Source organism: Primulina eburnea, chromosome 6 (genome assembly GCF_022965805.1).
Source record: "Primulina eburnea isolate SZY01 chromosome 6, ASM2296580v1, whole genome shotgun sequence".
Lineage (NCBI taxonomy): Eukaryota > Viridiplantae > Streptophyta > Magnoliopsida > Lamiales > Gesneriaceae > Primulina > Primulina eburnea.
Window position 1 is genome coordinate 32,664,958 of NC_133106.1, and position 103,040 is coordinate 32,767,997.

Below are 103,040 nucleotides of genomic sequence, written 5' to 3' on the forward strand. Positions count from 1 at the left end.
TTCCCACGTTAAATTTATTGTATTAATTCGGTTCGAAATTATAATAAAGGGATCAATTAAGTTAGTTAAGTAGACTTTTATATTTTAATAATTTCAAATTCGAAATAGTCATTTCAAATATATTATTGCTTTCACATATTTTGATTTGAAATCTACTCACCAGTCTGAATACATCAATTCATACGTAGTTTTAAGGTGCTAGGAGATGAATTTGAAATACATGAATTTCGAATATTAATGACAAAAATTTGTATGAGACGGTTTCACGGGTCGTATTTTGTAAGACAGATCTCTTATTTGGGTCATCCATGAAAAGGTATTACTTTTTATGCTAAGAGTATTACTTTTTTATGCTAAGAGTAATACTTTTTATTATGAATATGGATAGGGTTGACACGTCTCACAGATAAAAATTCGTAAAACCGTCTCACAAGAAACTTACTCATATTAAATCAATATATTATTATCTTAGTTATGTATATTTTAATAATATAAAATAAAATGAATCAAAGGTGTGTTTGAAGTTTATACCTTACTTCTTTATACAACAAAAATATATGTATTTCAAATTGATTAATCAAAATCAATTTGAAGAGACGATGATTTTAGTGTTCCATAAATCCATATGACTCTGATGCGGTGCGGGGCCATTTTTTCGTGGCTGGTGTTCAGTGGGTCAATACTCAACAAGTCTCTTTCCGCGGGTTATTGGAAACAACTTCAAAAATGATGTGAAACATATTAATTAATTAATTGATTGATTGTTCATTTCTCATCCACAAAAGCAGGATATTAGGTAGGAAATGGAATGGGAATGGAAATGGGATGGGAATTTAATATTTAATTTATATAGTGAGGGTGAGGCTATGTTTTTAGGTGGAGCTCGAGGTTGTATTTAACCAGGTGAATTATATTCGATGAAACATAGTTTTATTTTGAAATATCAAGATTATTTTATTTCAAAAAACTTAAAAAATTCCTTATATCATATGTTTGTATATCGATTGATTGATTTAATTTATCATTGATTTGATCGTGAGAACAAGTTTTGAATGGTATTTTTTCACCAAGATGCCATTTATATGGAATCAAATAAAATATATGATTCTCGTAAATCTTGATGTAAATATAATTTCTTCTTGACAAAGAAAGTAAATAAAACTAAGATAATTTTTGGTTCTTGATCTCTTCAATCATTTAACATAATCTTTGATTTTTAATACGAAAAGATGACGTTAATTTCAATGAGTTCAACACTTTTATTTACTATTAAATATAATACAAAACCATAAATTGATGATGTTGATATACCAAAAAGCTAAAAATGATAACCAATAACCTTAGGAAGTGTCCCCTAGAATTTTGTTTTCTTGTTGGTTTACTTAAATCTTTCTAAAATCATTTTTTCAACGACACAAAGAGCTTACCATTTAGTTCAATCTAACTATAAAACAAAATTCGGTCAGAAAAAAATAAAAGGATAATTTTTTTAATTTTATTTTTTATAATGCAAGTGTCAAGGCTTCGCCGCCTAATCTTGGAAGAAGACGGTCTTCTCCCTGGTTCACCCACCATATAATTTGGTTGTGGTCACAATCTATATCTATAACTACAAAAAAATAGACGTTAGGGATCAAATCAACCACGAGTCTTTAGCTTGAGGAATAATTTATGTATAATTCAGAACTATAACAAATTTTACTCGTAAAAAACTGGGAACCACGAATAAGGACCCGTGCAATTATGGACCCTGACATGGACCATCTATATTGGGCCGTCGGGTGATAAATCCAAGCTGCTACGATTAGGAAAAGTCTGGGCCCAAATTTTTTAGTAAAGAACTGTGTGCATATGCGTGAGTTCTTTGGATTCAAATTCTTCTCCATTGTGTGAAGTGAAATTCCATTTATCGGATTTCAAAATTATCAAAGAAAAAGTCATTTCGAGTCCATAAATCGGTTCCATTAATCAAATAAATGTAAATTTATTCATTCAAACACAATTGACAATACACACTCTTGAGCCAATTTGTGCTTACTATCCACATTCGATGTATCACGAGCACCTGATTTGAGTGTAGTAATTACGAGTCTGGATTTAAGGATACTTAGCTTAAAAATATATTTTATCAAGTACGTAGAATTCGACAGTGCCTCTTTAAGTAAAACATAACTAGTTGTGCAACATGTTTGAAAGAAATATTTTAAAATAAAAATAAAAATGAAGAGAATGTGAACACATAAAAGATATAATTTTTAGCTTCTTTATTGCAACTTTGTAAAGCACGTGTATCAGTGAAATAGTCAAACCAAACAATTAACACTGCCCTTTTTATTAATTGTTATTGTTTAAAAAATTACTATTTTTCTTTGTGCACCGACTCAGTATCTAAATTAGGTGAAATTACAATCTTGGTTTTATAACATTTACGTTTTCAATTTTTTTGTCACGTTACCGATCAATTCACGATTTTACTATTTTTTTTTCAATTTCCGTCGGAGTGCTGACTTGACATCAAACACATCAATAATCTTCAACACTACATCAGCTATTCTATGATTTCAAATCATCGTTAAATTAGTGGACTAAAATCGTGAATTGTCTGAAAAAATTATCAAAAATGAAAAAAAAAAATGTATGATTAAGTTACATGACTCTATATTATGGATGTTTTAATTTAAAATAGGACTCGGTTCCTCTATGGATATTGGATAGTTCAATAAAAAAAAATTAAATTAAATACTTCACCTCATATATCAAAATATTGGACCACGAGGGAGTACACTTGTGTAAACAGTAAGCACCTTCCCACGAAGAAACCTAGATGAAGGGATAGGTTTCTCTTTTAGCTAGGTCACAAGATTTCCAAGTGAATACATCTCATGTCCAGCCATCCGTATATACAGCCTTAGCAATACAATGTGCCGAAACAATCATATATGTAAACTTGAAATATCTATAGCAAACGGTAGCAGGCGTAGCAGCCCTAGTTTCATGCAATATCATCGAAAATTAATGGCAAAATGTCATCAAGAAAGCAACCTTTATCCGTTCAACAACAAGCTATTAAATGCTTAATATCTCGATTATCATGTTTCTTTTGTTGACTCTCACTTTCTTGTCACAAGCCTAGGTTCTTTACTGTTTTATCTTTTCCCTATGGATTGTGATATACAATGGACTGATTCAAGTTGTACAATAAATTTTTTTTTTCAGATTAGATATTAATGTATACTAACTATGAATTAATTATCAATGGATCGAGTTCAATTGAACCATACCAACTTGACAATTATCAATGAAATTCGACGATATTTATGATCATGTTCACTTGTCGTGTAGGCATACATCAGTTTTTGGTGTATCATAGTTTTTTTTTTTTATGTTAATGTTAAGTTTGTATAAGAATTTAGAAATTACACTAAATTAAGTAATTTAATTAGTTGAAATTTCTATTATTTTAAAATAATTTACGGATTTTTAAAATTACATGAGATACGACCAGTTTTAAAATTCTACTGCAATAATTCATGTCATATTATGTATTATACAAACCACTGATTGTCACATGTCTAAGCAAATTTAAAATAAAAAAATAAAAAGAAATCACGCCAATAAATCAAAATACAAATTAATTACTAATATAATTGTCATTACAGAATGTTTTCCCCACCTTAAGTACTGTTAATTGTCCCACATCGGTTGGATAAATAACCTTTGAGTGGCATATATTGGCTTGGACAATCCTCCCCCCTTGAGCTAGCTTTTGAGGTTGAGTTAGGTTCAAGTTTCAATCTTAACATGGTATCAGATCCCGGGTTTCACCGTTATGTGTTGGACTGCCTATAATTAGGCCACCCGTTCTGCCCATAATTGGGTCATTTGTAAACTCCACGCTCCAGATGTCTCGGCGTGAGAGGGGTGTTAATTGTCCCACATCGGTTGGATAAATAACCTTTGAGTGACATATATTGGCTTGGACAATCCTCCCCCCTTGAGCTAGCTTTTGGGGTTGAGTTAGGTTCAAGTTTCAATCTTAACAAGTACCACCGATTATTTTGCAACTCTCGTGTATCACAATATAATAAAATAATTAGTAAGTGGACGTAGGATTGCATGCCTCTGGTAATTGTCTTATTAATTACAGGTCACAATTATCCCATTATGTGCACACGTACTTACGTAGGCAGGGATACATGCACTCAACTATTATAAATACAAGTGTTGATCTCGAGTAAATGTTGAACTTATGGGGTTTATCAAGTACTTCTCAGAGTTAAAGATCAGTTTGAAGAAGAAATAAACTTTACTCCAAATCATGGTACGTACTGTAATTTATAAATTCTTTAAAAAAAAAAAGAGTTTCTTGAGGAAGTTTTACGTATCCCTCATTGCATTTTCTTAAATATTTTCTACAAATTTAAATGCATAGACATGATCTTTGATTAAAATTTCGAATTTCCAAGGCCTTGATTTTGAGGTTCAATCCAGCAATGAATATTAAGCCATATTATTCATAATTTTATGTTCGAACATGAGCTCAAATAATTTTGAGATCGAATTCAGCTCAAACTAGAGTCTGGTTTTCTTGGTTATAGTCTAGTTATCGAGCTTTGTGAAGCTCGAATTATGGCTCAAACTCGTATGCATGGCAAAATTTTATGGGCAGCACAAGAGTATAATACTGGAATAAAGTAATTTTGATTCAAATTAATGTGTAGCGTGCTCTAATAAGCTTGTGGTGGCAGAGTGAACCTCAGTTGCTCCGAAAGGCCGTTTCGGATCTCACGGTGGAGATAAACAAACTGAGCAAAAGCTTGGAAGCCGTTGTTGAATTGGAAGAAGAAGAAGAAGTGATCTTGATGGCTGAATGTGAATGCTGTGGTCTCAAAGAAGAGTGCACGAAGGAGTACATTACAAGGATCCGGAAATCCTTTTCGGGTACATGGGTCTGTGGGCTTTGCTGCGAAGTCGTTAAAGACACGTTGACCCGAAAGCCCATTGCCATTGAAGAAGCTATGAGTAGTCACAAAAGTTTTGTTCAAGATTTCAATGCCACATCGAGGCTTAATCCAAAGCTCTCGTTGACGTGGGCTATGAGGGATATTGTCAAGAGAAGTCGCGAGAATCAAAAGAAAGATTTGGGCATCAAAAAAATAATTAGGAGTTCTAGTTGTGTTCCGAGGATCAATCTTAGTTTGAAATAATAGGATTTAAAGGGCAAATTAAGAGAGTTGACTAAATTATTGAATAAATAACAATTAGAATAAAAAAATTCATTTTTCTTATATTAAATATAATTTTAAAAAGTATTCAAAAACAAAATATTTGAAATGAATAGTGTGTATCGTTTTTTATTATATCTCCGATCAAATTATTTTATGTGTCGTTATATTGAAATTACAACACTCTTTTTGCAATTCATTGCATATTAATATTCAAAATTATAAGTTTTAGCCTACAACTAACAAACTTACATCAAAATAGGATCTTACATTGCCAAAACAAAGTCGTGTGATCTTTTCTGAGATTAATTTTCTTATGGTGGCGTGAATTTCACCCCTTTTTAAATTCGAACCTATCTTTTACTGTCTGATTTTCCCCACCGTGTTATAAATGTTTTCTTCCACTTGAATTACTAATTTCTTACCTTTTTTTTGAACTCGTTATATTATTGTCTGATTGTCTCTACGGATTTGCTATTTTAGATTATATTCTCCCTTCGGATTAAATCTTCTCCTGATTAAGTTGTTTTACTTTTGCTTGCTCTGGGCTAGAAAGTTTCGACACCATAATTTCGGCCGACAAATTATGCTAATATTTGGATTGCTAATGTTCGAAATTCTGCACTTCCCAACTTCTCGTGGACTTCTTCTATTCTACGTCGAGAGAACTTCTCCTTAATCATAGGATCGAGATGGATCACACCAGAAACAGGTGAGAATCACCACAATCTAATGGAGTAGGTCTCTTGTGAGACGATCTCACGAATCTTTATCTGTGAGACGGGTCAACCCTACCGATATTCACAATAAAAAGTAAGTTATATTTTTTTATGGATGACCCAAATAAGATATCTGTCTCATAAAATATGATCTGTGAAACCGTCTCACAAAAATTTTTGTCATATAATGGATGATAATTCACTATCAGTATAGCATAGAATTTACCCTTCTCGTGTGGGTTGGACTAGCACTAAAAATTTGGTGAGCTCCCAAATGCTTGACATGCGCTTACAATTTATATCTATAGTTTTACATCACCTTTTTTGAATGAAAAATTATAATTAATTGTCCATGCTATAAAGGAAGAAACCAATTAATGTTATATACGCCAATATATATTGCTTTAAAATTTGAATTTTTTTTTACAAATGAAAGTTTAAAATGAGATATAATAATATAGTGATCATTTTCTAAAAAAAAAATAAAATACAATGGCTTGTGCCACCATTCATTGGATTGAGTGATATGCATTATCTTTGATTTATATATTTTTTTTAAAAATACAAAAGAAAAATTATTAGTGTAGATTCAATAAACAAGTTGTGGGCTACAATTGGTAATGCATGGTCCTAAATCTCCTATAGCCTATAGGGTTCATGTTCAAAACCAAGTGTAATAATCGCAAAATGGTCCCATTTCTTTTCCCAATCTTCGAAACCTTTTGCATCCCATTATAGAAGGTATGCTAAAGTTGATGCAACGTCCGCCGAGTGTAGTACGTGAGTGTCACACGTGCAGCCAATTTTACATCTGATCTGAATATTGCATCATGTGAATTTAATAATCACTTTTCAATTCAAAACCCTTCAATTGTGTTGCACTCAATTTTTTTTTTATATAAAAAAAAATTGATATGATTTATTTTTTAATAATTTAGATTATACTTTTCGTGTAACATAAATAAATATCGAAATATGTATCTTAATTAAATTGGTACACTTCTCTCAATTTGTAAAAAAAAAATGATTTTTTTTATCAAAAAATTAATTCATTAGCTTATCAGAATCTATATTTTTATATAAGGTATTATTATTATTATTATTATTATTACATAGTTATGTGTAATATATATCCCCAAGATTATCATAAAAATGTTATAATCAGTGTTATTAAATGATCACTTATAAAAAGTTTCTATATATTACTTTTACGCACACATGAAGTATACGTATCATTCTTAATTTTAGTCATCATTTTGCAAATTTAATAATAAATTAACGACGTCGTTAATTAAGCTAACAAGTTGCAATCTCCTCACTTTTTCAGGCAAAAGTCGCTTTATTGATATTGCTATAAGTTTATTAATTGCTTTTATATATATATTCGAATTTTTTAAACCAAAGTAAGTTAAACGGTCTCTTTTATGGAACACGCACATCCTAGTGGAACCTTTTATTTTTCAATGAAAAAAATTATCCTAATTAATGGTTTGATTAATTTAATTACATTTTTATCTTAATGGTTGCATTGGACCACAGCTAAAAATTACAAAGCCATATCTCAAAAGCAATGGACAGCCCTTATTTAGTGGATTTGGATCGGTATTTGTCACACGTACCTCATATAAATTAATGCAACTACAATTATTTAATATATTGATAATCTAAATATTAAAATTCTGTCAGATCATAGGAGATAGAATAGAAAAATATTTCTGAAATAATGTAAATTTAAGAATGAAAAAATATAATTGTACAAGTAATTTGATATTGTTTGTTATTTTATAATGAAATTCTACACTTAATTGGTCATTCATTTATTTTAGTACGAAGAGGACAGGGCACTAATTTTTGGATGCTTGTGGTGTGCTCTTTAGAGCATAATGGCATAAGTTCACTTTCTAAATTTATTTATCTTAAAAGGTATGGACAGTGTCAGAAATAAATATGACAAAATTTAATAATCTTAAACGAAAATGAAATTAAAAAATATATAATTTATGATTTTGATATTGATATTGAATGCGGCTTCAACGAATGTCAGGTACACCATCGGCATATAAAATGGATAGGATTATTTTTGTCTAGTAAAACAATGAAAACGTAGTGTTTGAGTTATTATATGACTTAAATATTTGAGTTGTAGTATTACTACTAATTATAACTTTTTTGCAAAACGGAAAACGTTCGATCCAACAATTTATATCAGAGTCAAGGTCACGAGTTTGGTTCTCATTAATTGTAATTATTGCAATTATTGAGAGATATATTTTATTTGAGTGCAATAATTGTCTTTACTGAGTATAGTAATTGAAACGTGAATTCAAAACTGATATACCGTTAAAATATTTGAGTTGTACCATTACCACCAGATATAAATTTTGGTAAAATGACAAGCGCTCAGCATACCATTATTATTATTATTAGATAATGAGATATATTATGACACACACACACACACACACACACACACACACACACACACATATATATATATATATATATATATATATATATATATATATATATATATATATATATATTAACAACTGGCTTTGTTTTTAAAGGATATTAACAACTGACTTAAAAATCATTTTAAATACTTTTTAAAAAAAAAAAAAACCTTTGATGTGTTGCTTAATTTATGATTATGGTCTATTAATTTTTATTTGTTTTTATCTTAGTCGCTTTTTCATTGAGATATTGACGTGACATTAGATAGTCAGTAATTTTAGATATCATATCATCATTTTTTGATTCTACATTTCCAGTGTAATAGGACTAAAATTGAAAATAGGTGAGAATTAGTGGAGTGAGAAAAAAATTGATAAATAACATAATCAAATATGAAAATCATCCAAGTTATAAAACCAAAATTATAATTATCTTTGCTAAATATAATTAATTTGGTTACTAAGTAAAGTAAAAAAAAATGGTTCAATAGACCATATTATTATTTTTTTAAAAAAAAAAATTCCGAAGTGAATTAAATTTATTTATTTCGTAAAAAACGAGAAGGATAGAAAACAAGCATGCGAAATTGACAAGGACAACACACTGTATATTCCTTGGAGACATTAAAGAGAGTGAAGGGTATAAGCCAAGGGTCCCAAATCCCAATATTGGGTGCACTGGTACTGAACATTTTGATTATTTAAGCAAAAAGATATTCTACTTTTGATTTCACATTCTCAGTTTCCCTTCATACTGTGTTATATATGTATGGCGTACATTCTTTCAAAATCCCATCCCCTTTTCTTTCATATGCCTTTTGCCTCGCTGAGTTTGTTGTTTTCCCCTTTAAATGTTATCTTATTTCATTTTTTATAAAAACAATTTCTATTTTATGATAAGAAATTTTTACAAGTATTTGCATACCCAAGAATGTAAGTATTTCAATTCGCATAATTTATGATTAAAATAAGAATATCGTACACAACAATATTATGTGTTTACACTTTCGAAAATGGTGACGTAGCACCAAAAATTGTGCGATGGAAACGGAAATTGTTACATATATGATGTCACATCAGTACTTTGTGAAATTGAGTATTATGATTGAAATAAAATGCAAATTTGTGTAATAAGACCGTTAAGTTACAGATAAAATAACAAAAATGATATATATATATAGTCAGGCGCGGAGCCAGGATTCAAAATTACCTGGGGCTGGCTCCGTCCTATACTGTATTTAATAAATTAAATAATTAACTAAAAAATTTAAATTAAAAATATGTAAACATTGATTTCATGAAAGCATAGAACAAAAATATTTAATATTTAATATTTTCAAAACATGGAGCTAAAACACTATTGAAGTTGTGTTCTTCGATTTTTTTTAGAATAAAACTCATTAATTATTAATTCAGTTCGATAAGTTATTTGGGTTGAAATCGATATTTTGTTCAACCATAGGCTGAATTGATTTATTGCCTTATCTTAATTCCAACAAAGATTTTTCAAATATTTTACTCTTAAGAATTATTGCGGTCAAAAGTCAAAGTTATTTCACATCATTTTTTGAAGCTCATGGTAAAAAAAAATAATGACATTGACAAACATCAAAGAATAATATGGACATTAATAGAAAATAAAAAGTTTGATACACAATTTAAGTCATTATGCACAAAATTTAAATCATTGATAAATCATATAATATCACATACTATGATTCACATGGAAAATATGCGCAATTTATCAAAATCATTACTTTATTTTTCTCAAAATCAATTATTATAAACATATACTAGTTTATATTAAAAAATTAAAATCCTATAAAACTTTTAGTATTAATAAAAATTAAATAAAGATATAATAAAATATGTAGCAACTGCATAATTCTATTATCATATTAGCTAAATTTAATATATTTTTGTGTTATTGTAATATAATCTAAAATTATATTTGAAACTTAAAGCTAATTTTAAAAATCAACTGACATCAAGTTCTTCAATCTTTTGAGCAAAATACGAAAAAAGTCAAATTTGATTATATATATTTGCATAAAATCATTTTAAAAAAGTAATCATGGTTAAATTTTTTTCAAATTTGCATCAATAAAATAAAGAAAAAAAACACTAAAATAAGACAAAAATAAAAAAATGTAGAAAAACTAAAAAAAATTATAAAATTTAGGTGGGGCTCGAGCCCACCCTAGCCCAAGGGTGGCTCCGCCCCTGTATATAGTACCAAAATGTAATTTCAATAAAGAGTAGGTCTATTGTGAGACGGTCTCACGAATCATTATATGTGAGACGGGTTAACCATATCGATATTCACAGTAAAAAGTAATACTCTTAGCATAAAAACAAAATTTTTTCATGGATGACCCAAATAAGCGATCTGTATCATAAAATACGACCCGTGAGATTGTTTCACACAAGTTTTTGACTTCAATAAATTACTTTGACCATTTATAATACCATCTTATCTTTGTATATTCGTCTAGTTGAACAAATTCCCCTCGCGCATTAAATTCATTTAACTAGAGAAAAATTCTATGATTTTCGTCTACGGTCTATGCATAAATTTCTCAAATCATGTATTGTAATCTATCATAATATTAACACAAAATTTTATATGTTTATATATAATTGATTTTTTGTGCACCCATTGTGAATATCTATAACCTAACATTAATTTTTTAAAAATATATATTATATATAACCTAACATATATTAATTTTTTAAAATATATATATATATATATATATATATATATATATATATATATAACCTAACATTATTTTTTTTAAATATATAATTTTTAAAAATGTGTCCTCAGCTCATTTGTACCGTATGACCAAACTAAAAGCCATCGGACCACCATATCCGCATGCGCACACACATTTAATGACAGACCAATGAAATTTGACTTCAACAATTAATCAACCATAGTCATAAAAATTGTAAGCAAATCTAATATGAAGATAATTTGATTATTTATATATGTAGATCTTTCATTTTAGAATTTTAACAAAATTAACTAATACATGCATGTACTTTACTTATCGAGTATTATATTACTTCAAACACGCACATCTACATATACTGCCAGTAAATCATTGCGTACTTGTATTACGATATTTATTATTTTAAAAAAAATATTCTTTGGATTAATTTAATCAATGTTTTTTGTAACTAGTTTGATTTATGTTATAAGACATAGTTTGATACACATGATAGGATAAACATGTGATATATAATATAAGGATAAGTTAAGGATAAATAAGAGATAGGATATTATATTTAATGTTTGGTATGATTTTAATAAGAGTGATTAGATTTATATATTAGATTGTAATGACAAAATTAACATTATCATAATAAATTTTATAATTTCAAAGTTGTTGCTTGAGTTCATATTTTTTATCTGTTCATGTGTCGATAGTACTTGCATGATTTATTTATTTTTACCTAATTTTATATATTATATAATATGATAATTGAGCCTTTGATTTTTTTAGTCAAGTCAAATATCAATTTTTAGGGTTAATCGAGAGATAATAATAATTTTATTGAAATTTATAAAAATTATTTATATAATTATACCGAATTCATTTATATAATTATCATATTATATAATATATAAAAATAAATAAAATATTTATTTGATTTTAATTTCTACCTGCTACCATAGATTTATAAAAAAATCATTTATCATAAATTGAGGGTAATTAAGTCATTTGTAGTATATTTTATCATTACATTAAAATTATCACACTTTTTATTAGTAGATATTTTAGCCTTCTAAAAAATTATTTATCAAGGGCCCATTATATTATCATGAGCTTTTTAAAAAGATACCAAACATGAGATAAAGAGGATTATTTATCAATCTCTCTCTTATCTCATGTACCAAACTATGCCTTAGGTAGGTGTATTATTATAGTTTTGAAATTTTACTTTGGTGAGGAGTATACTATAATGTTTTTGTTGTGTAATTTGACAATACCTATAAAGGGTTGTGTGACTTAAATCTTAATATATAATATAATATAAATATAGATATACACAAATACATACATACATATATATATACACACAATACCTATAAAGGGTTGTGTGACTTAAATCTTAATATATAATATTATATAAATATAGATATACACAAATATATATATATATATATATATTTGTGTATATCTATATTTATATAATATTATATATTAAGATTTAAGTCACACAATACCTATACACAAATATATATATATATATATATTTGTGTATATCTATATTTATATAATATTATATATTAAGATATATATATATATAAACACACACACATATACACACACACATGCATACTTTGATGCAAGGAGACAGAATATATAGTTCACACCAAATTTGCATTGTTGAAGCATACAAGTCGATCCAAGAACAAAGGCAAAGGGAGCATGACTCATCCAACTTTTTAAGCTTCATCAGTTACACATTCTCTTGTCACTTTCCAATGCCAGTCAAAAGAGCATTTAGGTAATATCCGACAAATTTAAAGCCAACCTCTTTTTCCAAACATCTGTATCTTCTTTCTTTCCCACTTTTAACCCTGGAATTATTATTATTTCCAAAAATTTTAAATCCTAACTACACTTGATAAAATGCTTATCTGACAAATATTGATCCCTGGACTCTAGGTTTAGAATTAAAATAATATTTTTTTGTGGTAAAAAAACTACAAAAGTTTATATAAAAAATTTGTATGCCAAAATTTTCTAGAAAAGTCCTCTAGCTATTTATATATTTATATGCCGCTGCCTTACCTTCAAACCCTACTGTTCTCTCCATTTCCATCTATACATGCTTCAAAGTGAGTTTCAGACTTTGATTCTCCATACCCAGCTTTTGGAATCTGAAGTCGCCTCATTATTTATACTATCGCATAAATGCATGAACTATTTCATTTTATTTATGTTTTTTTTTTAAAGTTGATAGTTTTTAGGATACTTGCAACTGGGATTTCTAACATGCAGTACTTTTGACTTTTTATTTTGAAGGTTGGATTATACATTATCCCTGCGCATGCTTGTTCTTGCTGTTGCTTTCGTTGTCCTTATGGTGATAACAAAGGCATTTTTAAATATTTGTCCATGAATGAGAGATTCTTTCATAAAAAGCTGTTATATGTGTGTTTTCTTTTCCGTATTGAATTGTTTTTTATAAGCTTCAGATCCCATGATTAATTGTAGTTGGAAGCTAATTATTTTATTTAATCTTCTTTTTGCAGAGAATGAATATATAGGATAATTTGTAAACTTATCTTAGATTAAAGCTGGCCAATTTCTTGATTCCAGTACCCAGTCTGAGTTGTCAAATTTTTCAGCTGAAAATGGCCAAGGATGGATTCAAAAGATTCAAGATTTTGATCAAGTTCATTATCATGTTTATTCTCATGACCAACTTGTGTACATGCAAAGAGTTTGAACTTGAGCTGTTATTATCCATAAAAGCTTCAATAAATGATCCATTTCAGGCACTGAGCAGCTGGAATTCATCTGTTTCTTTCTGCAAATGGGAAGGAATCTCCTGTTTCGATTCATCCCACGTGTCCAAAATCGAGCTGCCTGAGAAGAACTTATCTGGAAGAATCTCAGATTCCATTTTCAGACTCCCTGATATTCAGACCATTGATCTCTCAACCAATCAGTTCATTGGTGAAATCCCACCAAATTTATCCTCGTGTTTTTCACTTAGATACCTGAATCTAAGCAACAACAATTTGACAGGGGTGATTCAAGCTGGCCCTCTGACAGTTCTTGAAACATTGGATTTATCAAACAATATGCTGTCTGGAAATATCCCACGAGATATGGGACTGTATTCAGGACTCAAGTTTCTTGATTTTGGAGGGAATCTGTTGGTCGGAAAATTTCCGGATTCGATGTCAAATATGACAAGATTGGAGTTTCTAACCTTGGCATCGAACCAGCTAAGTGGTGAAATTCCAAGAAATTTAGGAATCCTGAAGAGCTTGAGGTGGATTTATTTGGGATACAACAATTTCTCAGGCGAAATTCCGAAAGAAATTGGGGAATTACCCTTTCTGAATCATCTTGATCTTGTTTATAACAATCTTACAGGTGAAATCCCATCATCTTTAGGCAATCTCACAAATCTTGAATACCTTTTTCTCTACTTTAACAAGCTCACTGGTCCCATTCCTGACCACATTTTCAATCTCAAGAAACTGGTATCACTTGATTTGAGTGATAATTCCCTGTCAGGTGAGATTTCTGAACTGATTCAACAGCTGCAGAATCTGGAAATTCTCCATTTGTTTTCCAATAATTTCTCTGGAAAAATCCCGGATTCTTTAACTTCTTTGCTGCGTCTCCAAGTTCTTCAGTTATGGTCTAATGGTTTATCAGGTGAAATTCCAAAAGATCTCGGAAAATATAATAACCTTACTGTTCTTGATCTTTCAACCAATAACCTCACGGGAAAAATCCCCGAAAACCTATGTGAATCGGGACAACTTGTAAAGCTTATCCTCTTCTCAAATTACTTGGAAGGTGAAGTTCCAGATAGTCTGAATCATTGCAAGAGTTTACAGCGTATTCGAGTTCAGAAAAACAGACTTTCGGGTGAAATTTCACCAGAATTCACCGCACTTCCACAGGTTTATTTTCTTGATCTTTCGAGTAATAAGCTATTTGGAAGGATTGATGACAGGAAATGGGATATGCCACAGCTTCAAATGCTGAATTTGGCCAAAAACGAGTATTTTGGGGAATTGCCGGTGTGGTTCGGCAGTAAGAAGTTAGAACACTTGGACTTATCGGGGAACAAATTTTCAGGCAGCATCCCACAAAGCATTGGAGGATTTTCTCAGCTAATGGAACTCAAGCTAAGAGAGAATGAACTCTCTGGCCGAATACCTGATCAATTATCTTATTGCAAGAAACTCGTGACTTTAGACCTCAGTCATAATCATCTTAATGGAGAAATTCCCGTTAGTCTTGCATCAATGCCAGTTCTTGGACAGCTTGATCTGTCTGTTAATGAATTGACTGGCGAAATCCCTTCAAATTTAGGTAAAGTCGATTCACTAGTTCAAATCAACATCTCTTACAACCACTTCCAGGGAAGCTTGCCCTCCACCGGAGCATTTCTTGCCATTAATTCTAGTTCTGTAACCGGTAATAAACTCTGTGGCGGCGACAAAAAAAGTGGTTTACCACCGTGCAGCAGTGTGAAAAATCATTTTCGGTGGTACATCTTAATTGCCACTCTTCTTGCCTCTTTGATGGTCCTAGCGATTATCGTTTTCGTTTCAATTTTCATCCAAAAAAGGAAAGATCTGGAGCTGAAAAGAGTGGAAAGTGATGATGGGATTTGGGAATTGTATTTCTTGAATTCAAAAATCATTTCAAGATCAATAACTATAGATGATATATTGTCCTATAGAGGAAAATGCTCTAGAAATAACAAGCGATTATTTAGAAAGGAGGTAGCTACAATTTCAACAAGCTTCTGCATGGAATGGAGTGAATTATTTAAGCTCGATCATCCAAATATCGTAAAGCTTCTCGCTATATGTAAGTCCGAAAAGGTGTGCATTTTGGTGTATGAATACATTAAAGGGAAAGATCTAAGTGAAACTCTTAGGGGCCTGAGTTGGGATAGTCGTCTCAAAATTGCGATTGGAGTCGCAAAAGCCCTCAAGTATTTGCATTGTTATTGTTCATCAAAAATCATAATTGGTGACATTTCACCTAAGAAGGTCATGATTGATGAAAAAGGAGAAGCCCGCTTGAGACCAAGTTTTCAAAGAATTAATGCTTCTGCGGACAACAAATGTCGCAACTCCTTAGAATATGTTACTCCAGGTACTTAATTTTACTATCATTCCATAATTTACTTTCTACATTTTGTTGATGGGTTCTCTTGCGCATGCATATATTTGAAAAGTATGGCATCTTGTTTATAATTTTATTATCGATGTAGTAAAAGCAAGAAAGTCGTGCTTGAAGTCTTTTACTTTTTTGGCAAGTACAAATTAAACGTAGATGCAATAATTTCCCCATATGCTTCAATATCATCTATCGCAAGTACCCTTTTGGTTTTGTGAGATGTTGGAAAAAAGAATCTAATAAATCGTCTCTTTTCTTACCAAATACATCTTTTCATCCAAGTAATCATGTCCATGCACGTTAATATATACTAAAGATCCATTGTATTGAATTATATTTTTTTTCCCGAAATCTGCAGAGGCCAATGGATCAAAAGTAGTCCTGACACAGAAGAGTGACATTTACGGATACGGACTTCTCCTTATCGAACTCCTGACCGGAAAATCTCCTGCCGACACCGAGCTCGGAATCCATGAAAATATTGTTGAATGGGCTAGATATTGCTACTCAGACTGCCATCTTGAAATGTGGGTTGATTCAAACATCAAGAATCAAACGCTAAATGAACGTCAGAACCAGATTGTGGAGACCATGATTCTTGCACTGCAGTGCACGGCAGGTGATCCGGGGGCGAGGCCGGATGCCGCTCATTTAGTGAAGTTTATTGAATCAACTGTGACGTCGAGTTCTTGTGTTTCTTTTATCAAGGTTTGAAGCTCTCGCTATTAGCTATGTTGTAGTATTTCAACCACCTTTTTCTCTTTTTCTTTTTAGGGTTTTGGTTTTTATTATTATTGACCTTTGGTTTTGAACGTTGTTTTCCTTTTCCTTTGAGGTGGAAATGATTACATGTTTGTGAATATATTTTTGATTGAAGATTTGATTTCATACTATATATATATATATATATATATATATATATATAAGTGTTATTGCAAAATGTTTTTATTTAATTATATATATATAAATAAAAACATTTTGCAATAACACTTATAATAATTAAATAAAAACATTTTGCAATAACACTTATATATATATATATATATATATATATATATATTGTCCTCGAACAAGCTTGGACACGACTCTTAACGGACATTGACATTGCAATAAAATAAATACAAATGGTAAATTTAAATTAATTGACAGATATATGCATTTTTTTAATCAACAGTTATAAATGCGATATTTTGACGTAATTAATAAAAATATGATTGGGGGAAATATTTAAATCGTCCACGAATTGATATATTTACATATTTTAGATTAGATTAGATTTAGAATATTGGAAGTTCAAACTTATCAAAAGTAGGGGAATATTTGGTGCTTATAATTGTTGTTCCCTTTAGTGGGTCATAAGATGACGATTTACTCTTGATTTTTTTTTTTTTCAGATCTCACGAGTCAATTTCGTGAGTCAATTTTGTGAGATTGATATTCTATTTGTGTTGTCCATTAAAAAATATTATTTTTTATATCAAAATTATTACTATTATAAATATAAACAAGATTGATTAATCTTATTACTATTATAAATATAAACAAGATTGATTAATCTCACGAATAAAGATCCATGAAACCCTCTGACAAATAACCTATTATTTTTTTTAGGAAACATTAAATTTATGTTAAAAATATCTAAAAAATACTTTTTGAAAATATTTAATTTTTTTAAAAAAATCAATTTCTATTTTCGCAAAAACTTGTGTGAGACGATCTCACGGATCGTATTTTGTGAGACGGATATCTTATTTGGATCATCCATGAAAAAATATTATTTTTTATGCTAAGAGTATTACTTTTTATTGTGAATATCGGTAGGGTGGACCCGTCTTACAGAAAAATATTCGTGAGACCGTCTCATAAGAGACTTACTCTTCTATTTTTTAATAACAGTATTCTTAAAAAAATCGACTACTATACATATGCATGCCACGTACGTGTGTGTACACGAGAGCTAGCATGCATGTAATTAAAGATGGCCGTATTTCAAAACAAGTAAAGGATGAAGGATTGAATTGACGAGTCTTAAGATCAAGATGGAGTAATGTCAACAGCTAGCCAAAAAACAAGAAAATAAGAGAAATAGTTGAAGGGACCATATCTATATGTATATGTATATGTATATGTATATGTATATAAATCTGAAGATCTAATGATGTTATCCTTTGTCTCTTTGTCCAATTCTCTTCGATCATTCTCTGTGACCCGAGCACGGCAAAAGCTCGCTGCACAAAGCACGATGGTTTATCGAATATACCAACTTTATTCACATGTAAATTCATTTTACTTTTGTTCCAAAAAAAAAAATAAATAACGATTTATTTATTTAATCCCATGTATTGACGAATATTTGGGTTTTCCACGTATTGATGATCTTTCTTTATTGAGGTTTTATTTGGGGGGTTGACTCAAAATATAATTGCCACTGTGTATCAGTGGATGTTTCAAGCTTTTGCTCAAAATCCATGTAATAGACATTCCTGCGTGCATACACATATACATACATATATACAGACACACACACAAATATCTTATAAGACGATCTCACGTATATTTGTTTGTGAGACTGATTAATCCGGTCTTACCTATAATGAAAAGTTTTTCATTTCTGAAATCTTATCGGTTAATATAATTCAAGATCTTATACCTGCAGGATTTGCCACAACCCAAATCCTTTTTTTGTTGACCTAATATCAAGTCTTCTTTCTGAATCCTATATACAAAGTAAAAGACCAAACAGCTAACATTTGCATGGATTATAATTTAATTTTTATTTGTCCATCTCAATTAATGATTCGAGAATTTTAATCATAACTTCCTTGGAGACCATGCAAAAAAAAAAAGCTATGTTTTTCCATTCTTCCGTTGATGAAAAAAAGTTACTTTTTTCCTCCAAATTTTCTCAAAAGAATTTCATCTTTTTACAAGTGTCCCGGGCAGGCCTAAAAAAAGGATACCATACTCTCTTTCATGCACATGATATGTATGTTTGTCGAGTACACATATAGGTTCAAGTTGGCTTAATTCCTCGTGAGTAATAATCTGTTTGTTAAGCCAGAAAATGGCGATCGATTAAAAATTAATTCAAACCAACAATTTGATTTGGTGTTATTTCAACCCTAGTGGAGGACGGAGGTAGCCTAACTAGGAGATAATCTGATTAAAGTTTTACCGTTTTTGTTGTGAAAATGCTGATGTGATGACAATTATTGTTTGCATATCAGATGTCACGTCAGCAATTCAGTGAAAATGAACAAATTTGGGAAACAAATGTGTAAAATAGCGACTAATTAAGATAGTGAATTAACTAAAACTGAAGCATTAGATTTTCTGTGTGCGCTTAATTTTGACCCTATTTTTTGTGCATTGACATGCTTATGAAGACCAGAAGCATATAATAAAGTGTTCAGGATCGTTGTCAGGGAAGAGTCGTCTGACTTGATCTGCTTTCATTTTCATTTATTTTGAGACCACCACCATGCATGCATGCCCACAATTTGTTTTATAAATTTTGAAAAGCGTGCGTAGATTTAAATTTTCACTTACGTGTAAGTAATATTTAAACATTTGTGGGAAATGAAAAAATATTTTTTTAAAATGCATATAAATTACATCTGTTAAAAAATGATAATATATCAGATTCAGGAAGTATATGATTGATTCCTCCGATTATTTTTCTAGCAAGAAACTTAAAAAAATTATCACTCAATATTGTTTGTTTTACATATAATATTTTACCCCTAAAAAAATTCAATATTTGTTTTATATATATATATATATATGTATAGTGGGATGGTTGAGAAGCACTAAAGAATGTTCAATTGCTGGACAAAGCTGCTACTTTCAGATAAAATAAAGTCTTCAGATTTTCCAACTTTTGACCACAAAACCGAAAAGGGAAAAAACTAGCAAAAATTTAATCATTACATCTTCAAAATCTTGAAATTAAATTGAAAAAGAAATGGATGTGTCTATTTGCTATTGAAACGACTTGATGGATGCTAAGGCATAGTTAGTGGAAACCTCTTTATCAAACTGTTTTGTCAAAATAAAGCATAGCAATTACAACTTGAAAGGAACTTCCAATGCACCAATTTCGAGAAATCAAAACAAGGACGGTGTAGATCTTGAGTAAAGCTCAAATTGTAAAAATAAAAAATAAAAAAATAAAATGGGAGTAATAAATAAATAAAGACCACTTGGAATTACAACAAAATGCATGCCACACTTATAAGAGTGGGGGATGCACTATTAACTAAAACTGCAACAATATATATATATATATATATAAAGAACAAAAAACAAAACTAATACATATTGTGAAAATTCACTTTGAGATGACTAAGTACATAAAAAAATAATTATAGAGCGAAATTTATATTTAGAAAATATTTTTTGATCTAAGAACAAGTGTCGGGCCCACAAATGTGTGATTGTTTAAATGAAATATTTATATTTTTCTATTTGCTATTTTCGATATTTCATATTATTAAATCTCAGTTTTAACTCCTATATCAATTTATTTTATTTTTTTTTTGCAAATTTGGCCATTTTCTGATGTGGCGCCGATATATATGACACCGACGTAGTATTTTCGTGTATACTTTCACATCAGCACTTTCAATAAAAATATTAAAATTATAAAAAATTGAAAGATACATGAATGAAACTCAATTTCGACGAGATGAAAAACCAAAATTTTAAACATACATACATACATATATATACATACATACATACATACATATATATATATGTGTGTGTGTGTGTGTGACACTTGTCAAAAGTGGAACAAGTTTAAACATACCTGAAAATATTGGGTAAATTTTATCAAAAATATTTTACAATTGATTTTGAATTTTAGTATGTTGTTTTTTTGGTGCTCCGGAGTTGGGCCGAACTTGGCCTTGTCAACTTAGAAATGCCATATAAAATAGAAACAATGGGCCAAAAAGCAAGCCTGTACTATCATTGACATCATTTATTGTGATGTTTAATTATTGGCAGGCCCACGATTCAAAATATACCCAATTCACTGGAGAAGATATGCACCCTTTTTTAAATCCCAAACGGTGTAGTTGTAATTGTGTTCAGTTCTTATTAGACCAAAAAAAATTCTTGCATTTTTTTATTCACAAAAATAATGTTCATGCACTCATTAGAATCTCAATTGTTTTTTCGGATGAAATTCAGTATATAACATTGAAAATATGATACTAATATATTATATAAGAGTATTAGGGGTGTTCATCGGTCGATTCGGTTCGGTTTTCGGTTTTTTATTTCGGTTTTTTCGGTTTTCGGTTTTACAAATATATAATCCGATATCCGAACCATTTTTCTTCGGTTCGGTTCGGTTTCCTACCGAAATGGTTCGGTTATTTCGGTCGGTTATTTCGTTTTTGATACAATTATTTAAATTAATAATATAAATATATTATAAAATATAATATGTTATTTTTTTAAATGATTTCTTAGTAAAATATTTAAATATAAAGTACAAATGAATTACATAAACAACAATCAACTAAGTATTATTCAAAATAATTCTTCATTCACTAATATCATCTCAATAAATAATATAAAATAAAAATAACATTATTAATTTAATTAACTTTCGGTTTTTTCGGTCGGTTCGGTTTTGACATTTATAATCCGAAACCGAACCAAATTAATTTCGGTTTTAACATTTATATCCGAATTATAAAATTCGGTTTTCGGTTCGGTTTAGTGTTCGGTTTTTTCGGTTTGGATTTTCGGTTTTATCCGAAGTTTGAACACCCCTAAAGAGTACTGTTTTAGATATTATCCAATAGATTAAATTTTGAATGTACAATTGAAACAACTAAATTATATCACTACATGATATACTTGTTTGTGTTATCAAATATTATATATTATTATCAGATCTGAAAGAGAGTTGATACTGAAATATTATATATTAGTATCATATTTTAAATATTTTGTATAAGAGCATCCGTATAACACCCACCACCTCATCAAAAATCGTGGGGTCCACATGCCACATACACATTACATTAACACATCTATTCTCTCACATTCATTTTAACATTCACACTCATTATTTGTCGGTCCCGCTGTCCACTAATTCATCTTACTCTTATTTTACATTAAATAAATTCAATTTCAAATTTTTTAAGAAATTTAAATTATTATTATTTTATATTAATAATAATTTGTTTTTATTTATTCAATACGTAAAATAATTTAATTTTATGAGTGTTATTTACTTAAAATTAAAAATTTATTATAAACTTAAAATAAAACGGTACAACATATAATAATAAATAACACTTGCATAAAAATAAAAGAAAATAAATTAAATTTAACAGAAGATGCAAAATACTAATTCAAGGATTGTTGTTGTATTTTGACCAAATATGTTCAACTAAGTCGGCACGAAGTTGGTGATGCACATGAGTGTCACGTATTTCGGAATTTGTTTGGAGATATTCACGAAATCCTCGGTTTGAGCCCTGGACGGGTTGTGCGGGTTCGTCACCTTCATCGTTGTACCAATTTGTCACGTGAACCCCCTCGTCTTCGACAATCATGTTATGTAAAATAATGCATGCTAACATAATATATTTTAACCGTTTTCTGTACCAATAACGAGCTGGACCTCTGACAATTGCCCATCGAGCTTGGAGCACCCCAAATGCTCGTTCAACATCTTTTCTTGCAGACTCTTGTCTTTCCTTAAAAAGCCTCCTCTTTGGATCCTCCGGGCAAGGAAAAGCCTTAACGAAAGTGGCTCATTCCGGATATATTCTATCTGTTAAATAATACCCCTTCGTATATTGAGTCTCGTTGACCATGAAATTAATCTCTGGTGCATTTCCTTGCAAGACGTTATTGAATATGGGAGATTCGTACAACACGTTAAGATCATTACGTGAACCGGCGACACCAAAGAATGCATGCTATATCCACAAGTCTTGAGACGCGACCGCTTCAAGCACGATTGTTGGTGACCCATGGCCTCTTGTAAACTGGCATTTCCAAGCAGCTGGGCAATTTTTCCATTCCCAGTGCATGCAATCAAGACTGCCCAACATTCCAGGGAACCCGTGCCTTTCATCATGCATTTGAAGAAGACGTTGAACATCATCAGCATTTGGCCTTCTCAAATATCGATCACTAAATAGTTCGACCACATATCCGCAGAACTTTAAAAGACACTTGATGGCAGTTGATTCACCCATGCGTAGGTACTCGTCAAGATGGTCGGCCGGGACTCCATACGTCAATTGACGAATTGCAGCTGTGCATTTTTGTAGTGGTGACAAGCCTTTTCTTCTCGCAGCATCGTCCCTTTGCTGAAAATACGGTGAACGCTCCTCAAGTGCATTCACTATTCGAAAGAATAACTCTCTTCGCATGCGAAATCGTCTTCGAAATATATGATCTGGATACACCGGGTTTGTGGAGAAATAATCATTGAAGAGCCTCGCATGCCCGGCTTCACGATTTCTTTGGATGAACCTTCTTCTTCGCCACATCACGTTATTACTTTGACATGATTCAACTATTTGTCGACTTTGTTGAAGCATCAATGACATTAGCTCTTTCCCCGGATCATAATCTTCGTCATCAACTTCAATTTGGACTTCGTTTTCACTTGTCGAGCTAGAGGTTGAACTACTGAATATTGAGACATTGTGGAGGAAACAAATTCAAGTGTATCTTTTTGCCAAATGATATGTTTGTAGAATGAAGAATTGTATAATACAAGGTGTCTATTTATATTGAAATTTGCAACGGCTATATTCCAACGGCTATATTCACCATCGGATACTTTAAACTAAAAGTAACAACGTGTAGCGATGGTTTTTGAAAAACCGTCGCAACAAGCGACGGTGATTTTTAAAACCGTCGTTAAAAGTCCAAATTTTTTGACCGTTCATTAAATATAAAATATAATTAAAATAATTGAAAACACGTGGGGCCCACGTGACAATAAATCGGCGACAGTTTCTATATAGCCATCGCTAATTTTGAAAATTTAAAAAAAAAATTATCTGACACACAGGGCGTTCATACAGATGAACGCCCAACCTTCTCTCTCATGTGAGTGGGCGTTATAACTCCCAATGTGGGTGCTCTAAATTTTCAACTCTGGGTTATCATTAAAAAAAGACACTGGATCACATTTTTAAAGATAATGACGTCAATGCCCGTACGAAATATCTTTTAAGGCTTAGTTTGAGAGTGAGATTTGGGAAAATTCTGATATAATTTCTCTTTTTTGCAATCAATTTCGCTAAAAGACTTTTAAAACTTCGATTGTTTAGATATTTGAAATAAAAGAAAAAAGAGAGTAAAAGCAGAAGTAATTTTTTTACAGTTAAAAAAATCTATAATTCTACACGAATACCAAATACGTAAATATATCACAATGCATCGACGATGCTCCACGTGACTTGAAACCAATACCATAGGTGCCAACCCAATGAATTAGAGTCACGTGACCAAAGGCGGCACGTGCTAACACGTTGCCGCGACCTAGACGGCAAAGTCCTTTTTGTATGCTTCCACGTGGCATTTTTTTGGTCAAGCTCAGCCATTCACATGCTTTACTGACATGCTCCCCCACCCTTAGCCACGTGCAATCCGGACCAGTTCGATTTATTTATTCTTTTGGTTTATGAGAGTTTTTCTAATTATATCTCGTTTTAAATTTGAAATTTTATTATCCGATAAATATATTTAACGATATAAATTTGCAAATTGCTAGGGTAATTGTTCAGAAAAATCATACGACGGTTGAAACACAAAAACTTGTGTGAAACGATATTACGGATCGTATTTTGTGATATAAATATCTTATTTTGATCATCCATTAAAAAAATATGTTAAAAATATTACTTTTTATTGTGAATATCGGTAAGGTTAACCCGTAGCACAGATAAAGATCCGTGAGATCGTTTCGCAAGATATCTACTCTTGTTGAAATTGATATTGCAATTAAGAATCCTATCACATTATTTTCTATTATACATAATAATAACCAACAAGTCTTTTTCAATAGTTTCTTTTCATAAAAAAAATTATATTTAAATAAACATAAGCTTTTATATATTTAGATGGATTAATGCAAGTAGCAACTGATGGTATCTTGTACGTGTGGATCTGCCGATATACACTCAACATGTTTGGCAACATCGCCGGCGATGTGCCTGATGTTACTCCTCCATCGATCGAGTCTAGCTGTAAATAACGTGCCCCGTAGTGGGACTGTCATGAAATGAGAATATATACACGCGGGGCATATGTAAAAGGGTGGAATTTTATAACGTGTAAAATCAGAGGTTTTTATAGTTAAATATATATATTTTATATGTTAATTTAAATTTATATACCAGCACGAGTATCGATAATATATAGTAACTTAAATTAATGAAATGGAAGAGTAACTATTCTTTTTCAAAACTCTGGATGAAGCTTGAAATTTTGTTCCAAATTTGAGATATGAAATGTGCTACAACAATTATGTCAATGTGTGTCAGAAAATATTAACGAGACACCAAAAAATTCTTATGTGGCACTAGGAAATATCGACTTATGTGACACCAAGACAACAATTCATAAACAAAAGTTAAACAAAAGTTAAACAAAAGCCAAAACACAATCTAACATACGTATATGATCAAAATACAGATTTGAATACTTGTAAGAACAAAAAAGAAAATAGACAAACTTACGTCGAAGACTATTTTGGCTATTGTCCCTTTAAATTAATTAGAAGAAATACAAAATCTATATTAGACTGTTTCTCAAGTATGTCGTCGCCATTAATTACTGTTGTAAATCAGCGAAAAAATACATAGGATTAATAATAAGCATTTTTTTTTTGGTCTATTCAAAAAAATATTTTGTCAACCAATCATGTTTTTACTGCTACCATTTAAAGTATTCCATTTTGCGGTATATATATATATATATATATATATATATATATATATATATATATTAGTAATATGCAAAAGTGTGAAATCTTGCCCTTATTTCGGTTTTTAAAAAAATAAAACAAAAATAGGCTCATTATCCTCGGTAAAACATTGCTATAATTGGACTAACAACTGATTTGAACATTTCAACCTTTTTGATCGATTCATTTGGGTGGTTAGATTGTCTTGGACATTTAACATCCTCAATTCCTACAATTTTGTGAAAATAAATAACAATGTGTCTTAATTTGTGTGTTTTCAAGTTACAAAATTGCCCCTAGATAAAAAAAACTATTAATATGGGAAATATATATATATACACACGCTAGGCATCGCAAATAGATATATTTCCAAATCCTAATGCTACTGTTGTTCGTGTACTTAATTGAATTGGTCAACTTCAAAATTTAATACATCGTTTTAAATATTATTATTCTCGAGTTAAAGGTGGACAAAGTTCGTGTTAAGGAAGTGACCAAGTGACTTGTGCTTATAAATAATATTGATCACATTATTATATGAAGCACGAATTTCCTTGCTCATTACAACATAGGAAATAGTACAAGAAAAGGTTAAAATAAACAAATTTATTATAAAAGTAATTATATAATCCCGGTTGCTTTTGAAATAATGAAATTTAATTTATTTTTCCATGCATAAATTTTCAGTCAATAAGAGTTTCGATATATGAATTCAAATACTTGTATTGGAGCAAATTAAAAGAATAGAAATAAAAGATAAAAATAAACACGAAGGGCACTATGATGATTTCACATCCACAATTATCAGAATAATATATTTTTCGACATTAATAATAATAAACATCTTAAGACTAGCAAATTCTCCATGCTCCTATAAAAGCCATAATAATTTCCTCGTCAAAATCCAAATTATTAGGTGTCCCTTTCTTAACGCAAATATAATAACACACACAAATAAATACTCCGTTTCCCTTCTTACCTTGTCTCCTTTTTTACACTCATATTCTGTGAAAATTTCGATGGAAACCCCAGAAATCTTCCAAACAGGTTACTATAACACCCATTTCACGCCCGAGAAACATCCCTCCGACGCTAAAAACAGCGACCAATTCGTCATTGAGGACCTTCTAGACATCCCGAATGATGAATATATGGTGGCGGGGGATGGTGGCGATGAGGCGGTTGTGACTGGAATGCCTACGGACTCCTCCGCACTTACGGCGGTGGATAACTCATGTAACTCCTCATTCTCCGGGGGGAGCACTGCCGAGCCTTTGCTTCACTCTGCCGACGTTGGCGGGGGCCGCGGCTTTTCTGATGGCCATTTTTCCAGTGAACTGTGCCTCCCGGTGCGGCGTTTGATTGAAAAATATGATGACTTGATTTGATTTGAAGAATTTGGATGATTCTTTATTTATTTTCTTCTTTTTTTTTGTTTTTGACATTTGTCGCATTTTTAATGCAGTATGATGATTTGGCTGAGCTTGAATGGCTATCGAATTTCTCGGAGGAATCATTCTCAAGCGAGGATTTGCAGAAGCTGCATCTCATACAAGGATTAAAAGCTCGAAATAACGAAGCTCCGGAGAGTACTCAACAATACAGATTCCAGCCTGACACTACCCGAACCTGCCCCGTTCTCCGGCCGGAAATGTCGGTCCCCGCGAAGGCGCGTAGCAAGCGTTCACGCGCCACCCCCGGAAACTGGGCATCGCGCATTCTCGCCGTGGCTCCGACCCCATCCTCCAACGTTCCCACCATGTCATCGTCATCTTCGTCCAACTTCGCCGCAGGCAGCAAAACAACGGTGGTAGAGAAGAAGGCGCCGGATAATTCCTCCGACGGTCGGAAGTGCCTCCATTGCGCCACCGACAAGACACCGCAATGGCGGACCGGGCCCATGGGACCAAAAACACTGTGCAATGCATGTGGGGTGAGGTACAAATCGGGTCGACTGGTACCCGAATACCGCCCCGCAGCAAGCCCGACATTTATGCTCACGAAGCACTCCAATTCACACCGCAAAGTTCTGGAGCTGAGAAGGCAGAAAGAGCAGCTGAGAAGTCAGCAGCAACACTTTCTGCATCACCATCATCAGAATATGATGTTTGACATATCCAACGGCGACGATTACTTGATTCATCAACACATCGGCCCTGATTTTCGACAGTTGATTTAGCTTTGGCATTGAGGTTAATTTTATTAGAGTAATTTCCTTTCTTATTTTTTGGGATTTTAGTTCCATCAATTTCAAGAACAAGCATAAACTATTGATTCCTAACTTATGGAATTTTGTAGCTTTTTTTCTAATATTATCATGATCAAGAAAACAAATCCGAAGTTTACCTTATTTTTTTGCCCAAATTCTTGAACTAATATTTAGTAATCAAATAATTTATGCTTTATTATAATGCATTATGACAGTTAGATCGATATTAACACTAAAATCAAATCATTATAGAAATGTAGTTAGGTATGCTGGAAATTAAATTTAAGAAAAATAAAACCCCATGTGGTATTTTCCTTTTTATATCAAACATAATATATTTATGATCAATATAATTTATTTATGATCTAAAAATAATACATTTTAGCTAGCTTGTGATACAATGGAAATGATAAATTTAATTAATTAAGTATTCGCGTTAATTAATTATTTATTTTTGTTGAATAATATATTACTTTATTTCAAATTGAAGTAAGTATGAATATAAAAATGTCGGTAGAAACGTTCTTTTTTGGCTTTAGGATAGACAAGAAAAGTCCAATTCAATGTATTTTGTGGACATTATGTTTGTATTGGTCTATACCGGCATGTAGGTACGTGCAGGACTGTCACTTTTTATGATTATTGATTTAACAATATTATAAATTTTTCCAGAAAAAATTTCCTAAGGCTTTTCTTAGTAAAACTACCATTAATCTCAAATTTATTGCATCATTTTATATACAAAATATTAATTTTTTTTGAGTTGGTTGAGAGATTTGTTACGATTGAGTCTAAAACCGGATGTCCATTCTAAATTTGGACATATAGATCGGAAACCCTTCGCCAACAATTTTTTAAAACTTTTATAAAAAAAAAAACTTTTATAATTTTTTTTATATAAATATTTGTTCAAACTGACTATTAAGATTTGTATAAATCGCCGGCCACATGGAATATGTAGTGTGACCCGTGTATAAATAATAATATATGGGCTATTTAGTTCAAGCACCGGATTAATAATATCCAAATAATTTATTTAAAAATTAATCGAACTATGTTTAGAATAGGTCTCTTGTGAGACAGTCTCACGAATCTGTATCTGTGAAACGAGTCAACGCTATCGATATTCACAATAAAAGGTAATGTTTTTAATGGATGACCCAAATAAGATATACGTCTTACAAAATACGTCTGTAAAACCGTCTCACGTAAATTTTTACTATATAGTTTATCATTTTTATCTTCAAATAAAATTCTTTATTTTGGCACTTTGGCTAACAAAGCTAAACGAGACGCTCAATTCTTTTCCTTTCGAACTTTTTCCAAGATCGATAAATTAATAATTATGCCATTTCCTTTTTTCTCAATTTTACACCTTTGATAAAGAAATAAATGGAGATTCCACGAGTTGACCACAACAAAAAATTCCAACGTATTATTTTTTATTTATTTATAGTCTTTAATATATATATATATATATATATATATATATATATATATATATATATATATATATATATACTGGAATATGAGGATTTATTTATTTAATATAATTAATTAAACATCTCATATAATGGATGAGTGATTAATTTAAGGTAATGCAACATAATATATATATATATAAGAAATAAAAATTTAATTTTTAATAGAATTGCCCTTTAATTTTGATATTTTCCCCTTTTTGTTGGTGAAATGGCACCACCTCTGGCGCTGATTCTTAACTTGGGAAACTCAACTTCTATACCATGGGGGCATGTACCAAGGATAGTTCTTGGCCTCTGGAGTACATGAATATGAGTGAAAATATATAATTTGTGGCGATTTATTTATCTTTTTCAAAAAAATACAGAGAATGTTCAGAGGAAGCGATATTGAATTTTATTTGTTTCAAATATATTTAATTGTACACATATAATAAACAATATATATATATATATATATATATATATATATATATATATATATATATAACGATAAAATCCACGACCACTACTTTTCGAGAGATACCGGGTAAACCCCGGACTAACGCAATAAACTGCAAAGCACACTACCCAAGTAAATGGTATTTGATAAATCTTGTGCGATAAACTCATTTGATAAAATGTTGGTACGAAAAATCAAACTCTCGACTATTGATTATTAATCAATTATGTATATATTTATTTATTATGCATATTTAATTACTTTGTTTTCTACATCTTCTTTAAAAAATCTTTAATTATTTGTTAAATATTATAAAGAGATTGTATTTATTTTTAATCTTTATTGGCACGGACTTCAAGTCCACCACCCGAATTTATTGGTCCTCGAGAAAGAGTCGATGCATTAAAAATACATATATCATAAAAATAAAAAGAGGAGACGTGCCTACTTCCATGCACACCATGTGATCGAATAATATTTTCAAATTTGTGCTACTTATTTTTCAACTCCCAGCTTTAAAATTGATTACGTGCCTTCTCTGATATATAATTAATTATTATTATTTTTGAGAGCATATAATAATTATTAATTAATGACTTAAAATTGGACCAAAATTTTGTATTCCCTTTTTTGCTTCACTAGCTCGATTATCAACTATATTATTTTCCGAACAATATTGAACAATTCATTCAATATATAATTTAGAGATCATAATTTATTCATGCATAATTCTTTTTTGTTTGAGAATGAAGATCGGGGCAGGGTAGAGCTTATATATATTTTTATTGTTTTTTAAAATTTAGATAGTAAATAAAATAAAACTTTTTAAGGATATTTTCAGGGAAAAAAAGCGATTAATGAATTATAAAAGTGGATTTTCATTAAATTTCATACGAATAAAGAAACCGCGTGACATTTTATTTTGGAGCAAAACATTTATATGTGTGCTATATATACATATTTAACATAGAGTAGGTCTCTTGTGAGACGGTCTTACGAATCTTTATATGTGAGAATGGTTAACCCTACAGATATTCACAATAAAAAGTAATATTATTAGCATAAAAAGTAATAATTTTTCATGGATGACCCAAATAAGAGATTCGTCTCACAGAATACGACTCGTGAGACCGTCTCACATAAATTTTTGCCTTTAACCATATCAATATAATTACTTTAAAAATATATTATTTAAGAAAACGTGTTGACACCAAGAAATAACAAAAATAAATGTGTATATGTGAATTATTAATCAGCATCAAACATATAATATTTTCTGAATATCTAAAAAATCAATTTTATAATTTAAAAAGAAATTAATAAAATGATAAATCAATGTATTATGTACTACTGCTGAGAGATCCTAGGCACCGCTGATCCATAGGTTGCCATATATTCTTAAATTAAGAATCTTAAGACTATGATATATAGTTTTACCGATTAATTAAAAAATAATGAATTTAAAATTTTATATACTCCATTCATGCCAAAAATATAAGTCTGTTTGTTAAGTAAGCAAATAATTGGAAAAAAAAAACTTATTTAAATCATTCAAAAAATGGTTGCATGTTTTTAAGACTTAGTTAATAAGAATATATTATAAGTTAAAAATAAGAAAAAAATCATTAAATATAGAAACTGAATTATATATTTAAAACCTTAAAATAAATAAAAATCCATATAATTGACACGGATGTAGTATTACATGACCCGACATTATTTGTCCTTAATCCCTAACAAAGTCTGTTAACTTAATGTTTTAATCTGCCGCCAGCACAGCATTTCTCTAAATAATTGAATTTAAATATATGTAATTAATTAATTAACCATAACATGCAGTTTTTTTATATATAGATAAATTCATTAATTGTCAGTAATCACATGCCTCTGTATAACTTTTCCTCTCTTCCACCTTAATAACCATTGGCATATATATATATATATATATATATATATATATATATATATATATATATATATATATACAAGAAAATGTAATTTTTTTGGCAAATAATATGTTAAACCAAGTTGAAGGAAGACCCACGTCTGCACGTGACGAGCACGTGTGTAACGCAACCCATGGGGACTCTTGTTTGCTTCATTAAGAAATTTATATTAATTAACTCTTAACCAGATTAATAATGATATACAGAAATTTTAATTTTTGCACGATGAGGATCTTTATATATATCTTCAACGTCACTCGATCGAAGTCTCTTTTTAGGAAAAGTCAAATCCCCGTGACCATGTTTAGTTTATTACATACCATCATCGGAGTACACACATTATGTGTTTGTAATTTGTTTTTTTATTACTATTTAGTTCGTTTTAATTCCCTTTTTTAAAAATTAGTTTGTGGAGAAGTTTCATAATTTACGATGGACTAAGAAATATATGTTATAATATTATATAATATGATAATTATAAAAATGAATAGAGATGGATAATTTAGCAATTTGTCGAGGGTTCCATTCCAATGTACCATTTGTTGTCGTTTTAGTAGCCTTTAGTTTAATGGTTCAAATATATGTGTATAAATTAAAAAAATGAGACAGAGAAGATTTTTTAATGGTCAAATGGTACCCGACTTAATCTTAATGGGCTCCCATTCCATGCATGGGGATATTATTTCCATGTTCATTGTAAAGAGTCTGTCTCCTATTGCCCACCACCTCTGTCATAAATTGCCCTTGAATACAATATATCTCTGTGTGTGCTTGTTACAAGATCCACATGACCTCTAAAAATATAAAAATGAAGTGCATTTTCTTTGTAAGAACGAAGCAATAAAGTCTTTCATACATAATGCATTTATTTGAATAGTTAAAAATAATTATATTTTACATGCATATTGTGGCACACAAGTATTACTTACTAGTAACATCGGCCTATGACCAGTCCACATGCTACGACTCAATCTTTGCATCAGACTTATGACAAAAACTTATGTGAGACGGTCTCACGGATCGTATTTTCTGAGACGGATCTCTTATTTGGGTCATCCATGAAAAAATATTATTTTTTATGCTATGAGTATTACTTTTTATTGTGAATATCAATATGATTGACCCGTCTCACAGATAAAGATTTGTGAGACCGTCTCGCAAAAAACCTACTCCAAAATTATTATTAGTATAATGAAAAGTGATAGCAAGATGTAATGGTTGTTTTTTAGCTTGTCTTTCATCTGAGTATGTTCAATATATTTGTATTTGTATTTATATTTTCTATTCATTAAATTTTATCCATTGGAAAAACTTAATAGCAAAACTTGATATCCACAACGCATGGCAGATTAGTAATGTGTTTTTACTATGGAAGCTGGAAAATTAAACGATACAGACACCTGGAAGAACTTGAAAATGTCAAATTATATTGCTGCAATATATTATTTATAAATAGAAGAGAAACTCAGTGAGCAAGTTCTTGGTTCCGTAGTTTAGGAAAGGAAAATTGGTTGTACATATTATCAAGAATTTGAAGCACGTCGCAATGAAACATAAGCATTGCCACATCGAATCACACCAGTTCTTCGACCTTTAAACATCTCATCACTTATCGCGGCACACAGAGACCTAGTTCTGAAATAAAGAAATCAACTCGTGAGCAATGAATTTACATGCCAAATGGATACCAGAACCGACTCTACTAGAGGCGAAAAATGAGACAACGATCACATAATGTAGCACTTTTGCAAGCATACAACAATCAAAATAAATTATAATACATGACTTGATGTAAAATCCCTATTATACACAAAACTACAAACCCAATTGGAAAAACCAAGCGCAGGGAAGATGACGGAGTCTAGGAGCCCAGGCACACTGTGTAAGTAAGTCGCACAAAAACATAATATCCATGTCAAAGATGCATTTGCACTACAGCATGAGCCTTCGAGGCATGCCTGAAGCATTCACTTCATGTTCTAGACACATGCTTCGTTAAAAGGACGTGTCTTTGATTTGACGACTATGGAAAAACCACAAAAAATGTCGATTATAAAAGTTACAATTCGCTGACATTGACAGAGACAATGAAAGCTCCATAGAAACAATATCGTGAACAAGATATCTGAAATCTGGTAGGCATACTAAATCCTACCAACATGTGGAATCAGTGAGGATAAGGAATTTCAAATGATGGGGCTAAAGATGCAATCGCGATGTCAAATCTAATAAATGACCATCATCAAGGACTACAGATCATATTCTGTTCTTTAACAACAATCAGCTCTTGCTTGTTATGCAAATGCCATAATAGTAGACGCGGAGGGCTTCAATCATCTGGATGGTAGCTATATATTTTTTCCATAGTAAAAAAATTAAAAAACAATCACATGAAGAGCTTAACGGCTGAGCATATCCAAGATCACTAACCTAGAGTATATATTACAGCCTCTATCAATAACAACAATCATCACTATGTAGAAGCCTCAATTGATCATCAATCTGAATTATCCATGAAAAAAATTGATTGTGGAATGTGGTCATCGATGTTCAAATCGTGTAGCATTCTGCAACCCAAAGCCAATATTCTGCTCTGGCTGATATTAAATCACTAACGTTTACCCAAAAAACTAAATGTAGGTTGAGAAGATAAGAGAGGAAACTGTTTCCTCAAAGTTTCATGAAAAGCTAGTTTGCAGCAGAGAAACTGAGAGAATCTCTGGTTTACAAAATCAAATAATATAATGAAGCAAAAGGCAGGGTGGGGATAGATGACAGATAATACAGCATTCAAAAAATCAATAAAAATTCAGGATCCAGTTCAAAAGAGGAGCTGACAAAAGGAGCAAACAAAAGTTGTTCCAGTTAAACAGCTGTTGGTTTTTCCTAATTCAATTGCATCATTTCATATGGATGGCCACTCAAGTACTCATAATACTGATTTTTTATCGCGGGAATGTTGTTTGATCCAAACGAACAAAAAAAATATGAGTTAAACCATCATGTACCACGCTACAACAAATATTATTAAATTTCGAACAACAACAACAATTTTTATGCATGGTACTTCATATAAAGTCACGCCTAAGTAACATGGAAAGCATGTGTATAACCGGCCCATGAAACTTGTACATATTTGTTCAATTTCAAACGGCTAACCTCCCCTAGCCTAGTCCATGCGTGCCTGCATATTGAAACTTCTTATTCTCTCATTGCCTTAAAACAATGGCACACTCATATTTTTTCATTACTGTGTAGGATAAAAATTTACATAGCAAAGTGTATTTAAATCAGTGACAGACACATTTAACTTCCGACCAATTATTAGAGATAACACAGCACTCTAACTTGTTTCTCCAACGCCTCTATTGGTCGAATAAGTTGCCTATGTAACTCATGGGTTAATTTTAGTGCACTTGTCATCAAATTATCTATGTAAGCAAATGAATCTTTCATCCCCCTAAAATTTCGATTTCAAGCAAAAATACAAAACTGAATTGAAACTCATGATGCCCCATCAGCCATTGCACTCTCCCGAAATTGCAAGTAACTCGGCTAAACTCCATGAAAATAATAGTACAACAAATTGAAAAGAAAGTTTAGCAGATTGCTATAGTTAGAGACATGGAAAATCATTTTAGATCTAAAATTTAGAGTATTCTTACAGAAACCTTGAAAAATCTATCAAACTCCAGGGTTGGCACAGCAGAGCATACCCTGAGACAACGACCTACAGCCCAAGGAATCGGCACCCAGGCAAGATGTCAGCCTAGCTGAGGAGACAGCTGAGTGGAGTGGCAACAGAGACTGTAGGGCTCCCAATTGCGACACTGGCCTGCGAGACAAAATATTTTAAGCCGCATTTGGATTTGAAAATTTTAGGTTACCATATGGACTTAAAATATATCATCTAAATCAATCATAGATGTTTGATAACAAAGAAAATCGAGATTTGGAAAATTCATCTTTTCAATCTAATATAATTTTTAGCACGTAATTCGATTGATTTTCAAATCTTTTCATTAGAAACACCGAACACCTTTATCAAATCCAAATCCACTGACCCAAAACACTGAGCTTTTAAAGTAATTTATCCGATATTTGATTTTAAAAAACGTAAAGACTTGCATTTATCATCCAAAAGCACACATCATGACCGGAGCTTTTTAGTGAAACCCATTTGCACATTCTGCATGAAATTTAGGAATGGCACATAAAAATCCAGCCTTGATCCAGAACTAAAATGAATAGGCAAACAGGGTACATAACTCAATTAGGGCTTACGGAAAAAACCTGGAGAAAAGTAACGGCTGGGGCCGCGGTGATTGAACGGGGAACGAAGGTCTGGTGCCGGGCTTTATAATGGTGGATTTGAGAAGGTTGATTGCAGGTCTTGAAATTGATCCGGAGCGGGAAGCCATTGTTATTGCGTAATGGGGCCTGGGGGAAGGAACGAAAAGGGTTTTGGAGGGGATTTTATCCAACTGAGGTGTGTACGTGGTGCTTTAAATAATCATACAAATTGTTTCAATTTAATTTGATTCAATAGTTTTAATATTTTTACACAACAATAATTCGTTTAACCGTAAAAATGTTTTTTATAGAATAATTGTCTGTTTTTAAAACTTTAATTTTTTCTATTAAAACGTAATAATCAAACAGTACCAGAGTTTAATAAATTATCTTTCACTCAGGGAGTGTTTGGTAGGGCCGTAGGGGTGATAAGGTGAGTTTATTTTTTTAACCAACCTTATTCCTCGTTTGGTACGCGTGATTATTTAACCAAGTCAATACGTTCTATGAATGATTATGTTATATTATGTGGGTTAAAATAATACATCCTCACTCCCTAAGATTATTTATCTAACTTTAATCCTTCATATTTTTCCAATTTTATCCTTCTTCTATATCAAAACTCACCACCACTTCCCGCCACGACCGTCGCCACCGACCGCCGACCGCCGCCACCGTCACCGACTGACCGTCGTCGCCGACTGCCGACCGATCGGTGCCGAGAACCAGCCGACGCCGGACCCCCGACCGTCGCCGCCGATCGATAACTTCCGTCTGGCCAGCAGCCGTCGACGTCGCGGACTGCTGGCCGCACCGACATTCCGGAACGTCGCCGCCGGAGTGGAAGAAAAAAAAAAAGAAAGGGCAATTTTGTCCTTTCATTAAAAAATTCAAAATTATCCTACACTTAAAAATCATACCAAACATAACACCGTATATTACATTTCTACAACAATCATTTTTTTTATCATTTACTTACTCATCATTAGTTTATTTTATCCTCCAAACCAAACGAAGCCTTAGATTCTTGGATTTCGAACTTGCGAAAATATACATGTATGATTCCATAAATTGGCTCTAATTTAGATGTGACAAAAATTTGTGTGAGACGGTCTTACAGATCGTATTTTGTGAGACATATCTCTTATTTGGTTCATCCATGAAAAAATATTAATTTTTATGCTAAGAGTAACACTTTTTATTGTGAATATAGATAGAGTTTACTCGTCTTATAGATAAAAATTCGTAAAATCGTATAACAAGAGAACTATTTTTTATATATTTGAATTAGGGCCCAAACATCTTCTACGAAATAGATGTACAATATTCGCACATTATACTTGTACATTAATTCATAGAATTCCTTAATACAGTTATAGCTGGCAAACTTTATTGCTACTCAACTTCCATTTCCAAGAAACAACTTACAAAAACTTGTGGGCTTCCTTCTCCAAATTTTTACTTCTCCTTTAATTATTATTATTATTTTTAAATTCACAATATGCGTGAATCGTGACATTAGAAATACTTGTTCATAGACACAAATCCAAGAAGAACTTTTTTTGTAATCAAACAATATAATTTTTAAGAAAATCAATTATTTATATATATATATATATATATATATTTTATATATATATATATTTTTTTTAAAAAAAACGCTTTTAGTCCGTTTACTTCTACAACTAAACCGATTTTAAAAATATTTTAAAATTAAAATTTATTGAAAAAATTTTCAAGAGTATGTTTGGTTGGAAAGTCAATATGCTAAAATAATTTTTTAAATGTTTTTATAAAAAAGTGTATTGTCTGGTTAAGAATTTATTTTAAAAAATTTAAATATAAGATGACCAAATACTCCACGTAGGTAAAGAGCCTAAGCAAGTAGTCACAGTTACACAATCCTTCACGTGTCCTTGGAAACTCTCCAAGGGATCTCCGCCACATTAATTTACCCAAAAAAGACAACTTTTCCCAACAATATTAGTAATAAAACAGTGTCCTCATTTGTCAAACTACCATAACCACTTTCCCTTCCAACAATGGAGTCCGTTGCATCAAGCTCTACTCCGCCGCCAAACCACCACCATGAGCGCCACCGCTTCAGCCATACTCAACCCTTATCCGACCGGATAACCCGAGCCCTCCACCACCGCCTCCGACTCCTCCATCGCTCTGACCCTCATTTCTTCATCCTCGGCGCCACGGGGAATGTTTACACCGTTAACATCTCCTCTACTCCTTCGTGCACCTGCCCTGATCGTGCTGTCCCCTGTAAACACATATTGTTCGTGTTTATTAGAGTACTCGGTGTGCCCCTCGACAACTCTTGCCTGTGGCGGCGAACGCTCCGGCCGTGTCAACTCCATCGACTGCTCGACATCCCCACCTCAGTAGAAGCCCTTGCCGGTGCAGCAGTCAGAGAGAGGTTTCACCAGATGTTTTCCAAGGAAAAGGGTGGTGGTTCACGGCCGCCCGTGGTGGTGGCAGACTGCGACGGAGCATGCCCGGTGTGTTTGGAGGAGATGAAGAGAGATACGAAGGTGGTGGCTTGTGGGACATGCAAGAATGTGATACATGAAGAGTGTTTCCTGGCGTGGAAGAAGAGCTGCGGACGAAGGTCCGCCACCTGCGTCCTCTGTCGTGCGCGGTGGCGGAACAACGGCGGCGATCAAGAAAAGTATCTGAATCTCTCTGCTTATGTTAATGAAGATGATTTGTCGGAGGAAAATGGACGATGCAATGATTAATTTAGCTAATTAATTAATTTTACAGTGCAATTAGTATTGTTTGGAGATAGATTTATTAATTCCATAATATCATTTAGGCTAATTATTTTGGTGGGCTAAGCAGCTTATCATCTAAATAAATTATTAAACAGAAAACTGTAAATGTGATGTTGAGCTTGACTTGGATCACGATCATGAAAGTTTGGGTGACCTTCGAGCTCCAAATTCACAATGACCTAATAATATATGCTTGAATATTCATTATTAATGGATTAATAAAGTAAGGTCTAAATTTGGTCCAATATGATTGTCTATATTATTAGTGATAACAACATGGCAAGTGTAGGTCGGATTTAATCAAATTCCAGACTCGCCTGCACAGGAAAATTAGGACCTGCCCACCCCACCCCACCCCACCCACCCCACACCACACCACACAGTCTCTTTTTTAAACATGCTGCCCTACCTCAAAACTCGACGGGTCCAACCTGAATTAGACCCGTGAACCGACTATACATTTAATTAAAAAATTTAAATAAATTAATAATATATATACATATATCTATATGTATATATTAATGAAATATATATTACATAGTATGTTTATGTTAATATTTATATATTATATAAAGTCGCGACCCGCCTAAACTCATAATTGAACCAGCTTATTCGAACTCATGTCGTAACCTTTTTGAACGTGTTTTAACCCAAACGGGCCGGGTTATATGTTACCAAATTTTAAATTGATCAATTATATTAGTCCTTTTTTTTCTTTCCAAAATTGATATTTTTTTCTACTTAAAATGGACCCGATGCTATGTCTAGTGTCGAATAATCACTTTTATGAAAAATTAGTATAATTGCAAAATAAATAACCAATTGCCAAAAGAGAAGTGCCTATTTCTTTTGGTGGTATTTTTTTAGGCAAAAACTTGTGTGAGATAGTATCACAGATAAAGATTCGTAAGACCGTCTCACGAGACATACTCATTTTTTTAATCTAGCCCCGGTTCCTGCAAGCAGCATGTAATCAAAATTAATTTGAATAAAACAACTTAGATTGATTGTTATTTAGATGATTATGTAAACTATATTTACAAACTAATTTCAAATAACATAATAATTATGTTAAACTATAAAATATTGGTTCAAAATTCAAAAAATAAATTATTTAATATTTTTATAGTATTTAATCGTTTAATACTACTTCATAACAATTTTAAATTAATTTACATTAAATCAATATTTTTTAATCATAAGATTCATTTGTATAACCAACCAGACATCCGATGTAATATTGTATAAAAAATAGAATATTTTTTTTAATCAATTTCAGTTACTAAAAAAGTTGACTTAAATCCGTCCCTTCAAAAATTAAGATGTAACCGATAATTTTTATATGAGACAATGGTACGTATTTAGAAAATAATTAATATTTATTATTATTTGGTCTGAAATTATTTATTTTAATGTGTTTTAGGTTTGATGATAAATATTCTCTTTTTCTCTTCTTTGAAAATTAGTTGATTATTTATTCTCCAAGCTCACGCTACCGTCTACAGCCCAATGATGGAGCAAACGGCAACTTCCGGCAATCTTTCCCGAAAAGTCATTTCAATTGCCGCCGGAGAAGCTCATACTCTCGCTCTTAGTGGTCAGTAAATGTGGGTTTTGTTCCTCTTTTTATTAGCTGAAAATCTGAAGTATCATAGATGAACTGGTACTGTGTATACTTGATTGAAATGGTGATGCGTGTATATGTACTTATCTAAGCGTATGGATACGCATCGATGTATGTACAGGTGATGGCAAACTCTATTCTTGGGGGAGAGGAACCTTTGGCCGGCTCGGAACTGGTTCAGAGGCCGATCAGCCATTTCCGGTCCTGGTCAAGTTTTTTGGTTCGGATGCTGATAGAGAAGAGAAGCTGAAGATTGTTGGGATTGCTGCTGGGGCTTATCACAGTCTTGCTCTTGCTGGTAGTGTTTTTTGTTTGTCAGTGTATAATATTGGGTTTTCTCGATGTTTTTTTTTGTGTTTGATTTATTGTTTCTTTGCTACGTTACATTTTGTCAGTTCATGATGCTTATTTTTCTTGAACATGGGCAGGGGTAGGAATTCAATTAAGAGGGGTTGAGTAGTTGTCTCGAGGAGGGCGAAGCTTTCGATTTTGGAGAACTATTCTAAAATTTTGAGTGATGTGAATTAGTGAACGTCAAGTGGAAGATGAAGGAACTAGGGTTTGATTTTGTTGAATTGTTTCTTGTTTTTATTAGAAAGATAACTGATAAGTATTTTTTTTTTTTGTAACAAAGATTTATATCTGAAACCTTTCTCGAAAAAGTTTCATCCTACATGATTCGTGTCGGCCTGTGAATTTTGATTCCAGCCAATGATGACACTATATCTTCAATCCATTTAGTTCCTAACAAATTAGTATTTTGCAGTTTCTGAGGGATGTATCTATATAAGATGTGTAGATTCCAATCTATGGATTATTGAAAATTTTGCAAAAGCTCTTTAGGGGAAGATTATGAAATTTATTCTCGTGTCGTTTTATTTCATCTTTTAATTGGAAAAAATGTTCATATACTGTTTAATATAAATTGGCTTTTTGTATGTCCATACTTTGGTTACCTTTCCGGGGAATAACAGTGCTTTGCATGTCAAAATGGTTTTGATGCTATTTTTAAGCCAAATGTTAAATGCCAATGCCGAGGACACGCAAAACAAGTGGAAATTGAAATGGCGTGTTCCATCAACAATCTTATGGTCTTTTTTTTCTTTCTTTGTTTGACGGCAGATGATGGATCGGTTTGGGGATGGGGTTACAATATTTGTATCCTTTTAACACATGCTCTGAACTTGAATATCCTAGATGCTATCTCTGTTCATAGTGAAAGTAATGCAGTTTTGCAAACTTTCTTCCAAGATATTAAGTAAACCTTGACCCTTTCCTGGATGGCCAAATCGGTGGTACCGGAGAAAATAGTTTGGTGCCTTGCTTGTTGGAAGGTTTCCTTGGGCTGGGACCTCCAGGTTCTGCTACCAAAGATTACGAAATGCAGAATGGAAAACCTCTAAAAGTACAAGCTGAATTTTGTTTAGATGTTTTATCACGATTTTCAGTATCAACTTAGATATTGCTTCGCTTGCAATTTCAGATTTCTTATGTGAAAGCTGGAGGAATGATGTCAATGGCAATTGATAGTCTGGGATCATTGTGGATGTGGGGCAATTTCCCGCATCCCTTGCAAAGTCAGTCTGTTGAAGGACAAATAGCACTTGTCAGCAGTGCTGCTCCAGTTCCCATCTGGAATTTCCATGGCCACACTGTTGTTAAAGTGGCATGTGGAAACGAACATGTTGTGGCATTAGTGAGTGCTGGAGAAACATACGAAGGTAATGATCTTATATGTTACTCTTGGGGTGGCAACAATCATGGCCAGTTAGGTCTAGGAGATAATGAAAGCAGGTTGAGTCCCGAGGTTATAGAAGCTTTTAACTTGGGGTCTCCATGGTCGGTGTACGAGATATCTTGTGGTGCGTACCACACAGCTTTATTAGCTCTGAGCAAGGGATCGAGCGACATTTTAGAAAGTGTTTGCTTCACATTCGGATTAGGTGATAACGGGCAGCTTGGGCATGGAACAACACAAAGTTTGCTGTCCCCTGAACTTGTACGTGGATTGCCTCAGAACACCTTCCTAACTTCCGTGGACTGCGGATTATTTCACACGTGTGTGGTCTCGTCTGCTGGTGATGTATGGTCCTGGGGGATGGAGAAGGGCCTTGGCCTATGCCCGGATGCGCGATTTACGGGGACTGATTCCGGGGATGCTAGTTCTCCATTACTGATTCCTTGTAGTGGGATGTACAGCCCCAGATTTCAAGAACCTTTGCAAGTCGCATGTGGGGCAGCTCATACTGTACTTGTCGCAGATTCTGGTTATAAAATCTGGTCGTGGGGTAGGGGCCGGAGTGGAGTCCTTGGAAACGGAAAGATGATTGATTGCTACGCACCAACAATTTCACTGTGGCCAACTCTTGTTGAAGATTTCAAGGAACAGGACTCCAACAATGCAAGGCCAAATGAACATAACAGAGAGAAGAATCCCGAACATAATGTGGAAATGGAGAAAAGGCTATCTGCGGCAATGGAGGAGATGGCAGTTCTTCGATCAAAACTTTCTGTGATGGAAAGATACGCTAGCATACTTCATGGATCGATTTTTGGGAAGCCTTTCCAAGAACAAGAAATCCCGCCCTCGATACAAAGCTCGGGTGCGTTTGACATCGCAAAAGAGTGGGACAATATGCTGGAGAGTTCAGATCAGGGCAAGCTCCTCCGTTTAGAGATGTTTTACAACGACATGCTTGCCAGTGTAAAAGATAAGCTGTTGAAGAGAAGGATACAAGACATTGTAAAAGAGTGTCTAAAATCGACTGCTGCCAGATCTACTGGGTAAATATGGTCTGTTTCAGTCGACCATGCGCATTTCACCCCTGAGTTGGAGGCCATGGCTACCCAAATATGATTTGTAGACATGTTCAGGGCCGGTTTAACAGCTTTGTAAGAACCATCGATCATGTGTCACATATATTGTATCAGTGCCTATAGACAATAAAGCTTGCAATCTCTTGCATGTATCATGGTTTCTCAGTCATTTACTTCCGATTTAGAGAGACTGAAATAAATAAATAAAAAAGAGAATATTTGGCGGCAAATTTCATTGTGGGATTCTGTTGAACTTTTGATTAAGGATGTTCCAAGTATCATGTGTTGAAGTGAGTTCTGTTATATATGGTTGTCGAGTGATTTTATATTAGGTTTCAATTTCACATTTTTTACATAAGTATATTATAAATTAAAATACTCATTTTTTTACAAAAGTAAAAAGATTTACATACTATGGTCCTATTTAAAAGTTTTAAAATTTTATTTTGATAAAAACATATTTAAATGAAAATGTCATTAGTCTCCACTCTCCATGCTCAACCAGCCTTTTAAATGCAATTAATTTAACGACCGAGTTTTCCAAGTTTTTAAATTTTGACAGAAGTTTAAATAGGAAAAAACTAGCAAACACGCTTTTGCTGGATCGACTCTGCTTGTCGCAGAAACATTAGTCTCTATTGTCAGTAAAAGCCCTTCTAAAACCTAGAACGACACTACGGCGAAATGCCGGGAATGATGTCGGATTCAGATAATTCCGACGCTCTCGCCATTGTTCCACGCTCCCCCGATGCATCAGCCCCCCGAGTGTACACTATTCGGAACCATGGCCTTAGTGCCCCGGTTGCGCGAGTCTCCATCTCCTGGGCTCGTGGTAACACGCTCCGTGTTTCCCTGTTACAGTCCGACGCAGTTAATGACCAGAGACCCGGTGGACAAGTGGTGGAGGTGAAACTAACGAGCTTGGAGGGAGGAGAAATCTCCGGTGCGCAATGGAGGAAAATTGCTTATGGCTCGGTCGCACCATTCTCGCTTCTTCAGAGCAGGAAAAATTCTGTTGACGCATCCCGTTACAAGAAAGATTGGTAATTTATTCGAACTTATCTTTTGTTTACTTAACTGAAACTATGTTGGATGGGCATTTGAAAATTGTCGGAAGTTGGAGCAAAAATCCTCGCAAATGAGATGATAGAGCGATTAAAGCTAACAATTTTCAGGAGGCTCGCGGGTTACATTTGTTTGTTTCCTTGTTTTTTTAGTTCTTGTCTTTATTCAACAGGTGGGAACATGTAATGGAGTACAGCAAGGAAATAAGTTCTCTTCTTGGTAATTCCAATTCATCTCCTACTCCGAAAATTGAAGACCCAAAAGTAATTTTGAAGGTAAATCTTGGTTTCTGGATGGATTTTTTTGTTTCTTTGCTGGCTTAATACTGTAATATTAATATTGCTTAATCTACTTGTGATCACACAAAAAAAATCAGAAAGTTGAGGAACCAATCTCTTTGAGAGCAGCGTGGGAGCTGATGGAGATATTTTACGTAGACAAACAAGCTCAGACTTGGCTCCCTGAACGGCTTCTTGATTGGTTGGCTGTATGAAATTTTCAATTATCTACCTGTGTCCCCAGTGTCTCTGCTTTCTTGTACTCAGTACATAATGATTGGTTTTCTTTGGCAGGACTATGATTGTCTGTTATCTGGAATACAAGCAACAGTTCATTCGAAACTTGTAGCTTTCCAAAAAGAGCTTGTAGCTATACAGGTCTTTATATGGCACTTTCATCTTTTATTTGTAGTTAGAGTCCATAGTTTGTGGCTACAGTTCATATTTGACCTATCTGTGGGATTGCTTCATTGTCTCTCATAGTTTGATTCAGGATATATATAATCATAATCCAATGCTGGAAATGTATATTTTGGCACAAAATTTCCGAGTGACTGTTATTTCCCATGAAGCAGTTTATTAACATTAATTTACATAAAATTGCACATCGACTTTAATTTATTTGGCGATGCTTGATATCATCTTTTAAGTTTGTAAAATTTATGTTTAACACCAGAACACATTTTCTTTTTATTGTATTTTGGATGTGAACATTGTTGTCTTATTTTCTAATGATGTGTCAACTCCTGATAATTTATTTGGCGATGCTTGATATCATCTTTCAAGTTAGTAAAATTTATGTTTAACACCAGATATACATTTTCTTTTAATTGTATTTTGGATGTGAACATTGGTGTTTTATTTTCTAATGATGTGCCAACTCCTGTTTTTTTTTTTTTTTTTCTGTTTATTAGTCAATAATTTTTAATAAATTATATAACAGGTTCTTTTATACATGTATTTTCTCCTATTTTCTCCCCAGGCAGTTGAGAATGATCCTGAGTATTGGGAAGCTATATCCTCAGCCTTAGCAGTCGGCTGGCTTGATGTTGTTGTATGCTCTTTTCTATGATTTTATCTGTTTGTATTTTTATGTGTGTTGCATTCTATATTGAATTCACTGATTGCAGGTTAAATTATTGCGCATGCATGGATCTTATCTGTTCGATCAGCTAGGTGGCCGTGAGGTCAGTCTAGACGTTAATGAGTAAAATGGATTACCTTATTACTGTTTCTTCTTTGTTGGTCTGATGTCATAGCGACACTTTGAATGCTTTAAGAAGCATAATTTACCATTTTCATATCGAAATGAAATAATGACTCCTATAATGATTAAGGAAAATCTATTTAATTTTTCTCTTGTTGTCTGTTTGTTAATTATTGGCCTTTAACCATTGATGAAAATATGTATGCGAATCTCTTACATCTATCTTGAACAGATAGAAAATGGACTTGTAGAAGCTGTTGCTGTTCTTATATCTCAGATGCCACGCTTGCGGCCTGATGTATCAGCCAAAAAATTGGGCGAGTGCTACAATACCAAATCAGAGTTCATGAAGGTAATATGGAGTCCTAGTGACATTTTGATCGAGGACCATAAACTATGCTGTTCTTGATAAATTTAATCTGTCAGGCATGGGAAAAATGGCGAGCTCAAATTACGAAATTGGATTGTAGTGCATTCTGGCTTCAATGTGATCACGAGCAGACTAGAGATGGGCTTAAAAATATGCTTCAAATCATGTTGGGAAATGCTAGCATTCTCTCCAATGTGACATACCACTGGATAGAACTTTACATATCTCACTTTCTCTACATCAGACCATTTACAGTGGTATGACGATTATGATCCTTCCTTAGAAAGTTTATCTTTCTTGATAAGTATAACAGCACAGATTTTCATTGCTGGAGAGTGGAAATTGGAGGGTAAGAGGAAGTAGAGAATTCGAGATAAACTTTCATTTTGTCTGGGTGTTCAGAACATTTGCCCTGTTTGCAGGGTTTAGAAAACATGTCTAGCCTTGCTCAGAAATGCATGCAATTGAAACCAGTTTCCAATCGTCATAAGTTGATGGGACTCATAATTGGAATTCTAGAAGAAAATACAGAAGTAAGAAATATGAGTTATTGACTGCAGCATCTTTTTATTGCTGGCTTCTCGCCTAGCTGGGAATGACTAGTTTAATGATTCAGGTTATTCTTGCTGAATGCTCAAGATCATTTGGTCCCTGGTAAGAGATGTACCTTTTCTAGGTTCTAATTGTGGTTCAATTGTTTTTTGCTGTGAGAATTTTTAGGATAACACGTCTTTCTGTATTTGTGACTTGATGGTTGTTGTGATTGTTTTCTTGATGTGTGGATGGATTTTATTTGTATTATGCTATTTGGTGAGTAATTAATAAGATCATGGTTCTGGTATTGGCATCCAGCATTTGAGAATTTGTTACATATGTAATACAATCTTGTGTTTTTTACCCATAGGATGATAACCCATGCTATAGAGCTGCTGACAGCTGGAAGTACACAAGCAGAAATACTAATGCGCGAACAACAGCCTAAACTTGGAGGAATTTGTATGGAAGAGCTACATCGACTCACTTATTCCCAAATTCTATCTTCTCATGCCTTGACATGGAACGTAAGTAGCCACTGCCCGATTTTACTTTTGAATTAACATTTGTGTCTTCTCATCTTATATATTTCATTTAAATGTGAAATTCTGTCCTTGTTGGTCAAGCTCACATTTAGTTAATTTATCATTTTTTGCAAACATTAAACTAAATTTTTTAATTGAATATTGATGGAAGAAATCTTCTTTGAATATGTTTTCATTTTTTTCCGTTCCGCCTTGGTCTGTTTTCACAGGTGAATTTTTTTTATTCTGGTCAGTTACAATTTAACCGTATGTTTTCCTGCAATATCGAATCGTTATCTTGATCCTGCAGATCGCTCCTATATATTTGACATCATGCATGAAGCAAGGACAGGGTTTGTTGGAGAATTTATTATACAAACAGCCTGTGCAACACCATCAAGTGTTGCTAAAGGTGATCGAACTACCTTTCATTTGATTCACGATTGTCTATGTTTCCTGTCAGCATTCATCAGTTCACATTGATTGTTTTGAGTTGACAAACTCTAGGCGTACTTTTGTGATTCCTAGCAAACCTATTTTTTTCTGTTTCATACAGAGTTTAGAAATCTGCCGTCTCAACGGAGTTGATCTTGTTGGTAACAATTTGATGAAGGTATGTCTTGGAGCCAATCTCTTGTAAAATATTGCTGCAAATTTCCAGTGTTTTCATGAATCTTGTATAGGTAATGAATGCATGAATAGTTACTAGTTTCAATCCACATCTGATTATGCAGATTGCCGGAGTTCATTACTGGAATCATGGCAAGAAAGGTTCTGCCGTGTTCTGGCTTCAGCAAGCTCGAGACGAACTTCGCTTAAACAGAATAGCCAAGCACTTGTTTGATTTTGTTGGAAAATCTGTCTCTGATGAAAGTTTCAAGGTAGTTGTCACTTGAAAATGATGCTATATTTTAATAATTGATATGGGTTCACCAGCTCTTCGGTATGTTGAAAACTGAAAATAATTCATAAACGAAGTGCATAATGTTTGATACTGTGATAGAATTTGCCAAGATGAAGGTAAGCTTTCACAGAAACACCGTGTTTGTGTGCTGTATCTGGTTTTCAGTTCCTTGGTACTTTTTAGTAGACTGAGTGTTCGGCGGTGCATTCTTGTTGGAGCCAAGCTAGTTTAGTTACTGCTAGGATGGTAGCATGTTTACCTGAGTATTATCCATAGTAATTACTGCTGTACAGCTGTCTTAATTTATGAATTATGAGTTCTATTGAGTATTAAAATTTGAAAAGTTCCTGTTAAATTAGCAACTCAAGTAATATTAGGCGATTCAGCATGTAAATACTTATGTGAAGTTATTTGAACATTGTCCCCGTCTTGTTGCAGCAATGGGAAGGAATGCTTGAGCTGCTGGACTCTGAATCAAGAACCACCGGAGGTCTCGAGTTTCTGAAAAAGTATGTTCTCATTGTATATTCTATCGTTCTAATAGCAGAAATAAATTTTGTACCATGTCATTATGCTATTCCTCTATTTTCGGCGTGTTTTAAAATTCTGCAGGTATAGAGACTTCAGAAAATCTCTTCAACAAGTTTCGGAGGGAATCACAACTGATGCTGCTTGGAAATCTGCTGAAACGCTTATATCAGTATGTCTCATGCATTTCTATTGTGGCATTTATTGCAGGGCTTATCTTACCTCATTCTTGGGACGTTTACTTTCTTTCATTTCTATTCTTTGTGGTGCGTTCCTCTACTAAATGAAGAGTTTGTTGCTTCTAAGATATATTTGATGATTCCCATCTTACAACTTTTCCAGCTCATGAAGAACCCTTCTACACCTCAGCAATTTTGGCTCTCTCTCTTGTTTGACTCTGTAAGCCAGTAGTTTGTTGAAATCTAGTAGTTCTTTCTTTTCCCTTTTTTTGTTACATAGTAGTTCTGATCGTCTATACCAGGTAGAATATAGTGTGTTAATCGACTAGGATTTCCTTCTCGTCTAGGAGTTTCTGACATGTTTATACAATACTCACTTTCGTGGCATCATGCGCAGTTGAAATTATTGAACTGGAAGGATCGACCCTTGCTCAATGTATCGCAGACCAATCTTTTATTGAATAAACTTCAAGAGCTGTCATTGGCAAGATTAAGACCAGATTTCATCGATTCTGGCTTGCCGCCAGAGGCCTTGAAATCTGTCAGACTCGCTCTAGCCTCTAATTTAGGGCGTGCCATCCTCCATGAGTAATTTGCCGAGGTTATATTATTTTGTTCGCCTTTATAAATGTAAGTCATATTATCTTTAGATGGATGAATCCTTTTAAGAAAATTTTTATTTTTTAATTTTGAAATCTGACTATGTTTCTATATGTTGAAAAAGGAATTGATAAAGAACAATATTTGTGTTGGGAAATTTGCTTAGTTTCTCAAGTGGAGCGTCTAAATCGTGTAATGTGCTAAGGTTCGTTTGGAGAGATTTATGTTATTTCACAACATAAATAAACTTATTTAATTCTGCTTGAATAATTTGGTGTATTAGGGATTATTCCTTCCTACCCCTGCAGGCTTCTTGCACCACGCTTCATGTTCTTGATCAGCAAAATTTGACAGTGCTTTGAATGGTTGTAAAAACTTTAGGGGGAAAGTAGAGAGAGTGTTCGATTCTTTTACAATCAACAACCCGACAAACTAATTTATTTCTCTAACATAAATCAGTATTTGGAATTGCTGAGGCAATAAATCGAGTATTTAATTTTTCTAAATATTTCATGTATTATTTGTTATATAGAAATTAAAATAAGAAGATAAGAGATACATGAAAAAATAGTAGATTTCTGGTAAGAGTACAAGTGAGATCGGTGACTCGGTTAATATTTATAATTTTTTGGTAAAAACTTGTGTGAGACGGTCTCACGGATCTTATTTGTGAGACGGATCTCTTATTTGGGTCACTCATGAAAAAGTATCATTTTTTATGCTAAGAGTATTACTTTTTATTGTGAATATGGGTAGGGTTGATCCGTCTCACAGATTATGATCCGTGAGACGGTCTCACATGAGACTCACTCTAATTTTTTTATATAAACAAAATATTTTATATGATTCGAATCGGATAAAAGATTTTAAAAAATAAATTAAAAAATAAAGTAAAATGAAAATAATTTATATATAAGTAAAAAAAAAAACAGAAAAAATAAATAAATACGATTCAATTAAACTGATCTTATAGCTCAATCCCATTTCCAATGTCAAGAAAATGACGGAAGAAACCGATAGAACAGAGAAGCTTGGCGATGATGTCCTAGCTTTGATTCTCGGTAAGATTAATGACCCAAGTCATAGAAAATCATTCTCTCTAGTTTGCAAACAATGGTTGAGGGTTGAGGGAGTCCAAAGATCAACCATACTAGTTTTTGAGCCCGAACTTCTCCCCAATTTCTTGCCCAGATTTCCAAATTTACTCCAACTCCAAGCATCATCCATAATCAGTAATTCCTCGATCCAATTTCTGGGCGCTACATGTCCAAGAATTCGAGTACTGAACCTTAATTTTAAGGAAAAGAAGGATTCGAGCTACCAAAGTGTCTATTTTCAAGATTTCGGCGACGAGGTCTATTTTCAAGATTTCGGCGATGAGGGCCTTTGTGATTTAGCTAAAGGGTGTTCCGATTTGAGAACTGTTTTATTGAGGAAGAGAAAAGGAGTTGGGGATCTCGGGGTTGCTTCTTTAGTCGAGTCTTCTAAAAGCTTGAGGAATCTTGATTTGGGGTGGTGTAGGGAGGTTTCTGACAAGGCACTCGAATCATTTAGGGGTTTGAATTCATTGGAAAGTCTAAATTTACAGGGCTGTTGGCTTATAACAGATGAAGGTCTGGCTTTCTTGGCAGAAGGGTCTTTGTGTAGGACTTTAAAAATATTGAATCTTGCTGAATGCGATCGAATAACTGATTTCGGCTTGATTCATTTGAAGAAGATGTGTTGTTTGGAGGAGCTGAATTTGGCGGAGTGTGGACCTAAGGTGACAGATAATGGCGGCAAATTCACCGTGGCCGCCATTTTTTCTTTGAGGATATTGAATTTGTCTTGGTTGGTGAATGTATCTGATGCAACCTTATTCGCATTGTCCGAAAAATGCAAGAACTTGGAAGTGTTAAATTTGACAGGGTGTGAATTGGTATCCGGGGCTGGAATTCGTGCTTTATCAGGCCATGGTTCTCTGAACCAGCTTGTTTTGGCTTACTGTGAATATGGCATGAACGGCAGTGATCTTGAACAGTTGGTGCTACGGTGTCCAAACTTAGAACACATAATTCTTGATAAAAGACTCAGAATGTGGATTCCAATGTCTGTGCAAGAAAACATATTGAGAAAGCAATGTGTGCTAGAGTGGAAGTGATGAATGATCAGTCACCAGAGTCATTTTCAAATTCTTGGTAACATTTAGTTACAACGATACATTTTTATACTATTATCAGCGGACAAGCAGCAAAAATTTAGTTCTCGATACAAATCACAGAATTTAGCATCAAAGGTAGGTGACAGATTTGGACAAGACTCAGCAAGGTACTTCCGTACTTGGATTATTGTGCTGATTGTCGACCATTCGATCATATGAATGGTTGAATTCTTGTGACCCATTCAACTTTATGATACGTTACTTTGCAGCCCATGGAAATGAAATTACCCATGATCTTTTTTATTGCATGATCATTAGCAACTAGAGCACATGAATATATTAGAGCGAATTTAAAAACCATAACGGTTTCTTGTAAATTACTACAACGTTATTGTGAATGGATCTTTCCAAAAATTTAACTCTCGATCATAGGGCCTCCGAATCTACTGTAACGCAGGTTCTTATATTTCGTCTACGTCTAGCGGTATCTAATAATAAGAAATGTGACAGACATTTAGTTGCATGTAGCACCAAGAGTTGCACAAGCTTGTGCTGGATCATTGAAGGGCTCTTTCCTCGGTTTGAGATACTTGAATATCAAGAACGCGAAAAAATACTCGTGGATTGAACTGTATTCGATGGTGGAATAGTTGGTATCCAGAAAAATGCATTCTTATGTTTGAATTATATCCAGCGTCCGCATATAATTTCTTGATAATTAGACTTCGACTCGATCACATAAAATGTTACAAGAAAATCAATTCTTGTAGAAATGTGAGTGAATTTTATGTTTTAGAAAAATTCGAGTGAAATCTTCGAACGTGCAGATGAGACTATAAAATTTTAAACTGGCCTTTCTATGAAAATTGATTGATTCCCCAGACACTAAGTCATGGGCTCTATTTGACAGTAAGATAACCGATTTGTTTGACGATAAGATAACCCGAGCCCAATAAAATCCGAGTCGGTTCGTTTTTCTTATACTTTATGTATAAGAAAACAGAAAAGTGTTAAATACCTGAATGCAAATTGCTCACCATACCACTCTAAGCAACGATCCTAAACAGATACTTGATTGGTACATGACCAGAGTCCAAATTGAGGATATATGCATAATACACCGATACATATTCATCCATAGGTAAGCGTACGAGAGCTAGATCAATTCCTTCCTGCACGCACCTAGCACATACCTAGCATGCAGGTCATGCTTTTCTTCCAAAAATCTCGATCTTTGCTCGTTTTCTTCTTTCGGTCCATTCTTCCTAAATTCTGGGGGTAATTCCAACGTGGAATTGCAATGTTTTGTCTATCTTTTCTTCCAAGATATCTTTTCTATGTATATATATATATATATGTATGTAAATGTATGTATGTATGTCTATCTCGTGTGCCGACAGCCGCCAGCTGTTAGAGTCCAATTGAGATGCGATAATCTTCCCACTTACCTACACATACTGTTTTACTTTTGTAAGAATAGGACTCCGGGACCAGCAAGCGACGTCCCAACTTATAGGTCCCTTGTTATTATGCATCAATGACTTACTTTTATTGCATTTTTGGACTTATATTGTCCTCTATTTAAACTTATTATTATCATTATTTTCCAGAGGTTGAGCGTATTATTAATTTATAGTACAATAATTTAATTTAATTATTTCGTATGGGGTCCTCCTTTGTTGAAAAAGCAGCACATTTCAAATATGTCAAATTATTATTTCCTCTACCTTCTATGATCATTTCCTTTTTTCCCTAGCATAGCCGTGAGGCACCACTGGATCTGCTCGACATCTTATTCAAAAGGCAAAATTGAACCAAAAAAGGAGAACTTTGGGGAAAAATAGAAACCCAAGAAGAAAAATTTAGAGGTGGCATGATCGAATTATGTTTAGAGCTTTTAGAGCTTCCATATTTTCTTTTCAAAATGAAAATGCAAGACGTATTGATCAAGACTTGCTCTTAATTTGGTCGATAAATTATTAATTTAATTAGCACGGATAATCTTGAAAGAAAAAAAAAACCCCTTTCAGCACAATTTTTTCCAACAAAAAATAAAATTTTATTCTATGAATAAACCAATTTGATTTACCATTATTTGGATTACTATCACTGGCGAAGCCCACACAACGGACCCATAGTTTCGTCTTATTGTTTGTTCATCTTTACATATATAATCAAGAATCTGCATTTAAGGATGCTACCCTCCAATTATTGTACTTCACGCACACATACATATATTTCTGTATATTTTATTCATAATATATATATATATAATATTTAGAATAGTAAAATTTATTATTTGTATTTTATATGATATATCTGCCGTAGAGCTTATAATGAGCCATCATATCAAGTAATCGGCCAACCACCCTATAAAAGCATGTCTTTAAGTTGTCCCACTTCCAATTTCATTAAATGTATCACTTAACAATAAGGAATTACATTTTAAAATTTTAAAAAAAACCCAAATATGTGTTGGGAAATTCTCCTCTACCCGTTCTTATAATTCACTTTGTGAGATGAAATCATTTTTTTTAAAAAAAAATTAATGAAAGAAATGAGAAAGTATTGGATACTTATTATACTAGATTTGGCAAATTCATATTTATTTATAGAATTATGTAATTTATTTCAAAATATAATAAGTTAAGTCATCATGAATCCGAATACTTCTAAATTTTTTTTTTATAAGTTGTAAGAATGAAATTTTGTCGTTTTACTAAAAATTATAGTTGATAATAATGATATAACTCTGATATTTAAAACTGTAGATGAGATCAAACTTCATATTTCGATTACTCTATTAGTAAAGTCAATTATAGCACGCAATTCACATAGTGACTAATATGGCCATCGTACTTTAGTTGAGGTCGATATGACAAGAGGCTGATCTTAATCCAATGATGTAATTACTTTCGGGGAGCAATTAGTCGCTTCATTTGACTGAATTAATGTTCATGTTTGGGATAATATAAAGGTAAACCATTCACTCATGAGAGTTTAGTGATAAATAACACGTGATTTAAAATCAAAAAGTGATTAAGTACAGCCGTAATCATATTTAACTTCTTTTAATTGACTCCCCTTGTCTTAACTGTGATTCATGATTTGGCAACAGTCGCCATGTCCGCATCTAGGATTTATTCCACAAAACATACAATTAAAGGTCACTTGTTTATATATATACACACACACACACACACACACACACATATATATATATATATATATATATATATATATATATATATATATATAAAATACTATTTTATTAAGTTTGAAGCACTTAAAGTAATTAACTTTTGTGTCATGGTCTGTTTTAATAATTATATATATTAATAAAATGTTAAAATTTTAATGTAAGTTATTTGTAGTTCAGTGGATAAAGTTGTTCTTTCTTAGAATTTAGATTATAAGTTCAATTCTCAGTATGTCATTTTTTTATTCTCTTATTTTTCAATTTATTTTTTAATTTATATATCAAAATTACATTATAGTCCCTCACTACGCGTGTATCGGTGCGCTAGTATATATAAAAGTTCCTGAAGGCTAAAACTGTTAAATTTCAGCCAATTCGTCCAAAATTTTTATTATTGTATTAGGATTAAATTACAAAATACAAATAAAAACAATTATTTTCACAATTTTTGGATTCACTGACAATATTTGATTGTAGAAGTTAATACATATTAAAAAATCAATCGCAGGTATCCTCGATTACAAAATTTTATTATTTTCTCTCTCAAAATTGATTGATCATGGCTCGACTCTCCAGTACACGAGACTCTCGACATTTTTTATTGGGAATTTAAATTCGTTGAATAAAAAATTATACAAATATATTGGACAAGTCTACAAGCTCAATAAAATATAGCACATAAATTCACTAGATAGGAAACAATACAATTTATACAAAATTTTACTTTGGGTGATGTGATAAATATTATTGTAACTAGCGGATTACCCCGTAAAAAATTAGTGAATAAAGTGTTTTTTCTATTAAAACATTAAATGAAAATTTTTAATTTTTTTTAATTGAAATAGTAGGAGAAAATATAAAATATAAAGAAAAATGTGGTATATATAATTGGATGCTTAGAGTATATATCGAGAATTATAAAAAAGTTTCATTACAGTACTAAATTTTGTTAGTAAAAGAGATTTAATTGATTTATAAATAGTATAGTATAGATCATTAAAGTCTATGAATATGATGTAGAATAATAATTTGGTTTTTTTTAATATTAAAGTCATTTGATATTTTTTTAATGAATACTTTTTTTAAAAAAATTATTCAATTATTTAGTTTAAAATTCTTATTCATAAAAGATGAGAAAAACAATAAAGCCGATTTGGAAAATGAGCAAAAAGGGGGATAAAACCAAAAAAGGAGGAAAAAATACTCACCAAGGGTAAATATGAAAGAGACCCCTCTTTTCTTGTCTTAGATGATTACAAATGACTTGCAGTCCTCGACTGACCAAGTGTACAAATCTTAAGTAGGATACATCATGTTTTAGAAAATGAAGTAATTTTTTGTTTTTTTTAAATGTTTTATGTATATGAATATAATTTACGTTATCAAATTTTAGTATTAATTTTTTTTTATAGTTTTAGAGTCAGTAATTAAGGTTAATGTGTCGTTTATATGTCGTTAACTTGTAAAAATAATAAAATAACAAAAATAATGATCGAAATTGAAAAAAAAATTAAAAGGGTCGATTTTGACAATATACAACACAAAACATAATTTTCCCGACGATTTTATGCTTTATGCGTCCATACTAAGAAATTTGATCAAAGGGGCAGAGACATGCTATATATTTTAAATAAATCAGTGTATATATGTTTTTTTTAAAAAAAACAGAATCATATAAATTTCGAACAATTTTCATTTAAATAAATAGATTAATTATCGAAAATTGATATATCTAACGTTAATAGAGGTTAATTTAACTAGGCAGACACATTCCTTAAATTAGTATGCTGGACCAGGTGTTACCTTCACTTAGAGTATATATATTTTCTATATAATGACTATTTATGTGAAATAAACATAATTTTAAATAATTTTTTTGTTTTTATTTAATTTGATTGAATATTGTTATGCATTTTTTTTTTTGTAATGGTTTCGCGCTTAATAAATTCTACACACACGTGATAAAAAAAATCTGTTGCTTAGTCAAACAGTGAAATTGAAACATCAGAAAAAATATTTATTAAATTTTTCTCAATTAGAAAGAGGAACAATCAAAATCTTCGAGGAAAGCTTGACAAATTAACGATGAATTAAGACTTTTGAAATGTTGTTAAAATTCATTAAGAAATTGTATTTTAAAAAAAGGTAGTGTGTGTGCGCTTTTAAATATAGGCAAAATCTTGTATAAGACAGTCTCACAGGTCGTATTTTGTGAGACATGTGTGCAGGGTAACATGAGCACGGCCTACGTGGCGGTGCATTGATTGGTCAGTTTTTTTTTAAAAAAAAACAAAACAAAAAATTTTGTATGGTTGTGGGCGTGTCACGTAGACAGACGTCCATAAGTGTGCAAGGAAAAAAGTGTGCAGGATATCATTGCTCTATATATATATAGAACATAAATATTATCCGACCGACTTTGAAATTTGACAAAAAAGTATTTATAACAAAATTAACATTGCTCAGTGAATTCGTTATTTTATCCGTTGAAATTTAAGCAGCTGCCTACCTAGTTCTACACAAATTAATGGTCGTACGTTTAATTCCTCATTCATTAATTGTCATGCAATTTATTTATTGGATTTGATTCACTTTGGACTTTGAATTTTTCAAGATAAATTCCATTTATCCGAAAAATATAACTATACAAATCTGCCTCGATCGAACAGATTTGTATATTGACTCTGCCCCGATCGGGGCAGATTTGTATATTGACTGTACTGGAAGTTAGATTTTTCGGATAAATGGAATTTACTTATATATATCGATGAGGTGTCACTTACTCTTTGGATGCATAATTTTTCTTTATTTCATCACATTCAATAGGTGAGTGACACCTCATCGGTACTCACAAAGGTGTGTACGGTAGGTGTACGGGATATATATATATATATATATATATATATATATATATATATATATATATATATATATATATATATATATATATATATATATATATATATAGTACAATGCTATACATGGAATATTAAAAAGTTATAAATTAATAAATAATATAATCCTGAGATCTGGCACGAAATGAAATATATGGAGTGCCATATTAATATTATGGCTTTTGTTTTTCGGGGGGTGGTTTTCGGCATTTATTTCCGCCCATTGATTGCAAGTAGTTCTCCGAGCATTTAATTATCTCGTCATAAACTAAAAACTTTATAATTCCACCAATATTTGCTTCTTTCTTTTTTCTAAAAAATTTCCAATTTTATTTTTATAATAGACTGAATTAAAGTAGTTCTCCGAGCATTTTTTCTAAAATAGTGGTCGATCGGCTGAATTATACATAGTTTTCTATAAAATTATATTTATCTCAAAACATGTCAAAGTTACAAATCTAATTCTTGAATCCACTTTCTTGTGTATGTGTGTACATATATACATACATATATATATATATATATATATATATATATATGTTTATTTATGACTAAAGATCAGTAAATATTGACTGTAAAAAATATTTAAGGCACATACTTATTTAGGTTTGAGTTTTAAACCTACTTTCTCGCTCATGTACTGTCGTTTTACTGTTTTCAATAAAGAGTACGTAAATAAATCCATAATATAAAAACAATTTTTGGGTTAAAACTTCAGTCCTTCGTCGTCGATTTTTTTTGTGTTCAGTTTCTGGGTACTTTTTTAGTACCACATTTCCACATAAAGTGTACCACATTTTGTATGACATAGTACCACAATTTTGTGGGTAGGGAGTAAACCCAAAGAAATATTTTGATTGAAAATTTTTCACCAACTTCCTATATATAGCTGCTGTAAATTAGTTTCGGAAAAACAAAAAAAAAGGTTTTTTTTCATGAAATTTCTTCCAAAAGAATAATGAAGGAAAAATAAAAAAATGTCGACTTGAGCCCTTCAAATTAAAATCATAGCATTATTATTTCAAGGATAGGATACAATATTTGTAACTCGAATTAAGGCAATAATGGTCACACTGGGTTAAAAAATAAGACTCAAAATTTAAGATTAATAATTCCAAATTAAAGTCTCGAAATAGCAGGAAATATCAACATCACGATCGACCCCGACACAACCACCGCCTCCGCCCCCGGTCCACGGGGGAGGAGAGCCCAACCCATCATCCACCACCGTGTTGTCAAGGTATACGAAGTCATTCCGCAGATCTACGGCGTCGGAACATGGACCCAAATTCGGAAGCTCGATGATCTCACTCAGTTCATCTGTCTCTGTGGACATGTCCACTGCAGAAACTAGAGATGACAATGAAGAAGAAGATAAAGTTCTGAACGAAGATGATGAAGTACAAGTGCTGGTGGGAGATGACAAGATGTCGAATTTGTCCATTGCGGCGGCTTTTAAGGCCGCGGCCTGGACGTCGCGTGGGGTACGAGAGACAGGCCGTGGCAGCGTGGCCGCAAGTTCAGGGAAATTCAGCACCGCAGAGCTTCCTTTAATGCTCAACGCGGCCACGTCGTGCGCACGCGCAGCCATTTCCGCTGTGGAGAAAGTTCCTAGCCATATCCGTGATTTCTTGCGTGGCTCCCTGATTTCGGACACCCATTTTCCCCAGCTCCGCATTCGGACCCCGCGGTAGACCGTCCGGTGCTTGCTGGTATCGGAACTGTCGGATTCTCGGATTCTCTTGTTCCTCTTGGCCGTTTCCGGGGACTCCTCCGCCTTGAAAGCAGCTTCATCCAGTGGCGAGAACTCCGAGTTATAAGAGGACGATGACGGTGAAATACAGTTTCTATCAGCACTCAACATTCTTGAAAATGAATCCATGACAAATCAAACTCTCAGCAATGTACTAAGAGTTAGTATCTTCCATTATGCTTCTATATTTAGTAATTTCCAACTAAATCAACGCACAAGTAGGATATTCACTTTTCTATACTGGGAAATGCAGATACAGAAATTCATGAATCTGTTTAACTTGAAGAGAGAGGCAAGTTTTGGAGATGGTGAAAACTTGAGCAGAGAAATGGAAAGAATATATAGTGTACTTAAATAGCCACAGGGTTACCATTAAATATAAATATAATATAATATAAATATAAATAACAATATATAAGAATTTTATTTTTGTTATTGGGTTTTCTTTCTATCATTTTTTCTTTTATCATGACTGGCAGGTACATCACTTCAATCAAGAGAGAGCCCAGTCTATATATTATATATGAACAGTAGATCGATCGGGTAAGACCATTAAATTTAGGATTTTCGAACACCTTAATATAAAAGGCGTAGATGTTTTTCTTGCATGATTTAATATTTTTCTCAATCAAGGGACATGTCAAACTGACGATAGACTCGGTAATCAATCGCCATAGACTCGTCGTATGCATCGACTTAATTGGGTATCGGCTTGGGCTTTGAGCAGATTGAAAGGGTAGTTCGGTCGAGTTCGACTTTTGCGAGAACTCCAACTTTCAGCATAACTAATAATTTCAACAACTAGTAACTTTAATAGTCGGTCAAATTCAATAGCAACAAGCATTGTGCAGCGGCTTATATTTCCGGCAGCTGAAAATTCAGTAGCCAAAATTTAGCATATCATGCCAATATTAAGCTGCTGATTCTGATACAACCCGTAATTGAAGCATTAAACTCGAAATCATGTCAGTTAATGATAGATAACGACCATTAATTGAGAGATTAATAGTCAGATTTTACCTATATATAACACTTGAATTTCTGAGTTGATGTTACACAAATTCTGAGCAAATCACCCAAAACTTAGAAGCAATATTTTGAGCTAAGAATAATCATTTTCGAGCAGCAGTACAATAACAAGAAAATAGACTATGTCCAAGTGTCAACAAAAATATTTTAGCAAATTACAGCAAGTGTGTTTGTTATTTTAATTCTTGATAATCGTTTTAAAACCAACCAGCATATATGTATGCACGAGCTATATTTATGAAGCAATGAAAATTGTGAACTAATGGTAGGATGAACATGCCTGATTCTTGTTATTCTTGATTTCTGCAGCACCCTTAAGAAGATTAAAATATAATGGACTGATATCAGTTAGCCATGAAATTCATAATATCCAGTACTAGGGTTGGTGAAAAAGATTCAATAACTGCTTCTTGTTAGTTTTTTATTCTGTTTTTCCGCTGCGTTCGTTAAGCATTACGTTATTTTTATGTATATCTTGTTTAAAATTTCCGCCGCCTTAAAACAATATTTGAAGTTGTATAAGACAATAAAATGTTCAGTATTATGAATATTTATACTGATTAAAATTTTTGTTCATCATTGGATAATTAATTTTGATTCAAATTTGATCCAACAACAAGGTGAAATGTTTTATCCGATCTGTTTAGGTAGTGTTTGCAAAAACTTTTTTTTAATGATTTCAATTTTCTAGTCAATGAAATATTTGAGAATTGTATGTAGAAGTTGAAAAGCACTTAAAATAAACTCTTGTAAACATACCTTACATGCAATGACTTAAACATATATACCATTATTAAGGCTATCAATTCAAACATTATATATATATATATATATATATATATATATATATATATATATATATATATATATATATATATATATATATATATTTGAAGAAATTATATTTTTGATCACGTAACTCGTTCATTTTTTATCATGTTATAGGTCAATTCATAATCTTAGTCTACTAACTTGATTTTTTTTCTTCAATTATAGTCTTTTTCACACACACGTCTGTCATCATGTTAGTATTTTCTGGTGCTATGTCAGTGCTCCGACAAAAGTCTGAAATTGAAAAATGTCCAAGTTAATGGACTAAGACCATAAATTGAACATCAGGAAAAAAAAGAAAAGAGAGAAACATAGTAAGTTAATAGAACTAAAACTATAATAATTTTTCACATATGTACCGACTTATTTTAGAATTTAGAATATGCGTCATTATAAATATTGAGGATTTACTTGTAAAAAAAACAAAGAGAGAGAGAAAAAAAAGCCATGGGTCCCCTATACAATGCACAATACTCACGCCCTCATTTAATTTCAACCCTTTTGATATCTTTCTTTTGTAACACTTTTACTCAGGAGTGAGTCTCATGTGAAATCGTATCACAGATCATAATCTGTTAGACGGATCAACCCTACTCATATTAATAATAAAAAGTAATATTTTTTCATAGGTGATCCAACAAATAAGAGATTCATCTCACAAATACGATCCGTGAGACCGTCTCATACAAGTTTTTATACCATTAACTTACCATCCTTTAATTTCAACTTTATTAATTAATTAGGTATGCATATATTTAGCTGTCTACGTTTTTTCCCCTGCTGACCCGAACTTGAATTAATATGACTCAAAAAATTATTTTGAATATGTAGATTATTTTAAGAAAATTATTCGATATATTTTTGAATTAATTTATATCGGATAAAGAAGAGAATATGTCATTGATTTAAGTTTAAATCCGATAGACGGATTATTGGATAAATATGAAAATGAACAAGAAGAATTAGATATTCAGATGAAAAAAACAAACCGCCTAGACAACCACCTAAACCTCTGGGCGCTAGGCGGAGGATTGTCGTCTGCCTACCATTTTTTAGAACATTGTTTTTACTGCGTATTATTGTTAGCTACAGTTAAAATCTATTAATTTAGTTACTAAAAACGCATCCAACATGTAAAATCGACTTAAAATCAATCATAAGGTAAAATAATGAATCTTAATGAATTAATTATAATATTACTGACGATTAGGTAGTCTGGTGACTCGTTACCCATAATTATGGTGATTTTTTATCTCTCTGGATATCATAATACTTGCATTAATACGAATATGAATATTCTAACTCATATTTATACAATCTAATGATTAATCAATGATATAATTATAGGAAAAATTGTATTTTTGGCATTGTAATTTTTTTTAAGTTATCAAATTTCAGTTTTAGTCATCCATCTTAATAGTCATTTGTAATTGAAAGTGCTGATGTGTGTAATAGTCATTTGTAATTGAAAGTTCTGATGTGATATTACACACATCAGCGTCACGTTGAAAAAAAAACTTAAAATGCTAAAAACAAATATAATAGAATAAAATTGAAATTGAAAGATATAAACGATTAACTTTTAATATATATATATATATATATATATATATATATATATATATATATATATATATATAATTTCTAATATAAAATATAATCAACTCCTGACGACACGTTAGATACGGAAGGGGAAAAGAAAATAATTATTTTTTGGCACAATAATTTAAGAACTTAAATGCATGTCATTTCATTTGTTTGTTTGTGTAGGCTTTGAGAAATATGTTGTCCTTTAGAGATTACTTCGTATCTTTACTACAACATTTGGAGATTTCTAATGGTTTTTGTTGGTGGAGTACGATTATATGGGCTATAATTTATGCCATGATGTAGTAATTAATTATATGTTCGAATAATTTACGATGTGAAATGATTGATTTATAACTTGTGGATTACCTTTGAGCTGGCCCCAAGAAGCAGCAAACCGGACGACTTCGAGATTTCAGCAATGGGTCCAATTTATTTTACAGAAAAAGTAGTATAAAACAGTAATTTTTGTTATTATTTATTATATAACTTGAATATTTCTGTGCTAAGATGTTTATATATATTCCTTGTTGACAGAAATGGAAATTGGTTGATTAAAGAACCGAATATTTTATTTTGCTCGATTTTGACATCTTCCCGATAGAGACCGCAAATCCCATTCTCACACTCAAATCATTTTGATTATTATTAAAATATAACAACCGGTATTTTGCATTTTTGTTGAAGGAACAATTTTTTTTTCAGTAGGTCTTTTGTGAGACGGTCTCACGGATATTTTTCTGTGAGACGGGTCAACCCTACCGATATTCAAAATAAAAAGTAATATTTGTAGTATAAAATGTAATACTTTTTCATGAATAACCCAAATAGATATCCGTCACACAAAATACGATCTTTGAGACTGTCTCACACAAGTTTTTGTTTTTGTTTTTTATCCGAATGTTGAGTTGACATCAGATATATCAGCAATGTTTAGCGTGATGCAGGGACGGATCCAGGAATAAGAGTTGGGGGGGCTTGAACTCAATATGATAAGTTATATATTATTAAAAAAAATTACATTAGATGAATTATCATCATTCAGGAAAAGAAAACAATAGAAACAATATGCCTTATTTCTTGAAGGCGAATACTCCAACCAATAAAATTTCTGAAACATTTTTTCTGAAAACGACGATTCTGGCTTCCAAATTTTGTACCTGGATACTCCAACATATCTGGTTGATAAGGCCCCATATTTAGATATGAACATCTTAATACATCTCGTACATTAACATGATATTCACATATCTGTTTTCATTTTCCCGGATCTCGTTCAATAAAAGTAGACGAAGACTGATGATCGTCTCTAGGAGAGGAACATGAAGGAATTTGGATATTGGGAAATATAAGACTTTCACTGGATTGATGTTGCATTTTAAGGACCGTAGGAATTGAATTATCTTCACTAGCTTGACGATCTCTCTTCTTAAAGAAAGAGGATATTAATGTTTTTACTTTCTTTGCAGCAGATTGATGTTCCATTTTGAAATAGTTCAAGTTATAATCCTAAACAAGAATAAAATAATTATTAAACAAATAAACAAGTAATAGTCAATCAACAACTCAACAACAAATAATCAAGAAACCACAAATCACGCACAGAGAAGCTATAAAAAACAAAATAAAAAATGTATAGCCGATTCTTACCTAGATTGTTGCCTTGCCGATGAGCAATTCGATTTCTTCGGGAGTCCGCAATTCTATTCTGTCGCTAAAGGGCTTGGGACTTGGGAGACAAATTTTGTAGAATTGAGGTGGGGCGGATCAGAGGATATGAGATGAATTTGGTCTCATCTTGTAAATGGACGGGACTTGATTGGACTAAGACATTGATGTACGACGATTTTTGAAACAACCGTCGCTATTAGCGACGGTTTTTCAAAAAACTGTCGCTAATAGCGACTGTTTGAATTAAACCCGTCGCCGATCCACATCGGCGACGGTTATACTAAGACCGTCGCAAATATTAGCGACGGTTGCTGAAAAACCGGCGCTAAAAAAAAAGTGGGCTGGGCTAGAGTAAATCCGTCTGTGGCGTGATGTTAATAATTTCATGTGTCACATCATCATTGATCGATGTTGTGATACCCTTGTCCCATGTCTTAAAAATGAAAGATTTAAAATGAGTTTATAATATCTTACAATGGACTTCTACAACAACTTGGGTTAATCAGTTTCGTAAAACAAGTACGAATACGGATACGAAGTAGTTGCTATAAGGGTCTATTGTGCAGTCACGCAACCGCGGGCCCGGGCTCGAGGCGTGACACGTGTTATTTTCAACACTGCGATAAAAGAAACTAAATTTGAAAAAAATAAAAATTAGTGGATTAAAAACGTAAATCAGCATACAATTTGAAAAACTTATTTTGATGCACAAATTCCTTCACCCACGATAAATAAATACAAGGCTTTTTGAAATTAATAATGACATATATATTTATTCAAAAATAAATAAAATAATGAGACATATAGCAACTTAGTCAGCATATATAATTCACTAGCAACTGGCCCTTAATATTAAACTCAATTGGAATTAATAAAATAAATTTTATGCTCTGGATTATTTAAGAAAAAAAAAATATTTAAATCAAGGATTCAAGATCGTCAATTTAATCGGATTTAGAAGATCGAATGAATTGTTAAATAAGGCCGACATCAGAATATATATCCCCATTTACTATATTTTAATAAGTGTTGTAAGACCTACTAGGGTTATTTCCTGTGGGGCAAATCCTTTTTTGTTGTTTCTTGGTTGAGTCAATTACACTTACACATACCTCATGTTATATCTACTCTTATGAATTGTCTTTTAAGTTTAAAACTTTGAAGAATCTGTTATACTTATAGATTTCAGACCTAACTAAATTCGACTTTTTAGATGACGAAAACCAGACTAGATTATAGAATCCGTTTCGCTATTTTCCCGAAAGTCTAAATTATATGAAACAAAAAAAATTTCCTAAAAAAAATTATGAGACTGAGTTACACTTGGTATGGGAGGGGGGGGGGGGGGGGGGGGGGGGTTCACATGCTCATGCTTCAAGAAATTTATTTGTGACACATACAATAATTAAGATTTGTACCCATTAATTAATTTGGAACCGTTAGGTATATATAAGTCCCATTAATATCTAACATTTCCCACACCTTGCACTTGCTTTAACTCTTGTGTATCCCCAATTATTTTGTTCGTGACTCTATTCACATGCCTGTCCAATATATCAGTGAATTCAAATATATCGTGAGAAAAAATAAAAATAAATGTATTTCAGTATTTAATATATTGGTTCGATCCCTCTACCAAATAGGGACAATTATTGCACACGATAATCTTCGTTCCAATAATAACACTCCTTGCAATCAATTGGAATCGAGCCCATGACCTTGGCTCTGTTACCAATTGTAATTGTAAGACCGATTGTTTACCGATTTATCAAAAATTATAGCTGATCGTAATGATGTAACTCAAATATTTTAAACCGTACGGTAGTTTAAACATCACAGTTCGATCGCTCTACCAAACAAGGAATAATATTACAACCAACAATAATACTTCATTATTAAATGTTATATATACTTGTCATTGCAATTAATTCCTTTCTCCTCTCCTTTTCAAAATGTGTTTTAAATGCCAGCAAAAAATTTACAGAGACTCCGGTAAAGTTCGATGATAATAATTTTTTTCTTTTGTGCATACGACATGATGAAATATGTGACTTGGCCGGGTCTCGATCATCGCATTTTGTATGAAAATTTGTAATAATATAGAAATACTATTATCATTGTGTTGTGATTTGGCTGTCTTTCAATATTTAAGCCTGGAATTAATACTCGCAATAGATATATTTTTTAGAATTAGAAGCCAAAAAATCGATTATGTTTTTAATTAGCTAGGAATATTCAAACACATGTATTTCAATTGTTTTTACGATCGGTCGGATGATTTGTAATAATTTCCACCTGATTATGCCAGTTTTCTTATTTGAACATTAGACATTGAATAAAATTTCATTTAATAAACAAAATAAAAAAAATAGCCCCAAAAATTCTTTCTTCGACGTAGCGGAAACATAAAAATTCTTCCTATTACTGAATTAATCAATGACAAGATTTTTCGCAAGAGCAATATATGTTATATATAATATATAGTCACACACACACACACACACACACACACACACATATATAAATGTTAGACACACATCTATAGCAGAAGTATTTTCTTGAAAAAGGCCGTAAACTCCCAAGTTTGACTGCACACACACACACAACACACACACACACACACACATACACTGCTGGCAGAATTTAATTTCTACCATTTCATCTCTGGCTGTGGGCTTTCATTCTGATCTTACAATGATGAAGGATGCTGCAACAAATAGTTTGAAATAAATACGATGCTTTATCATATATATATATAACAAAATTAATTACAATTTTTTGTTCATTAATTTCTTTCAGTATTAATACACAAATTTTGACGTTGACTTGAACCATACATAATAAATATATATATATATATATATATCTATGTATGTATATATTATATCTATGGTATATTTTCAAATTGCACATGGAATTATTATTTAATATTCAACTTTCATCCTACATATAATTAAAAGTTCGAATATTTTATCATAACATCTATAGTATTTTTAAACAATCTGCAAAAAAGTAATCCTTTAATAAATTCCGACATTTACACATTTCAGAAAAATATTATAACCAAACATCTCCACATGTTTCAAAATTATTTCACAACTGCTACTCCTCATTGCACAATAGATAAAACCCTGAATTAAATAAGAGTAGATATCTTGTGAGACGGTCTCACAAATATTTATCTCTGAGACGGGTCAACCCTACCGATATTTACAATAAAAAGTAATATTTTTTCATGGATGGCCCAAATAAGAGATCTGTATCACAAAATACGACCTGTGAGATCGTCTCACACAAGTTTTTGTTATTAAATAATAGTCAATAAATAAAAATATGCAAAAACTTGTGTGAGACGGTCTCACGAGTCGTATTTTGTGAGACAGATCTTTTATTTGGGTCATCCATGAAAATATTATTTTTTATGGTAAGAGTATTATTTTTTATTGTGAATATCGATAAAGTTGATACATATCATAAATAAAAATTCGTGAAACCGTATCATAAGATTCTTATAAAAATATTAGGTCTCAAATGTTTAGCTTCCACCTTGCATGTCAAATCTTGGAAAATATCTCACACACGAGAGGGGCTGTTTGGTACTTGGTTTTGAGAAACATATGGGCTATGGAGGAATAGTAGTATAGCTAGAGGCCCCTACATAATTAATGCGCCCACCGTCTTGTGTGGTAAATGAAACCAATCTCTTTTCTTCATTAAATGCATGCCCAAACTTACTCTCCAATTGACGCCAGACTATAAGAAAAGGGACCAATGTTCTCAAAATGGGACCGAAATCACAAATTATGTGTTATTCCAATTTCTATATTTTGTTCCAAAAAAAAAAATTTGTCAAATTTTAGTTTTATAATGTTTTTGTGAATTTAATAAGTGTACCTACGCAGAGACGGAGCCAGGATCTTGGTTCAGTGTAAGCAACAATATATTATAATAATAACGCATAAAAAAACAATGATTAATCGACAGCTAAAAATAATGTGTCATAAAATTTGAACACAAGTTATGCACAGCCAGTAGCATAGATAATTGATGGGAACATCAGAAAAACGACGAACAACAGCGTGTACAAAATCCGAAATCAAAACAAAAAATGATGTAAAATATAAAATATACGTTCGAAAAATAAGCATGAATTCATTATCGATTGGAAAAAGAATAAAATTCTAAAACAATTGAATGATCGACAAACAATGAACAAAAAACGAACCTAAAATTTTGTAACATTTTGGATTTTTTTAGAGATTGTGAATAATTAAAATGAATTGGAATGATTCTTAATCAAAATATATGACGTTCGTGACTCGAGAAGAGAAAACACATACAGAAGGCTATATTGTGTATACTTGGATACTAATAACATGTAAAAAATTGAGTAAAATTTGGGTCTAAAAATTATTAAAGAAAAACTGGATTAGCTAAGCATATAATAATAGCATACGCAAATTAAAAATTTAGACATAAATATATCTAGGGTGCCGGGAGACACAAATATATATAAACATATAAATTTTTTTTGGCCTAGTGTAGGCATCAGCCCAGTTTATATAAATTTTTTTTGGCCTAGTGTAGACATCAGCCCACACTGAGCCTATGCTGGCTCCGTCAGTGTGCCTACGTACGTACGTACCATAAAATGAATAATATGTACATGTTCTATATTCTGATGTAGTCTCAACATTTCTGATATTTTGTAATGTCATTGTAAGATGTTAATGCTGACTTTTAAAAGTGTCTCAAATCTTAGATTTAAAGAGAACCTAAAATGTCAGAAAATGTAATGTGTTAATGACATTTATGTCTTTTTATTATCAAATTAAGGACAAATTTAAATGTCCTTAAAATTATTTATATTGACAATTATAAATATCTTTTATCCTTATTTATAATGACAATAAAAATTTCGATAAAGTTTATTTATAAAGTCAATTTTAAATGTCTCGTTAACTAAACTATTGTGACATGTATAAATGTCTCATAATGCTAATTTATAAGAACATTGAAAATTGTCACTATTTATTATTTATAAGGGAATTTTGAAATGTCTTTATATAAAGTTTTCAATAACAAATATAATTTTTATGTATTATTTTGTCACACCTCCGAACCGAGATGATTGTCACCGATGTTGCTATTAAATATACATTTGAAAAAAACAAACATTCTAGAAGTTACAAATTTCAGAAATTCGAAAACCAATCTTTCATTCATAATACTAACATTACATTGTCATCACAAATTCAAACTAATAACATTAGTCTAACTTAGCGAAATAAGATTATAGAAACTAAACAACAACATTGACATTACTGCTGAAAAATGACGACTACCGGAAATTTACCAATTGCTGAAATTGTTAGTTATGTTGAGTTAGGGTTCTCAGGCGCTTGATACTATCAATGATAATTTATGTATACAACAAATTAACATGAAACAAAAACAAACACTTTTATAGAAATCAAAATACTAATACATGATTGTCATTGACTCATATTTGTCTATAATTTCCTAATGATTATTTGAGCCAATATTACGAATAAAACACAATTGATAAATTTTTTACTTCTAAATGCATACACACCAAAAATTAGTACCAGCCAACAACAAAATATAATAAATTAAAAAATCAGCAAACTTGTTTCTACAGCCGATTCAACCAGCTTATCCTCGTAAAAATCCGATATCCAAAGCTTGTCACCTACAATAACAATTTATATATTTAAGTAAAATAAAACAATAAAAAAACAAAAGAACAATATATATAATTCAAATGATTGAATACAATATCAAATGGGTAAAAAACCATCTTTATCCAAATGTATCTAATAAAATTATTCGCCAACTATCAACTGCAAAAACAATCGACATATGTTTAAACATGTAATAATATAATAAGCATATAAACAAAAACTTATAAAATTGTCGAATTTCACATCAGATGACAAGGCCGAACTATCCGTGCCTCCAAGTGCATCCTCATATCGTTGTAAAAGATTTTAAGATCCAATAAGTTTGAGGTTAATTTGTACTTGTATTTCACACCAATTTGATCCCAACTTTGGTAGCACTTCTTTTGCCACAATTTTTGTTGAATCAAATGGACATTGATCAAAAGACCGAGGCTCCATTCTACATGAAAATGCAACATATAAGATTTGGTTCAAAACAAATACTTTGGCAAGAAGAATCATAAACAAGAGAAGAAAACACGATGATCAAATAATTTTAATCCTGCACTAAATGTAGGCTACAAAAAATCAACTTCAACTCAATATGACACATCAAAGCGAAAAAATGAAATAAGCCATCACCAAGTTATATCTAAATTTTTTCATCGTCAGAGGCTCAAAGCCAAAAAAATTTTAAGTTTCATGTCGCTTGTACGTAATATGTACACATTACCTCTCACGTCCATGTTGAGTTGATTTGAAGCTTTCATCTATTTGGTAATTCCAAGCATTTTGTGTGTTCCGACAAGAAGTACACTTATTGATTTCATCAAAAATAAGAAATAAAAGTTTTTATGATAATTATCAACTTTACTTACCGTTTTCCCTAGCTAACATGTCTTTTATTCACATGCGTGACACACTTGAACAAAATACAAAATATTCATAAAAATAATAAAGTGTTGAGTGCAATAATTGTTCATGCTTGATAGAGTGATCGAACCGTGGTGCTTGAGATGATGTGCGGTTTAAATTTTTAAGTTGCACAATTACTACTAGCTGTAACTTTTGGTAAAGCAGCAAGCGCTCGGTCCTATAATTGGTATCAGAGTCAATGTCACGGGTTCGATTCCCATTGATTGCAAGGAGTGCAATTATTGGGAGGGAGATTGTTGAGTGCAATAATTGTCCCTGCTTGGTAGAGTGATTGAACCGTTGTGCTTGAGCTGCTGTGCAGTTTAAAAGATTTGAGTTGCACCATTACAACTAGCTATAGTTTTTGGTAAAGCGGCTACACAAATGTTACGTAATAATTAGGCATAAGTACCTTGTTGTTTTTAACGTGGATCTGCATGATTTGTACTTGTAGTTGATGGTCGAGTAACGATTGTATGTTGTCTTAGTTCGTGTAGGTACTTGAAGATTTGGATTGAATAGAACAACATCTTGGCATCCTGGAGTGGTAAAAAGTGTTTCGAAGTCCAAAATTGGTTTGTGAAACATATTTGGATTGAAACTTGAATTCTAGTATATTTAGTCGTAATGCATTATATTCGAAAGATTCTGTTATACCAAATCGAATGTAGAATCATGTGAAACATATCATATTTTACCGGTTCAACATGCCATAGAAAATGTCTCTGCACCTCTTTCACTCCTTTTTGCATTTCAACATACTTCTCCTCAGGTATAGACATCAATATTTTCTTCAAATCCGGAATCTCCCGCTCTAAGACGAAAACGGCGAAGGATTCCCATTCCAAGATTTCAAAAAATGGAGGAACGTAGTTATCAGATATAATGACGGGGACACAATCGAAGAAAATCGACTCCACAACACGAGGGCTGTGCACAGCATAACCTCTGGCACATATGCAATACTTACTGCTCTTCATGTATGTAGTATAGTTCCGATCACCTTTGACATGAGGTATTCGTCCTAGGATTCTCATGTCCGAATCGTTTCCCCAGTGTTCTAACAATGTTGGACGAACATTTCCATGCATGTAACCAGCAAAGAAGGCAAGAATTGGCCTTTTTAACGACGGTACGCCTCCAATATCATTTAGTGGATTCTTGGCAGATCGAACGTTTACCGTAGGGAGAGAAACGTCCTTGCCTAGGACAAAACCTGCTCTGATATCAGCATTGCAGAGGGCTCTTATGCAACTAAGCATTCGGCCTCTAGTTTCTGCAGGAGCCTGTGGTTTTCTCTTTTGGTTAGCTTTTATTAGTATATATGAAATAGAATTATTACAAGAGAGGTTTACCCAATCGTGGCAAGCAGCCAAGAAATGGTCTTCGCCATTTGTTCGGTTCCAAAAGGGGTGTTTCTGTATAAGCATCTCCACATAGTTCTTCATGAACTCTATTAGGTTGTCTCGACTGTGCGAATGCGGGACGTAAAGCGTTAACTCGAGCTGTCTTGAGCTAAAAGGTATGTAGAATAAATGAGCTTTTGCGGGATCTGTTGTGACAAATTTCTTATTGGATTCCAACAGCTTCAAGAACCATCCCTCGGACGCGTATATCCCCTCGAGTATGGACTCGTGGAATACTGGTTTTTCCCCTTCCTTGTAGATGTAAACTCTCAGCATCTTATCCATCAACTCATAGCTCCTATATCCAAACCAGTATCAGATATAGAACGAAATAGATACTTTAATTAACAAATTAATCATACATCTTGAACTCGGAAGCGTGTCTATAGAGAGGCGCATAGAGCCCTGAATTATAATTCAATGGTGTGTTTTCTATCTCCGATTTTGCACGAAGAAGCTCCTCATCAGACGATGAAAACATCCTAGGCATCTGCAGAAAAATTGAACAAAGAACAAAATATAACAAATCCATTCAAATTAAGTGCTACATCATATAGTTTGAACCTTACACACCTTTGGATTTCGGTTTGAGTGACTCTGCAGCAACAGCTCATTCATCTGAGATATTGAAACTGTATTTGTAGCATTTTTTGGACTTCCCTTACTCAAACTAGCACTAGCCCTTGAAGAATTATGTGCTAAATTGTACTCGTTCACACCACCATGGGTACCATGAAAATCCCCCTTATTTCTACCTTCCATTGTATGATTCAAAATCTTAATACTATCTGCGGTGTTACCGACCACTGCAAGATTTCCGGTAGATGACAGGGATGACAAAACATTGCCATCTTGAAGCTTGAGAAACCGAAGCAGAATGAGTACTAAACCAAATGCCAATCCAAAAATCCATAACAAACGCCTGATTTCTACCGTACTCCAGCATAAAAATCTAGATCCTTGATCCATAGTCCTGGACATTCCCTTATCGATAACAAAACACAGAATGTCTTCTACACATTAACGGAAGCTTTATCTTCCAACCAATCCAGTGTTAGATCACATATTAACTAAACAATATCAAACCCATTTACAGAAATCAGCAGAATCACGCAAACTCCGATTGGTTTCTCAAGAGATAAATGATACGCTGCATGAGATTCAAATAGAGCTCAAATACCCACATTCCTTTTTTCTTGAATTCATCAACGGCAATGCAGAACTGCAAAGACCAAGTGACAGAGAGAGGACACCCTATCGTGATTCAAGATGCGTTCTTGGAGTGACATATTCCAATGATAATCAAAATCTTGGGGCATAGCATGGAATGAGAACAAAGGTATCTTTTAGTCACAATTTTGGCAAAATCTACGGAGCCAATTTGATACACAGATCATAAATTCCAGGTGATATAAACTTTTTATCTTCATTTTCATTTCTATTTTGTAAGAAACTAAATATACATGAATCCCACAAAAAAAAAGAAGCCAAAGCGAACTTGGATCCACGTTCGATCAATGCAGACTTTACTGTTAACATTTACATTGTATGTGCAGAAAAAAAGAGATGGAAAAAAATCAACATTAGCACCACAAGAAAAAAAGCTAACAGATTGCATGCATGAATTTGGGGGGGACTTACTGGAAATAAAGATTATTTAATCGGATCAGATCGAAATATAGACGAGGCTTTGAACTTCCAGCAATGAACCATTTGAGGAGTGATACGTAGATGTTGGCTCCCTCATTAATCCTATTATTGCACAATTAACCGCAGACTTTTCATTTATTTAGTTGCTCTATTTTACAAGCCAGCGAAAGTTCAGATCTTGCACTATTGGATATGATAGGAGACACAAGTCAAAAAAAGTAGGTAAATTTATTGAATGAAAATGAAGTTTGACGAGAAATCAATCACTCGTCGGTGCATGTTAATACATGTGCGTTGGCTCGCCCTTTTGCTAGCTATAGTTTATCTTTGATTAATTTCTTTTGAAAAAAATGAAAAATAGTGAGAGCCCACCAGCGATACGACTTCTCTTTAACATGAACATACGAGTTCAATTCAAATAATAAAAGAAAATCACCAATAATTTTGAAGCAAGCATGATTCATTGAAAACGGGTCTTTGGACACCCTTCACAATAATTATACTTGTTAACCCACGTTTACACTGTTGCACATCTTCCCAGTTTAGGTATCAAGATTAGAGAAGAGATAAACTAAAGTGGAAAATATATATATACACCCAGCCAATTTATTGACACCAAAAGAATTTCGGACCTCCTTCCGATCTTTACAAACTTTCATCTGGGACCAAACTTCTATAACACAAAAATGTACATTTTTTACAGCTTCCAAAATCAGCGAGCACTATCTGTCATGTTCGGAATACTCTATTGTGCCATATTGAATGTAGTATCATGTTAAAAACATCATACTTCATCGGCCTAGAATGCCAAAGAAAATGCTGCTGCACCCGTTTAACCCTCTGCTGCATCAATCGATACCTTGTCTTCGAAATAGACAGAAGTATATTTTTTAAATTTGGTATGTCCTTCTCCAAGACAAAAACAGCAAAGGATTCCCAGTTCAAAGTCTCAAAAAATGGAGGCACAAAATTATCGGATATGATCACCGGAACACACTCGTAGAAGATGGCTTCAACTACTCGGGGACTATTGACTTCATAGCCCTTGGCACATATGCAAAATTTGCTGCTTTTCATGTACTGCACATAGGTCATCTCGCCTTTTGCTTTACGCAATGGACCGAAGATTTTCATGTCGGGATCTTTATTTTCCCAGTAATTTAACAAAATGGGACGGAGGTAACCGTGCATGCTACCAGCAAAGAAAGCAAGAATCCGTCTCTGAGAAAATGCTTTGCCTCCTAGTTGTCTGAGTGGATTCTGAGGTGATCGTACATATGTTTCAGGAAGAGAGACGTCTTTTCCGAATCGAAGCCCTTCTTTGATATCACTGTTGCATAAAGATCTGATACAATTAGCCATGATATTCCGAGTCTCTGCTGGTGCCTGGAAACACAATTATTTAGTGTAACATTAAACATTCAACTAACTTCCAAATAGTAAATCTCGATTGCTATTGGTAACGCATATTTTCATGCTATTCTACATTACAAATAATAAAAATTAGTTTAGAATATATAATTACTATCACTGAACAATCCTTCCACAATTTCACCAATTTATAACTCAATGAATCAAACAAGACCTCAGATCTGATACCTACGAGCACTTGGTCCAGATCGAAAACTATAGGTAATAACAATGGAGCAAGTTCCATACGTTGAATGTACAACAAGCCAAACACTATATTTTAATTATAATGCCTCGTTGATAACCACATAGAACAGAGGAGGCAACTGTGATCATCCAATATGACTAATTAACTGATATAAGGAACGAACCCAATCATGGCAGGCGACGAGGAAATGGTCAGCTCCGTCTGTTCTATTCCAAGAGTCATACTTCGTCTTGATTGTGTTGACATAATCACTTAAACGTTGTATCAAATTCTTGCGACTATGAGAATTAGGTACATATAACGCTATCTCTAGCTCACGTGAACTGAATGGTAAGTAAAACAAGTGAGCTTTATTCAAGTTTTTTGTAAGGAATCTTTTGTTTGACTTTAGCTGTTTCATAAACCATCCCTCAGATGCGTATATTCCTTTAAGAGGTGGCTGATGGAATATAGGCCGTTCTCCTTCAGCGTAGACGTAAACCTTGAGAACCTGTTCCATCAATTCATAGCTCCTGCAAATGAAAAGTTGGATATATGAGCGTAATTCATAGAATTAGTCAAGCAACTATTGTGGAGGAATTTCCTCAATGTTTTGCCATATTCTGAAACTTCTTTTCGCAATCTTAACATATAAGACATTCTTTACAAGTAGACATATTCCTAATGTATGCATCCAAAATGCATTTTAACAAGAGCATCGAAAGAGACAAATATGTAGGTAAATAAATTGAGCTTTTCAACAACAAATACCCCAAGTAAAATTCATTTTAAAGCAATATTAAATAACCCTGGAAAATATCAACGTACTAAAAGACGACGACTAAGCGGTGAACGGTCGTTCACTGCCCAATTTTTAGAAAGATGGTGCCTCTACGATTTGTTACTAGATTAATATATGTTAAATATTATTTGACATATTTGTCTATCAATTTTTTATCGGATAAAGAAAATAAATATGTCAGGAATTTTGAGTTGATTCCAATGCAGTTGAATGATTGAAGAAATATGAAAATGAAAATGAAAAATTAGATATTTATTCTAAAAAAAGGCCTAGGCGTCTAGCGGGCAGGTGGCTGTCCGCGTTCCTTTTTTTAGAACACTGGAAAAATCTATATAAGAAATTAAATATCACACAAAACATTGAACTAGTTGAAAATCAATATCTTGGCGTGGTTCAATTACCTTTTGAACGCTGAAAAATTTCTATACAAACTAACATCAAAGTGAGAATCTTTTTCTATGGTTGCGGCATTCTCAATCATGGACTTCACATTCCGTAATTCTTGGTCAACAGCCGAAGACCATCTTGGCTTCTGCAATCAAATACATGAAAAAAGGGTCGAAGCCGAAAATAGATATGGTGTGACCAGTGCAAGAAAACATCTGAGATGGGGAAAAACAATTTGTATGGTATACATACCACAGCCTTGTATGAAGCATAACTACTGAGCAGCATATCGTTCATTTTAGATATGGGTACTACCATACGTTTTGGTTCCTTGACTCGTTCTTTTGTAGCTGGAATGCTGCTGACGGAAGAATCATTCACTAGATTAGAAGGGTTCAGAATCTTGGGACTCTCATTCTTTGTAAGCATATCTTCTGCATCTTTTCCCATTGTAGATGTACTCAGATCAGAAGAGTTCACATCATTTCTAGAATTTGTTTCCAAATTTTCAGGAGATGTGGAGAAAAATTGCAAATTTGAGGGAGGTGAAGCACCTGGGCCCATTACAATATCATTTTTTGGTGAAAAATCACTATCGGAAGTATAGTTTGATACTTGTAGTTCGAATTCTGGAGGATTCTCTTGCTTCAAGCTATTATCTTCAATTACCCCAAGAACTTTTGTATTGTTGTTAAGTTCCAAGAAGTCGTTGGAAGGAAACTCATCTTCGGGATCTAGATCATCATCCAAGGTATCACCAAATTTTTTTATGTTCTCAGGCTCAGAATCACCTTTGTCATTCGAGACTCTATTGACTATTTCATCAGAGACTTCTGTATCAGTAGATACCAAATCAGCCACATTTACATTGGCTGCATCCAAGACACTATGATAAGTCGAGTTTCTCGAACTATTGTGGTAAATGAATGAATCCTGTCCTACTTCGATTTTTCCTGCAGAAAATAAAGATGATAAACTTTTGAAGTCTTGAAGCTCGAAAAGTTGAGCAAACAAAACCAATGCAAAAGTCACTCCTGCCATCAACAACACACTCTTGACCCTGACCAGGGACATGTACCCAAACTCAATTCCCATGCTAACAGCTCAGATTGATTGGAAACCTAAAACGTTGTCATGAAATTCTGCAGACAAAAATTCAACATGTCAGTAGAAAAAGATTTGTCATTATCGCACACAGGATTATCAAATTGAAATCATCGGGTACCGAGGAAGTGTCTTATAAAGGCTTGGAAGAAATTCTCCTCCATTTATGCTTCTTTTCTAAAAGAAAATTTAAGCAAATTCATGGACGATCATGTTACAAAAGACCTAACTTTGACGTTTAACTTGAGCAGAAAACAAAGGGGATTTAAGGCTTAAAAATCAAAATCATCCACTGATCCTGAACGGTCTTCGCGCTTTTAACCTTTCTCCGGTGATCAAGCAATTAAACGAAAAAATTAAATAAAAATCAGCAAAAAGATCTTAATCATCTTCCCAGTTCCACAATTGGCAAAACCATACAAACATAAACAGACACCTAAAATTCAAGAAATCACGAAAAAAAAATTCCATCTTTGCATTAAACAAAACACTCTATATTTAACGAAACAAACCATGAAAAGAAATCAGTATATTCAAACTAAACAAAATCGACAACAAATTCGAAGAAAATTATTCTGCATATAGTAGAAAGCTTACTAGGTACCAGAGGCCAAAAAATGGACCCCGATGCAAGAAATTATTCGCTGAGTATTTGGACTCCGAGAATTGAAAGCCAGAAGGAATATATAGCTCAAACTCCATGAAAAATTCAAATGCTTGTAGAACCAAATACAAGAAAGGAAAAGACAGCACGGACTAAGGTGCTCTACTTAGACACGCAATTACACTACTATTAATTATAATTAATTAAGGCTGTAATAATATAATACAGGCAATAATTGAGAGACCATAGACATCAAACATTTGATGATTCCAGAGAAATTTTGTGAACTTCGTTTCCCATTCAGGACATTATGATCGGTTCATCCTGGGGTCTCGAAAGTAAACGAGAGCGGTAAGAATTTTTATTTTTTATTTTTGAGTAAGGGCTGTGGGAATTTTAAATTGCTTTCAAAAATTGTCTAATTGATTTCAAAAAAAAAATGTCTTATTGTTCATATTTATTTCATGTGTTGAGTATTCAAAATTCTTTTTACATTACCTAGCAGTAATTTTTTGTCCTACTTACAATTTTTTTTTCTGTCATGGATACATTTAATAAATCGTAATATTGTTATTAAGAATTATGAATTCAAATGCGATATAATATATAGTAATTTAATAAAAAGAGGATAATCGATGCTCTTAATAAAAAGAGGATGATCGATGCTCGTATAGATTTTGAGTTTAATGAATAGATAAATGTTTGATCAATTATTAGAAGCTCATTTCTATCTGACAACATTCTTGTCCAATTTTGTTTATATTACTGACGTAATTTACAAATTAATTTGAATGTTTACTCATTACACATCAAAAGATAACAGATTCTCACGTCATAAAAAATAAAATATAACCGAACCTGCTATTCTCCATTAGGTCTGCCGATAGCACATGACCAACCATTTGAATAATGTAAATTGTAAATTACAAGCTACCAATGGCTTCAATAAATTTCCAATATATATATTCCTCACCATCCAAATTATTCAAATGGCTTTACAATCCAAGAAAATCCACATCATGTTCTACGGACAGGATAAAAAATCCCACTTCATTTTTCTCACAAGAAAGTACAGGTATGATATATACATACAGCAGGGAGACAAAATACCCTGTAACTCTCTAAATACCTCGGATAATAATCCTAAATATTGGTTTGCACATGTGCAGATGTAGCTGTCGTTCATTTACAACGTAGAACAAGTACTCATTCCACCAAACAAGTTCTCATTTCACCTAACATGTGCCTTTCAGTGTATCCAACCAAGGCTTGATCACCGAAAGCACAGATGTCTTGCTCAAAAGTTGCGTGTTTCTAGCAAGGAATACTTCGCTTGAAGAAGAAGGATCTTTGAGATAATGGTGGTATTCTTGTTCAGCCAGGTCTCATCTGGAACACTCTAGTGTGCCATATAGAATGAAGTATCATATGGAAGATGTCGTACTTGATGGGCGTTTCATGCCAAAGAAAATGTGTCTGTACTTGCTTAACCCTTCGCTGCATCTCAATATATCTCTTTTCGGGGATTGAGAGGAGTATTTTCTTAAGATTTGGAATATCCTTCTCCAAAATGAAAACGGCAAATGACTCCCAATTCAAAGTCTCGAAAAATGGAGGGACATAATTGTCGGATATGATCACCGGAACGCACTCATAGAAGATGGCCTCCACAACTCGGGGGGTGTAGGCTTCATAGCCTTTAGCGCTTATGCAGTACTTGCTGCTCTTCATATACTTGGAATAGCTCATTTGACCCTTTACCTTGTCTAGCTTACCAGAAATCTTCATGTCAGGATCTTTGTTTTCCCAGTGACTTAACAAAATGGGACGGAGATAACCATGCATTTTCCCGGCAAAGAAAGCAAGGATATGTCTCTCGGAAGGAGGTTTGCCTCCGAGATCTTTAAGAGGATTCTCAGACACGCGCACATTGGTTTCAGGTAAGGAGACGTCTTTTCCAAATTGGAATCTTCCTTTGGCATCAGCATTGCACAAAGCTCTAATGCAGTTGGCCATGATCTTGCTTGTCTCAAATGGTGCCTGAAAGAATAAAGCTAAGGATTGATATACATAATTATTCACGTGAATGTACTGGATAATTACTTATTGTTGTGTTTTAAAGAGTAGGTACATTAGTGATTCCATAAATGTTCATGTGAGCAGTAACCGTACAGAATTTGTTCCCAGTTATTGTTCACGTAAACAAGCTGATTGTCAGTCTATCAGGATCGCATGTTAAAGTCCATGATCAATTTACTACTTGTCTGATCTTTGTTTTGAAAATACAAGTTCTTCGATGGAAGGTGAAACATTAGGCCTATACCTGCATACTCTCTATCTCTTTGGTCATGAATACAACATCCTTCAAGATGATTCTTCAAGAAATTTGTGTGTTTCAGGTTGTGACACTTGAATTTAGATTTTCATGTTCAACTCGAGAAGGAGCGGTCGATCAACGTAAATCTGTCATAGTGTGAAGTGTCTCTCTCCATTGTACTTGTACTAATTTAAAATTTCACATGCAATAATTCTGATACTTGGGAAACAAAGTAACTATGATGCTAATTCAGTAAAACATATTTTATAGAATATACAGGAGAATTACCCAGTCGTGGCAGGCTACAAGAAAATGGTCGGCTCCATCGGTTCTATTCCAAAAACGATACGTTGTTGTGATATTCTGGAGGTAGCTACTCAAATATTGAACCAGGTTCTTCGAACTGTGAGAATCGGGTACATATAAAGCCTTTTCTAACATCCATGAGCTAAAAGGCAAGTAAAATAAATGGGCTTGATCTGCGTTTTTAGTAACAAAATGCTTGTTTTCTTCCAGCTGCTTCATGAACCATCCTTCAGAGGCATATATTCCAGTAAGCGCTGGTTGGTGGAATATAGGCTGTCTTCCTTCAGTATAAATGTAAATTTTGAGAGTCTTCTCCATCAGTTCATAGCTCCTGTAAATGATGATTCAGACATTTTTTTTATCAAAATAATAAGGAAACTCACACAAAATTAACTGGTTACAAAATAGAATCTAGTCCCATTATCAAATATCAATATAGATCAAATCATTCAAGAAAATGAGAAAAAAATGGATTTACCGTTCGTTTTATATATATACCTTAAAAAGGCAGAATAATTGCGATACACATGAGGGTCCCCTTTCCTGATTTGTGCGTTTTCAATCAGTGTTTTTGCTTTATGTAACTGCTGGTCCACCTCGGAAGGCCAGTGTGGTTTCTGAAAACAAATATATCAAGCAAATGAGCGATAAAAGATTAATAAATGAATGATGGTAGTCCGTGGAATCTTGTTCACAGAGATTGCTCAGATTTTCAAGACTGCACATACCATGGGCAGATAAACTACATAGCTTTGAAGTAACATGTCGTTCATCGCAGATATTGGCAGTACTTTAGCTGGTGGTCCTTTTAACCTTTCTTTCTTAATTGAGCTGCTAAAGATCGAACTAGAAAGGTTATTCAGTGTTAGACCAGCTTTATCAGTTTTCACGTATAATTTTGGCGCATCTTTTCCCATTGAAGATGTATCAGGATCAATAGTTTTAATGTTAGTACTTTGATTTGCACCCACAGACTCTGGAGATTTGAAGGGAGCTGCAGAATATGATGATGGTGCAGACGGAGGAATAACATTCCCAGGCAAAAGATGGTTCAATGAAGAATTACTTTTTGTATGATTTGATACTGGTAAATCATAACTGTAATCTCTACTCTTCTCCGGTGCCAAGGTCTTGTTCTGTATCGGTATCACATCAACTTTGGGCTCATTCATTTTCAAGAAGTCCTCAGATGGAGATCCATCGCCAGGACTAGTATAAACACCAGAAGTTTCATTAGAGTAGTTATTAATATCCGCACTCAAATTATGTTTGCCATCTGCATCATTTCCACTAGTGAACTTCTTCGCATTCAAATCCTCTCGGACCATGCTCATTGTGGAAGAATTTGAACCACTCAAAAGCGCCTGGTTTTCCACACTTTTAAACTCACTAGAAGAACCCCTAGTCGGTAAGTTGCCTCTGTATGCCACTTGAGACTTGCCAAAAGATAATAAATATGACAAATACCCATAAGGAAGCTCGAAATGCTGAACCAACAGAACAACTGAAAAGGCCATTGCCATTAGCCAAAGCAGTCTCCTGGCATCCATTAGATAGATATAATAACCTTCGATAGTTAAACTCGAGCAAACGACTAAAAATTAGGAGAGGCCGAATGCCCTTAAAGAATCTCAAGCCATGTTTCCAACTTTCTTGTGGGTAATTTCATTCTAATTCAACAGACAAGTAAAAGCACTACAGCAGAAATCAAATCTCGAAAACTGATCCATTAATTCAAGAAACTGAGAGGCGTCCCATAAAGTCAAATCTCAAACATAAACACAGTAAATGAAATTACTCGGTCTCCACGGTCTTCTAAGCAAGAAATCGAATATTAAATTACCGAGCACATTCCTTCGAGATGTCACCTTATGAATTAAACACCAAACGAGTTAAATAACGAAATCCACTGGACAAAAAAATAACCATCAAATCCCAGAATCACAAAGCCCAAATACTTAAACAAGAAACTTACTCACAAAACCCAGTTCGCAGAGCAAAAGAATAGCTCCAGAAACAAACAAATGACTGAGAAGAAACTGTGGAGTGCATCGTTCAAAAGAACCAAAAAAGAAACAATAAGATAACTGGAATGGTTTATTAGTTGTTTAGTCGAGGCTTTTTGACAACCAAGAACAACACGAACCGCTAGAATTAATCAAGGAATTGAAAATTTTAATAATGGAGATTTAGCATTGGAATATGTGCTAGTCATCAGCAGCATTAATTGCGAAAGAATTAAAAATACAAACTGGGAGGAATGAAACACGAGAATCAGCATGTGGATGGTGGGTTGGCGGTGGTGGTGGTCGTTGTGGAGGGGTGGAAGCGGCACGGTTTATTTCATCTTATCCATACGAGCATTGTCTAGGATAGATGATCAAGATTTATTCATGTATATATAAGATCTATTTTTTTTTTGAAATTATATATTTCTTACTCGGTGAAATAAAGAAAAAGTAGTGTCCGTATCATCAACGGAACGGCACCACTCACAAGATACCCAAGTATCTTGTTAATGGGTCCCTATCTAAGTTTCAAGTCCAAAAAATAACACCAAAATTTATTTACTCATAAATTTTATGATATTTGAAATCTAATTCGACTAAAAAAAAAACTATTTTTAGTTAGATATATAGATCGAGTATATTTATCTCATGTATATAAATCTTGAAATCGTATCACCAAAAACTTTTTAAAAAAAACTCTATTTTTCTTTATTTATCCAAATACATAATTGTCAATATTTTGCATTCAAATCTATGCCATTCTTTTGAATTATTCAGGATAAATGTATTTTTAGCAAGGTTTTGGAAAAACAATTAGAAGCATGGTGAAACATCGACATCACACATTTAAATATATGTCTCTCAAAACTTAATTAAGCACAGAAAGCATATTCGATTTTCGATATGATTTAATTAATTTTTTTGCAAAATAATAGATATACATAATAAATTTATGAACAAAACCATAACTTTTATATTTAAGAAACGAAGGAATCCTTCAGGGAAAGAGTTTTAGATCACTTGAAGATACAATCTAAAATTTCTAGTATGTTTATTTCATCTAAAATATCATATTGAGGCATAGGCCTCAGGCAAATCCGTAAATGATCCTTCCAAATGTTCTGCCTTTTCAATTGATTAATGCCATACGTGAAAAATGTACTGGCACAACATTAATATATCACATCATTCCACAAAATTGGGTCCTAAATACAATGGAAAGTTCAACAATATGTAGCATACATTTTGGGGAAAAAAATGATATTCTATAGCATTTTTATGAAATACTACATGAACCATGTTAATTTGAAATTTTTCTATAAAACCGACGGTCTCGGCTCATCGGCGCCGCGCACCAAAGGCTTGTTGTGTGAGTTCAAAGTGGCGGTATTCGGAACACCCTGTTGTACCATAGTGAATGAAGTATCATATGAAAAATGTCATATTTCACAGGTGAATTGTGCCAAAGGAAATGCTTCTTCACCTGGTTAACTCTTTGCTGCATCACAACATACCTCTTTTCCGGTATAGACAGCAGTATGTTCTTCAGATCTGGGATATCCTTTTCGAACACGAAAACAGCGAAAGAATCCCACTTCAAGATCTCGAAGAACGGAGGCACGAAGTTGTCTGATATAATCACGGGCACGCATCCGTGTATAATGGCTTCCACCACTCGGGGGCTGTTGACTTCATACCCTTTGGCACATATGCAGTACTTGCTGTTTCTCATGTGCTGAACGTAGCTAGCCTTTTTCATCCTTCCAAAAATTTTCATGTCCGGATCTTTATTTTCCCAGTGTTTTAGTAACACTGGTCGAACATAACCATGCATTTGGCCCGCGAAAAAGGCGAGGAATTTTCGTCGGGAAGGAAACTTGCCCTCGAATTCTTCTGACGGATTCTGAGGGGAATGGACATATGTTTCGGGCAGAGACACGTCCTTCCCGAACTGAAAGCTTTCCTTCGTATCAGCGTTGCATAAAGCCCTTATGCAGTTAGCCATATGCTTCTTCGTCTCCGCTGGAGCCTGAAAAATAACTGATTCTCATAAACTACAAAAAAATCTATGAAAAATTCAAGTCAACATACCCAGTCATGGCAAGCAACTAGAAAATGATCCTCCCCATTTGTTCGATTCCAGAAAGGATATCTGCCCTTGATTGTGTCGAGGTAGTTCTTCAGATATTGGACTATTTCATGAAAAGAATGAGAATCCGGCACATAGACATGATCCACCAACAACTGAGAGCTAAATGGTAAGTAAAATAAGTGGGCTTCTCCCGGATTTGTGGTTATGTATCGGTTGCTTGCTTGCAGGAGTTTCATGAACCATCCCTCAGAAGCATATATTCCCTTCAACCTCGGTTGGTGAAACACCGGTCTTTTTCCGTCCCTGTAGACGTAAATCTTGAGCTTCTGTTCCATCAATTCATAGCTCCTGCACCAGCAACCAATATGATCAGTTGTTACTTTTACAGTCTCCCTGGAAACATTTGGCAACGAGATAATTGTACTAGGAGCTACCTTACAAATGTTGAAAGATTTCGATAAATAGGGCCGTACAATCCAGGGTGATCCCTTATTATAGATGTGTTTTCAATCTGGAATCGAGCATCGAGTAACTCTTGATCAGCAGATGAAGACCACACAGGTCTCTGGAATAAGATTCAACCTCACATATTAAACCTCGTCCTGGGAAAATGACTATTTTTAAACAAAATGCACAAATTATACACCAAATTATGACTGAAATAACCTTGGAAAAAGACGAGACACGACTGTGAAGCAACATCTCATACATCTCAGATATAGATAAGACCGACGCAATGGCTTTCTCAGGCATCTCCTTTTGAGGTGGACTACTATTCATGGCTGAGTTTTGACTTCCTTGAAAGTTGCTGGTTTCATTAACCTTCAGTGTCGAGCTTAGAGGACTATATGATGGCAAAGTGACCGATTCAGGTGGTGAAACAACGTTTCCTGGATTCCTCAAGGCATCGGATTCTTCCCTATAAGTAACAGATGGACTGATATCGGAAACACTTTCCAGTGTATCAATCGCCCTTTCCGGAGCTAACCCAATGTTTATTCCTATAGTCTCATAAGTTGCATTATGGTACATCTCCAAGGCACTTTCTGGCATAAAATTTTCCTTGAGTCCCGAATCTCCTCCATTTGTATCATAAAAAATCAAGACAGACTTCCCAGTAGATAACAAGGATAACAAGCTATTCCTATATGGTAGCTCAAAGTGTTGGATCACTAAAACGGAGACAAGAATCAATCCAATCAGAATCACTATTTTCCTGGTTTCCAGTCTACAGGTATACGGAAAACCGTATCCCATTTCTATGAATCGAGAAACTAACCGAAACCGGTTCGCTAGTCGCCGATGAAATCTACTGGTCCTGCAATATTCCGAAAACCAAATCAAAACCAAGGCGTTATTTGAACGGAGAGAACTTTTCAAACCAATTCACGTGTACCTTTTTTAAGATCAAAAGTTTTAAGCTAGTCACATGTAACTCACATAAATTCATCACCATAACAAAGAAAAGTCTTGAAATGATTAAAACCGAAAAAGACACCCACAGTATGAGCAAACTCCCAACAAATTAAACAAACGACACCAATAAGGAAAACCAAAAGATCAAACAAAACCCATGTGTACATATGTAAAGAAATTGACTGTTCTCAAATAAGAGGATTGAAAGACGAATTACCCTCAACAACATAAGATTCTGGAACTCGCTTTTCCCCTGATCTTCAGAAACCAAAATATTTTCCGAAAGGAACCAAAAAATTCGAAGAAAAGCTTTCCGATGTGTGTGTTGCGGGTGAGGGTTGATATTTGGATTGTCATGCATGGCGGCCGAGTTCTGGTGGCTTACAAGTGTGAGTAAAATGCGGTCATTTCTTACAGGTTCAAGCTTCTCGTTGGCTAGTTTTTGGCCTTCTCCTTTCGTTCACATGATATAATATATCAAGGCAATTGTATTTATGAAATCTACCAATTTCCAAATATTTGGTAAATGATAGAATTACTATTGTTAGATTATATGATTGTTGGTATTCTCACGGGTTTTGCTTTAACGTCAATTTGTTTCCTAATTAGCTGAGTAATTTATGGCATTAATTTCGTAGTAAATCATAATTATTTGGTTACTTGAAATAAACACTTCACGAATACCAGTCCATAGTAACGATTTAGTTGACCAAGCATAAACAACGAGTTTATCATTGAAATTATCGAAGTTGAATCCATACATTTTTCTCTCAAATAGGTCACATGTGAAACGATCGACCGAAAATACTTTTTCATGAACTTGGTTGGATAGGAGATTCTTCTCACAAAATTAATCAAATGAGACAGTATCATATAACTTTTGCAAGTAATTTTAAAAAAATTAAATTCAATAAATAAAATCAAACAAAACTAATCTACGTCGATCTCAATTCCAACAAAAGAAATAGTTCGTTTTTAAAAAATGGTTTCGGACTAAATTAAAACACGAAAATAATTATTAATATTCTAAATTACTCAATTTAATTTATTTGATAAAAATGAAAACATGAATTACAAATCGACGTGAATTTCACACCTCATATGACAGTGTTATGAAGGCTTAGCGACGATTTTTACTGAAACCGTCGCAAATTTTGCGACGGTTTTCTATCACCGTGGCTATATTGCGACGGTTTTTTAAACAACGGTCGCTAAATAAAAAAAGCGACGGTTTCATAAATACTGTCGCTTTTTTAGCCACGGTTTACTATAAACCGTCGTAATATATTGCGACAGTTATAATAAACCGTCGTAATATATTACGACGGTTTAAATAAACCGTCGCTACTATAAACATGCGACGGTATAAACAAAACCGTCGTTTCTAAAGCCACGGTTTAAACACAACCGTCGCTTTTTAGCCACGGTTTTTTGAAAAACCGTCGTTTTTTTAGCCACGGTTTATTACACCGTCGTAATATATTGCGACGCGTTTTGATAGACGTCGATAGTTACAAACGTCTTCATATATATAGCGACGGTTTAGTATAAACCGTCGCAAACCGTCGCCGATCGGATCGGCGACGGTTTATTGCAAAAGCGGTCCCTACTGACGACGGTTTTATCATAGACCGTCGCTATGATTCTATTTATACCGAGGTTCTCGAACAATTTTCTTGAGCTATTTTCACCTATCTCTGGTAGTAACCAAACTCTCTAAATTTTTCGAAGTTTCGGTTTTTTATTTTGTACTAACTATTTCGTATTTATTTTGTAGATTTGCTACGCGGGCGATTTTCCAGCGTCACGTGGAAGCAGCTATATCTTCGAGCAACATCAAGTTTTAAAGTTTTTTTTTGTACATAAAATTTAATACATGATTTAATTTTTACGTATTAGTTTATTTGTGTAAATTTAATACAATAATTTTTGCTTAAATTTATTATCGTCGCGGTGCATCAGGTGGACTTTTGTTACATACCGTCGCTATATTAAGCAGCGGTTTTTTTAAAAAACCGCCGATTAATATAGCGACGGTTTTACATATACCGTCGCCATAAATAGCGACGGTTTTTGTCCAACCGTCGCTTTTTATAGCGACGGTGTTGTGATAACGGTCGCTATATTAAGCGACGGTAATGTAAAAACCGTCGCTTTCTATAGCGACCGTGTTCAAATAACCGTCGCTTTTTTTAGCGACGGTGTTGTAGAACTGTCGCTAAATAGCGACGGTCTTCTTTGAATAAACCGTCGCTATAAAGCGACGTGTGTTCAAAAACCGTCGCTTTGAGAAGGCGACGCGCACTTCTGTGTCGGACTTTCAAACCGTCGTTAAAACCGTCGCTTTACACTTTTAGCGACGGTTTAGCGACGGTTTGACTGTCGCTAATTTTTTTTTTTTTTTGGAAGTGTGATTCAAGGCAAAAACTTGTGTGAGACGGTCTCACGGGTCGTATTTGTGAGACGGATCTCTTATTTGGGTCACCCATGAAAAACTATTACTTTTTATGCTAAGAGTATTACTTTTTATTTTGAATATGGGTAGGATTGACCCGTCACACAGATTATGATCCATGAGACGGTACTCACTCCTGAATCAAAGATGGGTGATTTTAGATGACTCTGACTTTCAGTTAAATCAATTAAATGAAATGACATCCTCTTGCGATTCTTCAATAAATACAGCATATTTGTAGAGTTCGGGATCGTATAGAATATGTTAGTCTGAGTTCGAGTTAATATCGAAATATGGTGATTCATTAGCTTTCTCGTCCAAGCAGTTGTGAATCTTGTGACAATTCTGATTAGTTGAACAGCAACACAAAAACAATTGGAGAAAAGAACGGGGATAATCAACGACGAGATCGACGTCGTTGGATATGATGTGTTTCATCTTACAACCAATTCTCATATGGGTCAGTAGATCGAGAAATTACTAACTCAATCTATCTATTTTATTTGGTGAGACGATATTAGTTCACGTAGCAGATTAATTAATAATTGTATATAAATATGCTATCTAATAAATGATATGCCAACTTATAGGTTTTCAAATTGCTAGATTAATTGATATAGGGTAATGGTCCCCGTACTCAGAACATACAATTTTTTTTAATATATCTAAAATACAATCAGTGAAAAACGCTATATCTAGAGACACTTTCACAAAATTTATAAAAACATCGTTACTTTAGCGACAGTTTTATCAAACAGCCTCGTAATATGGTAATGTATTTCAAATAGAATATTTATATATCCAAAAAAATAACACTGAATAAAAAAAATCATATTTTTGTAAATTAATATAATCTATATGGAACGGTTTATTTTTATCCAAAACTTGAATCAAACTAATTTTTCGATTCGATGATTATTAAATTAATCTATCCATGATCGACTGAAAATCGATCCAAATCATGCGATTTGATTTGGTTTTACAGTTTGATTCTGTTTGGTTCAATTTCTAAACACTCTCAAGTGTGTGGCTTCTTCATCTGATAATTGATGGAAAACCATTTTATTTTTTTTAGAGTTGGTCTCATGTGAGACCGTCTCACAGATCCTAATCTGTGAGACGGGTCAACCCTACCCATATTTACAAGAAAAAATAATGCTCTTAATATAAAAAATAATATTTTTTCATTGATGACCCAAATAAAAGATCTGTCTCACAAATACGATCCGTGAGACCGTCTCCCAAATAAAATATTTGTCTCTATAATATGGCCTCAACTGTAACCTGCAGACAATGAAATGAACTCGTGAATTGGCGTCAGAGTAGTGTCCGGCGTAGCAACTCTGATGCTTAAGGTAGTCCATACTAATACACTTGAGTGTGGTGCGCTTATCGAGGTTGCCCGGGTAAAAGTTCACGGGAGCTTGCACGAGAGCCCAGGCTCCTGATTGCTCAGGGAGAAAATATCTCGGGCATCTCCCTGCTCGGCTGCTGAAGAAAGCATTCTGCATATTGGTTCTAATTTAAGTTATCCATTTAATTTATCGGGTCATTTATAACTCGGGCTTTTACGCGAGGGGGGCGGGGGTGTGGGTGGGGGGGTGTAATATATAGCATGTTAAGTTAATAAATCGAGGAACACCGTTTCTATCATATTTTATGGCAAAAAGAAAGGCATCAAGGTTACAACCATAGCGCTCACGACAATAAGAGTGATGTAGTCAAATAAATATGTTACCTGAATTAGGAAGATCCATGTACTTGTTGGATAGTAGAGTACGGATGTGCAGATGTTCGTAAAATGTTAACGGATCGTCACACAAAATGTCAGAGACGCATAGATTAACCCGACCAAAACTTTCTGATACTTCAAGTCGACGCTATCCCAAAGAGAGAACAAATCAAAAGAGCTTAAATTGGCAATTGATAAAATTTGTTCATTTATGGGCTTTTGGAGTGCTTTACGGGCTTGGCCGTGCTTAATGGACTTTAATCTTTAATTTGGACATACTTATAATGGATATGATTAGTAATTAAAGTTAGAGAAAATGATTTTTTTAGTCTCGGAACTTTACTATTTTTTGTGTTTCAGTCCACTAAAGTTTTAATTTCATTATTATTATTATTATTATTATTGACTATTTTTATCCATTTACTCTCGGAGTGATCAATTTTCGCGAGAAAAATCTAACCAAACAGTAGAAAAATCTGGTGTGACCGAAAAATCTGAGATCTTTTGATTTATTGTACACTAAGGCATAGTTTAGTACACATGATAGGATAAACATGTGATATATAATATAAGGATAAGTTAAGGATAAATAATATGTAAGATATCACATTTATTGTTTGGTATGATTTTAATGAGAGTGATTAAATTTATATATTAGATTGTAATGACAAAATTAACATTATCATAATAAATTTTATAATTTCAAAGTTGTTGCTTGACTTCATATTTTTTATTTGTTCATGCGTCGATAGTGCTTGCATGATTTATTTATTTTTACCTAATTTTATATATTATATAATATGATAATTGAGCCTTTGATTTTTTTAAGTCAAGTCAAATATCAATTTTTAAGGTTAATCGAGTGATACTAATAATTTTATTGAGATTTATAATAACTATTTATATAATTATCATTTTATATAATATATAAAAATAAATAAAAATATTTATTTGATTTTAATTTCTACATACTAGCATAAATTTATAAAAAATCATTTATAAATTGAGGGTAATTTAGTCATTTGGGCATTGTTTGGTACATGGAATAAGGGTGAGATTGATAAGTAATCCCCCTTATCCCATGTTTGGTACATTTTTAAAAAGCCCATGATATTATCATGGACCCTTGATAAATAAATTTTGAGAAGGATAAAACATCCTTTGTAAGAGGTGTGATAATTTTAATATAATGATAAAATACATTACAAATGACTTAATTACCCCCAATTTAAATGTATTTAAATTAATATTAAATGTTTATTAAATACATACATATATACAAATATATAGATACATATATATACACACACAAATATATATACATGTGTGTATGTATATATATATTTATATATGTGTGTGTGTGTATATATATAATATGCGTGTGTGTCTATATATATATATATATATATATATATATATATATATATATATATATATATATATATATATAATATGCGTGATATATATAATATGCGTGTGATTGTGTATATAATATGCGTGTGTGTGTGTATAATATGCGTGTGTGTGTATAAATTAACCTTATCATATGCGTGTGTGTGTCTATATATATATATATAATATGCGTGATATATATAATATGCGTGTGAGTGTGTATATAATATGCGTGTGTGTGTATATATTATATATATATAATATGCGTGATATATAATATGCGTGTGTGTATATATATATATATATATATATATATATATATATATATATATATATATATATATATATATATATATATATGCTTGTGTGTATATATATATATAAATTAATATATATATATATATATCGTATATACACAAAATAAGAAATTGAAAGATTTCGTTGACGTTTGGAAATTTCCCGAAAAGCTAATCATAGGTTCTTCTCTCCATCGCTTAGCTAACTTGCAGCTCGTGCTACAATCTGACGGTAAAGGAGACCCTGAAAGAGGAGTGGGCAAAATTCCACGCAGCTAAGAGGAAGGAATAGATAGAACAGGATAGGATAAGTCCGGCGATATTATGACATGAACTCTTAGAAAGGTGTAGATTAGGTAGATGTTCTTTGAATGAAAGAGATGTCGCGTCTACCGCTGTTGGTGTATACACGTGATTTAGAATTGAGATATGCAATTACAAGATCTTGATAACAATGAAATATAAGTTTTTGTGATATGGTTAATTTTGTCATTACAATTCAATATATAAATTTAATCACTCTTGTTAAAATCATACCAAACATTCAACATATTATCTTTTCATTATATTTATCCTTGATTTATCCTTATACTATATATCCCTTACTTATCATATCCTATGTACCAAACTGTACCTTGTAGTATATTTTATCCTTAAATTAAAACTATCACACCTAATAGAAGGGATATTTTATCATTCAAAAAAATTATTTATCAAGGGCCATGATATTATCATGAGCTTTTTAAAAATATACCAAACATATGATAAGGAAGATTATTTATCAATCACTCCCTTATCCCATGTACCAAACTATGCCTAAGGCATAGTTTCGTACACATGATAGAATAAACATGTGATATATAATATAAGGATAAGTTAAGGATAAATAAGATGTATGAGAATTGATTGGGCCCATAATATTATCATGGGCTTTTTAAAAAGGTACCGGATGATGATTATTTATCGGTATCAAACTATACCTAAGATTAATCATTCTGCTACTGGACTACAAAAAGAGTTGAGAATTGATTGGGCAGTTCAATTGTTGGATGTATATCGATGCGCAAGTATATTGGATAGGTATTCACAGTTGGATGGATCCTTGGCTCCAGACCATGTGTGGTATCCACCGTTACAAAATCAGTTGCGATTGGATGTTGATGCTGGTTGTTGTGAAATCAGGAATAAATTCAGTGTTGGGGTGGTTTTACGGAATTCGGCTGGGGTGTCGTGGGAGCAAAGGCTTGCCTTATTAGACCTTCGAGTTCAGTGAAGGGGGCGGATTTGATGGCTATTCGAGAAGGAATAGACTTTTGTCGACGTAATAGTTTCAGGAATGTTTGCATTTTTTCAGATTTAATCCAGGCGGTTCAGACAGTAACTAAACCTGGTGAAGATCGTGGCTCAGATGGGTGGATCATTACAGAAATCAGATCTTGTTTGGACTCTTCAGAGTTTATATCACTTCGACATGCGAGAAGATCAGTCAAACAAAGCAGCTCATCATCTAGCAACGGAAGCTATTAAGAATGATGTTATTGGGGAATGGTTTAATTGTATGTTTTCATCAACCTTTATGAATATTATATTAGCAGACTCTTTGGAAATGATTTAATGGATATCTCCGACTTATTTCAAAAAAAAAAAAAATGTTTTCGATTTTTTGGCAGAGGGGGGCTGCATTTCAAATGTAGGGTTTCGATTTTATTTTTGTGGCTTACGTTGATTTCAATTATTTTGTGGCTTCATTTGATCAACTCGTAACTTCTGAGGCTGGATAATATGGGACCAAAGCAGTGGCGGAGCCAACAGGCAACGACACCCTCGTGTCTAATTTTTTTTTTATATGTAAATTTTTTATAATTTTGTATTATTATAATTTTAATTCGAATACATTAATTTAAAATATTAAAAATTTGTATAGTTTAAAATTCTAACTCGAGTAAATTCATATTCTTAGTTCCGTCACTTGTCCAAAGAAATTGATGGATCGATAGGTCTTGGTCAAAAGCTAAAAGAAATGATAATTTATGAAAATTTGTGAAATGTAACGTAAATGCAATAAAAGTCCTCAGTTTTTCATTCGCATCATATTTGTTTTCAGCTAAAATTGTCCACTCCAGAAGCTAATAGATCAAAATAATTGTAAATTAAAAGATAATGCACCGAAATAAAAAAAATTAGTGAAGTGAAACCCAAAAATAATAAATTACTTGACAAAAAAATTTCCCTTAAATTTTATTTTATTGGGACAAGCAATGACATTGGGCTATAACCATTGAAAGAGACAAAAAGAACAAAGTCACAATCATAAGACCCAACTTGACAATTCTGAGTGAAATGAAAAATAATATTGATTTCCAATATATAATTTATTTCTTGAGATGATCTTTTCTCTAAATATATTTTTCTTATTAATAAGATTATATGAAATATTTAATTTAGAGTTTTGATTTTCTAGATATGTGCTATTTATTGTAAGGATTTTATGATATAGTATCATTGTTTAAAAAGATTTTATTTTTAATAAAACTCTTGTTTTAATATTTTGGAAGATTTTTTTGGAGATAAACTATAAGAGAGAAGGAAACTATAAATAAGATAAACAAATTATGGAAAAAGACTTTGGCCCTTGACTTTTAGGCTATTGATTTCACTTTTGGTGGCAGCTCGTTTTTGCACTCTTGCACGTCGTAAAATTCAGAGAAAAATTATTTACAAGGAAGTTGTTGTTTTGAAGAGTGTTGTTTCACATGTTGCCGTGATTGTTGAAGATATCTGCAGACAATACGTGTGGACGTGTTGGCTAAAGATCGTATATTTGTTGCTCCAGTTTTCGGAACCTTGTTTTTGCTTTCTTGATTACGTTTTAGTTTGTTTGTTTGTTTTAGAAAGCAATTTGTTTTTTCAACGTGTTAGAAAATTGATTTTCGTTAAAATCACTAGTACTGTGGAATTTTGTAAACTGAAATTGGTTTTATAGTGATTATTTTGCCCAAAGTCATCGTAAAATCTGATACACACAACTTTTTATACACATTATGTTAAACATAATATACCCCAAACCAACACAGAAGAGTGTTAAATGAGCATTTTCCGTATTGGGTTTTCTACCCCACGCAGTGGCGGCCAAGCTAAAAAGAATATTTGCCATTTCAGGAAAGTGGCATCAATATGGTGGAAAAAACGTTTTTTTTTTCCATTGGATGTTCTACAACATTCAGAGTCAGAGATGACAAGCTAAAACAAACCCACCAACTATATTTACTTTCATTTATTTTTATTAAATATTATTATATGCAATCAATCCTCACATTTCATTCACCTTTCTATATATCCACAAAAGAAAAAAGAAAAAAGAAAAAAGAAATGATTGCTTCAAACTCCTCCGTGATTCAAGTGAGTTGCTCCTTGCAGAGGCCTCCTCCGCTTTCTCCAAAATATGCTGTCCATTCCAAAGTTTCATTCACATCACCTCTCAGTTTGAAGGTAAACTAAACCATACCATATTTAATATTGTGACCGAGAGATCAATCCCACGCACTGCATTTAGAATCTGATTTTTTTAAAATTTATTTTGTTGACTGTACTGAAGTTTGGACCTGTGTTTCGGGAATAATTTAAGGGAAATTAAAAATTTACATATACTACTTCTGCGAAAGCGAAATTCCTTGTTTGCTGAGTTGACAATCCTATGTGATTCCAAATATGTAGCACAAGCATCATAAATCATAATTTAATGATTTAATCAAATAAACTATCTCAATGGCGAAATTTCCCCTACTTAAATGAATTTTGTCACGTACCACATTTTAAGAGTATTAATTTAGACATTTTTTTCTTAAAAAAAAATGGATATTTGCAACTATCAGCGCGTGTAATACAAAACATAGAGGGAATGATGTGATCTGGAATCACAATGTGGTTTATCAGCTCAAAAACATTTCATAAGGGTGATCAACGAACACGAAATTTCACAAGGATAATACATAGAATTTCCACATAAATTAATTATGATTGGATTTATACATTGATTTAGCTGATATGTAAATTTGCAATCTTGAACTGACAATCTTGAAAGAGTTTTACTCAACAGAAGCGGTTTCCCATTATCCATAATCTTGGACGAACTGTCAAGGAAGCTTCACTGAAGTTGTTGGACGCATTTGTTGATTTAACTTTCCAGTTTGTTGATCAGCCATTACTCCCATCTCAGGTGCTAGCTTTATGGATCATGCAAATTAATTCAAGAAATAAGAAAATATACACGTAAGAAATACAAATTGTTTTACGTAAACACATATTTTCTCTGGCCAGAGTAATTTTGCTCCAGTGGAAGAGATCGGAGCCGCTGTCGAAGTGGTCGGCGCAGTTTCCGGGACGATCCCGGATGATTTTACTGAGGGTGTTTATATCAGAAACGGTAATTATAATTATTAATTCATCCCGGGATTGGATTTAGACTGCTGTTGTTCTCAATTTAGGACGCATAAATACTCACTTCTATTTTTTTTTTTTTTTTGTCCATTTTCAACGTTTGGATATTTCTCTACACTTCTGATGAAAGGGACAGATAGGGCCATAGGGGCACACACGTGAAAAAATACTTAATCGTGTTTCTTGTAGTTGGTTAAAAGTGAAAACTATTCCATCACGCAATAATACTAATGATTTTATTAAAAAAATATCTTAATTAAAAAGTTAAGAAATCAAATTATATTCTAAATAACAATAAAATAAGTAAACAATTTAAAAACCATATGCCAAAAACTCGAGCAACAAAACGAAATCTTAATCAAGTGTTTTCTTCGTATGTCTCTAACAACGAGAACACAGTTGTAAATAATAGAAATCTTCAAATGGTCACATCCTACGACTTGATTATTTTATCTCAGAATATTTATCTCTATCTCTCCGCTCTTTCGCGTAGCATATGATCTTTATATTTATAGGCATGATTTTCCATAGAATTGTTTTTTTGACTAGATTCCTACCAATCATGGTAAGATAGATTTTATAAGGAAATAAACATTTTTAAGTATATCAAATCACAACTGAATGTTAATCTCTATAAAAGTCTAGAAAGGCAAAATTTTAATTTCAATCCATTATTTAACAAACTAGTATCAATAAAGAAAAGATAATTTAAGCAATAAAATATATCTTGGAATCCAAGAATTAATTTTCATTTCAGGTCGTCATCCATGAAAATATAATTTATGTCAAAAATATTAATTTTATTGTAAATATCGACATGATTGACATGTCTCACGAATAAAAAACCGTCTCGTACGAAACTAATAGTTGATGAGACAATATCAATATCCATATTATCTAGAAAAATTCAATTCATTGAACAAATTATTGTTTTATTTTTGAAGTGGTTCATTTAATAATAATAATTAGTAATTAAAAAGTGACCCGGCCAGTGGTCACATTTTTCCTGGAAAAATGTTAAAATATCTAACAAAGTAAGCAAAATAATCATCTTTGAGCTCATGCATTCTAAAAAAAATATCGATTGTGATACAATATTTTAATAAAATAATCATAGGCAGTAATTAGAAATGTTTTATCTTATATAAAAGACACTACGGAAAATTGCAATAATTATCATGTACTTTATTCTTGTCTGTTTTGTATTTGTTTTACTATAACGCTGCATTTGGTTTGCAGTATTAGGTAGGTTTATTTTTTTTAAACCTATCTAATCACTTGTTTGGTTCGTTTTTTTCTAACCAAGCTAATCTCTCATATAATTGATTAGGTTATATTAGGTAGGTTAAAATAATACATACTCACGTCCTAGGATTATTTATCTAACTCTTAATACATCATATTTTTCCAATTTTACTCTTCTTCTAAATTCAAACTCACCACTACTTCTTTCCATCGACCGCCCACCGGAAACCCCGCCAAAGGCCGACCACCGCCGACCACCTCCGTCGGCCGCCGGCCACCGCCACGGCAACCGCCGACCACCGCCGCCGTTACCGGCATCCACCTCCGCTTCCGGTCGACCGCCGTGGCTTCCGACCGCCGCCGCCGCCGGAGTGGAAGAAAGAAAAAAAAATAGTAAAGGGCAATTTAGTACTATCATCAAAACATTCAAAATTATCCCACACTTAAAAATCTTAACAAACAAAATACTATTTTACACCATATATTACATTTCTATAACAATCATTTTCTTTATCATTTACATATTAATCATTAGTTTATTTTATCCTCCAAATCAAACGTCGCCAAAGTAGTCAAATTTAAAGATTGGTCTTAGTACAATAAGTATGTCTTTTTTTCTTTTTTTCTCTGACCTGGAACTCGGAAATTGCTAAGACAACATTATATATTTATCTCGTATATGTCTATTGTAATGTCGTTGTTTCGATAAAGAAAACTAAAAACCTAAAAAAAAAAATCAACTTATTAAGAATAACAGTCAAAGAAAGTCAACTTATATTACTATTTTTAATATATGACATGCATGCAGGTTCAAACCCCATTCATGGAGGACTAAAATCCACATCCTCCATTTTCGGGAAATCAAGCAATATATGGGTAGAAGGAGAAGGGATGGTCCATGCTTTATACTTCAAAAAACAAAGGGATGGCACCTGGCTTACCATATATAACAACAAATACATCGAGACAGACTCGTTAAGATTAGAAAGACAGAACCAGCAGCAGAAGCAGAAGCCTGCGTTTCTCCCATCCGTCGAAGGGGATTCGACCGCTGTGTTGGCTTGTTCCCTTCTGAACTCGATTAGGTTTGGCTCCGGTGTCAGGAACTTCAGCAACACTAATGTTTTCGAGCACGCTGGGAAGTACTATTCCATCACCGAAACTGATTTATTCGGGCCTCTAGAAATTGATATTAACACGTTGCAAACGTTGGGGACTTGGGACGTTGTTAAAGATGCTTGGAATAGAACCTTCACAAGTCATCCAAAGGTATGTTTTGACTCTTTTCGAACATTATATATTTGAGCCAATTTCAAACCCAAATTAATTTAATTTAATGATCTAATCAAGCTCACGAGCATAATGAGTCATAACTTGAACACGCAATATTTCTTTAAGATATATAGCTCCATAATTAAATTTGAACCAATCAAGACAAATTGTCGTTCTAGCTGAACCCAGGCTCAAATTACTTTATTTTTCAAGTTTTGAGCTTGAACTCAAATAAGAACCTTGATAAATAGCCTTTTTAGCTATATTTTCAGTTACGCCACCTATTTCATATAGTATTCGACATATTCGGGGGATCCTTTCCCCGAACCCACACGTGTTTCGCATTTTATTTTGCCATTTTTTGGATGTTAAATACTAGTGGATGAGTTATTTTTTATTGGCATTGGAAGCAGATCACATAAAAAAAATGTCTTGATCAAAATTAATGGATTCCCGCGAAGGCATTTATAAGATCAGACAATTATTGTGACAAATTCATTTTGATATAGACAGCTATAGAGTATATATAAATTCATTTTCAAGTTCGAGCTCGTAGATTCAAACCACTTTGAATATACGTGAGACGACTAAAAGATTCAAATAATTAGATATTTGATGTAAAATAAAACTTGGTGACAGAGAGCCCCAGGGACACGGGAGCTTGTGACATTCGGGATTGATGCCGAGGAACCTTATTTTAAACTAGGTGTAATCTCAGGTATATATATATGATTTATCTTCTTTTTTTAAAAAAAAAATCTTTTTTGGCTCCTTCTTTACATGATATTCGAATTCATTATTAATTGAAATTGAACTAACATATAATTTTTTAATTTAAAAACATTTCAGCTGATGGGAAAAAGCTCAATCATAAAGTTGATCTCAAATTTCAAAGGTGCACACTAATCCATGACATTGGGGTTACTCAGATGTAATAATATTGTGTATACATCTATTTCTATCAAATCTTGGACTCTTAGTAAGATAATAGTGAACTTGAATAATAATTTTTTCAAGTTTTATATTTGATCTGAATTTCCGGATCCACGTTTTGTATTGCAAGAAATTGATCCGTGGAGATCACAAAATTAATAATATTACGAGGTTGATTATATTTGTACATCGTTCATCCATTTTTTTTCCCAGGTACAATGTCATTTTGGATTTTCCCACGATTATAGACTTAAACCGACTCTTTATCGGAGGATCGTAAGTGATCTTGATTTATATTTATACATAGTTCAGCTTTTAATTAATTAAATGAATCACTCCGGAACCTAATTTTTTCGGGAATGCATTTAAATTATGTAGGATCATAAAATTTGAAAAAGACAAATTTGCAAGGATTGGAGTAATGCCTCGTTACGGGGATGCCGATTCGGTTCGTTGGTTTGAGGTGGAACCATGTTCTATGTTTCACATCATCAACTGTTACGAGGAAGGTGATGAGGTATTTTTATATAATTTATGTAGATTTTATGTTTTTCATGGGAAAAAAAAGAAAGAAAAAAGAATTGAAAGATTTCCTGCATGGTTAAATATCGCTACATGTTAATTGTCTCACATCGGTTGGATAAATAATTTTGAAGTTGTATATATGGGTTTGGACAATCTTAAGTTCCAATCTTAACATGATATCAGTCTATCAGAGCTCAGGTTCCACAGTTATGTGTTGGATTGCCTATAATTAGACTACATGTTCTGCCTATAATTAATTGGGTCATTCGTAAACTCCATGCTCCGAATGTTCATTCCTGTGCGTGATAGATGTATGTTAATTGTCTCCGTGATAGATGTATGTTAATTGTCTCATATCTGTCGGATAAATAACCTTGGAGTAATTCAATTCGCATAGTTAATAAATATGCATCGCGCTGCGTTATCAAATAGAAGACACGGATTGATTGAGTTTGAAAAAACAGGTGATTGTGATGGGATGCAGAGCTCAGGATTCTATAATTCCAGGCCCTGATTTGGGCATGGACAAATCCGACTGGTTTTCCAGGGGATTTAAGCTCGAAAATTCCACTGAGAAAAAAGACGACGGAAAGGAAGAGGAATTTGGATTTCTCGTCGGTCGGCCTTATGAATGGAGATTGAACACCAAGACAGGAGAAGTAAAACAAAGATATCTTGTTGAGCCTCAGTTCTCCATGGATTTTCCATTTATCAACGACAAATTTACAGGGATCAACAATAAATACGGGTACACACAAGTTGTCCATTCGACTGCTAGCGCTGCTTCAGGTACACTGTACACAAGTTTCTAAAGTATGTAATATTTTAATTTTTTTTTCAAAAAATAACATGATTTTTGTTGCAGCAATTGCCAAGTATGGAGGGTTGGCCAAATTGTCTTTTGAAGAGAAAAATCTCGGCCCTTTTGAGGTAAATTATATCGGTTTTTTTAGATGTTTGATTTCTCCAGTTCCTGGAATTTTTAAATAAGTTTTCCAAATAGGCCGAGCAAAAAGGAGAAGAATATATAAAGGCAGAGTACCACATGTTTCCAGAAAACACCTTCTGCAGTGGATCCGCCTTCATAGCCAAACTAGGCGCGGGCACAGTTGAAGAAGACGATGGCTGGCTCATCACTTTTGTGCATAACGAAGACACCGATATATCTGAGGTGCATGACTACATAATAATTTTTAAAGAAAAAATGTCAAATCAAATCCTATAAGTTAGTCGTGTTTTTTTTAAAAAAATTGTTTCCTAACTTGTTAATGGAGCTTAGTTCTGTAACTTTGTTTTTCGTTAGCATATGCTCCTATTTCATTG

At 33.0% G+C, this 103,040-nt stretch overlaps 13 protein-coding genes and 1 long non-coding RNA gene across 23 annotated transcripts in view; 8 read left to right on the plus strand and 6 right to left on the minus strand.

Annotated features, from left to right (window-relative positions):
- The first annotated feature begins 4,196 nt into the window (after positions 1 to 4,196).
- On the plus strand, positions 4,197 to 4,944 carry LOC140833498 (uncharacterized). Its single transcript, XR_012118493.1, has 2 exons — positions 4,197 to 4,321; positions 4,749 to 4,944. It is a non-coding gene; the product is annotated as an uncharacterized lncRNA (long non-coding RNA).
- Positions 4,945 to 13,118: 8,174 nt separating this feature from the next.
- Positions 13,119 to 17,159, plus strand: LOC140834392 (uncharacterized). Of its 2 annotated transcripts, none has more exons than XM_073199239.1 (3): positions 13,119 to 13,252; positions 13,670 to 16,271; positions 16,654 to 17,159. In XM_073199239.1, exons 2-3 carry the CDS (start codon positions 13,772 to 13,774, stop codon positions 17,007 to 17,009), a joined length of 2,856 nt encoding a protein of 951 aa, XP_073055340.1. In that variant the 5' UTR covers positions 13,119 to 13,252; positions 13,670 to 13,771; the 3' UTR covers positions 17,010 to 17,159. The 2 variants fall into 2 exon arrangements, with proteins under 2 accessions (XP_073055340.1, XP_073055341.1); XM_073199240.1 differs by lacking the exon at positions 13,119 to 13,252 and adding an exon at positions 13,309 to 13,439.
- Positions 17,160 to 27,177: 10,018 nt separating this feature from the next.
- LOC140833499 (GATA transcription factor 9) lies at positions 27,178 to 28,535 on the plus strand. Its single transcript, XM_073197838.1, has 2 exons — positions 27,178 to 27,599; positions 27,716 to 28,535. The coding sequence occupies exons 1-2, from the start codon at positions 27,270 to 27,272 to the stop codon at positions 28,427 to 28,429; spliced, it is 1,044 nt and encodes a 347-aa protein (XP_073053939.1). The 5' UTR covers positions 27,178 to 27,269; the 3' UTR covers positions 28,430 to 28,535.
- Positions 28,536 to 33,734: 5,199 nt separating this feature from the next.
- LOC140834393 (protein NONRESPONDING TO OXYLIPINS 2, mitochondrial) lies at positions 33,735 to 36,797 on the minus strand. Of its 3 annotated transcripts, none has more exons than XM_073199242.1 (3): positions 36,622 to 36,797; positions 35,994 to 36,163; positions 33,735 to 33,963 (listed from the first exon to the last, which is right to left on the minus strand). In XM_073199242.1, the coding sequence occupies exons 1-2, from the start codon at positions 36,747 to 36,749 to the stop codon at positions 36,013 to 36,015; spliced, it is 279 nt and encodes a 92-aa protein (XP_073055343.1). In that variant the 5' UTR covers positions 36,750 to 36,797; the 3' UTR covers positions 33,735 to 33,963; positions 35,994 to 36,012. The 3 variants fall into 3 exon arrangements, with proteins under 3 accessions (XP_073055343.1, XP_073055344.1, XP_073055342.1); XM_073199243.1 differs by having other exon boundaries at positions 36,045 to 36,163; positions 36,622 to 36,796; XM_073199241.1 differs by having other exon boundaries at positions 36,000 to 36,163; positions 36,622 to 36,796.
- Positions 36,798 to 38,607: 1,810 nt separating this feature from the next.
- LOC140833500 (uncharacterized) lies at positions 38,608 to 39,577 on the plus strand. Its single transcript, XM_073197839.1, has one exon. The coding sequence runs from the start codon at positions 38,664 to 38,666 to the stop codon at positions 39,369 to 39,371; it is 708 nt and encodes a 235-aa protein (XP_073053940.1). The 5' UTR covers positions 38,608 to 38,663; the 3' UTR covers positions 39,372 to 39,577.
- A 1,269-nt stretch (positions 39,578 to 40,846) lies between these two features.
- LOC140834394 (ultraviolet-B receptor UVR8) lies at positions 40,847 to 44,039 on the plus strand. Of its 2 annotated transcripts, XM_073199245.1 has the most exons (5): positions 40,847 to 41,004; positions 41,153 to 41,329; positions 42,154 to 42,189; positions 42,312 to 42,436; positions 42,515 to 44,039. In XM_073199245.1, the coding sequence occupies exons 1-5, from the start codon at positions 40,917 to 40,919 to the stop codon at positions 43,817 to 43,819; spliced, it is 1,731 nt and encodes a 576-aa protein (XP_073055346.1). In that variant the 5' UTR covers positions 40,847 to 40,916; the 3' UTR covers positions 43,820 to 44,039. The 2 variants fall into 2 exon arrangements, with proteins under 2 accessions (XP_073055346.1, XP_073055345.1); XM_073199244.1 differs by lacking the exons at positions 40,847 to 41,004; positions 42,154 to 42,189 and having other exon boundaries at positions 41,211 to 41,329; positions 42,283 to 42,436.
- A 390-nt stretch (positions 44,040 to 44,429) lies between these two features.
- On the plus strand, positions 44,430 to 50,211 carry LOC140834395 (nuclear pore complex protein NUP85). The gene is made up of 18 exons (XM_073199246.1): positions 44,430 to 44,891; positions 45,086 to 45,188; positions 45,290 to 45,400; positions 45,486 to 45,569; positions 46,174 to 46,245; positions 46,322 to 46,378; positions 46,631 to 46,750; positions 46,825 to 47,025; positions 47,191 to 47,301; positions 47,385 to 47,422; positions 47,673 to 47,829; positions 48,137 to 48,238; positions 48,383 to 48,439; positions 48,561 to 48,707; positions 49,169 to 49,239; positions 49,343 to 49,430; positions 49,601 to 49,657; positions 49,835 to 50,211. Exons 1-18 carry the CDS (start codon positions 44,533 to 44,535, stop codon positions 50,027 to 50,029), a joined length of 2,130 nt encoding a protein of 709 aa, XP_073055347.1. The 5' UTR covers positions 44,430 to 44,532; the 3' UTR covers positions 50,030 to 50,211.
- A 787-nt stretch (positions 50,212 to 50,998) lies between these two features.
- Positions 50,999 to 52,858, plus strand: LOC140834397 (EIN3-binding F-box protein 1-like). Its single transcript, XM_073199247.1, has one exon. It carries the CDS (start codon positions 51,038 to 51,040, stop codon positions 52,175 to 52,177), a length of 1,140 nt encoding a protein of 379 aa, XP_073055348.1. The 5' UTR covers positions 50,999 to 51,037; the 3' UTR covers positions 52,178 to 52,858.
- Positions 52,859 to 59,348: 6,490 nt separating this feature from the next.
- LOC140833501 (dehydration-responsive element-binding protein 3-like) lies at positions 59,349 to 60,366 on the minus strand. The gene has a single exon (XM_073197840.1). The coding sequence runs from the start codon at positions 60,150 to 60,152 to the stop codon at positions 59,376 to 59,378; it is 777 nt and encodes a 258-aa protein (XP_073053941.1). The 5' UTR covers positions 60,153 to 60,366; the 3' UTR covers positions 59,349 to 59,375.
- An 11,876-nt stretch (positions 60,367 to 72,242) lies between these two features.
- On the minus strand, positions 72,243 to 75,245 carry LOC140834399 (probable glycosyltransferase At3g07620). 2 transcript variants are annotated; one of them, XM_073199254.1, is made up of 5 exons: positions 74,788 to 75,245; positions 73,720 to 74,119; positions 73,509 to 73,636; positions 73,096 to 73,444; positions 72,243 to 73,026 (listed from the first exon to the last, which is right to left on the minus strand). In XM_073199254.1, exons 2-5 carry the CDS (start codon positions 74,113 to 74,115, stop codon positions 72,373 to 72,375), a joined length of 1,527 nt encoding a protein of 508 aa, XP_073055355.1. In that variant the 5' UTR covers positions 74,116 to 74,119; positions 74,788 to 75,245; the 3' UTR covers positions 72,243 to 72,372. The 2 variants fall into 2 exon arrangements, with proteins under 2 accessions (XP_073055355.1, XP_073055354.1); XM_073199253.1 differs by having other exon boundaries at positions 73,720 to 74,130.
- A 118-nt stretch (positions 75,246 to 75,363) lies between these two features.
- Positions 75,364 to 79,651, minus strand: LOC140834398 (probable glycosyltransferase At5g25310). 4 transcript variants are annotated; one of them, XM_073199248.1, is made up of 5 exons: positions 79,284 to 79,651; positions 77,835 to 78,724; positions 77,597 to 77,727; positions 76,578 to 76,926; positions 75,364 to 76,182 (listed from the first exon to the last, which is right to left on the minus strand). In XM_073199248.1, exons 2-5 carry the CDS (start codon positions 78,675 to 78,677, stop codon positions 75,526 to 75,528), a joined length of 1,980 nt encoding a protein of 659 aa, XP_073055349.1. In that variant the 5' UTR covers positions 78,678 to 78,724; positions 79,284 to 79,651; the 3' UTR covers positions 75,364 to 75,525. The 4 variants fall into 4 exon arrangements, with proteins under 4 accessions (XP_073055349.1, XP_073055353.1, XP_073055350.1 ...); XM_073199252.1 differs by lacking the exon at positions 79,284 to 79,651 and adding an exon at positions 78,917 to 79,257; XM_073199249.1 differs by lacking the exon at positions 79,284 to 79,651 and adding an exon at positions 78,808 to 79,257.
- Positions 79,652 to 80,222: 571 nt separating this feature from the next.
- LOC140834400 (probable glycosyltransferase At3g07620) lies at positions 80,223 to 84,255 on the minus strand. Its single transcript, XM_073199255.1, has 5 exons — positions 83,889 to 84,255; positions 82,642 to 83,781; positions 82,412 to 82,530; positions 81,896 to 82,244; positions 80,223 to 81,330 (listed from the first exon to the last, which is right to left on the minus strand). The coding sequence occupies exons 2-5, from the start codon at positions 83,461 to 83,463 to the stop codon at positions 80,665 to 80,667; spliced, it is 1,956 nt and encodes a 651-aa protein (XP_073055356.1). The 5' UTR covers positions 83,464 to 83,781; positions 83,889 to 84,255; the 3' UTR covers positions 80,223 to 80,664.
- Positions 84,256 to 85,037: 782 nt separating this feature from the next.
- Positions 85,038 to 87,871, minus strand: LOC140833503 (probable glycosyltransferase At5g03795). The gene is made up of 5 exons (XM_073197841.1): positions 87,648 to 87,871; positions 86,681 to 87,332; positions 86,449 to 86,579; positions 86,014 to 86,362; positions 85,038 to 85,951 (listed from the first exon to the last, which is right to left on the minus strand). Exons 2-5 carry the CDS (start codon positions 87,269 to 87,271, stop codon positions 85,298 to 85,300), a joined length of 1,725 nt encoding a protein of 574 aa, XP_073053942.1. The 5' UTR covers positions 87,272 to 87,332; positions 87,648 to 87,871; the 3' UTR covers positions 85,038 to 85,297.
- Positions 87,872 to 96,586: 8,715 nt separating this feature from the next.
- Positions 96,587 to 103,040, plus strand: part of LOC140834401 (carotenoid 9,10(9',10')-cleavage dioxygenase 1-like) — a 6,939-nt gene continuing 485 nt past the window's right edge. The window contains exons 1-11 of one of the 2 annotated variants that reach the window (XM_073199256.1): positions 96,587 to 96,794; positions 97,387 to 97,521; positions 97,623 to 97,728; positions 99,796 to 100,256; positions 100,899 to 100,977; positions 101,109 to 101,190; positions 101,406 to 101,468; positions 101,571 to 101,709; positions 102,182 to 102,506; positions 102,583 to 102,647; positions 102,721 to 102,888. In XM_073199256.1, coding sequence (XP_073055357.1) covers positions 96,603 to 96,794; positions 97,387 to 97,521; positions 97,623 to 97,728; positions 99,796 to 100,256; positions 100,899 to 100,977; positions 101,109 to 101,190; positions 101,406 to 101,468; positions 101,571 to 101,709; positions 102,182 to 102,506; positions 102,583 to 102,647; positions 102,721 to 102,888 — 1,815 coding nt within the window. In that variant the 5' untranslated portion in view covers positions 96,587 to 96,602. The remainder of the gene's footprint in view (positions 96,795 to 97,386; positions 97,522 to 97,622; positions 97,729 to 99,795; positions 100,257 to 100,898; positions 100,978 to 101,108; positions 101,191 to 101,405; positions 101,469 to 101,570; positions 101,710 to 102,181; positions 102,507 to 102,582; positions 102,648 to 102,720; positions 102,889 to 103,040) is intronic. The other variant, XM_073199257.1, reaches the window with a different exon arrangement.

What these genes read in the sequence shown, in the direction of transcription:
- LOC140834397 (XM_073199247.1), top strand. Translation starts at nt 51,038, where the DNA reads ATGACGGAAGAAACCGATAGAACAGAGAAGCTTGGCGATGATGTCCTA.
- LOC140833501 (XM_073197840.1), bottom strand. Translation starts at nt 60,152, where the DNA reads ATGGATTCATTTTCAAGAATGTTGAGTGCTGATAGAAACTGTATTTCA.
- LOC140834394 (XM_073199245.1), top strand. Translation starts at nt 40,917, where the DNA reads ATGATGGAGCAAACGGCAACTTCCGGCAATCTTTCCCGAAAAGTCATT. An exon ending in TCATACTCTCGCTCTTAGTG is followed by an intron (nt 41,005 to 41,152) that starts GTCAGTAAATGT and finishes ATGTATGTACAG; the next exon opens with GTGATGGCAAACTCTATTCT. An exon ending in TCACAGTCTTGCTCTTGCTG is followed by an intron (nt 41,330 to 42,153) that starts GTAGTGTTTTTT and finishes GTTTGACGGCAG; the next exon opens with ATGATGGATCGGTTTGGGGA.
- LOC140834399 (XM_073199253.1), bottom strand. Translation starts at nt 74,127, where the DNA reads ATGTCCAGGACTATGGATCAAGGATCTAGATTTTTATGCTGGAGTACG. An exon ending in ACTCAAACCGAAATCCAAAG is followed by an intron (nt 73,637 to 73,719) that starts GTGTGTAAGGTT and finishes ATTTTTCTGCAG; the next exon opens with ATGCCTAGGATGTTTTCATC. An exon ending in CACGCTTCCGAGTTCAAGAT is followed by an intron (nt 73,445 to 73,508) that starts GTATGATTAATT and finishes GTTTGGATATAG; the next exon opens with GAGCTATGAGTTGATGGATA.
- LOC140834392 (XM_073199239.1), top strand. Translation starts at nt 13,772, where the DNA reads ATGGCCAAGGATGGATTCAAAAGATTCAAGATTTTGATCAAGTTCATT. An exon ending in CTTAGAATATGTTACTCCAG is followed by an intron (nt 16,272 to 16,653) that starts GTACTTAATTTT and finishes CGAAATCTGCAG; the next exon opens with AGGCCAATGGATCAAAAGTA.
- LOC140834398 (XM_073199248.1), bottom strand. Translation starts at nt 78,677, where the DNA reads ATGGGAATTGAGTTTGGGTACATGTCCCTGGTCAGGGTCAAGAGTGTG. An exon ending in AATTTTTCAGCGTTCAAAAG is followed by an intron (nt 76,927 to 77,596) that starts GTAATTGAACCA and finishes TTTCATTTGCAG; the next exon opens with GAGCTATGAATTGATGGAAC. An exon ending in TCGTCGCCTGCCATGATTGG is followed by an intron (nt 76,183 to 76,577) that starts GTTCGTTCCTTA and finishes TTGTGTTTCCAG; the next exon opens with GCACCAGCAGAGACTCGGAA.
- LOC140833503 (XM_073197841.1), bottom strand. Translation starts at nt 87,271, where the DNA reads ATGGGATACGGTTTTCCGTATACCTGTAGACTGGAAACCAGGAAAATA. An exon ending in GTGTCTCGTCTTTTTCCAAG is followed by an intron (nt 86,580 to 86,680) that starts GTTATTTCAGTC and finishes ATCTTATTCCAG; the next exon opens with AGACCTGTGTGGTCTTCATC. An exon ending in AATCTTTCAACATTTGTAAG is followed by an intron (nt 86,363 to 86,448) that starts GTAGCTCCTAGT and finishes TTGCTGGTGCAG; the next exon opens with GAGCTATGAATTGATGGAAC.
- LOC140834400 (XM_073199255.1), bottom strand. Translation starts at nt 83,463, where the DNA reads ATGGATGCCAGGAGACTGCTTTGGCTAATGGCAATGGCCTTTTCAGTT. An exon ending in ATGTAGTTTATCTGCCCATG is followed by an intron (nt 82,531 to 82,641) that starts GTATGTGCAGTC and finishes ATTTGTTTTCAG; the next exon opens with AAACCACACTGGCCTTCCGA. An exon ending in AATTATTCTGCCTTTTTAAG is followed by an intron (nt 82,245 to 82,411) that starts GTATATATATAA and finishes CATCATTTACAG; the next exon opens with GAGCTATGAACTGATGGAGA.
- LOC140833499 (XM_073197838.1), top strand. Translation starts at nt 27,270, where the DNA reads ATGGAAACCCCAGAAATCTTCCAAACAGGTTACTATAACACCCATTTC. An exon ending in CCAGTGAACTGTGCCTCCCG is followed by an intron (nt 27,600 to 27,715) that starts GTGCGGCGTTTG and finishes TTTTTAATGCAG; the next exon opens with TATGATGATTTGGCTGAGCT.
- LOC140834395 (XM_073199246.1), top strand. Translation starts at nt 44,533, where the DNA reads ATGCCGGGAATGATGTCGGATTCAGATAATTCCGACGCTCTCGCCATT. An exon ending in TTGGTAACAATTTGATGAAG is followed by an intron (nt 48,440 to 48,560) that starts GTATGTCTTGGA and finishes CTGATTATGCAG; the next exon opens with ATTGCCGGAGTTCATTACTG. An exon ending in GGTCTCGAGTTTCTGAAAAA is followed by an intron (nt 49,240 to 49,342) that starts GTATGTTCTCAT and finishes AAAATTCTGCAG; the next exon opens with GTATAGAGACTTCAGAAAAT.
- LOC140833500 (XM_073197839.1), top strand. Translation starts at nt 38,664, where the DNA reads ATGGAGTCCGTTGCATCAAGCTCTACTCCGCCGCCAAACCACCACCAT.
- LOC140834393 (XM_073199242.1), bottom strand. Translation starts at nt 36,749, where the DNA reads ATGGCTTCCCGCTCCGGATCAATTTCAAGACCTGCAATCAACCTTCTC. An exon ending in CAGCCGTTACTTTTCTCCAG is followed by an intron (nt 36,164 to 36,621) that starts GTTTTTTCCGTA and finishes TTTGTCTCGCAG; the next exon opens with GCCAGTGTCGCAATTGGGAG.